The sequence below is a fragment of the Heloderma suspectum genome, chromosome 4 (assembly GCF_057233095.1).
Source record: "Heloderma suspectum isolate Gila_16-S chromosome 4, 16-S_ref, whole genome shotgun sequence".
Classification (NCBI taxonomy): Eukaryota; Metazoa; Chordata; class Lepidosauria; order Squamata; family Helodermatidae; genus Heloderma; species Heloderma suspectum.
The window spans coordinates 282,774,452-282,918,630 of record NC_139461.1 but is presented as its reverse complement, the minus strand read 5'-3'; the positions used below and the strand labels follow the sequence as shown (position 1 = coordinate 282,918,630).

Genomic DNA, 144,179 nt, shown 5'->3' with positions numbered 1-144,179 from the left:
GAAGTGTACAATCCACTAGCTTTTCCACATATATCCTGAACAAACCTGGGGGTTGGGGGACAGCTGGTGTAGATGTAGATTTGGGTGGAGAGAAAATGGATATTGTCAAGGGCTCCTTGGCGGCCTCTTTCAGTCAAATCCAGTAGCCAAGTCCAGACACAGACAAAGGGATTTTTTTCAAAGCTTTATTCCTCTTTTACAACTTAACAACTCTACTGTTAGCAACTAGCTATGAGCAGCAGAGTACCTATGCCCTAAGTTGGAACAGTTGGTCCCCGTTTGAAAGGGAATCACTGGCAGACCCTGAACTTATGGGCTAGGGAGAGTCCCTCCTCTTTTCCTTTGGATCCTCTGGGCGTAACCGTTGTTTGCGCGCCAACCGGGCACTACGCCTCCTTTCCGCGCCCTCCATTTGGCACCGCTCCCTGCATCGGCGTCGCGCGTCCAGCAAGTCTTCTTCCCACGCCCTCTCACTCCCGGGACTGCTATCTATGCCAGGAATGCCGGTGGGAGGAATCTCTGCCAGCTGTTGGCCCTGGGAAGGATGAGCGCGCTCCTCTCCCAGGAGCGGCTGCTCTTCCTCAGAATCAGAACTACTCTGGGATTCTATGGGCTCAGTGTCCACCCTGACAGATATAAGCTTTAAACAATATATAGTTTCGAGCACGCCTGTGTGTGTACGTGCATGTGCATGTGTGTGCATGCGTCTGAGTGTTTGAGCCAGGCTGCAAGTAAACCAATGCCCTGATCCAAGACGCTGTAGCTTGATTTCTATTTGTAGCTTAGCTTAGCTCCTCTGTTTCCTCCAGAGATGGCTGCATGTTTGAGGGGGGCTCAGCAAGGTGGATTCCCTCCTACACTGGTGAACTCCCAGCTGCCATTTTAAATTTCCCATCCAGAACTCTCAGGGTGATGCTGCTTTGGGGCACTGTGGGATATTTTAAATGGTGGGCAGCTTCCAGACCTGACATAGGGTGGGGAGCAGAGACAGCATCAGCAGTGGTCTCTGTCAGAGTAGTTGGACCCTGCAGCTGCCCAAGGTTGCTGGGTGCTAGTGCTAAGCCTGGCTTCCAGTACATCGTCCGCCTTCAGGTCTGTGAAATATATTCCAAGTTCCATGACAAGGGAAGACAAATTCTCCCCACTGTCACCAGATAAGCAAACTTGCATCACTCTCATAACTCAGACTTGATAGAGACTAAGAGTGGCTGGCTCAATACAGAAAGTCACTGTCCTTCTTTAGGTGTTTGTTTATACTGTTCGTATTTCTATGCCAATTCAGGAGGAGTGAATCACACCCGCTTTTACTGGATCTTGTTGCTATGCCCACTTATGTCATCCGGGCCGCAGAGCACCTGGTGCTGGCGGAGACAATAAGGCCCCTGCCCCAAAAGAGTTCTGCACTCCTGGATTCATTTCTGCTCTGCATAGCAACAGGACACATCTCTTGCGTTGCTTGGCTTTTTGACCTCACCTTGCAATTTCTATCCCACGTCCTTCTCCTGGTACTCATGGTATATATTATCCACCCACTTAGGTGAGCACTTCGTGCTTGTATTGAAGTGGGCCATCACACACAAAAGCTTATGCCACAATATATTTGCTGGTCCGTAAGGTGCCACAAGACTCATCACTCTTATTTTCTTCAAGAGAGGAACGCAACTACCTCTCTCATAAGTTTCAGAAGGTACTCAAGAAATAGAATTCAAACTGAATACTCCTGTGGTTTGGCAATTTCAACTAGTTTATGCATTAAGGGAGAAAAGTACTTTAAAGTTATTCTATCAGTACATGAAGCAATTGTATCTCTAGGGGTCAGATCCAACTTTAATTACCCCAAGAACCTCATTAGAAAAACTATTGAACTGAAAGAGAAACAAAGAATATGTGTCAGGCTTTATTAACATTTTATATCCTTAACGAGAACTTCACTAATGGAAAATTAAGCTTCACTACTTGGCAGATTATGACAATTCAGCTCAGATAATGGTTAGAATGAAAGAGGCAACATGTCTTTTAAGGGTGCTTTTCATCTGCAAGCTGTGAGATGGAGCTTTATACTCTTAGGAGGTTGGTCGTGTATAAAACCGAACATTGAGTGGTTAAAAAAAAACAACCCCAAACACTGATGCTCTTCAAAATAATATAATTATCCAAACTGAACTGAAACTTCAGTCAACAAGCCAGCATAGTACAGTTGGCTGGCTGTTGGGTTTGGATATGGAAAATCCAGGCTCAACCCCCCTATGCAACTATGTAATTTACTGAGTGGCTTTTTTGTCTCTCAGCTAACCTCCCTAACCTCAGAGGGTTGTTAGTAAAATGACATAATGTCATCTTGTCGGGAGTCCCCTGTTGTCATCTACCAGAAGTCAATAAGCAAAGGGATAGGGAAAGCCCTAAACTGGCTACTACCAAGCCTCTTCTGTTTCCACAGGCAGGCCAGCCTGCATTAGTCCTGACAATGATGATAGCACCTCAGCCAGAAGTACCCAAACTGAGTAGAGAAGAATGGCCCTGTTGCCAAGACAGCCGGGATATTGCTTCCCATGTGTCAGGCCTACTTGTTTTCAGTGTTGTTTAGTTACTTTGAATAAAACTTTCGTATAACCCCCCCCCCCAATACTCTGATGGAGTAATTATGGATTTAATGGATTAATAATCTAGCCAAATTCCTAAAATCGTTGTAGACCATTTATTCTGAGGAGTTGTTTTTAATATAGTTTTTAGGATTGTTCCTAGCTCCAAATGATTGGGACTCTTTGGGTCTTATTGATTCAAACTGTGGTTCAAAAATGCTCAAATTATGAATCATGCACCCTCAGTTTTCAAATACTGGAACAATAAAAAAACAAGAATGACAGAGAGGGAGTCATATACAGATCTCTTGCAGGAAGGCATTCTGAAGTGCCAAACAACAGAAAAGGCCCTACACATAATGCATGTCAACCTTCCGCCCCAAGATGATGTTTTCAGCAGACCCTCATTAGTTGATCCTAAGGTTTACAATCCTAAAAAAAAAAAGGTAAAGGTGTCCCCAACCAGTCGTGTCTGATTCTAGGCTGTGGTGCTCATCTCCATTTCTAAGCCGAAGAGTCAGCGCAGTCTGAAGACGCTTCCGTGGTCATGTGGCCGGCATGACTGAAAACCGAGGTGCACGGAACGCTGTTACCTTTCCCGCCGAGGCGGTACCTATTTATCTACTTGCAATTTCTTGCTTTTGAACTGCTAGGTTGGCAGAAGCTGGGACTGAAGATGGGACTCACTCTGTCACGCAGCACTTGGGTCTCGAACTGCTGTCCTGCTGGCCTTCCGGTCTGCAATTCAGCGTCTTAATTAGTAGGGCTGTGTATGGACACCCCCAGCCCACTTCAGAGGCCAGTCCTCCTTGTTTGTTCAGTCATTAAGTCATTTCCGACTCCTCATGACCCCATGGACCATAGCACGCCAGGCCTTCCTGTCCTCCGCTCTCTCCCAGAGTGTGCTGAAGTTCATATTCATCGCATCGGTGATGCTATCTAGCCATCTCATCCTCTGCCGTCCCCTTCTCCTTTTGCCTTCACTCTTTCCCAGCATCAGGGTCTTTTCCAGAGAGTTTTCTCTTCGCATTAGGTGGCCAAAATATTTCCGCTTCAGCTTCAGTATCTGTCCTTCCAATGAGCACTCAGGGTTGATTTCCTTGAGGATGGACTGATTGGACCTCCTTGCAGTCCAGGGGACTCATAAGAGTCTTCTCCAGCACCATAGCTTGAAAGCATCAATTCTTCGGCTATCAGCCTTCCTTTTAGTCCAGCTCTCACAGCCATATATTACTACTGGGAAAACCATAGCTTTGATTATATGAACCTTTGTTGGCAAGGTGATGTCTCTGCTTCTTACTATGCTGTCTAGGTTTGCCATAGCTTTCCTCCCAAGGAGCAAGCGTCATTTAATATCATGGCCACAGTCACCATCTGCGGTGATCTTGGAGCCCAAGAAAATAAAATCTGTCACTGCTTCCATTTCTTCCCCTTCTATATGCCAGGAAGTGATAGGGCCAGATGCCATGATTTTAGTTTTTTTAATGTTGAGTTTCAAACCAGCTTTTGCACTCTCCACTTTCACCCTCAACAAGAGGCTGTTTAGATCCTCTTCGCTTTCTGCCATTAGGGTGGTATCGTCTGCGTTATCTGCGGTTGTTGATAATTCTCCCGGCAATCTTAATTCTGACCTGTGATTCATCCAACCCGGCATTTTTCATGATGAACTCTGCATATAAATTAAATAAGCAGGGCGACAATATGCAGCCTTGTCATACTCCTTTCCCAATTTTGAACCAATCGGTTGTTCCATGTCTGGTTCTTACTGTTGCTTCTAGACCCTCATACAGGTTTCTCAGGAGACAGGTAAGGTGGTCTGGTACTCCCATCTCTTTAAGAATTTGCCACAGTTTGTTGTGATCCACACAACCAAAGGCTTTAGCGTAGTCAGTGAAGCAGAAATAGAAGTTTTTCTGGAATTCTCTTGCTTTCTCCATGATCCAGCGAGTGTTGGTGATTTGATCTCTATTTCCTCTGCCTCTTCAAAACCCAGCTTGTACTTCCGGTAGTTCTCGGTTCACATACTGCTGAAGCCTAGCTTGTAGGATTTTGAGCATCACCTTGCTGACATGTGAAATGAGCGCAATTGTACGGTAGTTTGAACACTCTTTGGCATTGCACTTTGGAATTGGAATGTAAACTGACCTTTTCCAGTCTTGTGGCCACTGTTGAGTGTTCCAAATTTGTTGGCATATTGAGTGCAGCACTTTAACAGCATCATCTTTTAGGATTTTAAATAGCTCATCTGGAATACTGTCATCTCCGCTAGCTTTGTTGTTACTAATGCTTCCTAAGGCCCACTTGACTTCACTCTCTAGGATGTCCGGCTCAAGTTCAGTGACCGCACTATCATGGCTATCAGGACATTCAGATCTTTCCTGTATAGTTCTTCTGTGTATTCTTGCCACCTCTTCTTAATCTCATCTGCTTCTGTTAGGTCCCTGCCTTCTTTGTCCTTTATCATGCCCGTCTTTGCACAAAACGTTCCATTGAGATCTCCAATTTTCGGAGCAGTTTTTCCCATTCTATTGTTTCCCTCGATTTCTTTGCATTGTTCATTTAAGAAGGCCTTCTTGTCTCTCCTTGCTATTCTCTGGAACTCTGCATTCAGTTGGATATATCTTCCCCTTTCTCCCTTGCTTTTCGCTTCCCTTCTTTCCTCAGCTACATGTTGTAAAGCCTCATCAGACAGCCACTTGGCTTTCTTGCATTTCTTTTTCTTTGGGATGGATTTCGTTGCTGCCTCCTGAACAATGTTACGGACCTCCATCCATAGTTCCTCAGGCACTCTGTCTATCATGTCTAATCCCTGAAATCTATTCCTCACCTCCACTGTATATTCATAAGGGATATGATTTAGGTCATACCTGAATGGTTTAGTGGTTTTCCCTACGTTCTTCAATTGAAGCTGGAATTTTGCAAGAAGCAGCTCATGATCTGAGCCACAGTCAGCTCCAGGTCTTGTTTTTACTGACTGCTTAGAGCTTCTCCATCTTTGGCTGCAAAGGACATAATCAATCTGATTTCGATATTGACCATCTGGTGATGTCCATGTGTAGAGTCGCCTCTTGTGCTGTTGGAAAAGAGTGTTTGCTATGATCAGCGTGTTCTCTTGGCAAAACTCTATTAGCCTTTGTCCTGCTTCATTTTGTACACCAAGGCCATGCCTGCCTGTTATCCTGGTGATTTCTTGACTTCCTACTTTAGCATTCCAATCCCCTATGATGAAGAGGACATCTTTTTTTGGTGTGAGTTCTAGAAGGTGTTGTAGGTCTTCATAGAACCAATCAATCTCAGCTTCTTCGGCCTCAATGGTTGGGGCATAGACTTGAATTACTGTGATGTTGAATGGTTTGCCTTGGATTCGTACTGAGATCATTCTATCATTTTTGAGATTGTACCCCACTACTGCTTTTCCCATCCTTTTGTTGACTATGAGTGCTACTCCATTTCTTCTAAGGGATTCTTGCCCACAGTAGTAGATATGATGGTCACCTGAATTAAAATCGCCCATGCTTGTCCGTTTTAGTTCGCTGATTCCCAAGATGCCGATGTTCAATCTTGCCATCTCATGTTTGACCACCTCCAGCTTACCTTGATTCACTGATCTGACATTCCAGGTTCCTAAACAATATTGTTCTTTACAGCATCGGGCTTTCTTTTCACCACCAGACACATCCACAGCTGAGTGTCCTTTCGGCTAGGGTTGGCGGAGAATTTCTCCCCGAAACTTCAGGGGGCCGAGCGCCAACGTGTTCGGCCCTCCGAAAAAGTTTCGGGGAGAAATTCTCCGCACCCCCCCGCCCCCCGCACCCCCCCCGGGACGGGACTTACCTTTCCCGAATGTCCGTCCCGGCGGCGGGTCCCGGTGGCGGTTCGTCGGGTCTTTGTCAGGGGCGGGGGCGGCAGCCGATCTTTCGACCGGCTGCCGCCGCCGCCATTCCAATAAAAGTAAAAAAAAAAAAAAACGCCCCCGTGATAGGCTACATGACGATTAACGTAGCCTATCACGGCTAGATTTGCAAAGTCAGCCGTGATAGGCTACTTAAATCGTCACATAGCCTATCACGGGTGACTTTAAAAAAAAAAGAAAAAAAGCGCGTACGGCTAATGGCGGCACCCATAGGGAGCCACCATTCGTGTTTCTTATTTGGTCGCTGTAATCTACATAAAGATTACGTAGACTACGGCGAAAATAAGGGCAACGCTATTTGTGTTGCCCTTATTTTCGCTGTAGTCTACGTAAAGATTTATGTAGACTACAGTGACCAAATAAGGAACGCGAATGGCGGCTCCCTATGGGATTTTTGGACCAATCCCAACCTGCTTTGGATCCGGACCGATTCAGTCCAAATTGCTTTGCTTCAGCTCAGAATTCAGATCTGAATCCAAAGTAGTGCACAGCCCTACTTATTAGGAAGAAAGTCAGTGGACTCACTGAAACTAAGGATAGATGAATCTGTCAGTTTTGCTTTCTCCTACATTCAGTTTTTTTACAATCTCAGTTCTTTCTGTCCTGTTGATGAAGAAATCTGTACATTTTGGTAAGCTCTTAAAAAAAAAATGAACTGAACAAAATTCTCACCCATCGAAACCCCACCTTTCTACCAAGAAAAACGGCACTCAAAGTTGTACCTGCTTGCCATGTAGCTGTTAAAGGTGAGGAGCTTGTCAGAAAAACAAGGTGGCAACTCTAATTCCGCACCACAAATATGGTTGAATATACATGGATTCAAACCCAGACTTTTAAGAGACTAGCATTCAAAGCCCTCTGCTTGGATGGATGAATCTATAAGTTTAGCTTTCTCCCACATTCAACTTCTCAAGTTGTTTCTGTCCCGTTCATAAAGAAATCTGCAAATTTTGGTAAATTATTATTTTTAAAAAATGAACCATCACTGGGATTGGAGTAAATATGCACTGTAAATCTCATTGGAGGTTGCCTCTTCTATTGTGCAGCTTCAGTTGAGATCTACTAAAATGGTTTCTTCCAATAGCCCATTCCCTAAGGACATGCTGATAGGGCATGGTGAGGGTTTCACACTTGAGTCAGGGCTCTGTAAGTGCCAAACTGCACATTGTGCTAATTGCATAACTTGCAGCTGAGCCCAATGGTTTTATTTACTCTAGTGTAACTGTGTGTGGTCCATTGACTCCAATGAAGACTTTTCTTTTTTCTTTTTTAGGAAAAAATGGGTGGGGGAAGATATAATCCCCCCTCTCAGAATGCACTGGTCACAGTATGAATTGGGAACATGCACAGTAACACTAGAGTAAAACAAAATACAAGCTTCAGCTACACACTATGCGATTAGTGTAACATCTACTTTGACTTTAAGGTTTGATCCCCTAACCCTGTAAGGCTTCCTGCACAAACACTGGGCAAGGTAGAATTTCTGTCAACTGTCTTTTTCAAGCAAAATCCAGTGTGTTTGTGTGTGCGTATGTATACTCTCTCTCTCTCTCTCTCTCTGTCTTTCTCTCTCTCTCTCTCTCTCTGTCTTTCTCTCTCTCTCTCTTTCTCTCACACACACACACACACACACACATAGGAAAGCTGGTGCAGATGAACTGAAAATTTGAGAAGTAATTTCCTTTAACCAGCAAATAATCTGCCCTGATTTCCATTCCTTTGAAATCTTTTGACATGATTCCTTTATATTGGCAGGTAGCTCTGAACATGTGTTTTTGGCTCATTTTCACAGGAAGTGGTTGCGGGTGAAAGGAGGGTGTGGGGAAATGATGAGATGAAACAAGTATTTGGTGTAAAATCTCTGGCCACATTTATTTGAGAATGGTACAATCTGTGAAGGAAAGCAAAGGCGGGCACTTCTCTACACCAGACTAGTCTGGCCTTGTATTGGGTGAAATTCGATGCCTGGGGAGTGGCGTCATTGGTCATCACCCTACAGAACTGCCCAATGCTGGGATGGGAGGCCTTTCCCGGTCACCCCCCCTCGGGCCATGGAACTCGAGTGGGTGAGTAGAGTCGGCCTCAAAGGTAATCCGTATCTCCCAACTCAGGCCTCATAACCCTGAGCTGGAAGCCTCTGGCCTTACCAGTCACCTGAAACAGTGCCTTCAAATGCTCACCAGCCCTATACCCCAGTGGAAGTGCCCACCCAGAACTGCCACAGGAGCATGGAGAGGAAGGAGGAAGGGGCCGGACAGCATCACACGGCCAGCCAGCCCCTCCTCCCCTGGTGACGACAAATTCGAATGCCCAATGGAATTCGCCTCCGTCCCATCTCCCCCCCCCCCCCCGCAAAATCCCTCCTGCGGCCAGGCAAGCCGGCCGCGGTGGACAGGTACTTCTGGGCATTGACAACTCAGAGGTGCATATGTGTAGGGAGAGACTGCATCTGTTTATAGTGCAAGGCCTTCATTTGCACCAGAAAAAAGCAGCTACTGGGGCATCCAACACAACAAATTAGAGCAAATTCGTCTGAAACACATGTGCTAAGTCACTGTGTGACTTAAACCACATATTTATGTGGTTTAAATATTTGTTAGAAAATATTAGAAAATATTTATGTTAGAAAATAGTTGTTAGAAAATAACAGATTTGTTAGTCTGCTGTTGGTTAGAAAACAAACTTGTTATCAGCACATGCTAGATATTGAAAAGAGGTATCTCCCTTTATGATCTTGTATCTAACTGCAAAGGTCATAATGTTACACATTTACGAGCACTGAAGAGCTGGGCTAAGGTGTAAGAAAGCTGCAATTTTATACATATTTATGTGTTTAAATCATGCGTTCAAATCCTGAATGGCTTACTGGGGTCTGCGAGCTTTAATCCATAAAAGTGGATCCACATATTTATGGTCAGGGCCACACCCTTGCAAGCTCAATCCCATGCATGTGTACTTGGAAATAAGCTCCACTTACTTCCAAAATAAGTTTGCAGCCTTCATTAAGGTTGCGTCCTTCCTTAATTAATTATCCCTGTGGTCCTTGGAGGAAGGGCAGGATAAAAATAAAATACATTTAAAATGATAATAATTAAACCAAGTGAGGCATTTGAAGGGGCAGAAAGAGAGAGAGAAGAAACAAGATGGCTATCTGAAACAATGCTGCATTTGCACATAACATTAAGCCATGGTTTGTTGCTTTAGCCATGAATTATCCTGCAAACAAGCAAACAAACCACACCTTGCTTTTCCTATTTATGTCCCTCCCCCCATCAGTTATGTTTTCGGGCTGCTCATGCTGGGTGCCTCTGTTTCGGGGCAGACAGCAGCGCAAATAAGCCAGGGATAAGCCACAGTTCTGGCTTCTGACATCATGACAAGCCATGGTTTAAACAAGCCAGACTTTGTAAACCAACAACAAATCATTGGTTTTATTTGTGGTTTGTAACTGGTTAGCAAATCATGATTTGTTTTCAGGGATGGGTTCATTCACAACAACAAGCCAGATTTCAACAAACTGCACCATGGCTTAGCATTATGTGCAAACCAGGCAATGGGTGTGGGGCAAACAGGAAGAAGCAATCAGGATGAAATCCCCTGGTTGTACCTGGGTCTTTATAGGAGCAAAAGCAGAGGGGAAGCAGAGATCACTCAACACAACCAAAAAATCCAGGGATGTGCCTGTTCCCAGGTACCTCTGGCTTCACCCGTATGTCCTAAAGTGACTTTGAAAACCAGAAATGCTCTCCAACATTAGCTGAAAAAATTCTATAACCATCTATAATAATAAAAGACAATGTGTGACTACCCATCCGTTAGTGCCATAGTGCTAAGGTCATGAACGCTGGACACCTGAAAGTTGGCATACCTACTAAGAGGGCCCTAGGAGCGTGCACCTTGGGGTTATTTTGTTTTTAAAAGATGTTAATTTAAATTAATTTAAATGTGTGCATGTGGTTGAAGCCTGCAGTCACATTTCAGGCACTAGGGGCAGACCTCCGTACCTAGCACATAGCTTTGCAGTCCAAACAGTTTCAAGCCAGGGGGAGTAGTAGACTGAAGGCAGAGTTATATGCCTGTCCCTTGAGCTGACCTGCCCTTAATGCCATATCCCCAAGATCCCTTAAGGGGATCCCCAATGAGTGGAGAGGGAGCCCACCCCCCTCCCAAATTGATCCAGCCCAATGCCTATCACACCACAAGAAGTGGGGTGGATGGGTGAAGTCTGTGACAGGAATGACCATGCTCTCCTGAGACCCCTCTTTTTGAAGGCCTTAGGTGGACCAGGGAGAAGCCTGCCTGGAAAAATGTTCACCCTGGTTCCCCTCTTTCAGCCCTACCCCCGCTGAGCCTATCTGGGGCTCAGCTCTGAGCCCCTCTCGAAGTAGCACGCAAGATAAAAACCACACAAAGTGGATACAAGAAAAAAATCCATAAAATAACCCATTGGGAGGGAAATGCATGAGGTTCATATTTCTGCAGCAGAACAGGTGCAAACAAAAGGGCCACAGCAAAAATATCCACCGCAACATACATAACCTCTCTCTCCATTCCAAGGTCCATTAAGAACCGGAGATGCTACTTGACATTTCCACTTGGATGGAATTGCTAGCTTCCATTAGCAGAAGCCACGGTGATGCTCTTAACATTTTTGTACGTTCCACTGTAAGCCAAACCTACGGAATAATGTCTGTAGCTTCATCTTCCCAGAGGGCTGTAATAAATCAGCCCTGTGGTGGTCTTGTAGCTGACGCATTTATTATTGTAGTGTTAAAAAGTTGACACTTGGATATTATAGGCGCTGAAATCAACCATAATTACAATCTCATCTTTCTGCCAGGGATCTCTGCCCTCCTAATAATGTATTTGATCCTTGTGCCTCCTTTCCACATTAGCTCTATCATTATCTCTTCAGGAACGTTTGGTACAATAACTCAACCACACTGAGAACTATTTTCAGGAGACAAATTTTCTATCCGCTATATTTTGATGCACTCCAGCCGTGTCCCTATGTTCTCTTTAAGAGTAGGAATGTTATGTAATCTAAGTAATGCAATCACTGATGGCCAACTGTGACCTGAGTTAGTGTGACCCATGATTTAGATAGGATTTCAAGTCTATGGAGTGTTTTGCAATTCATATCTTGCCCTTACAACAATCCTGCTTGGAAAATGGCTAATATTTCTATTATCTAAACCAGCCTTCCCCAACCCTGCATGGAGAAAGCAACTATGATGATGGGAACAGAGGGTCGCTGATATCACCTGTCCCCCAGGAGGGTGTGTGTGTCAAGAACGCCAGCCTGCTTTTCCACCATGAAGCTAGGCCTTGCAATGCTTTCATGTCTGATGCAGCCACCCAGGAGTATGTTACCTGGGAAGCCCCTTGATCCTGCCACTCAAAGCCAGGCTCAGTCCTCATTAATTAGGAAAGAGATAATAGCTGGGTTTGGTGGGAAGATCCTGCCTCCTCCTGGAGTGAGGGTGGGGGACCCAAGAACTGGGCTGGTGATTGGCTGAGAGAAATCTGCCTTGGGTTGCCAGCACTGAGCCGTAAAAGGAGCTGAGGCAGAAGTATGGTTGTCTCCCTTGTTGTGGTGGTCTTTGGACTGGCTCGATGGCTGGACTCTATCCCGGGAGGCCCTTACTTTGGTATGTACAAGGATAGTCTAGCCAGCTTTTGTTATTTTGCTTGGGTGAACGGTTAAAAGGCTCTCTATGCATAAAGGTTTCTTCCTTGAGTATTTCAGCTTTATACCCCTCTGAACAATCTACTACCTCCACCCTTCCCTTTCCCTCTACCCCTGTTCCTTAAATAAACATTTGTCCACCTCAAAATTGGTGTGATTCCTTCTGGGTAACCTCAGTGCTAATTTCAGTGCCTCTTGGCCTGGGAAGGTGGCTACTTTTGGGAATTTGGGGCCAGAATTGACCTGTCCTACCTTGCAAGGGAGTTGGAACTAGTTTCAGTGCTCTTTCACAGGGGCCCCATCTACACTGGGCTTTTACTCTGGGGCGGGGGCAGGTCGAGGTCCCTCATGATAGATGACACAGTCGCGACTTCGCAGCCATCTGTGGTTTTCGCCTGGAAAATGTGGATTTCCGAGGAAGCGTTTTACTGCAATTTTGGGGGTTTGCTGTGGGTTTCCCCACAGTTGAAGGCCATCTGTTCCTTCCTTGAACTGACTTTGCATTTTGCAGTGGGCATGTTTTAGGTGTGCGTAGTGCCCCCATCACTCTGCAACTCCCCTTTACTCCCCCATCCCTTTGCAGCTGCACAGTTACAGAGGCACAGAGGGGTGGTTTCATCTATTTAATCACATTTTCACACTGTTTTGCAGCTTTGTATCTTCACAACAGTGGCGGACTCAGTACCCAAGGGCCTGGGGGGGCGGAATCTTGGGGAAGGACCAACATTGCTCCGGCCACCATTTCGGAGAGATGGATAGGCACGTAGCTCTCACACTTGTGAGTGTGAACTATCTTGAGAGACTCAGGCTGGGGAACTGACAAACAGATGGTGCGGAAATGAAGGAGCACAAAACACCCACTTTTTACCTAAAAAGGGACGGAAAGACAGAGCAGAGCCCTTCAAATACAAAACAGCCACTGTAGTGTCGCACCCCTACACTCACGGGACTGCACAGCTGCGCATTTCAGTAAAATGGCAGGGGGAGGGCACAGCGAGTCTGTAAGGGAAGCACGCAGTAGATCGGGAGTGTATCGCAGGGTGTCAGGAGCGCCCTAGCGGCCTCTTTCAGTCTACTCCAATAGCCAACTCAAGACACAGACAAAAGGATTCTTTTCAAGGCTTTAAGCCTTTCACAACTTAATGACTCTTTCAGATGCTAATCACCAGCGACTAAGCAATGAACAGCAGAGTAGCCTATGCTCCAGGTATGCAGTTGGTCCCCGTTTGAAGGAGAATCACTTGAAGACCCTGAACTTATGGGCTAGGGATAGATCCTCCCTCTTTCCCTTGGGTCCTCGGGACGTGACCGTTGTCTGAGCGCCAAACGAGTGGAGCGCCTCCTTTTGGTGCCCTCCATCTGTCATCGCTCCATGCGTCTGCGCCAAGCATCCAGCAAGCCCCCCTCCAGCACTCTCTCACTGCTAGAGTCACTATCTAAACCAGGAATGCTGGCAGGAAGAATCTCTTCCAGCTGCTGTGCCTGTGAGGGATGAGCGGGCTCCTCTCCCACGGATTGCTGTTCCTCCTCAGAATCAGAAGTGCTCTGGGGTCCTATGGGCTCAGTTTCCACCCTGACACAGGGCATGCTGACTCTAAGCCGCATTGCTGCGCAGTTGCGATGGGGCGGGGAGTCAAAGCAGTGCCCTATAGATGGGGCCAGGGTGTCCCAGGAGGCAAACCATACCCCGGCACTGGGACCATTCCTCACCCCTGAACTAAGTGAATATGTGCAACAGAAGGGTATGTTTTGTAAACACACACCCTTTACTCCTTTTCAAAACGAGAGACATCGATCAATGCAGCAGTTTGTCTACCTGTGAACTTACAATGACTGAACTTGACCAGCATCTTTAAACAAGGGGCTGCCAAGCTCTCTTCTCCCCTCAAAGCGCCTCCAATTGGCACATTTTTATTTCACAGAGAAAACCTCAGCAGTAATAGAAATCTTGCTGCTGCCTGCTGCTAATGCACTCACATGAGCTGAGACCAGAGAAAAGGGGGTGGTGATGGCACTCTCATCAGCTTTTGATAATACTACCATGGTGAAGCTTTATGGGGCTGGCTCACTTTCACCACTTAAAAAAAGGGAACAGAAGGAGAAAAAGGGAACAGAAGGAGCATTTGCAGAGCAATTATATATATCTAGGACAGGACTCAGAAGAATAATGTTATTTCAGAAAATTGGAGGCAATTTGAGGATATGAAATACTACGTTTTGTTCTAATTCCCTTTTTGTGTGTTGGTTTAATATAAAATAAGATTTAAGCCAAAAGACATGTAATCCCCCCCCCCCCAGTAAAGGACAGATGAAGTCATCCAGACCTGAGACTCGTTCTCATTTAAGGTCATTATATTCCCTTGAAGAAGTGTAACCCAGCATAGATTCCCAAAGCCTAATTCAATCTTGAATCTGACATCCCAAGTCCCTATGGTAACCTGGGGACTTCAGCTTGTTTTAGTTGATAATTTCACAACACACAGCCCTCCACCAAGAAATTGTATTGCTCTGTTGCTAGAGTGAACAAACTAGCACTGTGCCAAAAATTTCTTCCACATTTTTTGACCACTCTCATTCCATTTGATAAAAAAGAAATTGCCTTCGAAAAGAAATTCAAAAGGGAATAGCATTTCAGACAAATTCTCATAGGCTGGGTTCAGAGTTCTTGTGTTTAGCTTACTTATGAGGTGGCTGAGGAGTGTGCATAAGCTGCACACTCTTTCATTGACTTTCATTGTGCAATCATCTTTCCGGCAGCCTGTAGACTTGAACACTTGTGAACGTGCACCTGGGAGCCTTCAATAGTCTGCAGTTCCCCAACAGGTATACTAAATAGGTGCTTCAGGATGTGTGCCTGTCATTCACATGTCATGTATTTGTTAAGAGAAAAATTGGTGTAACTTCACTGTAACCACACAGCTAATGAGAAAATGTAAGGCAGCCCATAATGATCACCTGGACTTTAAATTGCTTCATTTTCCTTTGGTTTGAGACCTTTAACATAGAAATAAAGCACATTTATGCCCAAAACATTAACTTTCCCTCTGTAATGGTCACATCAATATTGAAGCAGGAAGGGGAAATTATCCAAGGACTTCAATGGCCCCTATGGTGCCTTTCCGTTAATGGAGTCTTGAGCTATGTCAGGCTCTTGGCATCAGTGAGAGAGATGCTCAGAAATGGTGATTATAATTTTAACACTACTGTTTTCTCAGTTTAGTCCTGGTGACAACTTTTTCACTTGGGGAAACATTTCAGGCTGAGAAAAAGAGGTGGTGGAATAGTAATAAAGAAAGGAGGACATTTTGTGACTGTGCTTTAACATAAATCACTAAAGAAATGTCAGCTGAGAGATAATGAGGGGAAAAGTTTAAAAAGTACTGACAGATACTAAAGCATAAGTCTCAGGACCAAACTAGATGTGATGTCTCGTGTCATTGCTGTTGTTTTGAAAGGGTAAATGCAGCCCAGGGGGTGGGGTGGGGACTTAAATCAGGGCCTACCACAGCTGGGCCATGGGCAGCTGTCTGAGATGAGCCAGGATCCAGGAACCAAGAGCCACTGTTCTAGTGTGCAAATACTAGGGATGTTGCAGAATTCCACCCCGGACTCTAGTGAGGCAGGATTCTTTAGAATCTAGCCCCCGAGAGTCCGTGGCGGAACAGACTATCCCCCGCCACCTCTTGAAATCCCCCCCGGAACGGACCTACCTGGCGGCGGCTCCGGCAGTGGCGGCTCCGGGTTGTCTTCTGGCCGCTGCCAGGCTGTGGCTGCGGCTGCAAATGGTGGCCGCTATGCCGGCTGCCATTTGCGTCCCTGCCAAGCCGTGATAGGCTATGTAAGTATCTACATAGCCTATCACGGCAAAAGGCAGGGACGCAAATGGCGTCATTGCATCCGTGATGCTATCTAGCCATCTCATCCTCTGCCGTCCCCTTCTCCTTTTGCCTTCAGTCTTTCCCAGCATCAGGGTCTTTTCCAGAGAGTTTTCTCTTCGCATTAGGTGGCCAAAATATTGGAGCTTCAGCTTCAGTATCTGTCCTTCCAATGAGCACTCAGGGTTGATTTCCTTTAGGATTGACTGATTTGACCTCCTTGCAGTCCAGGGGACTCGTAAGAGTCTTCTCCAGCACCACAGTTCGAAAGCATCACTTCTTCGGCACTCAGCCTTCCTTATAGTCCAGCTCTCACAGCCATACATTACTACTGGGAAAACCATAGCTTTGATTAGACGGACCTTTGTCGGCAAGGTGATGTCTCTGCTTCTTACTATGCTGTCTAGGTTGGCCATAGCTTTCCTCCCAAGGAGCAAGCATCTTTTAATTTCATGGCTACAGTCACCGTCTGCGGTGATCTTGGAGCCCAAGAAAGTAAAATCTGTCACTGCTTCCATTTCTTCCCCTTCTATATGCCAGGAAGTGATAGGGCCAGATGCCATGATCTTCGTTTTTTTAATGTTGAGTTTCAAACCAGCTTTTGCACTCTCCTCTTTCACCCTCAACAAGAGGCTCTTGAGATCCTCTTCGCTTTCTGCTATTAGGGTGGTATCGTCTGCATATCAGAGGTTATTGATAATTCTCCCAGCAATCTTAATTCCAACCTCTGATTCATCCAACCCGGCATTTCTCATGATGTACTCTGCATATAAGTTAAATAAGCAGGGTGACAATATGCAGCCTTGTCGTACTCCTTTCCCAATTTTGAACCAATCGGTTGTTCCATGTCTGGTTCTTACTGTTGCTTCTTGACCCTCATACAGGTTTCTCAGGAGACAGGTAAGGTGGTCTGGTACTCCCATCACTTTAAGAATTTGCCACAGTTTGTTGTGATCCACACAATCAAAGGCTTTAGCGTAGTCAATGAAGCAGAAATAGACGTTTTTCTGGAATTCTCTTGCTTTCTCCATGATGCAGCGAATGTTGGCGATTTGATCTCTAGTTCCTCTGCCTCTTCGAAACCCAGCTTGTACTTCTGGTAGTTCTCGGTTCGCATACTGCTGAAGCCTAGCTTGTAGGATTTTGAGCATCACCTTGCTGGCATGCGAAATGAGTGCAATTGTGCGGTAGTTTGAACACTCTTTGGTGTTGCCCTTCTTTGGAATTGGAATGTAAACTGACCTTTTCCAGCCTTGCAGCCATTGTTGAGTGTTCCAGATTTGTTGGCATATTGAATGCAGCACTTTAACAGCATCATCTTTTAGGATTTTAAATAGCTCAGCTGGAATACTGTCATCTCCACTAGCTTTGTTGTTAGTAATGCTTCCTAAGGCCCACTTGACTTCACTCTCAAGGATGTCCGGCTCAAGTTCAGTGACCACACTATCATGGCTATCAGGGACATTCAGATCTTTCCTGAATAGTTCTTCTGTGTATTCTTTCCACCTCTTCTTAATCTCATCTGCATCTGTTAGGTCTCTGCCTTCTTTGTCCCTTATCATGCCCGTCTTTGCACAAAACATTCCCTTGGAATGTATCACAAGGCTAAAAGATATGACGCCGGAAGATAAGCCCCTCAGGTCGGAAGGTGTCCAATATACTACTAGGGAAGAGCAGAGGGTATTTCGAATGTTCTATAGTAAGAACAACCAAATCCATTGGAAGATGGGGACAGCAATCTTACAGTAGGGATGGTGGAGAATTCCACCACGGACCCCAATGAGGCCGGATTCCAAAGAATCCAGCCTCCAGAGTCCATGGCAGAACACAGCACTTACCTCCACCTCCCTCCAGAATCCGGTGTGAGCCGGCTTCTCCGCGCGGCAATCCTGGCGATCCCAATACAGCTGGCCACCATTGCGGTGCTGTATTGCTGGCTGAGTGAGGGCTAACTCCGGATGCAAATGGCGTAGTGGATGCCATTTGCAGCCGTAAAGCTGTTAGATTAACCTAAATGCAGCCATTTATGGCTGCATTTAGGTTAATCTAACAGCTTTACGGCCGCAAATGGAGTCCACTACGCCATTTGCATCTCTGTTTTTTCACGCGATAGGCTAGCTGAGGATTCTGGGGGGAGGGACGGATCGCCTCCCCCCATGGGCGAATTCCCACCCAGACCAGCAGGTAGGGAATCCACCCATCATCCCTTTCTTACAGTGGTGAGATTCCATGGTGGAGCAACTGCTACATCTAGTGGTTGGCCACTGTGTGAACAGAATGCCTGGACTAGATGAACCCTTGGTCTGATCCAGCATGGCTCATCTTAAGTATGTATGTTCAACTTGCCTTGCTGTACCCAAGGTGGGAATTGGGGCGGGGAGGGGCAGTGTTTTCTTTTCCTGTGGTATCTTCTCTTCCCCATACCTCTCATTGACTGCAATGGAGCTGGCATAGTCTTGGGCCTATTTGGGATTGGGTCAAGGGACGGATCCTGTGGACACCCCTGACACCTCACTGGAACACTCCCCTTTCAGCCCTCACTGCTGGCGGGACAGTGGTGGAGCATTCCACTGCCACACCAGAGGACCTCCTGTAGCAGATGTGCTATCCTGCTGGCGGGCCTCCCTCTCCACCAATGGAGCGGCATTTTTGCCCCATCCAATGGCCTCTGAGGCAGCATAGAATTGCTCCCTTCATATTCTACTAACATTATTTGGAAACAGTTGTTGACATTTTTCTAATAAAGCCCACTTCAGATGCCAGGGCAGAAAATGAATTACAGTGGGCAGGGAACAACCTTGGGAAGGCTTGAAAAGCGATCCTTAGTGTACCCACAGCCATTACAAGTATTCAAGTGCCCCTATTTTTATCGTGAAATGTTGGAGGGTACACCATCAACTTATCTTTGATAGCTTTCCATCTCTTATTCTCCAGAATCCCTTTTAGAGATTATATCATCGTGTGGGAGAAGAGAGGAGACAAGCACACACAATCTAGGGATGTACAAAAGTCACTTACCTTTTCGCAGGGGTGATTCGCGGTGGGGGGGAGGCACTCCATACCTCCCCCCAAAATCCTAACCCGGCCGTCTCCGCTCTGCGGCAACTCCGTGGAGCCTCCAGCCGGGTGCATTCGCAGGCATCTGGAGCCTGCGGACACAAATGGCGGTGGCTATGACGGCCGCCATTTGCGTTCATGTTTTTGGCCATGATAGGCTACGTAAATATTTACGTAGCCTATCACGGCAAAAGACAGGGGTGCAAATGGTGGCCACTACGCCATTTGCACCCCTGTTTTTTAACCGTGATAGGCTACGTAAATATTTACATAGCTGATCACGGCAAAAAAAACAGGAATGCAAATGGCGGCAGCTACAGCGGCCGCCATTTGCGTTCCCTTTTTTTGCTGTGATAGGCTATGTAAGTATTTACGTAGCCTATCACAGCCTCCGCAAGGATGCAAATGGTGTCCCTGCATTAGCCGTGATAGGCTATGTAAGTATTTATGTAGCCTATTACAGCCTAATTGGGGAAGCAAATGGCGGCCGCAGATGCGGCCGCCATTCACAAAGCAGTGTGAACAGCACCAGGTAAGTGCTCTGTTTCGCTTGCCTTTCATGGGGTGGTGGGGTGGGGGACTTCATTCTGCCATGGAGTTTGGGGGGCCAAATGCACTGGCATTTGGCTTCACTGAGATCCATGGCAGAATTCTCTGACATCCCTAACACAATCACACTCCCCGTCTCTACAAATTCATGTAACATCTCAGCGGGGTTTGGTTGCTCTTGCCTATATCTGGGCCATAACCCTGTGGAGATACATATCCTATGCCTAGTAGGGATGTTAGAGAATTCTGCCATGGACTCCAGTGAGGCCGGATTCTTTAGAATCCGCCCCCCCCTCGAGTCCATGGCGGAACGGAGCAATCCCCCCCGCCGCCCCGCAAAATTTAACCAGGATGGAGCCTACCTTTGTCGGACGTCCACTGCCCCACAAATGGCTGCCCCAGTCTGCAGCTGCCATTTCCTCTCTACTTTAGCCATGATAGGCTACGTAAGTATTTACATAGCCTATCACAGCTAACGCAGGGACACCATTTGCATCCCTGCCTTTTGCCGTGATAGGTTACGTAAATATATACATAGCCTATCACGGCTACCGCAGGGATGCAAATGGCAGCTGCTATGGCGGCCGCAGCCCAGCAGCGGATGGAAGTCCGGCTGCGGGTGGCCCCAGCCGGCGGCTCCACAGGCTCCCCATGGAGCAGAGCTGGCCGGGGAGGATTCCGGGGGGGAGGGACGGATCGCCTCCCCCACCCAGCGGACAGCCACAGCGGAACGGGGTAAGTAATCTGTACACCCCTAATGCCTAGGAATGGCTGTGAATTTCATTTTACTTAGGTTTTGATAAATATTTACCAAAAACCTCCATATTCATGATGGAAAGAACTTGAGATTGATTTTTTTTTTTTTTAATGTGGGAGAAACTGAAACTGACAGACTCGTCCACCCGGACGTGGGGCTTCCAGTGCTTTGTTTGAACCCCTGTGTATTCAGCCATGTGAGTGCAGAGTTAAGGTGGCCACCTCTTTTTTTCTGACAGGCTCCTCAGCTTTACATGGCAGGCAGGCACAACATGGTCCTCTCCATGCTGGGAGTTGTTTTACCTACTGAATTTGACCAGGGCAGAAGGGTGAAAATTTTGTTTTGGTTCATTTTTGATAAGTATTTACGAACACTAACATTCCATTTTTGATGTTCTCAGAGAAGACCACCGCAACGTATGGTTGTTGCTTTTAGCCAAGCATACAGTGGACAGCATACAGTGGACAGCACCCCAGTTCTCAGCTCCATAACTAGGGATGTCGCGAGCACCCGATACAGGGGTGGAGTCCAACAGACTCCCTCCGGCTCGGCCCCAGGACTCTCATTTACGGACTGTGAGGCACTTACCGGACCCGTTCGCTGAGCGCCACATGGTCCATGAACAGAGGTCGGCTGCCCGCTCCTTTCCCAAGCTGCCATTGTTATGCAAAATGGCGTATCTGGTCTTTCTGGAAAACTAATGTTGCATAGATTGTGGCTGTAAAGGGGCCATCTTTGCAACATTACAGGTGTAAATGGCCCATTTATGTCTGTAATGTTGTGTAGATGGCCCCTTTATGGCCTCAATGTACCCAGAATTAGTTTTCTGGAAAGACCTGAGACGCCATTTTGCGTAACAATGGTGGTTCGGGGAAGGAGTGGGTGGCCCTGCGACACTTGCCGGTCGCTCACCGAGCCCTCTAGGGGCAAACACAACATGCCAAGTGTGGGTGGGCAGCAGAGACGGCTCAGCAAATGACCAGCATCCCTGGATAGAGGTGAGTCTGTTCATCCCTGTCCATAACACATTTGGGCAACTGCTTTCCCCCAAACTGTTTATTTTTAAAACAGGCTTTACTACTTACCCACCCTTACAGAAGAAGGATTTTAAAATCTGTCATATGGTTCCAGACACCGTCAATTTGACTGCATCATAATGTGTTTTCCAATTAATTATTTCATTAAAATGGATACCCAAACATTTAAATGAGCTGCATTGCTCAATAAAGTGATGATCCATTGTCCATTTATAATTTTTGTGTCCTTTCCCAAAAACCACTGTCTTAGTTTTTGGGAAATTAATACTGAGATGCTCCTTGCTACAGAAAGTGCTGAACTTGACTAACATGCGTCTCAAACCTATCTGATTGAGCAATAGGAGAACTATATCATCCTCATGCATCAGAATTGGGACCTTGCTTGAGTCAAGGGTGGTGGTGGTGGTAGTGGGGAAGGTTGGAGATTCCATTTCTTGAACTACATTATTAACAAAGAAGTTAAATAAAAAGGGAGCCAGAATACAGCCCTGAGGAACTCCTTGGACAACTTTAATTTCTTCTGTGAGATGTCTGTTTAATCCACCTCGTACCTGGGGTGACATTATTATGATGAAGTATTTTAATTAGCCAAAGTAGTCTTTCATCAATAGTAGAATCAGCAAGCTTCTCCCAAAGACAGGTCCTATTTACTCAGTCAAATGCGGAAGTTAAATCAATGAAAGCTGCGTACAATTTTTTAGAAGGTCTTTGTATAGTTTTTTTTAAAAAAATTAAATGTTAAAGGACAAAACATTGCTCTATTGTGTTTCGACCTTTACCGAAACCTGCTTGTGCTTCATTAATTATTATTTGCTTCCTCCCAAGCTATGAATTTCTGTAATCAATATTTGGAGTATAGTTTAGAAACTACATTCAACAGGCTTATAGGTCTGTAACTCTTAGGATCACAAGTATTTCCTTTTTTAAATATAGGAATAATCACACTGGAAGACCAGCCTGAGGCTAAAATGCCTGTTGTATTAATATATGTGAAAAGTTTGGCAAGTATAGGAGCCCACCATTCAGGATTGATCTCAAATATCTCAGGGGTTAACATGTCACCACCTGGTGATTTCCCTTTGCTTATTGCTGCAAGCCTGCAATATCTGCCAGCATCTCCTCTGGTTACAAAACAAAAGAGAAAATACACTTCAAAGTTGCTAAACAAAAGATTTAATTTTTCCATCCTTTTTGCATTGCTGGGAAGAGATGTGAACACTCCAAAAGGCAAGAAGAACCAAAATATAATAAAGATAAAACCTAGACCAAGAAAGAAAATTACTGAAGAGGGAGACAAGACTGCATTTAGCCTTCCAACCCTTCCTCTGGTGCGTGAAGACTCTAGCGCACAGGAAGCTATACAGGTCTTCTTGTCACATGAATACTCTTCTCCCTTGATGTCCAAGGGTCTATCCTCCCTAACCAACATCACTCTAAAGAACAAGGAGAATGATATTTCACAACCCCCCTCCCTAATTCTATGGTGGTTCTATGTAACTATCCAAAACCACCAGGGCTCTTAATCCAGCAAGTCAGGAAGCTCCATCTTCTACAGACTTTGAAAGAGGCAAAAGTAGGCTCCATTGTTACTGAAGATATTGAACAAGTGGATTATTTATTTTACAACTACTGCAACGCCTGAGCTATGAAACCCTGTGTTAATCACCATGTGGCAGCTGTCTTTCTGGAGCCAGAGCCCTTCTAAATAAAATCGGCCTTGGGGTGAGACGCCACTTCAGACAACTCCATCCACTCCCCATGCCCTTCAACCAGCAGTGTCTATCACAGGAAAAGGTGGTATCTTCCAGCAATCGTCCACCTTTGGAAACCTGGCCCAAACCAGATAAGGGCAAGTGCCCGACTGGTAAGCTGATTGATCTAAATGATAATGAGGAGAGTACAGGGCAACAAGTCATGAGGACCAGCAGGTTGGATTATGGAATGTTAGGCAGAGGCCTTGATGATATTCCTAAATTAGTTCCATTGGAGTTGGAAGTTAGTACCCATGGATAAACAAAGCAACTCCTGGTATTAAACAGTTCTGAAAGTCCCCTGTCAAATAGAGTCCAATGATGTGGGGGTGGGGGTCTTCCCCATGATTGTATAACAAGTCTTGAGGAAGTGGTTTCAGGCATTCCCTTTGAGGATCTAACATGGGCTCAGAAATCTATACTTACTGATGAGCTGAATGCCATTCAGCTGGGCTTTCTGGCCAAATGTGCTTATACTGAACTGAATCCCTCAATCAGTTGACTCCTTACTGGGGAAGAACAAGGGACCTTAGTGGCATCTCATGATGCCTTACCAGAGAAGGATCAATTAGTGATTACTGATAGTCTTAGGGCCTTGTATTACAAACCTTGAAGTAAATTTCTATGCAAAATACAATCTATTAACGACAAATAGGAAATTATTGCAGTGATACCACCACCACCCCATCCATGGTGGAAGAGGCAATTCCCTCTCAAAGGCAAGAGGAGACTGGAAGACTGAGTCAGGCTTCCCAGAAATTAATGGTAGATGGCAGATTAAAATCTCATGAGGGAGAGGGAACCATAACTATGGAAGGCATCTCCCCAAACAGGTTCACTCTATTCAGATATCAATATCATTAGAAGGTGCCTAGATGGTCAACCTCTCAGCTAACAGGGGAGAGGAAGGATAAACTCCAGACTAATATCACCCTGGTGAAAGAGGGGCTGAAACACTGCAATTTAGCATCAAATCCCGCCATCTTTGAGGGTGAGCTACTGGACAGTGATCTCGGTCAGATGATTTCTGATTTAGCTCCTGAAGGGCCCAAAGTATGGTCAAAAAAGGCACTAAATTACTCCCCCTTAAAGAATTGACAAAGAAAGCACTCAGTGAACGTGGACACTACATCTCTGTCTCCTCAATTGGCATGGAAGAGATCCTTTGAGCCCCAAGGAGTGCCATTAAAACTATTTTCATGGAATATTTCAGGATGGGATAATAAGATGTGTGATCCAGGCTTCTTTGAGTTTTTATCACATTTCCAATTAATTGGTTTACAAGAGACATGGGCTTCTAAAACTGAGATACAGGGATTTAGCATTGTTTCAGTCCCTGTGAGGAAAGACCAAAAGAAAGGGAGGAGTAGAGGTGGTCTTATTTTCGGGGAGGCGACCAGTTTAAATGTAGAAACTCATCTAATTGAAACTAACTCTTAATGTATTCAAACTATTCTTCTGGAAAACAAAAAAGGCTCCAAACTGATCTGTACAAATGTGTACATCCCACCTGGAGGCTCTATAGATTATAACTTAGACATATGGGACACTTTAGAATCTCATCTGGAATTGATTATTCAGCAACACCCTACAGCTATAATGATTATCATGGGAGATTTTAATGCCAGTGATGAGTATACAATAGCAAGTGTAAGGCTAGGCCCAGAGGACATCGCCTATCTCCCTTTCAGAAAATCTATGTACAAAACAATTAACTCTGCAGGTATTCATTTGTTTAAGTTGGTATATACTGTAAATTCAGGCTGTTCCTTTGTAGCGGTACTAGGCAGGACATCTCAGTAGGAAATTTCACATACTCCTCTTTAAGGGGTGGAAAATTGATAGATTATTTTTTATGCAATTATGAATGTGCCCCTTATGTGAAGAACTTTACAGAGGGAGATTAATCAGCGAGTGACCACCAGCCTGTATCTATGGTTTTGGCTGGTTTTCAGAAAATTTCAAGAGGCTTAAGACTTGAGCTCCCCTATGAGCAGCAAGGTAAGCACAGTCTGAGCTGGGCGCCCAATGTCCAATTAAAAGTAGAGGAGGCTCTCCTCAGTGATCGGATGATGAGGCTTAGAAATAGTCTACTTGGTTCAGAGACACACAATCCTTTACCTATTTATTTGGATATACTGTACAACTCATGGGAAAACTTTGTTCTAATAACTCGCCCTATAAACCAAGCTGACGTTTTACGAGTTGGTTTGATGTGGAATGCAGATAGGCAAGATAGGGTCTTCGCCTATTCAGCAGGCAACCGCAAGCTAACCCCTGTAATACTGTTCCGGTGATGAAATTATGGATTGAGAAGTGTAGTTCCTACAGGAAACTGTTGAAACATAAAGAAGCTTCCTTTTAAGCAAAAATGTAGTTAGAAATTGAACATGCCGCAGCTTGCATGTCTAAGAAGTTCTGGGAGCTGGTGGCTCATAAGCTTAAGGAAACCAAATATGGTCTGGATGTACATATTCTAGCAAAGATGTGGGAGCCCCATTTTAATAAAGTATTTGATTTTGATTTCGGTCCAGTGACAAGAATCTTTTTACATATTCGACTTCCAGACATTTAACACACACCTGTTTGCCCATCAGTAACTACCTCTGAGGTAAAGAGCTTAATATCATGCTTGTGCAGGCAGAAAGCCCCTGGGGAAGACATGCTTCCCCCTGAGATGTTTCTGGACAATTCAAATTGGTGGGCTCCTGTACTAGCAAGACTCTTCACATATGTTAACTCCACCGGTAGATTACCTAGTGGCTGGGAACAAAGCATTGTGGTCCCAATTTTCAAGAAAGGGGACAATCTCTCCTAGCTAATTATCGCCCAATTGTTTTATTGGATGTTGCCTCTATAATGTACATATGTTACCTACAACCTGAAAATTGGGCAGATAATGATAATATCATTAGGGATGAACAAGCAGGCTCCTGATATGGGAAGTCAACTATAGATCAGTGTTTTGTTCTTAACCACTTGAGAGGAAAGTATACAGGTGGCCCTAAGATACACTTATATGCTGCTTTTGTTGATCTTACCTCAGCTTTTGACAGGATAAAGACGGCGATCCTTTGGAGCAAACTATGGAGGCTTGGGATGGATAGATGTCTGATTATTTTAAGTAAGAACTTGCACACAGTCACTAAGCTCCAAGTCAGAGTAGGGAAGGAGGGTCAGCTGACAGAGGAAATTGTCTCAACCAAAGGGGTAAGGCAAGGTTGTTTATTAGCTCCTTTTCTGTTTAACATATATGTGAATTACATCATCAATCAACTAGCCAACAAATCTTATTTTCCAGTAGCTGTCAGCTCACAGAAACTGAATATACTGCTATATGCAGATGTTATGGTCCTTTTATCCCAGACCCAAATTAGTATGAGGAGATTGCTGAAAGTGTTTGGGGAAGTATGCACTAAAGAACAGCTAAGTGTGAATTATGCAAACACCAAAGTTATGGTGTCTGACAACCATGTAGTTAAACACAAATAAGTCCTAGACAGCTATCTCTTGGAACGATCTAATGGATTTAACTACCTGGGAATTTGTTTTGCTCACAATGGCCTGTGGAACAGCCACTGGCAGGCTACCAAACACAAGGCCCAATGCTCAGTGCAGTCAGTTCTAAAATTTGCTGGAGCAAAGGGTGGGAGTCTTGTGAAGCCAGCTTTAAGAGTTTCTGCTACTGAAGTTATCCCTCAGATGATATACAGGGCAGGCATTTGGGGCATTCTGGAGCCAAATCTGTTCAAATCAGTTCAGAATAGATTTATCCGCATGCTACTGGGTCTTCTACCAGGAACACCAGCGGCATATTTGCAGGCAGAAGCTGGTGTAATGGCAAAACTGTATTTTATTTTGAGGGCCACACTGCAAATGAACTGGTTAAATTGTGGATAACAGAACAGTTACACATACCCTCTCAAAATAACTGGTTAACTAACAGCAAATTACTACTGAGGAAAAATGGACTTGATTTAGAGACTTCTTTTGCTGCCAGGATTTACCCCAGCTGACATAATATTTTAGTGTGGCTTCAAGACTTGTTTGTAGTGAAGGATATGGAAAAGCTTATCCAGATTTTCTAATACCTTCCCCAGTTTAAAAGAGTGCCACAAAGAAGAGAATTACTTGTCTGAATTAAAACCAGCTTCTCTTCGCAAGGCCTATACAGCTTTGAGCTGTAAGACAATGAAATCAAAGTTTACGGAAGGGAGATTCAAAAAAATTCCCAGAGAATAGCGTCTGTGCATTTGCGGCAGCCAACAGGTAGAGGACACCACACATTGTATGTTGTATTGTAAATTGTATGATGGACCCAGGTGAAAATATTTGCAGAACCCTGTAGCAAAGATCCCTACACTCAGTCATATGGATAAGATTCAACACCAGCCCAGAGAGTCCAGCCCAGATAAGTTTATAATGTTTAATATGGCTAAATTTGCAGTGAAGGCTGCCTAGCTTAGACAAGCTTATCTGGCCTACCTTGAGACTTAAGATTTTGTATGTTTTATTCTCAGAAGTGTGCATATCTGGCTAAAATCTGTATTTGGTTGCCTTACTACTCATAAAGTGGAAGTGACTAATATATAGTCCACCACACTAACACCTCTGTCTGATAAGTAGGTGAAATAACCCTTAGAGTTGTCCCTGGGACTCTAATTTACATGAAATAACTGGTATTTAAATATTAATTGAAACAATGCCTGTCCAGCCTTATTGGCCTTTTTATCCTGAGATGACCATTCCTGTGCAGAAAACTCCTCGATATCCAAATTCATTGCCTTTCCCAAGGCTACATAATCTGTACCCATCTGGGCATTAAAATCCCTACATGAAATGAGTTTTGCCTCTGGGTAATCTACTGAGATACTATATAAAGTATCATCCAATTTGTTTCAGCCTTTGCTGGATAAGAGAATGTGAGCATCGCTACACCAGCCAGCCTAAAATCCTGCATTTAAAATGGGGCTTTCTGCTTCTATTTTAAATGCAGGATCACGACAGACTCCCTTTACAGGCGCTTCCTTCCCTCCCTTTCCCCCTTCTTTTTTCCCCATATCTGAGTCTTCCATGTTTCATTATACAGCTGGTAGATGGCGCAGTGGTCTAGCTCTACTTCTTGAAGCTTTTCCTTTTTCATGGAGGGAACTCAAGCGGAACACTTGGGGTAATTTGATACCTCATTATCTCTGCTCTTTTAAAAAATGGAATAAAGGTCATTTAGTGCAGGAGACACCCTGGAGGTTGATGATGTCATCTAAGGGCCCCGCAAACGTCTGTGAGTGAGCAATCTCAATAGCAAAATAAAAGCTCTGTGCGAAGAAGCTCTGTATTGAGAGGGAATATAGATATTTAAGGAGGTAAATCTGCCAGTATGGGGATTACTGAGAAGAACAGCCTGGATGAAATTGCCTGTAAATCTGTCCAGGTTCCACTATTGCCTGTAAATCTGTCCACTATTTCCATATCTAATTCAATTGAAACTAGTAGTGTATGCCCTCCACTTCCCCAGCCAGACTTCTGTGGAATCTAATAATTTATAACCCTGTACTGTAGCAGCCATATCGGGGGTCAGACTAAGTAGCCTCATGCAGTCTCATGCTTCATGTTCTTGCTGAGCTCTTTCTCCCTTGAATATATTGTTGTAAGCTGACGAGACACAGGAATTCCTTATCTTGTCAAAGGTCATACAATTGTATATCTTGTTCTCTGCTGTTCTCTTCTGTTCTCTCCTTATCATGGCTACCCTATAACCCAGTTCTTGTATTATAAACAATGGTGCTAGGAGAAGAAATGTTGAGGACTGCAACCCCACGCGGGAGGAGGAGCCGTTTCATATGTGTCACAATGTCTATAAAAACAATGTGCTGATGTATTTCGGGGCTTCTGGCTCTTTGGAAATGATTCCAGCCTTAAGCCTGCGCGTCACATAAAGAATCTATTTTTCCTTCACTCCGTGGTCTCTCTGACTCTGAGTTCTGCAACAGTACAAGGACAGAATTAATCTCTAGTAACCATGTTTCCTGGATGGAAATAATATCAAAAGTTTGGAGAAATTGCAAAAATTCAGAGTCCACAAGTTTATTTCTCCATCCTACTATATTCCAAGCGAGAATCTGAAGGATAGAATTTGGTTGGGAACTATCTGATGAAACTAGTCAATCATTTAGTGAACTAAGTGGGGTAAAACAGTGTAATAAAGAAATATCCTCATGGATATTTCCTCTTTTCTTTATTTCTGAGCTCAACCATTGATAACTTGCTTCCCTTATGAGCAAAGACTCAAAAGGGGCCCTTAATTTCAGACTTTCATATGGGCTACCTGTCCCTTTTTTTTTGGTAATTTGTTTTTGGAGTTTTCTTGCTCATATGGGACATTTGGAGATCTTGTAGCAGTCATAAGAGGGTTCCAAATGGGAATGTTATTTTGGAAAGTCAATGGGGAATTCTTCCTCCCCTTCCTGAGATAATGTTGAGCTATAATTCTAAAATCCTCCTTAAGTTCCAAAAGAGACTTTGGCTCTAAATTCAATGGCTTCCTTCTAAAATGGGTAGCTAACCAAAGCTTAGGTTGAATGAGCCCCGTTTCCAGCAGTAAATTATGGGATTGGGAATATAGCATCATATTCCAAACTTTCAAACAAGCATTACAATTCCTAAAACCCAATTCAACACTCCCATTTGATCCATTCAAATAATATACATTTAATAACACAACTTCATCCCATTCTAAAATAACTCCTAAATAATAATACAAGTTACTCAGTAATGCTTATTTGCCAATAAAGGAACCCTGTGAGTTCTTTATTCTCCAGTTATAAAAGATTAAAGCTGAGAGTGTCATTGCCAGCTCTGGAAGATTAGGCTCAGAGCTGTATCCGAGAGTGGAAAGAGGATGAAGAACAGCTGTGCTATCTACAGGTTTATTTTGAATGTATGTCTCTTTAAGGTTATGAGTTGCCATGCCATCTAGAGAGATAGCAGACCCAATCGAATTATCCTTGACTTCATCCAAACTCCACATAGACTCCTCTGACAATTGACTGGAGATATGATCAACCAGGGCACTATCTGCATTAATAGTTTTTCCTAATGGATCATAATTCACTTGGCTTTCCATGAGTAGACTGACATCCTTTAGAAGTGAATAATTAATATCAATTTAAATTGGAGACTCTGGTGAGTCTTCTGAGCTAACGGAGAACTTTCCAAAGTTTGTTCACTCTCCCATATTCTCCTCTATATTTGAGGAATTTGTTAGAGGGGCAAATGTCATTATACCAGATTCTATCAGGCTGCATAAAACAGATAATGTATCTTCAAGTCCAGATACTGCTTGTTTAAGTTGGGTTTCATTGAAAATTTGTTCAGCAAATGCAGAGGTCAAGAGGTAATGGTTCCCTAAAATTTGGAACATGAAAAGGTTGATCCTCAGTATCTGGCCTTTTAGGATCAAAAGCTGAAGAGCCATCTTTGTAGATGTTCCCATCATTATTTTGTCCCAGTACAAAGCATTGGGAGTAGAAGGAGAATCCAGCTGGGAAAGATGCTGAGACAATATGGCCATTTCCTTAGAATTCACATGAAAGACAGAGAAACCCTCTAAATCCCTTTGCTCCAAATTTCCTACTCATATCCCTTCTTCTAAATCTTTCTCTATAGAGTCACATTCAGTCAAAGGGGTAAAAAAAGTCCCTTATTGATTTTTGAGTTTGAGGCTTGCTATTGTTGACATGGGAGGTTTTAAGAAGCAGATGTTGTTTCCTTGTCTCAAAACCATTATAAGATTTTACAGTCAATTGATAATCAATTAATAATAATTATAAATTCCCAGCCTTGGAAGTCCTTTATAAAATAAATGGTCTCCTAAAGTTCACTGCAGCAGCCAAAGTGTGGGGCTTACTATTACTTAATATTAGCCTTCTGTTGTCTCTAGAAACCACTCTATGCCTTCTTTCTGTTCTCTCAGTTATTGGACCTCCAGCCTTGCATAGAGTTCCTAGGGGTGTAAGAGGTTATGCTGCCATCTCACCTCATTGCAGTTTCTTACAGTTGCTAACTTTGGTATTCCAGGTGTTTCCTTTAAAGGAGATAGCTGAACAAGACAGCCAAACAAATATACTGGCAACTGGAGTTCTTAGCAGTAAAATTTGAATCTCTGTAAATATTGTTATTCCAAGGTTCTTGGCAGCAAAAATGCAAGAATGCTTCTTACTGTTACACTCCTGCTCCCCAGTCCTGAGAGGGGTGAACTTGCAGGGGCTTCAGTGCCTCAAGTTTTCAGTGCCTCAAGTTTTCAGTTTTTAAAACCTCAAGTTCAGAAAGAACTTTTAAAAGTTTTAAAAAAGGTTTTAAAAGGTTTAAAGAGGTTTTAAAAAACCAAATATGGAAGAAAGTGCAACTGACATATTTGTCCATCCCCATCAATGCCCAATAATGGTGAGACTGGACATAGAGTTGTGAGAGTGAGCTTCTCTGCTTAGATTTTCCCATTATGCCACTGGCATATTAATATGCCACCCAGGCATATTATTCCCCCTATCCCCAAGAGCATTCCAAGGTTAGCATCCCAATGGAGAGTATGCTGTGTCACATCACAGATTGCCTGATCACGCAGAATTAGCAAGCTCAAAGACTAGGAAAATAGATGCAGTCCTTTGAAAACCTAGCCCTGAGTGCCTATCCACATTTTACTTTAGCAAAAGCAGGGACTTCAGAAAGAAAATCAATACAGCTCCATCACAATCATGTTTCCTTGGAAGCAATTTCCATAGATTTCAGTGGAGCTCATTTGGAAATAAGTCAAGAGGCCACCTTTCACTGAAGTTCGGTACAAAATCAATTTTAATGGAAGTGGATTACACCCTTAAATAGAATCAGTTGTCGTGGTGTATGTGTACGCAAAGAGACACACTCACACGCTGTTTTGTATCTATTTCCTGCTGTGTGTTTTCCGTTCTTGAAGACATATGATGCCACTTTTCTGAACACAGAAATGGCAACACTTACAATGCAATCCTATACATGTCTACTCAGAAGTAAGTCCCACTGAGTTCAATGGAGCCTACTCCCAGGTAAGTGGATATAGGATTACAACCTTAGGGCTCAGTCCTGTGCATGTTTAGGCAGAAAAAAAGCCCTACAGCTCCCAGCATTCCTTAGTCAGAATGGCTAGCTGAGGAACATTGGGAGTTGTAGGACTTTTTCTGTCTAAACATGAATAGGATTGCACCCTGAATTAGTTTTCTTCTCTCCCCATACCATCATCATTTTGCAATGTGCCCATTACATATATTCCCTGCTCTTCACTGTCTGCATAATACTTGATTCAAGCAATAAAACATACATCACCCTCCTTATTCATGATTTCAATACCTCAAAAGAAGCATTCATCCATTGCACTGGGCTCTCTTCATAAACTGCTCAACACCTGGCTGAGCTTACCAAGTACATGTAGAGTCGGATGGTGGGGGATGGGGGAGATAATTATTGTGTGCATGTGCGCGCGTGCACGCATGGGCATACATATCCACATTCTAAAGCTGGCAGCAATGGAATGAGTGTATTTCCTAATGGAACTGAACATAGTAAAGCTAACTGATCGAAAAACAGCTCATCGAACGCTTGAAAAACTGTACTGATGTTGTAGGGAAAAGAAAGTTCCCATTATTCTGGATACTTAACCTTGAACCAAATGTGTCTTTTGCCTAAGTCTTCAAAAGCACAATCGTTTCAGAATGACAGGCTGTGATGAGTTGCTTACCCCTTGCCTGTTCCATTTTTATTTTATTTATTTTTTCAGTGAGGAAAAAATGTAAGCTCTCAAATGTGCTTTGGCACATGCTGCGACTGATTGCATAAAACCTAAGAGAGATGGGCATTGGAACTGGACCGTGGTGAGTTCTAATAACCACCAGATTCCCAATGTATATTCCTATTTGCAGTTCCTCTCTTTAAAGGACAAGTTGATTTATTACCATTGGGTGGTTTTAAAAAATGTCTGAAATCCCAACACCTTTGTATGAGCAGCAGGCACAGTTTTGCTTGTGGACAGAATTGCCTTGTGGCTCCCCAGTTTCCCGAGTTGCTCCCCCAGAGCAACATAAGAGCATAAGAAGAGCCCTGCTGGATCAGACCAAAGTCCATCGAGTCCAGCATTCTGCTCACACAGTGGCCAACCAGCTGCCCACAGGAAACCCACAAGCAGGACATAAGTGCAGCAGCACCCTCCTGCCCATGTTCCCCAGCAACTAGTATACATAGGCATACTGCCTCTGATACCGGAGGTAGCATACAGCCATCAGGACTAGTAGGCACTGATAGCCTTCTCATCCAGGAATTTGTCTAACTCCCTTTTAAAGCCATCCAAGTTGGTGGCCGTCACTCCGTCTTGTGGTAGCAAATTCTATAGTTTAACTATGCATTGTGTGAAGATTAAGTACATCCTTTTATCTGTCCTGTATCTCCCACCAATCAGCTTCATGGGATGACCCATGAACTGGTGTACTTAGGCATACTGTCTCTGATCTTGGAGGCAGCATAGAGCCATCAGAACTAGTAGCCATCGATAGCCTTCTCCTCCATGAATTGGTCCAACCCCCTTTTAAAGTCATCCAAACTGGTGGCCATCCTCACTATGTGGAAATGGGGACAAGACCAGTTGTTCACCTGGGATTAATTGGACTCCCCCCCCCCCCGGCACTGTTAGCCATTCACCAGGCTTGGCAGCTAATCCGGTGCAACCCCAGCCCACTTCTGCAGGCAGCACCTTTTAGCAACAGCTGCCCTCCTCTCTCTGCCTGCAGCAGCCTCTCTCACCCCAGCCTCATGCACTGCCTCCTCTCTGAGTGCATATTTATTTATTCATTCATCAAAATTCTGTTCCCTCCTTCAGCATAGTGGATTACAAAATATCTGTGTATTTGCAAATGTACAAGCTGATCATAAGGGCGCAGGCAAACATGTAGGCAGCCAGTGCGAGTCTTTAAAACGGCATCCATTCTTCCATACTCACACCCTTGGTAGGCTGGCCACTTATGAATCGGCAAAACAGAGGAAATGCATCAGCAAAAAAGAGGAGACTGATTTGCATAAAATGTGCAATTAAACTAATTTATACGTAGAGATACAAATTTATAATTATTATAATTTAAATAGAAATGCAGTACATCTCACCATAACGTGGAGGACTGTGATCAGGTAACTGGTGTGCCTTGCTCAGTCTGCTCTCCAGGTTGCTGTTGACTGGACAGCCCTTCAAATAGAGGACTATTACTGTAAAAGAGGATACTTGGCCACCCTAACTTGGATTTGTCTGCAAACACTCAACATTCTCTCTCTTTCATTGGCCTCCAGCTATTTCTTTCTAGCCACGCAACATGCACACAAACACTGGGCTCTGCCCCACCCTGCCTAGCAAGTATGTCACAGCTAGTAGCCACCAGCCATCAAAAGCCACTGGAAGAACCATCTTCTAATTGTTAGCATCCATCAATATGGTATCTTTAGTCAGTAGCTAAGGGGGAGAAAGGTAATCTTCTCACTGCAGCTTTTGCTAACCTAGCACCCTCCAGATGTTTTGGACTACAGCTCCCATCATCCCCACCCCCAAAATGGGAGAGTTGGAGTGCTTGATTTTAAAGGAAAACCTGGATATAGTGGGCATTACAGAAACCTGGTGGAGCAGAGAGAACCAGTGGGACATGGTCATCTCTGGATATAAACTCTATAGGAAGGACAGAGGAGGGTGTACTGGGGGAGGTGTTGCCCTGTACATCAAAGAAAGCATAGTGTCGAGAGGACTAGAACACCTAAAAGGGGTAGGCTCTTCCACAGAAGCACTGTGGGTGACAATACCAGGCTCCAAAACTAATTCAGTGCTAGGAGCATGCTATCGTCCCCCAGACCAGAAAGCTCAGAGTGACCTTGAGATGGAAAATGAAATCAGGGAGGCCTCCAAACAAGGAAGTGTTGTAATAATGGGCGACTTAAATTACCCCCACATTGATTGGGTAGATGCATGTTCCAGCCATAACAAAGAGGTTAAATTTCTCAATTCCCTAAACGATTGTGCCCTAGAACAGTTGGTCATGGAACCAACCAGAGGGGAGGTGACCTTGGATTTAATCCTAAGTGGTGCCACCCAAGTCCTAGTATGAGATGTATATGTTGTTGAACGAACTGGAAACAGTGATCGCAGTGCAATCAGATTTAATATATATTTAAGTGGAAAATTGCCCAGGAAGTCCAACACAGTCACATTTGACTTCAAAAGGGGAACTTCTCTAAAATGAGGGAACTGGTAAAAAGGAAGTTAAAAGGGGGAGTCAAGAAGATTAAATCCCTTCAAAATGCTTGGAGATTACTCAAAACCACAATAATAGAAGCCCAGCTAAAATGTATACCACAGGGTAGGAAAAGTAGCACCAAGTCCAAGAGGTTGCCGGCATGGTTAACGAGCAGTGTTAAGGGAGCCATTAGAGAAAAGAGAGTTTCCTTCAGAAAATGCCCAAGTGAGGAAAACAAAAGGCAGCACAAGCTTGCACAAAGGCAACGCAAGCGGACAATGAGAGATGCATTTTGAAGAGCATATTGCTAACAACATCAAGGCCAACAATAAAGAATTCTTTAAATATATCAGAAGCAGAAAACCAGCTAGGGAGGCAGTTGGGCCATTGGATGACAACAGAATTAAAGGAGGACTGAAGGAGGACAAGGAGACTGCAGAGAAGCTGAATGAATTCTAGGGATGGCGGGGAATTTCTCCCTGAAACTTCGGGGGGCTGAGCGCCAACGTGTTCGGCCCCCCGAACAAGTTTCGGGGAGAAATCCTCCGAACCCCCCCGCACCCCGCACCCCCCCCCCGGGACGGGACTTACCTTTGCCGAATGTCCCTCCCGGCGGCGGGTCCGGCCGGCGGTTCGGCGGGTGTTCGAGCGGGGCGGGAGTGGCAGCCGGTCTTTCAACCGGCTGCCTCCGCCGCCATTGGAATAAAAGAAAAGAAAAAAAAAACGCCCCCTGATAGGCTACGTGACGATTAACGTAGCCTATCATGGCTAGATTTGCAAAGTCAGCCGTGATAGGCTACGTCAATTGTCACGTAGCCTATCACAGGTGACTTAAAAAAAAAAAAAAAGCACGTACGGATAATGGCGGCCCCCACAGGGAGCCGCCATTCCCGTTCCTTATTTGGTCGCTGTAGTCTACGTAAAGATTTACGTAGACTACGGCGAAAATAAGGGCAACGCTATTTGCGTTGCCCTTATTTTCGCCGTAGTCTACGTAAACATTTACGTAGACTACAGCGACCAAATAAGGAAGGCGAATGGCGGCTCCCTATGGGGGCCGCCATTAGCGTACGCGCTTTTTTTTTTTTTAAGTCACCCGTGATAGGCTACGTGATGATTAACGTAGCCTATCACGGCTGACTTTGCAGATCTAGCCTATCACGGGGGCGTTTTTTTTTTTTTAACTTTCGCGTTCGCGGCCGGGCGAGGCGGGAAGCCTCCTCCCCGGCCTGAATTTCAGCCGGGGCGAGGCGGGAAGCCTCCCCCCGGCCTGAATTTCGGCCGGGGCGAGGCGGGAAGCCTCCCCCCCGGCCTGAACTTCGCAGGGGGAGCAGCGAAGCGCCTCCCCCCCACCGCGAACAACCTTCGACGAAAGGTAAGGGACTTTCGTCCACCCCTAATGAATTCTTTTCATCCATCATCACTAAAGAAGATATAGGACATATACCTGTGTCTGAACTGATGTTTTCAGTAAGAGAGTCTGAGGAATCAAGGCAAACAGTGGTGACCCCTTATTGATAAACTGAAAGCAAATAAATCACCGGGCCCAGATGGTATCCATCCTAGAGTACTCAAAGTACTCAAATATGAAATTGCTGATCTTCTAACCAAAATATGCAACATGTTCCTAAGATCAGCCTCTATACCAGAGGACTGGAAGATGGCCAACGTAACACCAATGTTCAAAAAGGGATCTGGGGCAGGGGGGGGAATCTCGGAAATTACAGGCCGATTAGCTTAAGGTCTGTTCTGGGTAAATTGGTTGAAGGCATTATTAAAGATAAAATTAGTAAGCATATGGAAGGACAAGCCCTGCTGAAAAAGAATCAACATGGCTTCTGTAAAGGTAAGTCCTGTCTCACTAACCTTTTAGAGTTCTTTGACAGTGTCAGTAAACATGAAGACAGGGGTGATCCAGTAGGCATTGTTGGACTTCCAAAATGCTTTTAACAAAGTCCCTCACTGAAGACTCCTGAGGAAATTTAGCAGTCATGGAATAATAGGACAGGTCCTCTTATGGATCAGTAACTGGTTAAAGAACAGAAAGCAGACAGTAGGAATAAATGGTAAATTCTCCCAATGGAGGGAAGTAAATAGTGGAGTCCCAAGGGATCTGTATTAGGACCAATGCTTTCAATCTGTTCATAAATGATCTGGAATTAGGAGTGAGCAGTGAAGTGGCCAAGGTTGTGCACGACACCAAATTATTTAGGGTGATTAAAACAAAAAGGGATTGTGAAGAGATCCAAAAGGATCTCTCCAAACTGGGAGAATGGGCATCTAAATGGCAAATGCGGTTCAATGTAAGCAAGTATAAAGTGATGCATATTGGGGCAAAAAATCCCAACTTCAAATATAGCCTGATGGGATTTGAGCTAGTGGCGACCGACCAGGAAAGAGAGCTTGGGGTTGTGGTGGACAGCTCAGTGAAGATGTCAACCCAGTGTGTTGCTGCTGTAAAAAAAGAAAGAAAAAAAGACAAACTCCATGTTAGGCATAATTAGAAACGGAATTGGGAATAAAACTGTCAATATCAATATCACCCTATACAAATCTATGGTGTGACCGCACTTGGAATACTGTGTACAGTTCTGGTCACCACACGTAAAAAAAGATATTGTAGAGCTGGAAAAAGTGCAAAAAAGGGGAACTAAAATGATCAAAGGGCTGAAGCATCTTCCCTATGAGAGAAGGTTACAACAGCTGGGATTGTTTAGCTTGGAAAAAAAGGAGAGTAAGAGGAGACATGATAGAGGTCTACAAAATTATGCATGGTGTGGAGAATGTGGATGGGGAGATATTTTTCTCCCTCTCTCATAATACTAGAACTTGGGGTCATCCTATGAAGCTGACTGGTGGGAGATTCAGATCAGATAAAAGGAAGGACTTCTTCACACAGCGCATAGTTAAACTATGGAATTTGCTACCACAGGAGGTAGTGATGGCCACCAATTTGGATGGCTTTAAAAGGGGGTTGGACAAATTCCTGGAGGAAAAGGCTATCAATGGCTACTAGTCTTGATGGCTGTGTGCTACCAGAGGCAGTGAGCCTATATACACCAGTTGCTGGGGAACATGGGTGGGAGGGTGCTGTTGTGCTCATGTCCTGCTTGTGAGTTCCCAGTCAGCAGCTGGTTGGCCACTGTGTGAACAGAATGCTGGACTACATGGACCCTTGGTCTGATCCAGGCCAGCATGGCTCTTCTTATGTTCTTGTGATAGTTAGAAAAGGGTGGGAGGGGACAGAGGCAAAGACTTGCTCAATATTGGAAATAATCATCCAAATAAAACAGCCCGAAAGATATAAATAAAAGAATCTAAACAGCAAAATAATAAAGAAATGGAAGAAAATGCCATTATTCCACACTAAGGGCCATTGTGTATTTGTTCTGAATATGAATTTTTGTACATTACCTTGGAGCACAGAAATGTTCAGTGTATTAGACATAAATATTAAATTCCAATAGTGATACTAATAATGTTGCAGGAGAGGAGGCAAAGATCCTAATTCCAATCATACAAAGTTCCAGCAAGGCTGTTCTGTACGTGTCGTGAACACATGTTGGAACATGGAGATCCACTTCTGGATTAGGACAGGAGCTACAAGCATCTCAGACTATTTTGTGCATAGTAACAACTGCTAAGTCCCCACTTCCAGCACTTGCAGGATTTAGAAATCCATAAACCATCCAGAGAGCTTCAGCTATTGGGTGGTATAGAAATGTAGTAAATAATAAATAAATATTGATCTAACATAGGAGAATACAACAAAGGATACCAAAAAGACTGCATTGTAGGCTTTTCTGTGGCATCAGGCTTCCTTTTCAGGCTGCATTTCTATAACCACTTACCTGGGAGTAAAGGTGCAATCCTATGCATGTTTAGACAGAAAAAATCCTACAACTCCCAGCATTCCCCAGCAGAATGGCTGGCTGGGGCATGTGGGGAATGGCAGAAGTTTTCTGTGTCTAAACATGCATAGGATTGCACCCTAGGTGAGGAATGCAGTGGAACTTACTACTGAGTTAACATGCATAGGCTTCCACTGTAAACTAGCAAAACCAGCAGTGCCTGAAAAGGAAATAGATTTGTTGGATGGCAACTTTGAGAAATCATATCCCTTACGAATACACAGTGGAGGTGAGGAATAGATTTCAGGGATTAGACCTGATAGACAGAGTGCCTGAGGAACTATGGACGGAGGTCCGTAACATTGTTCAGGAGGCAGCAACGAAATCCATCCCAAAGAACAAGAAATGCAAGAAAGCAAAGTGGCTGTCTGATGAGGATTTACAAGTAGCTCACGAAAGAATGGAAGTGAAAAGCAAGGGAGAAAGGGTAAGATATATCCAACTGAATGCAGAGTTCCAGAGAATAGCAAGGAGAGACAAGAAGGCCTTCTTAAATGAACAATGCAAAGAAATCGAGGAAAACAACAGAATGGGAAAGACTAGAGATCTCTTCAAGAAAATCGGAGATCTCAAGGGAACGTTTTGTGCAAAGACGGGCATGATCAAAGACAAAGAAGGCAGGGCCCTAACAGAAGCAGATGAGATTAAGAAGAGGTGGAAAGAATACACAGAAGAACTATTCAGGAAAGATCTTAATGTCCCTGATAGCCATGATAGTGCGGTCACTGAACTTGAGCCGGGCATCCTAGAAAGTGAAGTCAAGTGTGCCTTAGGAAGCATTACTAACAACAAAGCCAGCAGAGATGACAGTATTCCAGCTGAGCTATTTAAAATCCTAAAAGATGATGCTGTTAAAGTGCTGCATTCAATATGCCAACAAATTTGGAACACTCAACAATGGCCGCAAGACTGGAAAAGGTCAGTTTACATTCCAATTCCAAAGAAGGGCAATGCCAAAGAGTGTTCAAACTACCGCACAATTGCGCTCATTTCACTTGCCAGCAAGGTGATGCTCAAAATCCTACAAGCTAGGCTTCAGCAGTATGCGAACCGAGAACTACCGGAAGTACAAGCTGGGTTTCGAAGAGGCAGAGGAACTAGAGATCAAATCGCCAACATTCGCTGCATCATGGAGAAAGCAAGAGAATTCCAGAGAAACGTCTATTTCTGCTTCATTGACTACGCTAAAGCCTTTGATTGTGTGGATCACAACAAACTGTGGCAAATTCTTAAAGTGATGGGAGTACCAGACCACCTTACCTTTCTCCTGAGAAACCTGTACGAGGGTCAAGAAGCAACAGTAAGAACCAGACATGGAACAACCGATTGGTTCAAAACTGGGAAAGGAGTACAACAAGGCTGCATATTGTCACCCAGCTTATTTAACTTATATGCAGAGTACATCATGAGAAATGCCGGGTTGGATGAATCAGAGGTCGGAATTAAGATTGCTGGGAGAATTATCAACAACCTCCGATATGCAGATGATACCACCCTAATGGCAGAAAGTGAAGAGGATCTCAAGAGCCTCTTGTTGAGGGTGAAAGAGGAGAGTGCAAAAGCTGGTTTGAAACTCAACATTAAAAAAACAAAGATCATGGCATCTGGCCCCATCACTTCCTGGCATATAGAAGGGGAAGAAATGGAAGCAGTGACAGATTTTACTTTCTTGTGCTCCAAGATTACCGCAGACGGTGACTGTAGCCATGAAATTAAAAGACGCTTGCTCCTTGGGAGGAAAGCTATGGCCAACCTAGACAGCATAGTAAGAAGCAGAGACATCAGCTTGCCGACAAAGGTCCGTCTAATCAAAGCTATGGTTTTCCCAGTAGTAATGTATGGCTGTGAGAGCTGGACTATAAGGAAGGCTGAGCGCCGAAGAATTGATGCTTTCGAACTGTGGTGCTGGAGAAGACTCTTGCAAGTCCCCTGGACTGCAAGGAGGTCCAATCAGTCCATCTTCAAGGAATCAACCCTGAGTGCTCATTGGAAGGACAGATACTGAAGCTGAAGCGGAAATATTTTGGCCACCTAATGCGAAGAGAAAACTCACTGGAAAGGACCCTGATGCTGGGAAAGAGTGAAGGCAAAAGGAGAAGGGGATGGCAGAGGATGAGATGGCTAGATAGCATCACCGATGCAATGAATATGAACTTGAGCACACTCTGGGAGAGAGCGCAGGACAGGAAGGCCTGGCGTGCTATGGTCCATGGGGTCACAAAGAGTCGGACACGACTGAATGACTGAACAACAACAACTTTGAGAAGGTGGGTTTGGGAGTAGAAAGGAGGGAATGGACCACACTCCAGAGCTCCACCTCCTAGATAATGGCTGGTAATTTCCACTACTGTAGCTGCAACTCCCAGGATGCTTCAGGAAAACCAATGATGATTAAATTAGTATGGAATTGACATACATTTGTAGAGTAGATAGCCTGCCAGAGATAGCCTGCCAGAAGGAAGTCCTTCTCCACACAGCGCATAGTTAAACGATGGGATTCACTACCACAAGACATAGTGATGGCCGCCAATTTGGATGGCTTTAAAAGGAAGTTAGACAAATTCATGGAGGAGAAGGCAATCAATGGCTACTAGTCCTCATGGCGATATGCTACCTCTAGTATCAGAGGCAATATGCCTATGTAGACAAGTTGCTGGGGAACATGGGCGGGAGGGTGCTGTTGCACTCATGTCCTGCTTGAGGGCAACCAGATTTCCTGTGGGCAGCTGGTTGGCCACCATGTTAACACAATGTTGGACTAGATAGACCCTTGGTCTGACCAGCATGGCTGTTCTTATGTTCTTATTCATGATCAACATTCATAGGGGAGAACTGTGAGAGGGTGCAATTTCATTTCAGCTTTAATTGTCTATCAACCTTTCTCTCCATCCATTTCTTGAAGCGGTCTGTGCCATCATCCAGAGAGGCCACTTAAAGATTGCCAAAAAAGAAGAAATGCATCACTTGAGAAAGAAGACAAAAGAAGGGGGTGGTGATAAATTCTGAAGCACAGGCACTCGTCATGACAGCCCCCATAGCAATGCCCCCAAGGAGAGTCCAAAAATCCAGGCAGCTGTGTCAGTCCATGTCAACAAATCAGTTCTAGCAGTTTTCATCATCTCAAACTACCCCAGAATATTTTGCATTACAACAATATATCATTTGCTACTGTGAAGATTGCAGCTAAGCTCAGAAGGAACAAGAAATTCTGACTTGGGTGGCAGATGACATCAGCATCTCTGCTAATAAAAAATGTTGGCACTGCATTCCTATGAGCCCTGGCTCCAGACAGTACACCACTGCCAATAAGCTGGAAAAGCTAACTCTAACTAGAAACATCCAATTCTCTTTCTCTTTCTCTCCCCATTCCAACTGCAAGACTGTTTATTTTAATTAATTAATTTATTTAAAATATGTGTAGGCCACCGTTCAGGGCAGGAGCAATAAATGATAAAATCAATATAATAACATTCTTAATAAAAAATAATGTGGTAAGTGAAACAGCAAAAACTCCACAAAACAACAGCTGCTACATAAGACAGAACCTACAACACAATTGCTGCTATAACTCGGTCTAATAAAACATAATCAGGGGAAGGCAGAGTAAACAAGTAAGTCTTCTGGGCCTTCTTAAAAGCCTGCAATGATGGGGCCACGGGGGAAGTTTAAGTCTCTCCCTCTGCCATGGTCCCACACAAATTGCCTTTCCAAAGATGCTATTTGAATTTCAAGGGAAGCCACCATCTGTTCTAATGGGAGCTTTCTTTGTAATGCAAATTATACCTTTGGAATGGCAATTTTTGTTGGGACCCTGGCAGAGAGAGGAAGAGTTCAACCTGCCCTCCTCAGCCACCTCCATGGACTCAAGACTGCTCAGGCTTCCAGAGGCTGCTGTTTACATTGCCAAAAACAGCATCACACACACACACACACACACACACACACTCGTTCTATTATGCAATCAATGGGGTTCGTCGCATGGAGCTTTTATCCTGCTATTGAGATGGCTCTGTCACAGAAGTTTGTAGGCTCTTTAGATGATGCCATGAACCTCCAGGGTGTCTCCTGCCATTTCCTCCAATCTATCCCGTGTTTTCCCCAAATGCAAAAAATGTAGTATTTTCCCCAGCCCATGGAACAGGAGCGCCATGACCACCACGTGAAATTCTCCCACAGCAGAAGAAACCACTCTGTCTGCCTGCTGGGGGCATTTGTTTTCAGTTGCTGGGGGCATGGTCAGGACGATGAAGGCATTGAGGATGGGAGTGGGGTTGCAGGGAAGGAGACCCGAGCAGATTTGACAGGCGCGAGGGCAAGAATCGCCCGCCGATTGTGTCTCCTGCCTCTGCATTTCTCAACTGGAGGAAGAAGAGGGTAAAATGCCTCCCTGCAACAAAGAGACACATCTGATCCCCCACCCCACCAAGCTCAGAAGCAACTTCCCCTGTTGTTTCAGAGCATCCTATGAAGTTCAGTGGGGCTTACTCCCAAGTAAGTGTGCTGAGGGTTGCAGACTTACAGGGTCTTATGTCTACTCAGAAATAAGTCCCACTGAGTTCAATGTGGCTTACTCCCAAGTAAGTGTGCCCAGGATTGCAGAGTTATACTGTGGTATCATCTCTACTCAGAAGTAAGTCAGAGGTTTCCTGGGGGCTGTGAGAAAACAGTACAGCAGAAGTTGAGCTATGGAAACAAGACCCCCCCCCCTTTGCACACATGCCAGGGAGGGAGGAAGGCACTCCCTCAGTTCAAACCATGTGGCTGCCATGTAAAGAAGTCCTTCCTAATCCTGCAAAGAAACCGAAAGCAGGAAGCTCCCGAAAGGATGCGGGTTTTTGCGGGGGGGTTGCTTAATGTACACACACCCAATGTCATGTCTAGTTTGGCCCTGAGATGCTCATGCCCTGCTTTCCATTTTATTGGGAATCTCTTGATCTAAACATGTCTTTCCCATTTTCCTTTGTTTCCTTTTTTGTAGACAGCCTCAGCCCTGCCTCTTCCAAGCATGGCTAGTACAGTGGAGTAATGCATCCCCTGCTGCAAAAAGGATTTATATTCTGCTGGCTTGGCCCATGCATGAGCATGAAATGAGGCAGCGAAAATAGTTGCATCGATCTGCTGCATGCTCTTCATTCATGTGCCACTCTTTGGCTTCCACCAGGCATGGCCAATGACAAACTATTATGAGTAATGAGGCAGAAACCATTTTGCAGGGAGAACACAACCTAAAATTATTTTTTATTCACATTGCTTGTCCTGCTGAATTACAGTAATTAAGAGGGAAAGAAAGATCATGTTTGCGCTGGTATTTTTCACTGTCCCAATATAGAAGATTAATGTTCGGAGCTCAATCTGTTCAAAGAAATTAGTGAAAGTGTTACTGGGGCTGTCACAGTCAGCAGTTACCCTGCTGCATTATGCATTCATCCATAGTAGATCTTAAAGGGCCACTTTAGTCCAGGAAAGATATGGGGAAAAAACATTGAACGCAGGCAAAATTGTTACAGAAGTGTTTGAGAATGTTTGAAAATGTTTTTCACTCAGAAATAATAGTTGATTAACATATACAAAATCTGCCAAAATTGAAGCACGGGAACACTTCAAATTTGCATTTCAAAATGGTGGCTGTGTGTTAATCTGCAGGCAAGTGTAATTTATCCTTAAACTTTTATTTTTCAGTCTTGTGATGTCCCAGTGACTAGTAATTAATTGTAAAATATGTAAAATCTTCTAAGAAATATGCAGGCCCAGGAACATGGTACTGTATTTATTAAACATAATGACCATATTATCTATAATAATATAGATAATACATTATCTGGCATGTTATCCTAGAAGTTTTTTTCTATAACATTTTAACAATTGAGCACTGTAATAAATTAGAGACACTACCAGATCTGAAAATTGTTGTATGTATATTTGCTAACGGTAGCAGCTCATTACAGCAGCTCCTCCCAGGTTTCTATTTCTACTTCTTTTTTCATATCTTTTGCCTCCCTTGCCTTTTTGCAAGCCTTTAAACTTAAACAAACTTAAAATAAACCAAAACTATTGGTGTATATAGCAGTATAAGAGAGAGTTTTTATGCAGTTTCTCGGACAGCTGTTCTGTTGTCTTAACTTCAGCAGTGTGGAGGTGCTGAAGGATTGAGTCCTAGGCCATGTTCCCATGACAAGGGAAGGAGAAACTAATGGAGGAGTACTGGATTTTTAAAAAAGGAATCAGCTTTCCTGTGAGCAGGGCTCCATGAGCAGATACTCCAGATCAGCAAAAATTGCTTCACAGAACATACTTCCTGGTCAGGGTGGGAGCTGGAATGAATATCATCTGACCGGCAGGGGCTGCTCAACCAATAAGAGAGGCTTCCCCCCTCCCCCTTTCTCCTGTATTTCAGGAGCAAGCCTCATTGAGCACAATGGGAGTTACTTCCGAGTAGACACACATACGCGTGAGCTGGAAAAAGGCGGCGGGGGGGGGGGAGAGAACACAAAGATGGAAACCAGCCCCGTTTTAACCTGCAGGACCTCATTGACCACAATGGGAGTTACTGCTGAGGAGACACTAATGGGTTTGTTGTGGGAAAGAGACGGAAACCAGCCCCCACTTTAACACACAGGATCTCTATAAGGAGGCTGTGAAGTAGTTACTTCCTAAGGCAATTAATTGGAGCCTCGAGATCACACTTAATCGCACTTAACGAATTGGGCTTTAAAATGTGCCATGTCAGTTGAGGGGGTTCTTTGTAATTTCTGTGGTCATTCAGCGGGCAAGCATCATTCAGCACAATGGGAGGAAACACCCCTTGACTGGGGTCATGGTGAGAGACACACCCCTGGGCAGGGCTAGTATGCCCGAGGTAAATGCAGTGGTTGGGCATACAGCAACTATACTGGGGAGAACCAGTTGTAAGGAAAAGAACTGGACTTTAAGCAGGCTCAGGAAATCCGTTTTTTCCCTGATAAGCCCCGGGGTGGCTGCTGGATGGCCATGACGTCATGTATCCGTAACAACCTCAACACACAGCCAGCTCGGAGTAAATCGCTGGGGGAACCCTCCTCCCCGAGTACTTCTTTGATCATTCAGGCTGCTTGGGGGTAGGGGTGGGGGTGGGGAGAGCTTTCACAGTATTTAGAATATTTGTAAACTAATAGCTTACCTTTTCATTTGGTTTTAATGCTTGGATCAGTAGAGACAAGTGGCTTTGATATTTGAAGAAAGCTAAGTTTGCCTCTAAGTGGTTTTTCGTACCCTATTTGGGTTGTTTGGAATTTACTCTCTGATATTTTCTAACTGCGCAATAATTTCTTGTTCTTTCCTCCAGTGTTGCTTTTTATTTTTTTAACTGTCCTCACCAGTCACATAAATGATCGGTTTCCAGCCAGGTGCATCTACTTTGCAATGCAAGATGTGTCAGGAGTAAGTTATATGCACTTCTTGGAATTAATTATTCACCATTTCAGGGACCAGGGTTGGCTCTGCTATGACAAGATTTATCACGGTTCCCCCCTCCCCCAGGGTTTTGACACTTTGGATTGTTCTGAAGCAGCTTATGCTCATTTCAGTGCATATGCTGCGGTTCCTGCCATCCATATGAATACATTTCATCATCTCCTGACACATAAGGAACATGACAGGGAGTGGGAGTAAGTTTGGCTCAGAGTCTTACCACAAAGACAACCCATGACATTTTGATATCCAAAGAAGTGCATCCAAATGGACCTCCATGGTGGTGAAAATATATCAATAAAATATGGATTTGACCATCTGGGACTCTTTTAATGTAAACACTAACATCTACCACCGCTAGGGTTGCCAGCTTTTCAGGTGGCCCCTGCTCCTGTGCCTTCAACAGCAGCAGATACTAGCAGCACGTGATCATGTTATCACTGTGCTTTAAAAAGTGTCACTCTGATTTCTGCGCATCAGCCACTGATCAAGGCACAAAGCAGATCCACTCCTACAGAAATGGGCTATTATTGGCATGGGGGTGCCATGCTTGATAGTGTCTTGTGCCCAAATGAAGTGCTGGGATGGACACAATTCTATACCATCTCGTAGAGGACTCTCTCTCCTGGAGGTGTAGCTGTGTAATTTGGCGTGGTCCCATGCTTATTGTGGCGTGCATGTCCTCACTTCCTTTCTAATTATCTGTCATTTAAGGTAATCATGGATTAAAGACCACTGTATAAAAATAATGATACTAATTGGTGAATGTGAATCTTGAACAGGACCATCCCCCAGTCATGGAAATATGTATGAAGTAGGCCAAATCTTCCTTTGGAGATATTAACCTCAGTTCCTTATTAAGTTGACTGACTGAGCCCTGTTTCGCACTTTATGTGCACCCCAGCTCTCCGGTGAGAACTCCAGGGATGCAAGCACATTACCCAGGATATCGGTTTCCTTGGAATAACCCTAGAGGCTTATGGCATTTTTGTGATATCTGGTTTATTTACATATACATACAGGTTGAGTATAAAGGAGGATTCACAGCATTAACACCACCTTTCCCATGCTGTCTGGGATGATGGGAGTTGTAATCCAATACATCCAGAGGGCACCAGGTTGGGGATGGCTGGGGTATGGGATTTCAGCCTAAATCTAAGCATGCACAACTGAAATAAATAGAACCATAGTTTCCAGGTCATAAAAAGTAATTGTTATACTTTATTTTGCACTAATTATTTTATTATTTATTTATTTAAAACATTTGTATTCCACCCTATATCATTAAGATCTCAGGGCGGTGTACAGATAAAATCAATTTAAATAGTATAAAGCTAAACTGCTAAAAACATATTGAACATTAAACAAGCTAATACCAATTCAAATCTAAAGCAATAAAACAGTTAAAACAGTGTCCTACTTTAGGGAAGCCCGCAAAGGCTTTGGTAAAGAGCCATGTTTTTACTTGGTGCTGAAATGAAACCAATGTCTGCGCCAATCGGGCCTCCAAGGGGAGGGAATTCTACAACTGGCAACTGGGGTGCCACAGCAGAGAAGACCCTCTCCCACATCCCACCATAGCATATGTCTTGCATTGGTGGGATGCAGAGGAGGGCCCCTCCAACAGATATCAATCCTCGGGCATGCATACATAGGGAGAGGCACTCCCTCAAATATTGAGGGGAGACCTCATCTGGAGTGCTCTGTCCATTTCTGGGTGCCACACTTTAAGAAGGATGTGTAGATAGATTAGAATGGGTTCAAAGGGCAACAAAGATGGTCAGCACCAGTGGTACATAAAACAAGTCCTATGAGGAAAGGTTGAAGGTATTGGGATCTTTAGTCTGGAGAAGAGAAGACTGAGAGGGGACATGGGAGCACTCTTCAAATAACTGAAATGTTTTCCAGATAGAAGACCATTCTCTACTTTCCCAGATGCCAGAGGGTATATTTTAATTGACCATTAGGAGGACAAACTTTTTAACAGTAAGAGAGTTCAACAACAGAACCAATGATCTCTTGGGGGTATGCCAGCTCTAGATTTCTTGCATCAAGCAAGGGGGACTTAGGGATGCTGTAGAAATCTGCAGTGGAATCAAATGAGTTCAGATTGCTATGAATCCAGCCTATGGATTCCACAGCGGACCAGGTTTTCCCAAGTCACACAGGTTCTGTGGACTTATGGACCATTTCTGGTTGTTTTTTGCTTTCCAGAATTTTATGCAAATTTAGTCATAGAAAAATACATAAAATAAAAGAACACCAGCCAAAAATGTGCATTTTCCCCATAGGCTAAAGCATAAAAATGCACCGGGGGGGGGGGGATTTGCACATTTTTGCATGTGTGAATCTGCACAAATGCAAATTTCCACAGAGTCGGGAAATTAGAAAAAATCCGATTCCATCATCGATTCCATGGAATAAAAGGCACCTGACAATCTGCGAAATCAGACAGAACAAATTTTACAAAGTCCATACATCCCTAGTTTGACTGGATGGCCAAGAAGCCCCCTTCTACCTCCATGATACTATTATTCTAAATGCATGTCTTTCTGCTGTTTACCTCTCCCCATTTCCTTCTCCTTCTTCTGCTGTCTCCACTGTGACAAATTTTAGATTGTAAGCTCATTTGGGCAGGTCCCTATGCTCTGTTTTACAAAACATAATGCCACACACTTTGATGGGGCTTAATAATAAAATAAAAATTATAGCCAAGTCCTTCCTGAGTAAACATGCATGCAACTAATCCTATGAATGCTTACTCAAAAGTAAATCCCAGTGAGTCCAGTGTGGCTAATTCCCAGTAAGTATAAATAGAATTGCAGCCATATAATTGGACAATAACTCCTAAAATGGCAACTCTTCTTCCTTTCATGCCTTAGCAGAATAATCTTGCCACACTAGACATCTGCAAATAATAGTGGATCTATGAATGTGGCTTGTGTTTGGGCAGCTAGATAGCCTTTCTGTTTAATAATACATTCCTAAGAATTGTTCAAACATATATTTGAAATCAATCTGTTTTCCCCCTTTGCCCTTTCACTCCCAGTTTTTGATGGGACCTGATAGCAATTCCGCTTTGTAAACACATTATGTGCTTGAGGAAATCGTTCACAAAAATTGAAGAAAACTTGGGAAATGTGTCTCATCTCCTCAATCCCATTCAGTTGCAGAAAGCTGCTAAAAACAACCAGGACCCAGAGGCTGAAAAGCAAGTGGGAAGATATTCCTTCCAATTATCACTGAACTTTTCTCTCATGTAAACAGAATGGCTTGAGTTTGAGCTCTCTCTGCCTAAGGTCTGTAGAACTGATTTCCCAAGGCATGATTCATATTTGGGGACGATCAAACAAAATAAAAGCTAGGAGCAGAGATAGAAACAGCTCATGTTTGTATCTTTTCTGTTGGGTGGCTACTCTAGGCTGACCATACGTACCGTTTTAAACGGGACGGTACTGTTTTTTTTTCATATTTCCCAATTGTTCCGTCGTTTTAATATAAATGTCAATTTTGTCCCGTTTTTAATTTTTTGTAAAAAACTGAACGCGTTTATCATAAGGCTCTATGCTAATCAATGCGTGCAGTAAAATGACTAGTGTGACAAAAGAGGACGTTCCATTTACTTTATCCAGTCAGGGCTAGGCTCCTTCAGCTAGCGACGATCAGACGCCGCCCCCTTGCTTGTCTGCAGTGGCGGGGAATTCAAGAGGCAGTCGCTAAGCCCCATTCAGCGTGTGGGAGCTAGGAGGGTGAGTCTTGCTGTTATTTCTACCAGCATTCTGCCCATAGAGATTCTTTCTGCCCTACATTCAGTTTGATTCGGACTTTTCAGACTCATATTTTGGTTCAACAGGCTGTTAGCTATTTTTTAATTATAGCGGAACTCTCCGCTGTAATAAAAATCCCGTCCCGTTTTTGTCATCCCAATATCCAGGTTTTGTATCAAGGAAATATGGTCAGCCTACTACTTACCCATCACCAAAAAATGGGTGTAACATTTGCATACAATTTTCTTATGCTAATTTATATGTATAGATGCAGAGTTAAAAATCATTGCGATAATTTAAAAAGAAATACCTCATCACAGTGAGGAAGAGTGACCTGTGTGGAGTGCCTGCTCAGCCTACTGTCCCAGTGCTAACTGTTCGTGATCAGTGTCAAGGGACCCTGCTTTCCCTTCTCATGGTTCTTTAATCATCTTTAAACTCGACAGCCCTTACAGCAAGCTTCCCCACTGGCTTGCTGGGAATTTTGGGAGCTGTGATCCAACACATCTGGTGGGCACCAGGTTGGGGAAGGCTGAAATAGAGGATGTCTTCCTCTGACAAATACAGGACTGTCCTCTGTGAAGAAGGACACATGGTCACTGTTTTCCTAAATAGTAGAAAGTTCCAAGGAATAGCCTTTTCCAACATCAGTTTCCTCATAATGCTGCAGCTGTCTCTGTTTACCTGGGACAATCCTCATTTTTTGTCCCTGATAGCACATTACCCTTTATTTATTAATTATTTGATTAATAGATATTTAAACCATCCCTCATCCTTACAGATGCCAGGGTGGTGTACCAAATGCCTGATCAATTAGCCATACAAAATAAAAGAATTACCAAAAATTAGACACAGAAAATAAGACATACAATAAAACAACTCAGTTTATTAGATTTTTACCTCACCGAGTAAATGAGTTTCTGGGTGGATTACATGAACTGATGACAATATGCTACCTCCAGTATCAGAGGCAGTATGCCTATGTACACCAGTTGCTGGGGAACACGGGTGGGAGAGTGCTGTTGCACTCATGTCCTGCCTGTGGGTTTCCTGTGGCAGCTGGTTGGCAACTGTGTAAACAGAATGCTGGACAAGATGGACCCTTGGTCTGATCTAGCATAGCTCTTCTTATGTTCTTATCTAAAAGAATAAATACACACCTCATAAATAACAACTAACAATAATAAACAGTGTAGAAGATTAAAAAGAACACAATACAAAATATGTAAAGGTGGCCATTCCAACATTCTATGGGCAGTTAAAAAGTCTCAAAGAATCAACTGTAAAATCTAGAGCCTTTGCCCAGCAGAAGAATAATGTCTTCACCTGGGACCAAAAGATAACAGTGTGGAATGGATGCAAGATGAGCATAGGCAGGGCAACACAACTGAGAAGTCCCTTTCTTTATAGCACCAAACTGCATTTGACAGGGACACCCAGAGGACAGGTGTTTATTTATTATTGTTAGCTGTTATTTATTGAGGTGTGTATTTAGAGTCCAGGCAGGTACATATGGAAGGAGATGTTCCTTTAAATCAGGGGTGGGCAACTTGTGACCCTCCAGAAGTTTTGGCCTACAACTCCCATCAGGGGAAAACTCCCATCATGGGAGCTGTAGGTCAAAACATCTAGGTAGCCACAAGTTACCCACCCCTGTTCTAAACGTTGGTAATATGTACCATGGTACATTTTCTTTACGTTTGTCATCTATCAGTAGAAGTATATGTTTCTGGCTCAGCAGCTGTGCTGTTTAATCCAAAGAGTGGGTGCAAAGGCTGGTAAACATTCCAAAGTAGACCCCAAAAGGAGAGAAATGTCTCAGGATGCAAAGATGTTATTTATAGAAAACTGATTTTGGCTGTCTAGCTGCGGGACCTTGGAGCACAGGGTGGGGAGGCCAGACGACACATAGGAAGTGTCGTACCAACACTTCCGACCTCCCCAGCCCGGCCTGCACCCAGGAAAGCCCCGTTTTCCCCGCTCCACACTGCTGAGTGCGGAGCGTGGGGCTGATCCGTGCTGCCTAAGGGGCAGCGCAGGAGGGAGTGCAGGTTGGTTCTCTGAGAACTGACCTTGGAGCGTGGGCTCTGAGGTCAGTTCCCAGGAACCAACCAATCCACGTCTAGCTGCTGACTAGCGGCCATAGGATTGCGCCCTTATTTAATTTTTAAGGCCTTCTTCAAGGAGCTGTAATAATAATAGAAATAAAGACAACATTACAACATTGTAATTGTTTTAATGTGTGTGTGTGTTTGTTTGTGTGTGTGTGTGTATCTCCTAGCACACTGCAACAAGTCCTGTGCATATGGTTAAGCAGAAAACACATACAAATCAATACACGCTGCAAAGGCCTTTGTATATACTGACTTATGAAAATGTCTGCAGAGATTCTCATAACAACATATCTCCTGCTGTAATTCACTGGCAGCTTGGAAATAGTGTCAGGAAGGCTGTAATTTATATCCTTACTAATAGAGAAGATTTTTGAATGGAAATTTTTTTCTGAAAGGTTCTTGCAAGGTTGATGAAACTGGCTCAAAGTTTGGACAAAAAATCAAGGGAGCATCTAAAAACTGCACAGAGGTTGCAAAAATGGTAAATCAATCAATCAATCAATCAATAATCCGTGGAGATAGGGTATTCAGTCTCAGGATCCATTCCATTTCTTTTCTTAGCAGATTTTTATCTCCCTGGGTGTTAAGCTTCTCCAGTGCTCCCAAATTTGAAACCTGTTGTAAGGTGTTTATTTTCAACAAAATGATTAAGTAACGGGGCACCCATTTTTTTGTTCTTAATATTACTGAGATGTTTCCCTACCCATTTTACGGGGTCTAATTGTTTTGCCTACATAGATCTTTTGGCACTTGGTGAGCAAGCAGGCCGTGGCATCTACTGCTCCTCCTCACCACTGCCACTGTCTGGGCCAGAGTGAGAGGCAGGTAAACAAGCAGGTTGTAATGGTGAAGAGGAGAAGCAAGTCCAGGGGACTTTTGTCGGTGGGCCCCTGCTGGGGTGTGGGACCTCAGCAGGTGCCTGACTATGCCTACCTTTGATGGCCATGGCACTGCAGAAGACAGGTTTAGGGTGCAATCCTATGCATGCTTAGACATGTTGGCTGGGGAATGCTGGGAGTTGTAGGCCTTTTCTCTATCTAAGCATGCACAGGATTGCACCCTAAATCTGTCTTCTTCAGTGCCATGGCCATCAGGGCTGACATCAAAGGTAGGCATACTCAGGCACCTGCTGAGGGAATTGTAGACGCCTGCCTGGGAGTTGTAGGCCTTTTCTCTGTCTAAGCATGAATAGGATTGCGCCCTAACTCTCCCACTGATCATTTAACCAATGGAGGAAGCAATCTTATGTCCACTAGACACTGTCTAGAGGGCCATAGGATGTTTCAGTTTCTGGGATCCAAGGGCAGAACCAGGGCTCTGACCTCGGAACCCAGAAACCAGATGTCAGGGGGGTTTCTGAGCGCAGGAAGTGGGATAGCAGTTCAGATTCTGAGGGAGAACCATCAGACATGGGGGAGGTGTTTTCCCAGGCTAGTCCAGATATGAGTAGGCCTGCTTCTCAGGCTACAAATGTCCAGATGGCTGAGCATGAGGGTCCCTCCTTACCCACCCACCCACCCACCGTGTGAGAGGCAGTGAACAGGAGGAGGCGGGGTTTGGGGAAGATGGCCTAATAGATGCCAGACACAGGTGCAGAGCAAAGAGAGAGAAGGCAGGGGCGGAACTTAGTCTACCCAATTGGCCTTGCGTGAGAAGCTGCACTTAGAGGCCTCCCAAGAAGAGAGGGACCTCCCCCCCTTAAGTTATGCTAGCAAAACTGCCTCCCTCTTCAAACGGCGGGCAACTCTTGTAAATTCCATTTGGATCCCTGAAGGCATTCCTTGTAGACTGAGAGTTTCTCTGAGAATTTACATCTGTATGACCCTGTGAAGTAATGGATTAGAAGCTGTAGCCTGAAGCCTCTTGTCTGTGTATGTTTGGGCATTGAAGTGAAGTGGGGGCTAAGGGAATCCTGACACCACACTCCCCTCCTGCTCCTCTGCCCCCTCATAGCTGGCACAGTTCTCTATACTGGCTATGGCTCCACACTCCGAAACAGAGCGCAGAGATGGGGAGAAAGAGCTGGTCCTTGGGGCAGGGGCGGAGACTGTGGAAGCCACATTATGCACCTTCCTATGCATGTCCTGGCCTCCTTCCTTCCCCTTCCTTGAAGCTGCAGCTAGACAAGCAAAATGGTCCATCTAGCCAAAAATGTAGGGCAGCCAGAACATGGAGGTGAGGATCGCCTCTGTGCTCCAGCCTCCCTGCATCGGATAGTTGGCAGCCTCCAGCTTCAGAGGCTGCCAACAATCTCAGCAGGATTGTACCCTTAAAGTTACTACTAGCTGCAGAGAGGTGAAAAGACAGTATACAGTATGTGTATATTGTACCTGTCTTCCTCCCATCTCCATGGCTAACAGCAGAGGGTGGGGGGATGACTTAAGCTATGAAGACAGTGTGGGGAAAAGGAATCCCCCACCCAGTTCCATAGCCCCAACCGAAATTGCAGGCTGCCTTGTGGCTGCTTTTAACAAAGAAAAGGATGTTGGTAGATTTGATCATGGATCTGCCATGACCATAAGAAAGTTGTGCTGGATCAGACCAAAGCCCTATCTAACCCAACATTCTGCTTCCACAGTAGCCAAACAAATCCCTATGGGAAGCCCACAAGCAGGGTGTAGTGGCTAGAGTGTTGGACTGGGAGCCTGGAGATCCGGGTTCTAGTCCCCACTCAGCCATGGAAGCTCACTGGGTGACTTTGGGCCAGTCACAGACTCTCAGCCCAGCTTACCTCACAGGGTTGTTGTTGTGAGGATAAAATGGAGAGGAGGAGGAGGAGAATGTAAGCTGCCTTGAGTTCCTTGCAAGAGGAAAAAAGGCAGGAAATAAATGCAATCAATCAATCAATCAATGCACACATCTATTCATATTTCCCAGGGCCCAGTGTACAGAGGCATACTAGATACTTGGTCATATATAGCCATCATGACTAGTAGCCATTGATAGCCTTATCCTCTATGAATTTGTCTAATCTGCTTTTAAAGCCTTCCAAATTGGTGGCCATCACTACATCTTGTGGTAGCAAATTCCATGGTTTAACTATGCACTGTGTGAAAACACGCTTCCTTTTATCTGTCCTGAATCTCCCACCATTCAGCTTAATGGGATGACCCCACAAGGTTCTAGTATTATCACAGAGGGTTAAAAAACTTTCCTTACACCACGTATAATTCTATACACCTCTACCATGTCCCCCCTCGCCATTTTGTCAAAGCTAAAATGTCACAAATGTCCTACCTAGTTAGTTTCTCCCTCAGATCCCACTTTATCAAACCTGGAACTATTTAATGAGCTGACCACTTGTGAATTTTGCTTTTTCTTATCCTTGGATTTACACAAAAAAGGGTAATGATTATTATCTCCTGAGAATGGCACATTTCTTTGTGGGCTACTAGAAGAGAAGCAGAGAAGAGCAGGAAGGACAAATCCACATTACGAGCTTTTCTACACTAGAGTGTTAATCGCTGTATCTACTTCCGGTTTCATCACAGAATTGAGATCCAGGCTGTACACAAAGAGCTCGGATCTCCTTTCCTGCTTTTCCACTGCATAACCTCTAGGTGGAGCTGTACAATAGCAGAATAGCTCAAATACACAAGTAGAAATAGCGCCATTTTCCCTGTTCTAAAACAATACCCCATTTACCCCATTCTAAAAATAATGGGGAAAGTGCTCTGAAAAAACTAGGGATGTACGAAAGGTACTTACCTTTCGTGGATTATGTTTATGGTTGAGGGGGAGGCGCTCCGTCCCTCCCCCCGGAATCCTCGCTGGGGGGAGGCGCTCTGTTTCTCCCCCCCCCCAGAATCCTGGCCGGCCGGCTGTGCTCCGTAGGGTTTCTGCGGAGCCGCCAGCCAGCTCTGCCAGCAGCCAGACATCCGGCCGCTGGCTAGCAGGGATGCAAATGGTGGCGGCCATAGCGTAGCGTAGACGCTACACTGTTTGCGTTGCCCTTATTTTCGCCGTCTTAGTCCACGTAAATGTTTACATAGACTAAGACGTGCCAAAATAAGGAACGCAAATGGCGGCGGCCATGGCCACCACCATTTGCGTACATGCATTTTTTTGTTTTTTGTTTTAGTCTACGTAAACATTTACGTAGCCTATCACGGCTGACTGAAGGGACGCAAATGCCATTTGCGTACACGCGTTTTTGTTTTTAAAAAGTCAGCCGTGATAGGCTACATAAACATTTACGTAGCCTATTACGGGTTTTTAAAAAAAACCTAGCTGTGATAGGCTACATAAATCTTTATGTAGCCTATCCCGTTGGTTTTTTTTTTAACTGGAAATGGCGGCGGTGGCAGCCAGTCAGAAGACCGGCTGCCACAGCCGCTGCTGCCAAACTGCCACTGGAGCCGCCGCCGGAGCCGCCGCTGCCGCCACCGCCGCCAGGAAGATCCGCCCAAGGTAAGTCTCGTCCTGGGGGGGCGGGGGGGCAGGCCGTTACGCCACCGATTTCGGGGGGCCAAATGCGCTGGCATTCAGCTTCCCCAAGATCCATGGCGGAATTTTCGTACATCCCTAGAAAAAACAGAAGCAAAATGACATCATCTAAAGAGCCCATAAACAACCATGAGTAAGGAATCACAAGTGCACAACAAATGACTTGTGTAAAAAAGCTCTACTAAATGACTTGTGTAAAAAAGCTCTGTGTTTTTGACATTGGATACTACGAGTACAAATTACAGCTGGTCAAATACAGTAAACACATTCAATTTTGGTCATGAAAACGAATTATACTTCATAAATGTTTTGTTTATGTCAGAGAAAGGAAAGGACTCTTTAAACAATGCTTTATGCTTTGATCTCAGGAGGAAAACAGCCAAGAATATTGAATCTGCGATGTTTTCATTTCAATCACTTCTGATGGAAATTCTTGAAGTATCAACGTAATTTGTGAAAAACCTACATTCCAAATTAAATTTTCATGCCTCTTGTTTTGTCTAGGGATGGCGGAGAAATCCACCACAGACTCCAAAAGAATCCGGCCCCCCAGAGTCCGTGGTGGAACGGACTACTCCCCCCCACCGCCCCATGAACTTTGGTTGGGACGGACCCTACCTGTCACCGACCAGGTCCGGGCCCGTCATCTTCAGTCCACAGCCAGCCACTGCCGGGCTGACACAAATGGCGTCCAGCATAGCGGATGCCATTTGCGTCCCTGCTCTGTTCGTGATAGGCTACGTAAATATTTACGTAGCCTATCACGGCAAAAGCAGGGACGCAAATAGCGTCCGCTATGCCATTTGCGTCCCTGCTCTGTTTGTGATAGGCTATGTAAATATTTACGTAGCCTATCACGAAAAGAGCAGAGACGCAAATGGCGTCCACTACGCCGGACGCCATTTGCATCTGCAGCCCAGCAGCGGACAGAAGTCCAGCTGCGGACGGGCCCAGCCAGCGGCTCTGCGGACCTGCTGCAGAGCGGAGCCGGCCAGAGAGGATTCCAGGGGGACGGACGGATCGCCTCCCCCCCCCGCGGACGCCCCGGACCGGTAAGTGGATTTCGTACACCCCTAGTTTTGTCCCCAGAAAAGAGACCGCACTTAAACCAATTTTAGAGAAATCCTATTTTTGTTTTTGTTTTTTAATTTAAAGCTGTGTTTGAAAAACAGGTGAGCATTGTAGTCATTTAATAAAATATCAATTCATTTTCTATTAGACCAAAAAATGTATCTAATGTTTATTTATTTTCTTTAAAACATTTCCTGGCTGCCTTTCAGGGCAGAAGCCCTCCTAAGGCAGCTTACAGCAATAAAATACATAAAACAGTTAAAATAAAAGCAATAAAAACATAAAAACAATAAAAACATAAAAACAATAAAAACATAAAAACAATAAAAACCACAATAAAAGCCAACAATAAAACCAGCAACAATGACAACAGCAGTAACAGCAGCAATAGCAGTCATGTCAAGAGAAGGCCACAGTAAAGTAATATGTTTTCAAGGCCTTCTTAAAAGCCTGCATGGAGCATGGGGGACCTCCAATGGCAACTTGGTCCAAAGGCGTGAGGCCACTACAGAGAAGGCCCTCTCACATGTGATCACCCACCTAACTGCTCTCATGGGTGGGCAAATGAGAAGAGCCTCTCTTGCTGATCTTAAAGTGCTCTGTAAAGTGCTCGATAAATAGCTCTATAAAGAACAGTTATATGACATTCTTAACAAATGTGAGAAGTGCAAACAGGTCAAAAGCAAATATGGTTTGTTCTTGAAGTGTGTGTGTGGGTTGGGGTCAGTTCTTGGTGAGCTGCTTGTCTACATGTACCTACAACCCCACAGTTCTTGCATTCAGGTTATCAAAACCTTGATGTACTGGCTCCACCACCACCACCCCGGTTCCACCCCCAACCTCTGTGTAGACAGCGCTAATGTGACAGAGGCTCTAAATGTTTACAACTATATGTGGACAGGCTCCTTCATATGATCAGAAATTCCAAATGAATGAATGTTATTGTGATCCTAAATATACTTCAGCTTGCTTACTGTCATTGCTGGACCACTGGGGATTCATCCTGAACATTTTTTCTCCCTTACTCTTGTCTTACTGAAGCTCAGGCTGGGATCTTGAGCAAAACTGGTGAGATGCTGCAAAGAATTTTAGATTGGCCTGTTTAATATTGGGCGACTCTTCAATATAATATAAAATCTCAGCTTAGCATCATGTTACATATTGCAACCTTCAACTTGACTCTGAATACATTTCACATTTTCTTGGGAGTAGATGGCACTGAAATGAATGAGATGTCTTACTTCCAAGCAGAGCATTTCTAAGAGCCAGTGTCAAAGTCACAATGAGCTTTTCTACAAGAGGGATTTATGGTGCGCTCATGATTCCTTACTCACAATTGATTACTTTAGAGGACATCATAATCCTCCAGTTTCGCTGCCGTTTTTTTCAGAGCACTTTCCTGGTTGTGGTTGCTGAATGGCGAAAATGGGGTAGTATTTTAGAATGGGGAAAATATCACTATTTCTACTCGTGTTTTTGAGCTATTCTCTATAGCACGGCCCCACCTAGAGGTTATGTACCAGAAAAACAGAAGAGGAAAGCTCTTTGTGTAGAGATTGGATCTCAATGCTGCGACGAAACTGAAAGTGGACACAGTGATTAACAGCCTGGCGTAGAAAAGCCCACTATCCATGTCAAAGTATGCCAGATCCGTATATTATAAGTCAAAGGAATGTAGACTAGAGGGGAAGACAACAGAGAAGAAGGAGCAGTGCTTAACTTCCAGGAGGAAAGTGCTGAGACTCACGTTTGCTTGCAGCCCTTACCCTTTGCCCCTGAAACTCTTCTGTATTGTTATGATAGACACACACCCCTACCTGAACAGTGAGACATTCCTGGAACAGCGTTACTAGGTTGACAACACAATCCTGTACCCAGAAGGTTCCACTGTGTGGGCCTTACTCCCAGGTATGTATGCATAGGTTTATAGCCTTACAATCCAAATCCCTATACATGTCTTCCCAGAAGTGGGTACCAGCCAGGCTGTAGCCTTTGGATGAAAGAGCACTGAAGACATGGTGCCTTTTAATATTTGCCTTCTAGAGAAACAGTGTGGTATAGTGGTTAGAGTGTTGGGCTAAGGCCAGGCTGACCGGAATTCAAATACCCACTCAGCCTCCTGGGTGACTGGGCCAGTGTCTCTCAGCCTAACCCAGTGGCGGCTGGTGCCCACTGGGCTGGTGGGGCGGAAGGTAGGGCAGATGCTCAATATTCTTCTGAGATTGTTGTGGGAGTACAGAAGACCATGCGTGGCACTTGGAGCAAATGTACGTGGTTGTGGAGGGATCTCTCTGCCACAAGTGTGTGGGGACAGGCAGGGGGTCATTTGCCCCAAATATAGAGCCACCTCTGGCCTAACCTACTTCACAGTGTTATTATGAGGATAAAATGGAGGGGGAGGAACCATGCATGCCTCCTCGGGCTCCTGAGAGAAAAGGTAGGATACAAATATAGTAAGCAAGCTAGCAAGTTTATGGAAACACAAATGGAGCGCTGGTGGAGCCAAACATGCCCCCCCCCCCGACATTACAGGAGATCCCCAGAGCGCAACATGGGCAGCTTCCGTTCTGCAGGCTGCACCCCCAGTTTCTCCAAACTTCATTTAGAACCTCTCAATGCTCTCTCTCGCTCTTGCTCGCCCTTCTCCTCTGTCTTTTCCAAAAACACTGAACTCCGCCCTCCCACTCTCATGCCCTCGCGCACACTGTCCCCTACCCTCCGGTGGAAGGGGAGGGGGCAGAGTTTGGGCACCTTCCCCAAACTTGGACAGGAGAGATCTCATTCCAAAATGCAGAGACTCCCCAGGTATCAGGAGACAATTTCCTAACCTGCATGCGCTCCCATTGATAAAACAAACAGGAGCGAGGGCCCTGAATGACTAACCACCGAGCTGCCTAGCAAAGGAAAAGTCCCCCGGCAACCATGACACTATAAAATTAAGCAAGATGGACATGAGCTAGTTGTGCGCTTATTCAATGGAGGGAAAGGGGGAGCGGGGGGGGACGACGACGACGACGACAACACTACATTCTCCTTCTCTGTCACTGATGTTCTTCAAACCTGAAGCCTGAGTATGAACAGCCTGTCTGCTACTCAGCCAAGGGAAATGAAATAAAATAAATAAAACCCCAGCTCTGAAAACATTTATCTCTCGCCTGTCCTGCCAGGATGTGCAGGGGGTTGTGGCTGCCAAGCCCACCCAGCCGTGCTTAGCTGCAGCGACCTCGTGCCCCAGGCGCATGAGACCCCCTTTCCTGGTGCTTTTTATCGGCATTGAAGCGCACTGACGACTGTCGCGGCACTTGAGCATTCTGCATGCCGCTTCTCGAGGGTCATTTCCCGCGTTTTATTCCGTAAGATCCAAAACTCCGCAACAGAGGTCCTTACTGTGTGCGCTACCAGGTATAAACGCGCAGGGGGGATATCGCGGCACCACGATGGGACCCTAGCGATATGACGCGAGGGGCAGATCTGATCCGCTGGGCAGCGGGCGGAAATCGACAGGTGAGGCGAGGCTTTTCCCGGCATGGAGACGCGGCGAGACGGGGAATCGAAGCGCCTCCTCCTGTTGCCTGTCCCGCGGCTGCTAAAGGCAGCGGCGGAGCCCCGGCAGAAGGAGCGGCGTCTGAACCCGGGGGATGGTTTAGGGGACCTGAGGGGCTGGTCCTGCGCCCTGAGGCAGAAGGGCGTTCAGGTGCAGCCCGGGGAGGGGGGGTCTTCCTTGGAGGGTCTCTCCCCGCCCCCCCAACACACGCACACGCGCAACCCCGGATCGTGGTCCCACCCAGCCGCCCGCCCCTCCCCTGGCACCTCGAGGGGGCGCTAGCGCCCCATCGCCGCTGCCGCGGCTGCCCAGCCACGGAGAGCAGGCGGGGGATGACCAGGCAGGCTGCGGCAGCCCCGCGGGCCCCGTGAAGAAACCCCCCGAAGACAGGGCGAGGCGGGTGGACCGACGGCCAGGCGGCCAGGACGAGGCTTGCGGAGGGAGGGACAGGCGGCCCTCGGCTTCCTCTCCGGGGCGCACCCGCGCCCTCAGCCGTCCCGCCCGCTCCGCTCCGGAGCCGCTTCCCTCGCGATGGTAAAGTTTCTCTTCCCTTCCCCCTTCCCTCCTCTTTTCCCCGCCTTGTGCCCTTTAGGCAGTTTACCTGTATACCTGGCAGTAGGATCCATTGAATTCACTGGAACTTACTTCTGAGTAGACATCGGTAGGATTGCGCTGTTAGAATGTCTTGTTTTCTTCTTTTTTAGTGTCCTCCCCCCCCCCCACACACACACACCCATCTTATCCCTTTTAGACTGCGATCCTGTACCTGTTTACCTGGGAGTAAGACTAACGGAATTCAGTGGAACTTACGTCTGAGAACACATCTATAGGATTGCGCTGTTAGTCTTTCTCCCCCCCCCCCATCCCTTTCTTCTTTTCCCATCTCGCCTTTCTTATTTTCCTCTCCCCTCTTGGATTCACCTGCAAGATCCAGAGCGAGAGAGTGACAAAAGGAATTCAGCGTGTGCGTGTGTGTTGGGGCGGCGGCGGCAGGGGGGGGGGGGCTGGAGTGTTGAAGTCTTTCTGCATATGCATAGATGGAAGTCTGAGTTTGGTTCAAGGCTGCGGGGATGCGTGCGCGTTGGCTAGTGAAGATAAGCAAAGGTGTGCGCATGTTCTCTCTCTCTCTCTCTCTCTCTCTGCGTGTATGTGTGACACAGGTGCGTGTCTATCCAGTGTAGCCCAAATTCCAGAAGATGCTACTGGCCATCTCATGCAGCCAGCAGAGAAGAGTCCTGTGGCACCCTCAAGGCTGGCGCTGCATATCTGGTGGAATGAACCTAGGGGGACCCATCAAGTGACCTTGTCCTGAGCTGGTTTGCTGGTCCATCTAGCCCAGCGTTGTCTACTCTGACTGGGAGCAGCCCCCTAGGGTCTCCAGCGGAGATCTCTCCCATCCCCTGACCAGGAGATGCTGGGGGCTGACCTGGGCTGGGACCCTGCTGCGTGCAAAGTGTGTGGCCTGCCACCACGCTCTGGTCCTCCCTTGTTTTCCATAGGCAGGGAAGGTTCTGGCGTAGGTCTTTCAGCATGGGATGGAAGTCACTAGGTTCTAGCCCAGGTGCCACAAGAATCCGCTGTTTTCCTGAGAGCTCAAAAAAATCTTCCAAGAGCTGTGAGGAGGTGAGGACTGGCTCAGTAAGGACTTAAACGAGGGTAGAGAAGAGATTTTGGAATAGCCGGTGCTGGGGGTAGCAGCAGTGTGATTTCTTCTTAGAACAGAGGGTGCTTCCACATGAGGGTGTTTTTCTTTTTTGTTGCGCCATCATCCTGCCTCCTTCACAGAATTCAACAGGGTTGGGGGATCCAGATGTCATCTTCTTCCACTCATAAGCCTCCCCTGTTTTCCCATGGCTTCTTTTGCCCTTTTTCTTACTGCAGAAAATCCGTGGAGAAAAAGATGGGATAACGCTTTCTAACTAGTCTGTAGCCGCAAGAGCAGGGGTGGGCAACGTCCGGCCCTTCAGATGTTGTTGGACTGCGGCTCCCATCAGCCCTAGTCAGCACACCCAATGGTGAGGGGCGAGGGGAGTTGCAGTCCAACAACAACCAGAGTGCCGCAAGTTGCCCACCCCTCATCTGGAGAGCAGGAGGTGCCGGGCTCTGTTCACGGAGGTCACACACTCTGACTTGGGAGTTCTTTTTTTTGCTCTCATTCTAGATGGGGGTGAGCTGTATTTACTCTGTGGTGAGGTTAATGCAGATTGCATATGCTCAGATGCACTCCTTCCTGGGTCAACTTAATCATTGGTTATGCTATCCTGTAGATTGGTTGGTCTTTAGAAATTTCAAAAAATTATTATCATCATTATCATCAACGCTAACATTAATAACAGTTTTTCCTCTCTAATTGTTTTCAGAAACATTTATGTCCCACTTTTTCAAGGCTTAAGGTGACTTACAAGAAACAGAGATTCAAAAAGATTCACATAAGTTTATGTTGAGATGCCAGGCTTAGACCTTCCTCTTCCAGCAGGCATTTAATCTTTAGTTCTGTTGCTCTGATTATTAACTTTACCGTTGGCTCTTTAATCTTTTGAACATTGTAATATTTTGACATTTTCATTGCTGTGCTTATTGCTTTTGTTTTGTTTTGAATTATTGTAACCCACTTGGAGGGCATCTCCCCAGCAGGGCAATATATAAATTTAATAAATAAATAATCCTTACAACAACCCTATAAGGTAGGCTTATTAATTGTTGCTGATCCCATATACAGGTAGGTAGGTGTTTGAGGTTCAGATGTAATAACTTGTCTAAGGCTGCCCGATGAGTTTCTGACTGTGCTGAGCTCTTGACTGAAGCTTCACTGCTCATCCTCTTAGCTATGAGGCTACACCAGTTCTTAACTTTTTTCTCTCTCTCTCCCCCCCCCCCCCGCCTCCGCTGGCTCAGGACACCTGTTGAAGTTGCCTTTGGCTTGGAAGCCCTAGTCAGTCTCAAGTCGGTGTCAAGAAAGACAACCCATCTGGGATCCACCAATGGAGAATCAGTCTTGGGACTTCTTCGGGACACCAGTGGGCAATGCCAGCACCAACCAGACAGTTCTGGGCAAGATGCCCCACTTGCCCTTGGAGGTGCAGGTGGTCACCATCTTGCTGGTGTTGCTGATATGTGGCGTGGGCATTGCAGGCAATGTCATGGTAGTGCTGGTGGTCCTCCGCACCAAGCACATGGTGACCCCCACCAACTGCTATCTGGTGAGCCTGGCTGTGGCCGACTTAATTGTGCTGTTGGCAGCAGGGCTGCCCAACATCTCCGAGGTGGTGGCCTCCTGGGTGTATGGCTATGTTGGCTGCCTGTGCATTACCTACCTGCAGTACCTGGGCATCAACATCTCGGCCTGCTCCATCACAGCCTTCACGGTGGAGCGCTACATCGCCATCTGCCACTCCATCAAGGCGCAGCTGCTCTGCACCGTGGCCCGGGCCAAGCGCATCATCACCTGCGTGTGGCTCTTCACCTCTCTCTACTGCCTCATATGGTTCTTCCTGGTGGACACCTCCCAAGCCATGTTTGCCGATGGCACGCAAGTCAACTGTGGCTACCGCGTCTCCAGGAACCTCTACATGCCCATCTACTTCCTGGACTTCACCATCTTTTATGTCATCCCACTGGGCTTGGCCACTGTCCTCTATGGCCTCATTGCCCGCATCCTCTTCATGAACCCACTGCCTGCCACCCCGCAGCATGCAGGCCAGCTGAGCAAACACGACAGCTCCATCAGCACCTCCAGCTCCATGAAGCTCTCCTGCCGGGGGAACAAGGGTGCCCTGAGCTCCAGGAAACAGGTTCTTTTTGCTGTTATTCCAGGCTGGTTGCAGATGCATGCGGCAGGGATGCAGGGTGGAGACAGAGGCATCCTAAGCCTTTCAGCGTGGCTTGTACATGCGTCTTATACCAGCTTCCTTGTATTTGGAGATCACAAGGGGATTCCTCTCCCCAACTCCCCTGGTAACTTCCAGGCCAGGTGGTGGGGCTTCTGGAAGGGAGTGGGCAGGGACTGCAGATGGATCCCAACCCTCTGCAGGCTAGATGGGCAACCTCTGCAAGTCAGATTAGGCCCATAGGCTGGTGGTTGCCAACTAATGTCCTACCTGACCCTTTTAACTGGAGATGTCTGGGATTGAACCCAGGACCTTCCTCATGCAAAGCAGTTGCTCTACCACTGAGCTCTGGTCCTTCCCAGCCTCTTCTAGGGGAACATTTAAGGGTAACCCAATATATGTTGGTGCCTGAGGCAGAAAACCCAAATACCCTCTCTCCATAGAGACACATAGCCCTATAGTATTAATACCAGCAACGTCCCCCCACCAGGGCTGGATCTCCCAAAAGTCAAAGTTAGGGTGGTCATTTGGCAATGATCCCTCAATCTTTGAGAGATTGGTATCTGCTATGCTGTTGTGAGAAAGGTGGTTTTTTTGCTGTCTTTTCACGAGTTACCATTGCTGCTGCATTTGAGTGATTGAAGCACACATCTCTGAGAGATCTCTGCATGAATAAAAAATAATATTTTTAGATAGTACATATCTATTGATAGTTTTAAGATATTTTATGTTTGTTTGTTTGTTCTGTACAGTTTTGAATTTTGTTGTATGATATGATTCGATAGTTTATTGTTTTATTGCCTGTAGTTTTTGGCTGTTCCAAAGAAATATTTCACAAATTTCGTACAGATGTTTGCTTTTTGTAGACAGCCCCTGGAGAAGTCCTTTTCAGCTGAAACCTGTTGGCTTTCATTAAATATAGAATGATCAGCATCTTGGGATGTGGTCTGTCTTGTTGGTGGTCCACCCCAGGCAGCAAATAATTGATCATTTGCTGCTCTTTAATAGAGTCTCAAAATCTGCTGCCTGTGGCAACCAGCCTCGCTCCGCCAAATGATAGGTTGGACAGCTCTAGTAAGTGAAGGGTTGAGAGAAGTCACTATGGAATGCTGGCTTTGAACAGGGGTAGATGAGAGCACTGATCAAGGAGCAAGAATAGAGGTAGGAGTTCAAATACAGATCTCTTTATACAAGCCCCTCTTTTCCTCCCTAGACATTGTTCAGGGGAGAAGGGCCATAGCTCAGTTGTAGAGCCCCTGCTTTGCATGCAGACAGTCCCAGGTCCGATCCCCAGCATCTCTAGGTAGGTCTAAGAAAGAATCCTGCCTGAAACCCTGGAGAGCTGCTGCCAGTCAGTGTCAACAAGACTGGGCTAGTTGGCCCAATGGTATGACTCAGTATAAGGCAGCTTCCTGTGTTCCTATGAGTTTAGCACAAGCCACATATGGTTCCCAAATGGGCTCTCATCTCAGAGCCAGACCTGTTTGCCTTCAGCAGCAGAACTCCATCTTGTGTTTTCTGACCACCCTCTGAACACAAATAGAGAACATCAGGAGTGGCTTTGTGCCAGTTCAGACTATTTGTCCATCTAGTCCAGCACTGTCTGACTCGCAGCAGCTCTCCAGTTTCCCAGGCATAGGTTTTTCCATCACCTGCTCCTTTAGCCTGGAGATGGCGGGGGTTGAATCAGGGACCCTCTGCATGTAAAATGTGCACTCTACCACTGAGCTTTGGGTCCCTCCAAATGGATACAGAAGCTGCACAGCTTGGGGGAGGGAGGAGATCAGTGACCACAGGGCATTTGATGGGGAAACTTTATTTAGGGCACTGATAACAGGATGGGGAGGATAGAGCAAATCAGGGCTAGAGACAGTGTTGTGTAGTGCAACAGTCCTGAGTGTTGGACTGAGACTCAGGAGATCTGGGTTCAAGTCCCCACTCAGCCATGAAGCTCACTGGGTGACTTTGGGCCAGTCACTGACTCTCAACCTAACCTATCTCACAGGGTTGTTGTGAGGATAAAATGGAGAGGCAGAGGCCCATGTAAGCCACCTTGGGTTCCTTAAGGAGGAAAAAAGGCGGCATATAAATGTAATAAACAAATAAACAAAATAAACAAATAAAATAATACAGCAGCAAGGTAGGATAAAAATAAAGGCAAAAGCACATAAGAAGAGCCCTGCTGGATCAGACCAAGTGGCCAACCAGCTGCCCGACAAACCCACAAGCAGGATATGAGTGCAACAGCACCCTCCCGCCCATGTTCCCCACTAATTGATGTACTTAGGTATAATGCCTCTGATACTTGAGGTAGCATATAGCCATCAGGGGTAGTAGCCATTGCTAGCCTTCTCCTCCAGGAATTTGTCCAATCTGCTTTTAAAGCCATACAAATTGGTGGCCATCACTACATCTTGTGGAAGTGAATTCTGTAGTTTCACTATGTGCTGTGTGAAGAAGTCTATCCTTTTATTTGTCCTGAATCAGCTTCATGGGATGACCCTGGGTTCTAGTATTATGAGAAAGGGAGAATCTCTCCATCTACTTTCCCCATGGCATGAATAATGTTGTACACCTTTATCAAGGCAGATCTATCAGATCTAAAAGGTGTCCATAAATTTCAAACAACAACACTAGCACTGGAAAGCGATGAGATTTGGCACCAGGCGAGCCCCCTGGGGAGAACGGAGGAGCACGTGGGAAAGACTGGCTTTGATTGGGGAGGGCATTTGCACAGAATAGGGGACATATAGTACCAATAGAGCAGCTTCCCTAGCCTGCATCCCAACGGCGTGATGAGAGTTGTAGTCCAAAACATCTGGAGGAACGCATGTTGAGGAAACCTGTGTTAGAGGAACACTAATGGAGTGATGGTGGCTCCAATGTCAGTGGGGTGATAAACCCACTCAGAACTCTAAATGAGCTGTACAAGGTGCTGATCCCTATCTCTAAATTAGGCTCAGCACCTTGGATAGCTCCTTTAGAATTCTGACTGGTTCTAACTGAAACCAGGATGAAATCGGAGCCACTAGCCTCCACTGGCAGAAGACTTTGTGGCTTATTAAGTGTGTGTGTGGGGGGGGGGGGCAGCAGAGAAAAGGTAGAAAGATCCCATTGAAAGAAACATCTGTTGGCGTCTCTGTCTGCCTGCCAGTCTCTCATAAACCTTGCACATACCCACTGAAAAATAATTGGCAGTAAGTTCTTTATGCAATACCTGAGTTGTGGAACTTGTTGCCGCTGGATGTGGAGATAGCCACTTGCTTAGACCAGGGGTCCCCAGCTTTTTGGACCTGTGGGCACATTTGGGAATTTGAGAAACTGCTGAGGGCAGTAGCTCCCATGGAGGATGTGGCTAGTCACGTAATGGTTGCCATGGGCTGGCTGGCTAGTCAAAAGAGAACTAGGAGTGGCTGTGACCACTCAGCCCTCTCTACATGTTCAGAGACATAACGCTTTTAAATCCTCACTTACTTTTAAAACTCAGCTTCCTCCCACCCACCCTGCCTATGGCCATTCTGGATACACGCACCTGCCACCATGTATAGTACAGGGTTCCATTTTCAGCAGCTGGAGGCAGGTGAATGGAGGTTTATTTTCTTCTTCTTCCTATAGATGCTGTTTTGTGAATCATTCATATGGTGAGTCTGTCTTCTCTTAGGCCTTGGGCAGTTCTTCCTTGTCATAGTCTTCAATGCATTGACTCCAAACTACTGTCATTAGCCAAGGATGATTTATATTCCCTGTCACAGGGGAGCTGGATGAGAAGGTAATTAAAATGCCATCACTTCCCCAGTGCTCACCATGACCACCAAGTCATCCTCTAGCTCAGGAGTGGGTGACCTTGCCCTAATGTCATGCATGTGGAGGGAGCCCTAGGGGGTGGGGGGGGAGGAAGGCGGGAAAGTGGGGTGAAGAACCAAAGGGGATGGAATGATGGGAGTGGGGGAAAGCCCTTACTTGCAAGCCTCAGTTTGGGCCCCTTGCCAGAATGATCTGTTCCTCCCCCGTCAGCCTGCAGGCAGGGAGGGAGAGGGAGAGAGAAGGGGGCATCAGAGGCTAGAGGAGCTATCCAAGGTACTTCACTGCTTTGCACCTTGGAGAGCTCCTTTAGAGTTCTGATTAGTTCTGACTGAAACATGGAGCAGATTCACCACCCCACTGACATTGGAGCCACCAGCCTCTGGTGGTCGCAGGAAAAAGAGACAAGGGGCACCCCGCCCATTTTTGGCTCTGGATCTGCCAACCACTAGCATATAGTGCCTGGAAGATTATCCCCCAAGGGGATAAAGCCTTCCACAGAAAAAAGGTTTCCCACCTCCACCTCCTAAAACTGTGCAGAAATGGCCATGCTGGAGTAAGATCTGACACAATAATTGGCCTATTGGCAATGGCCAATCAGATGTCGCTTGAGGATGCGATGACAATATCCAGCTTGTGCTGTTATGCCCAGCAGACAGGGAAGTACATATTGCCTCTGAATGCTTCACATTTGCTGGTAATAGTTTGTATCCACTGACAACCACATCCTCCATGTAGTCATCAAATCCTTTTATCTGGGCTGCCAGCATTCTCTGGCCAGAAAGAAAGCAATATCAAAGTACCGAGGACATTACCAAAAAATAAAAAAGGGATCCCCATTCCAGTGGGGCGCCCCCTCCCTCTTTTTCAGGAACATTTAACAGGTTTCCTTTGGCTAGTCATTTAGGCTGCAGTCCTATGCTCACCAGCCTGAGAGTAAGCACCACTGAACTCAATGGGACTCCCATTTGAGTAAACATGTATAGGGTTGCAGTGTTAGATATAAAAGGGACTTGTTTTGAGCTGAGGCTGATTCTTGGAAACTTATTTTATGCAGCAGGGTTCAGTTCTGAATGGGGGCGCGGTGGGAGGAAGCTGAATTTTAAAAGTAAGAAAGTGAGGATTTAAAAACACCATGCCTCTGAACATGTACAGAGCGCTGAGTGATCACAGCCACTCCTAGGCAGCTTCACATGGGCAGCGTTTTCAGTCCATTGGGTGTGAACTTGAATTCTGACACTTCTCCCTTCTATAACAATAAAGGAGGATGTGTGTCTGTCTGTCCGTCTTTCTGTCGGCACCATAGCTCCAAGACCGTGAAACCTAGACACATGAAAGTTGGCAAGCATATTAAGGGGACCCTAGGGGTGAGCATCTCAGGGCTATTTTGTTTTTAAAACACACTACTTAATTTTAATTAATGTAAATGACCATGTGTTTGGTCTGCAGTACTGACTGCAGTACTGACATCAGTCACTGGATGGCAGACTTCCCTAATCAGCATATTGCTTTGCAGCCTGTGCAGTCTGAAGCTAGGAGAAAGGAGGCCAATGGAAAGAGTTATATGCCTGCCCCCTCCCCACTTCTGTGGGGCAGGTCTCTCTCAGGGAAATGGAGTGGACAGACCCCCTCCCTCTAAGGACTATAGGGATGCATGCTGGCAAGGGTCATGCCATGGCCTGGGGTGCCAGTGAGCATGGCTTCACTCCAACAGGGCGGGCTTTGCTGTTTCAAATTAAGGGCTATTCCAACCCATGCGAAGCCAGCTCCATTTGCTAGTTTATAGTGAAATAGTAATAAATTGTATTGATACAGTACTTCCTGCTAAAATAGCAGGATTGTTAAAATGTACAATCATAATACTTAGCATTCAGACATATAATGCATGTGAAACGCTTTTATCTCAGTCATTTTCACAACATCCCTTTATTGATTGATTTATTACTGGATGAACTCAGATTCAAAAGTTTTGTTTTGGAGTCTTTGGGAAGCCATTGTGTGGAGTTATAAAGATTGAACAGGTGTCTGATGGGATGCTTTAGGTAAGGATATCTTCCATGGAAAAGGGAATTTGCTATGAAGGGCCATTGATCCTTGACAGGAAAAGCCTGGGGGGTGGGGGGGGTGGGGAGACAGCCAGTGGTGGGCAGAGCCAGAGCAAAAAATGGGCGGAGTTTACATCATTGCAGGATTGAATCACTCACTCTCTCTGCCACCCCTTCCCCTTCTCTTCCCTGTTTCCCCCCACTCCCTTCTAGGGTGGCAAAGTGTCCTACTTGACAGAGGACAGTCCGCTATTTAAAGATGTCAGAGGACAGTCCTGAAGAGCTCTGCAGTCCAAGTCAGGTTTAAAGATAAAGAACCATAAGAAACCATAAGAAGGGAGAGCTCAGGGGCCTTGAAATTGCACATCAACAGCACGTCAACAGCAGACTGAGCAGGCCCGCTGGTCACCTGGTCAGTCTTCTGCATTAGGATGAGATGTATTGTATTTCTATTTATGGTCATTTTTTCTAAATTTGCATCTATGCATATATATTAACATATGCAATTTTTGTGCAACCCAGTGTTCTCTTTTTTGGCAATGTGTGTCCTCTTTTTGCACAATGTGTAATGGACCACCCTATCCCCCCCCCCCTTTCTCCTTCTGGGTTCCCACCACTCCATAGTTTGTGCAAGGTGTTATTCCTGGGCTCATCCCTTAAAGTTGTGTCACCTTGTCTACCTCTTGCAACACACACACACACACACACACACACGAAGCATAAGAGGAAGTGATTCCCAGAGGGGCACATCTTTTATCCCCCTTGCCCCCTGCCCAGCAAAAAACTGCAAAAGCTGAATGCCTCACAAGCACCTAGCTTCACTCAAAAGGGTCAGTGATTTCTCCAGCAAATGCTCAAAGTGCTTTCCTACACACACACACACACACACACACACACGTGGGAGGAGGGTGGTGAAGTGTGTGAGAGCAAAGGCAATTCTTGTTGCTATATAATTGCCAATTATGTGCCTGATTAGGAGAGTGTTAGATTGCACAATGGTTACCAGAGTAGCTCTGTCCAAACTGAGATTGGGATTAATTAATTCCTCTAATTTAAATTCATTGTTAAGGAGCACACACATGCATGCACAGACTGATACACACACACACACACACACACACACACAAACAGCAGAAGGTAGCTCCCGATCACATTCTTCAGAAGGCATTTCTGGATGATCTGTTCGTTGTGCCATGTGTTTGTTGGTCTGCCGTCATGGCTCTCCTCAAGGATACACTTCTATTATCATGTTTTCTGACAGATAAAAGGAAGTACTTCTTCATACAGCGCATAGTTAAGCTATGGAATTAACTTCCACAATATGTGGTGATGGCCACCAGTTTGGATGGTTTTAAAAGGAGATCGGACAAATTCATGGAGGAGAAGGTGATCAATGGCTACTAGTCCTGATGGCCACATGCGGCCGGCCCAAGACATTTTGCTATGGGAGGCAAAGAACAAGATGGCGCCCCCTCTGTGTCCATGGACAAAAGCCATCTGGACTGGCAGATGAATCAGTCTTCAGCACTCATGATGGGGCAGTTCCTCTACTGCACGTGAAGGAAGCAGGCTAATCTCAGGGAAAGAGAGCAGGCTGCATGGCACACAGATCTCTCCTTCAACACTTTCCTGCTACCTCCTAGTATCTGCTGCCTGAGGCGACTGCTTCATTCTGCCTAATGATAGGGCCGGCCCCATGGCTACATACTACCTCTAGTATCAGAAGCATTATGCCTATGTACATCAGTTGTTGGAGATCACGGTCTTCCCCAATATGGGGAGATGTATTTCTGTTGAGATAATAGTAATGATTTCAAAATGTGCATCTATGCAGATAAGTTAGCATATACACATTTTATGCAAATGTGTGTCTTTTTTTTGTCCTTTTTTTTTTTTTGGTGACACATTTACTTTTGGGGGAGGGGGTTATGTCATAGTGCCCACCTTGGAACCTTGCATAATTGGACTTCCAGGCCTCTGCACAACAGTTTTTCCCTACAGGTGTCTACATCTAATGTGTGGATGCTGAGAGCAGGGGCAAGGCCAACGGCTTGACCTTGGAGTTGGAGCCGCCGCCCACCTGCCCCTTGAACATCTGAGCACCCCTTCATGTAGGTAATATGTAGAGGGGGCTAGTGTCAATCCAGAAACAATATCAATGAATTTTAGTACAACTAAAAGCAAACCATATACAGTTAAACTAATAATCTAATCTAAATGGATTGCTTTCCATCCAGGGATTGAAGATCAGACAGGGAGGCTTTGCTTGTAGTTCCCTTGAGGAATGAGGCCCATGGGGCTATGACACATGGCAGGGCCTTTTCAGCAGTGGCATCCCAGCTGTAGAAGTCTCTTCCAGTAGAGATTTGGTTCTCCCCATGCTATTGACCTTTAGGCACCAGTTAAAGACATATTTATTTATGTAGTTTTAGTAAGTATAGGTAAGTGCTCTGTTTTTTTAGAAAATGATCCTGTTGTAGGTTTTATTGTATTTTATTATACATTTGTGATTTTAGCATCATGATTTTAATGTTCTCTGTGTCATGTATTATGTCTTATATAGGTTGTTAGCCACCCTGGGCTCTTTTTGAGGAAGGGCAGGATATAAATAAAATAAATAAAATCAACCAGGAGAGAGAAGAAAGCCTAACATAGAGATAAAATACAGCCCTTACATGTACAAAATTATAATTTCCTTCTTGAATCAGGTGAAGGCCCATCTGGTATGAGACTCTTCCCCCAGCAGTGGCTAGATACCTCTGGTAGCAAGCAAGGGGAGTGAAGCCAGCTTCTATTGCCTGTCCCAAGTACCTGCTTCTCAGATGTGTACCATCTCTGGACATGGAGTTTGCATTCAGCTGTGATGGCTAATAGATATTGAAAGACCTCCATGAATTTTGTCAAAGTAGCCCAGTCTTCTGGGCTACTTTGAAGAAGTGCACCACCCCAAGCTGGTGGCTGTAGTCCCACATCTTGAGGGCACCAAGCTGGGGAAGGCTGAATTAGGATGTCTAAACGAGGGGTTCCCACTGTGGCACCCATGGGCACCATGGCACCTGTGGGTGCATCCAAAGGCATCTACAAAGCTTTCCACTCCTTGCCCCCTTAAAAGAAAGAAAGAAGTAAAATACAAATCTTGGGAGATGTTCAGCCAGTCTTCTCTCTCTCCCTTTCTAGCCTTTAGCCTCACTCTTTCTCTCCCCCCACTTCTTTAGCTCACTGTTTCTCCTGCTCCTAGCCTCTAGCCTTACTCTTTCCCTACCCCTTTGCCTTGCTACTTTCCCCTCCCTCCCAGCCTCTAGCCATTGGAGAAATCTGCAATGGAAGCAAATGAGTTTGGATTTTCATGAATCCACCCACAGATTCCGCAGCGGACTGGTTTTCCAGTCAGGTGGATTCCGTGGACTTGTGGACCATTTTTCGAACCTTCGGGAATTTTGCGCAAATTTCATCATAGAAAAATATGCAAATGTGCATTTCCCCCATAGGCTAAAGTGTGAAAATGCGCATTTTGGGGGGATTTGTGCATTTTTGCACATGCAACTTTGCACAAACTCGGAATCTAAAAAAAAAAGAATTCCAGTTCCATCAATGGGCAGGCAATGGAATGAAAGGTACCTGGATCCGCGAAACACAGACAGAAAGGATTTTACACCATCTGTAAATCTCTACTTTAGCCTCACTATATTTTTCTCCCCCTCCCCACCTCTTCAGCTCACTTTTGACTAACCAGGTCCCAGGGCAGCCATTATGTGACCAGCCACATCCTCCATGGGAGCCATTTTGTGGTGGTGCCCTCAGCAGTTTCTCAAATGCCCAGATGTGCCCACAGTCCCAAAAGTTGGGGACCCCTGGTGTAAGCAAGTGGCTATCTCTACATCCAGTGGCAGTGAGTCCCACAAGTCATGTATTGTGTAAAGAAGTACTTTCTGGCTGCCGTGAACGTACTGCCAATTACTTTTCATTGGGTAACTGCAAGGTTTATGAGAGACAGGCAGACAGACAGATGGACAAACAGAAGTTTCTCTCAATGGGATCTTTCTACCTTTTCCCTCTGCCCCCAGCCCCACAAAAAAACCTTAATAAGTCACAAATGTTTCAGCCTTCCCTCTAGGTAAGGTGCTGCATACACTGGATTGTTTTAGTTGTGCATACACTCTTTATTTTCCAATTCTATATTTTTTTTCTTAAGATGGCACAATGTGACATGCCCTAGATAGCAACCCCTGCAGCTGTGATTGCTGTCTAGAAAGTTGTTGCTATGTGAATTTCACGTATCTTTGCCAGCACGGACTGGTGATGAAATCCATCAAGATCAGCATACCTTCCCTCCAGTGGAGGCTGGTGGCTCTGCTGTCAGTGGAGTGGTGAAGCCACTCTGGGTTTCAGTCAGAACCAGTCCCAGCTCTAAAGGAGCTATCCAAGGTGCTTTCAGAAGAGTGAGAGACCAGAAGCAGGGCCATTGCATTGGGTCAGCTGAGAGAGCAGCTGTTATTGGTTCCTCCTCTCTTTGAGCTGTTTCCATTGCAGTCATGATAAGAAGGACGACGTCTGACTGTATTACAGCTGTGTCTCATCTGGTTGCTATAAGAACATTATAACACTACGAAATGGTGCCTGATTTCCACCACACACATAGCCTTTTCCCTTCCTTTTGTGTTGTGTCATTTGGGATTGTAAGGCTGATGGCAGGGACTGCCTTGTTTTGATTGATCTGGAAGACACTCTGGGAAACTTTCTGGGTTAAGAGCAGGATATAAATGCTTTAAATAAATAAATATCCTTGTAGGAATATCCTGCAAGGGCTAAAACATGGTTGGGACATACCTCAATCACATAAAACTTCCCTAAAAACTGAAGTGCTTAAAAGACTGTGTTTTTCACTTAGCAGAAGGTGTGCATGCAATAACAGCATTTTTTTCCAGTAGGGGGAGGTCTTCCGCTTTCTCTTAGCACCTTGGTGCGGGTGGTTCTAAAATCCTTGATTTTTTCCTTCAAACTTCCTGTTGTTTAGGGTAGCTTGGTGAAAAGAAAGCTTGTTCTGTGGGGCAGTAGGGGAAAAGTGAAAATATTTTTTAAACCATTAAGTAACATTATTCTTTTTAATACCGATTCAAGACTTCTGGTGTATATGTTGCCAAAACTGTACCACCCCCACATAAAAGAGAAGTACCTGCAGACTCGGGGGTAAAACGCCCTAACGGGGAGTGACCAGAATGTTGGGCTCCTTCACACCAGGCTTTTATCCTGCGGTTGAGATTGCTCCTTCGTGGAAGTTTGCGGGCTCTTTACATGATGCTGTGTGACCCTGCCATGACCCTCCTGCACTAAATGCACTTTGGTCTGTTTTTAAATAGATTGCAGATAATGAGCTATCAAATTACCCCGTTGTGTTCCCGGTCACTTTCCTCCGTTAAAACAAGTTAAAAGGCAAGGAAGCACGTGTAAAGGGAATCAGTTGTGATCCTGCATTTAAAACAGGAGCAGAAAGCCCCGTTTTAAATGCAGGATTTTAGGCTGGTGTAGAAATTTCAGTTGAGAGATGGAGGAGGGGGAAGGGGGGTGGGAACCTGACAGCAGAGTGAGAAAGGGAATTACAATGGGGTTGCTAGAAAGAGAGGACTGTCAGGGAGCAGAAATAAGAATTTACCAGGTGGTTCACAACATCCTTTGGCTCACACACTTAGAATGGAGCAATCTAATGCCACTGAATGCTAATAGTATTTATTTATTACATTTATATCCCTCCTTTTTCCTCCTTAAGGAACCCAAGGTGGTGTACATAATTCTCCTCCTCTCCATTTTAGCCTCACAACAACCCTGTGAGGTAGGTTAGGCTCAGAGTCTGTAACTGGCCCAAAGTCTCCCGGTGAGCTTCCATTAGGGATGTACGAAAGTCACTTACCTTTCCGAAGGGTGACATTCGCAGTGGGGAGCAGGCGCTCCGTCCCTCCCGCCGAAATTCTGGCCAGGTGGGGAGGCGCTCCGTTCCTCCCCCCCGGAATCCTGGCCGGCCGGCTCCGCTCCGCAGGGATTCTGCGGAGCCGCCGGCCAGATCCACCAGCGGCCGGACATCCGGCCGCTGGTTAGCAGGGACGCAAATGGCAGCGGCTGTAGCCGCCGCCATTTGCATCCCTGCAGTCAGCCGTGATAGGCTACGTAAATGTTTACATAGCCTATCACGGCTGATGTAAAAAAAACCACAAACGCGCATACGCAAATGGCGGCGCCCATGGGCGCCGCCATTTGTGTTCCTTATTTTGGCACGTCTTAGACTACGTAAACATTTACGTAGACTAAGACGGCGAAAATAAGGGGAACGCAAATAGCGTAGCATCTACGCTATTTGCATTCCCCTTATTTTCGCCGCCTTAGTCTACGTAAATGTTTACGTAGACTAAGACGTGCCAAAATAAGGACAAATGGTGGCGCCCATGGGCACCGCCATTTGCATATGTGCGTTTTCTTCTTCTTCTTTTAAATCAGTCGTGATAGGCTACATAAACATTTACGTAGCCTATCACGGTGTTTTTTAAAAATCTAGCCGTGATAGGCTACGTAAATCTTTACGTAGCCTATCACGTTTTTTGTTTTTTGTTTTTTTTAACTGGAAATGGCGGCAGCTGGTCGGAAGACCGGCCGCCGCAGCCGCTGCCGCCAAACCACTGCTGGAGCCGCCGCCGGAGTCGCCGCCGCCGCCAGGAAGATCTACCCAAGGTAAGTCCCATCCCGGGGGGTGGCAGGGGGGTGGCAGACCGTTCCGCCACCGATTTCGGGGGGCCGAATGCACTGGCATTCGGCCTCCCCGAGATCCGTGGCGGAATTGTCTGACGTCCCTAGCTTCCATGGCCAAGTGGGGACTAGAACCCAGATCTTCCAACTCCCAGTCCAACACTCTAGCCACTACACCACACTGGCTCTCCAAATGCATATTATATGCAAATCCATCAGGTGGCTTGAGATTGAAGTCAGAGCTTCTTCACAGGGCTTTCCATGTTTGGCAGAGTAATCCTACTGTGTAGGGTGGCCAGGTTTCCTACTTTAGAGAGGACAATCCTCTATTTGAAGAGCTGTTGGAGGGCAGTCCTTTATTTGAAGGCATCGTCTCTTTGAAGGGCTGTTCAGACCAAGTCCGGTTTAAATATAAAGAACCAGCAAAAGGGAGAACAATTGATGGGCAACCTTGAAGTTGCCCACCAGTTGTTAGCATTTGAACAGCAAACTGAGCAGGCATGCATCAGTCTTCCCCACTATGGTGAGAGGTATTGTATTTCTATTTATAGTTATTAATTCAGAATTTGCATCTATACGTATTTGCATCTACATATTAGCATATGCAAATGTATGTACATTATCATATGTAAATATAAAGTGATGGCCTCATTTTTGGTGATGCATTTCCTCCATGTTGGCAATGTGCATGTGGCCACCCTGCCTAATGGTGTGGGCAGTGAAATCCAAAGGTGGATGAACAGCCTTACCTAAAGCCCTGCTGGGTTTGCACCAGCAGGGCAGAAGTGAGGGAGCAGCAGCATTTTCCTTCCTTTTTTGGTTTTTATCCCTTGCTTAAACTGTTTCTTAGAATCATCGAATCATAGGGTTGGAAGGGGACTACAAGACCATCGAGTCCAAGCCCCTGCTCAGTGCAGGAAGCCTGATTCCCAGGCAGTCTCCCATCCAAGTACTAACCAGGGCTGACCCGGCTGAGCATCTGAGATCAGGCGCATCCAGCCTTTTGCTCCCTCCCATTGATGCCAAGGCTGGCATAGGTCCCCACCTGTTCCGGGGGGTGGGGGTGGGGAGACAGTGTCAGGGGCACAGGAGCAGTTCCTCTGGCAAGCCTGCTTTTTGTGCTCCCCTGTGTCAGAGAAGCACCAACTGTGGACCTTCCCACAGCTTTACTGCAGAGGCTTGAGAGGGTGGACCTCTCTCTCTGCCCTCAGAGGGGCAGATCCAAAATTCAGATGGCCCCTGGGACACCCTCCCAGGAACCATAGGATTGCAGGCTAAGGCTGCAATATATTTAAGCTTCCTAATTGTTATTATGGAGATAGGAAAATTGAGGGAGAGAAAGGAAAATTGGCTCAGACAAGCAAGTAAAGAACAAGACATTGGGCATTGGTCCTCTTAGGGCTGGCCTAGGGTGGCCATGTCTCCTACTTTACAGAGGACAGTCCTCTCTTTGAAGGCATCCAGTCCAGGTCCGGTTTAACTCTAAGAAGGGAAGCCCTGAAGTTGCCCACCAAGAGTTAGCACCTGGAGAGCAGACCTGGTTAATCTTCCCCACTATGGTGAGAGTATTGTATTTCTATTTAAATTGTAGGAATTAATTCTAAATTTGCAACTATACATATACACTTGCATTTGCAATGTTATAGAATCATAGAATCATAGAAGAGTAGGGTTGGAAGGGGCCTACAAGACCATCGAGTCCAACCCCTGGCTCAATGCAGGAATCCAAGTCAGAGCATCCCTGACAGATGGCTGTCCAGCCTCGTCTTAAGTGTCTCCAGTGTGGGAGAGCCCACGACCTCCCTAGGTGATTGGTTCCATTGTCGTATTGCTCTAAGACTAACAGTCAGGATTTTTTTCCAGAAGTTCAGCCAGAATCTGGCTTCCTGTAACTTGAGCCCATTATTCCATGTCCTGCACTCTGGGATGATCAAGAAGAGATCCTGGCCTTCCTCTCTGTGACGACCTTTCAAGTACTTGAGGAGTGCTATCATATCTCCCCTCAGTCTTCTCTTCTCAAGGCTAAACATGCCCAGTTCTTTCAGTCTCTCTTCATAGGGCTTTGTTTCCAGTCCCCTGATCATCTTTGTTGCCCTCCTCTGAACCCTCTCCAGTTTGTCTGCATCCTTCTTAAAGTGTGGTGCCCAGAACTGGACACAGTACTCCAGATGAGGCCTAACCAGTGCTGAGTAGAGGGGAACTAGTACTTCCTGGGATTTGGAAGCTATGCTTCTATTAATGTAGCCCAAAATAGCATTTGCCTTTTTTGCAGTCACATCACATTGTTGGCTCATATTCAGCTTGTGATCTACAGAATTATGCAATTCTGTGCCCTCATTTTCCCTCTTTTTGGGTGATGTGTAAGTAGCTGCCCTGTTCTGACCATTGGATTGCTGGGAACAAGAGGAAAGCAATTGCTTTAAGTTGCCCATATTCAGGTAATCCCTGTTTATAAAGAAAATATAAATTCTGGGGGCAAAACCAGCCCTTACTGAAAAAGTAGAAGGGGAGCTTTCAACCTGAAAGCACTGCGCAGGGAAACACCTTTTAACAGACCTAGCTTTAGCACCCTGGTCTGAACACCAGAATCATCCATTCAAGGGACTGCACTGAGGAAAGGCCATGCAAAGGAAGTCTTCCTTCATTGCCTCTTCCTCAAAAAGACAAACTCTCATGGCTCCTAGTTGAAGGTTGAAAAATGTGTTTTACTAGAAAAAAATGTACAGGCCCAGCTGGTATATGAAAGTAAATGGTTGTTACAATAAGTGTACAGAGGGCTTTTTGAAAGAGAGGGATTATTTCACAAACAACATTGTTCAAAAGGTACTGTGCTGAAGGCATCCCAAAGGCCTAAGAGACAAATAAACAGGATGCATGTGTTTCAAAAAGACATAGGGTTTACTTTAGTTCGTGACCAAAAAATCATTGCTTTAGGAAAATGGACCGGTTATGTCAACAGAGCTACATTAGCGTGGTCCTGTAGAGGAAGAAACGAGAGTAAATTCTGACAGCCTAGAGATTCATGTAATGTGGGCTTTAACCATACATATTTTGTAGTACTCACCCAAAAGGAATGGCAGAAATGTTCTCCCCAAATCCACTACCTGCAAATGCAGTCCTGGCCTGTGGCTGGGGGCATCTCCATTCAGTGAGAATTTAAAGCCAATGGATATGATTCTTTCTTTACATATTACAGGAGTTAAAGTCCCATTGACATAAATGGAGTCCTCTTTTTGTCCCCCCCCCTTTTTCTTTCTTTCTCCAGTGGCACTGGAGGAAGGGAGTAGGCTGGTGATTCTGAGCTTTTCTACAAGAGGCATTTATTGTGCACTTGTCATCCCCTACTCATGGGTTGATTACAGGTTCTTTAGATGACATCGTGACCCTTCAGTTTTGCTTCTGTTTTTAAACAGCCCTTTTGAAAAGTTTTTTTAGAACAGGGAAAATGCAGTATTATTTGTGAAAGCAAAAGAAAATGCCTTTTCCATTTGTGTAATTGCACTGTTCTGCCATACCACAGTGCCACCTAGAGGTTATGCAGTGGAAAAGCAGGAAAGGAAACACTCTTCATGTAGTGCTTGGATCTCAATTCTGCAACGAAACTGAAAGTAGAAACAGATTAACAGCCTCATATAGAAAAGCTCATTCTCCAATTCCCCCTTCCCCCTGCAGCTCCCAGTGCCACCTCCTACTCTGTCCTGGAGCATCAGGGGATCCTCCAGAACAGCCTAAGAGATGGTGCTGGGAGCTGCAACGGGGATACAAGAAAACAATTGTCCCTCCCCTTCTTCCAGCAGGAAGCTTTCACTGGATCCCAGTTCCCTCAGCAAGTGGAAGAAAGGAGCCCTTCCATTTGCAGAAAAAGAACTCTAAATTCAATCCATTATGACTGAAAAAAAATATCAGTAACATAGCCCAAACTGTAATACAGGGGAAATAAGCAAAAGCCTTATTGAATTAATAAATTCCTGCTCCAATAGATGGGTTACTGATGTTACTGATGGATTAAACAAGGAGAACTACAAATGCAAGCTTGTATCTTTTCTTTTTTGCTGCCTTTGAATCCAAGCTAGAAAAAAGGCAAAGGCCCTATTAGGAAGGGAGGGAGAGGGTGAGGGAGAGATCACCATTCTGGATGGCTGAAAATCACCAATTTCTGCAAGATGGTTTATAGCTACCTTCTTTTTTTACAGGGGTGGGGGTGGGGGAATCACTGACATCCTTGCATCAATGAGAGGTGTAATGAGATTTAAGGGCATCCACAATTATGAGATGAAATTGCCATAACAACATTTTCAGACCTTTCCTGAGCAGCCGCAACCCCTGGCGCCCCCATATTCTTCTATCCCTTCAACACTGTAATAGTCTAATTTGCTTTTGACTCTTCTGACCATGAGGACAAGTTGCAAAGATAATGAAAGTGGGATCAATAACATTTCCAAAAGCTCTGGAATTGAGCATTGCCATTGTTTTAACAGCATGCCCCCAAATCTTTCAACCCTGTATCCAGAGTTTGGGGGAGGGGAGGTATTACCCAGCCTCAGGGTGACAGATGTTGGACTACAATTTCCATCACCCTCCAGTCAGCTTGGCCAGTGTGGTCAGGGATTATAGAAGTTGCAGTGCAAATGGGCACCCAAAGTTTGGAAAGGCTGATCTAAATGGACAACAGCAGCGCTAGTAACTCCGTGTAATTACAAAAGAAGAAAAATATCACCCTAATAAAGAGGTTAACTATGCTAATAAAAGATGAAAACTGCGATGATCAGAGACTTCTAGCTTCATGTCTCCCATCTTAAAGAGGAAGGCCACACATGTTTTTCATTATGATAATTAGCAAGCATTTAGAACTCTGATGCAAAGCCTTTGAAGCGGGTTTGAGCAATAAAAGCTAATGGCATAATTATGTCTCAATTCTTTGTTAACCGTAGACTTTGGGATGTCCAGATTGGCATGGAATCAGCTCGGTGCTTTCAATAAAAAATCAACTCCAATCAATGCAAATTACAGGGAATCATATCATCAAGCAAATGTTTCCAGGCACCATATATAGCAACCTGTTAGAGTCAAGGTATATTTGGTCTGGAGAAGAGAACGTTAAGGGGAGACATGACGGCAGCCTTCAGATATCTTTGAGAAGGTGGAGCAGACTTCTCTCTTGCTCCACAGGGCAGGATTAGAACAGGTGGGTGGAAATTGCAGGGAAACAGAGTTCAGGTAAGAGAAACTTCCTAATGGTAAGAGCCATTCAGCCGTGCACCAGCTGCCTCAGGAAGTGGTGGGTGCTCCTTCTCTGGAGGTATCTAAGCAGAGGCTGGTCAACCATCTGTCAGAGATGCAGTAGTTGCAAAGCTTGCTTCAAGGAGCAGGGAGTTGGATTAGATTACCTCCAAGGACCCTTTCAACAATAGCCCTCTTCAGGCATTCAGCAAATCTAAGCATGGAGAAGAGATGGGGACATGTACTCCACCCCCTCGAGTCCCAACCTCCCCATCTTGATGGGACAGGTGTGTGTGTGTGTGCGTGCGTGTGTGTATGTATGTCAGGCTTTTTTGTGTGTGGCATTGTGTGATGTGGGTGGGTGCTTTGTCTGTGTGAGTTGCTCTGAGCATCACCAGTTTGCTTCTGTAATTGGGTGTTTTGCTGTGCTTTCTAGGGGGAAATATGAGATTTGGCATTTGGGGCTCAGATTCCATCTCTTCAATTTCATGGCCAAGATATTTGACTCTGAGCCTCATCGCTTTGCCTTCTGAGAAATGTGTGTTGGAGTAGAAAACTGTAGGTTTCAAGGAGTGTTTCTTTGTTTTGGAGCTCAGACCTCCCTTCCGCCTTGTATTCAGATTCTTCAGGAAGTGACTTTTCTTTTAGCCTCACTGGTGTGCCTTCTGCGAAATGGGTGTGTTGTGACTGGCCACAGCCACCATGGCAGCCATTTTGTGAGAGTGCCCTGAACACTCTCTCAAAATTCCAAATATGTCCATCTGCCCCAAAGGTTTGGGAACCCCTGGTATATGGTATTCTCAATAGAACTTGGCAATAGTATAAAATTGTGCACATTGCATGAAGGGTTTGGAGTCACTGGCATTGTCGTTCTACTTTGCACCAGTGTTCACATACACATAGTACTATTATGCTGTCAAGAACGATGACATGGTATCGCTTTATAGTTCCATTGACATCAATTGCAGAGCTGCACAATCTGCTTCACTGTAATTGCCCTTTGGTTTCTATATGTCTTCCGGCTGACATATTGTTACAGGCCCTGTCTGCTATTTTAAGAGAGGGGGGCGCTTTTCCTCTACCTCGTCATTCCTGCCATCAATTACTGACTTGCCCTCTTACATCTAAAGCCTCCCACACAGTGAGCTTCAGCAAAACATCAAACACCAAGAGTGAGAAGTCAGCTTCCTAACGGGAAGGAAAAGTTTCCTATGGCATTTTCACAAGATTCTGACCAGACCTTTGTCTGGTTTTAGGCTTTAGCAAAAAGCAGAAGAAGGCAAGAGACTACTGTCTGCTCTAATGAGCTCTATAATCATAGCAGAAAACTTTGGAAGACAAGCATGGTGCCAGACGACTGGAGAAGGGAAAACATAATGCACATCTTCAAGGGTGGGGTGCCACACTGGAGAAGTATAGAGGGGTGATCAGACCCAAAGGCAGTAAAGAAATACATGGAAATGTTGTTTTAAAAGCCACAGAATGGGAAAAAGAGAAGTTTTCTGTACAACAGTAGTGACTGCCCAGGAACTATCCAGTAGGTGTTGGCCAGGTTATCCAAGGGACAACCTCTTTTAGCCTAAGGGCTGAAGTCCATTTGGGCCACATTCCAATGGGTGTGTGTGAGGCTGAAGGCAAAATGGTTGAGGAAAATGCAGTCTGGTGGCTCTGATTTCAGTGGGATTATGAACTCGCTGTGGGTTTCAGTCTGAACCAGCTAGAACTCTCCAGGAGCTATCCAAGGTGCTGAACCCATTTTGGGGATTGGGTTCAGCACCATGGATAGCTCCTGGAGAGTTCTGAGTGAAATCCAAAGTGGATTCGCAGCTGCACTGAAACGAGAGCCACCAGCCTCCACTGGATGGGGCCGAACAAAACACAAAACACAGCATATTGTAGAGTCATGGTCTTGCTGCCATTATGCTCTGACTTGGGTTCCTCCGCTGAGCAGGGGGTCAGACTCGACGGTCTTGTAGGACCCTTCCAACCCTACTATTCTATGATTCTAACTAAGCCTTAGGAGAAATGGGGGGCGTGGAACTGCACAAAAGCTGAGAAAACCACCAAATGATTGGTAGCTAAGAAGAGGTGGGAGGCAGGGGGAAGGTGTGTGGCTCTCTGGGGAAGCCAGGCCTGAGGTGCCCCACTCCTGGATTACACTAGCACGACTATATCCACGAGTGCTTGCTCTAGCAGCTGTGGAAGGACATCACATTTCCACAAAATGGTGTGCTTTGAGCACCGGCAAGCTGTGTCAGGCATCATCAACAGGGGGCTCTAGCAGGGGAACCGAGAGGCAGTGCTGGAGGTAGGGGTGGCGGAGAATTCCGCCATGGATTTCAGTGAGGCTGAATGCACTGGCATTTGGCCCCCCAAAACCCATAGTGGAATGGCCTCCCACCCCCCGCCCACCCTGTGGAATCCCCCCTGGGACGAAAGCTTACCTGGGGTGGATGTTCCAGCGGTGGCGGCTCTGGCAGCTGGTCTCTCGGCCGGCTGCTGCAAACTCAAATGGCGGCCACCACGCCATTTGCGTAGCTGCCTGTGCCGTGATAGACTACGTAAATACTTATGTAGCCTATCATCGCAAGCAAAAAAACCCAAAATCCACCTACACAAATGGCAGTGGCTACGGTGGCCGCCATTTGCGTTCCCTTTTTTTCCGCTGTTTTAGCCTACGTAAATATTTATGTAAGCTATTACGGCGAAAAAAGGGGAATGCAAATAGCGTAGTGGGCGCTACTTGCGTTCATTTTTTTTTCGCCGTAATAGCTTATGTAAATATTTACATAGGCTAAAACAGCAAAAAAAAAAGGAACGCAAATGGCAGCCACCATAGCCGCCACCATTTGCATACACGGGGTTTTTTTTCGGAAGGCTGCCCAGCGGCCGGATGTCTGGCTGCGGGCGGCCCCAGCCGGCGGCTCCGCGGAATCTCCGTGGAGTGGAGCCAGCCGGATCAGGATTTCAGGGGGAGATGTGGAGCGCCTCCCCCCCACCGCGAATCACCCCGTTGAAAAGGTAAGTGACTTTCGTACATCCCTAGCTGGAAGAGGCAGCTGGCAACTTGCTTTCTGCTGTGCTTTGGCACCAACTCTGCAGATGGCTTAGAGGTTGTTCAGCGGGGATGTCAGGGGGTTCGGCAGGGGGTTCAGCAGGGATACAAGGGGTTAACAGTGGAGGCTGGTGGCTCCGAGGCCAGGGGTGCAGTGAATCCGCTCCAGGTTTCAGTCAGAACAAGGTGCGGAAGCACCTTGGATAGCTCCTTTAGAGTTCTGACTGGCTCTGACTGAAACCTGGAGCGGAATCACTGCCCCACTGACCTCGGAGCCACCAGCCTCCACTGGTGGCTAATGGGGTTCTACCTGGTCCTACAAACCTGTAGAGTCTGGCCCACTTCTCCAGTGCAAGCAACTCATTGCTGAAGCACAGACTGAGCTCTCAGACTGCTCATCGATGCATGCCTGCTTCCCAGCTTGCCTCCAGCACTGACAATCATGAAGGTTGTAAATTAATTTATATAATTGATTAAACATCAGCTTTTAACTAATTCATCAAATTTCATCAGTCATTCAGATGGATACACATATTGCTAAGCCTCAGTAAAAGATGTCTTTCTGGGCTGTTGAAAGAAGCGCAGGATAGCTTCTGTTTATTAAATTGCAACTAATCACTCATTGTTGGGAAAAACAACAAACCAATTTTTATTCCCTAACACAGTAACAAAGCAGAAACAAAATAGCCTCAAGAAACAAACAAATGTGCCCTTAACGTTGAAATGATAGCTCCCCCAATTAATGCTGGATCCTACTGATTCATCAACTAAATCAATAAAGCTGATTAAAGCTTGCAGCTGTATGCATCATCGTTCCCTGCAACAGAAGCGCTTCCTTGAAAAAAGATATCTGGGTTCCCTGCAACGAATGAAGATGAGCAGTACAATTATTATACACACACACACACACACATTATAATCTGGAAAGGCCCAGCGATTTCAGCTCTTCAAGCTGTGACCAAGTCAACACAGAACACACTTGGGTTACTCATCGTGTTCCACACGTTAAGGTTCCCTGGTCCACATTTGTCTAGATTTAGAGCAGGGGTGGTCAACTTGTAGGCCAAAACGTCTGGAGGGCCACAACTCCCATCAGCCTTAGCCACCATAACGAATGGTAAGGGGTGAAGGGATTTGTAGGCCACAATACTCGGAGTGTCACAGGTTGCCCATCTCTGATCTAGAGGATCCCAGCTCCTTAGAATCATAGAAGCACTATTCAGGTGATTGGCAAATCTAAGTGTGGAGGGATGAATGTTCTGTCCCAGTCCTGTCCCACTTCCATTTCCTTGTGTTGGCATGGAGGGTCTGAACAGAAACTGTAACTGTATTTGGCAGAACATGACTGCAGTCTTTCACACGAGTGGAACCTGATTCTGTAAGTTTCCCACTTGTGCAGAGCATTGCAACCAGGAACGTCAGAGAAATCCATAACAGATTTAACTTAATTCAGATTTCTATGACTCCAACTTGTGGATTCTACAGCGGACTGGCTTTTTCCAAGTCATGTGGATTTGCAGATGATTTTTTTTACTTGGGGGGGATTTGCGCATGTGCACATTAGTGCAGGTGCACATTAGACATTAGCACAAGTGCACATTTGCAAACCAACTAAATTCTCTCATAAAAAATCCAGTTCCATCAATAAGCAGGTGACAGAATGAAAGACGCCTGCCAATCCATGAAACACAGAATGGATTTAACAAAACCAGGTAACACATACACACAAAAAACCTAGGCAAAACGGAGAAGCAGCTAACATGCACCACACAACTCCACCCCCAGACACAAAACACACACACACAACACAGGCAAAACACACCCTCACTGCCTGCCACTCACCATAGCTCCACCCAGGATGGCCCCCCAATCCCAGCCCTCCAGAAAATATCCCACCCACCCAGCTTATCTTCCTTCTTTCTTCTGGGTGTCTGGCCATGCTTCAGAACGAAGCAGTGGGCTGCAGCTGCCTGCTCCTTTTGTTTTCCAAAGATGCCCCTAAGGAAGGCTTATTGGAAATAAAGTCAGTGCTGGAGGATGGTGAGTCACTTTGAAGCATGCCGGCCTCCTAGGATTTTAAAATTAATTTTAAAAATTCTTTAAAGATATTTAAAAATCAAGAGGAGTAGGGAGGTGTCTGCAGGCATAGTAGTGCCCATAAGCACACATTGAAGACCACAGCCGTATACAGTTCTGGTAGCCCAGTCTTACAAAGAACATCCTAGAATAGGGAAAGGTCTAGAAAAAGGCAGGGGGGACTGGAGCTGCTGGCTCTGATATCAGTGGGGCTGTTGAACAGATATGGGCTGAACCATGGGCGGCAGGTTACCCTCTGAACAGAGGGGATGGCTGTTACACCAGTTTAACTGTCTGTAGAGCACAATCTCCCATATGGAAGCCGAGGTTATCCACAAGTGCTGGTCCACATCAGTGGAGGCTGGTGGCTCTGAAGTCAGTGCGGCAGTGAATCTGCTCCAGGTATCAGTCAAACTCTAAAGGAGCTATCCAAGGTGCAAAGCAAGGGGGATGGTCAAAAGGTTGGTGTACCTCACTAAAGAGGAGAGACTAAAGTGCTGGGAGGGGTGTTGTTAATTTAGAAAAAAAGTGTAACGATGGGCATAATACAGAATCATAAAACTGAAATTGTTGTTGTTGTTTACATTTCTATACCACCCCATAGCCAAAGCTCTCTGGGTGGTTTGCAAAGGTTAATGTGGGGTATTTATCTCAATCTCTCTCTCCTCTCTCTCTCTCATAATGAGAACTTGGGCCAGTTTCTTCCTGAGATTGGGTGGCAGTTCAGGACAAGCATGTTCAGGACTGGCAAAGGCAGACTAACTGATAAAATGTTTCCTTAATTTATGTGCTCATGGCTGTGACTCCATGGTACCTCTCATGGCTGTGAATTCTATACTTTCCTTTAGCTTTTCTCCTATTAATTTTGTTCCTAATATGGCAGCTTGCCTCCTTGAAGTCTTGCTGTTCAGGACTTTTATTCCTATTTTATTCTATTCTGTACCCAATTCAGATTCACTATAAATTATTCCTTGTTTTGTTTCAGTAGGGATGTACGAATCCCCTACCTGCCAGTCTGGGGGGGTGCGAGTCCGTGGGGGGGGGGGCGATCTGTTCCTCCCCCCAAAATCCTCGCTGGCCAGCTCCACTCCATGGTGATTCTGCAGAGCCACCAACTGGCTCTGTACAGCGAGTGATACGGCCACTATTGCCATGCCGTATCGCTGAGCACTCACTGCAGGAAGGGATCCAGACACAAATGGCATCTGCTACACCATTTGCGTCCCTGTTTCTTCACACGATAGGCTACATATCTGTATTTACATAGATATTTGCGTAGCCTATCGCGTGAAAAAACAGGGACTCAAATGGTGTAGTGGACGCCATTTGCAGCCGTAAAGCCATTTACGGCTGCATTTAGCTTAATCTAAGACCTTTACGGCCACAAATGACAATGGTGGCCGTATCGCTTGCTGTATGGAGCCGGCCGGCAAGGAGGATCTGGCTCCGCGCAGGTCCAGTGGGAGGCGGAGGTAGGTGGACCCATTCCACCATGGACTCCAGAGGCCAAAAGAATCTGGCCTCAATGAAGTCCGTGGCGAAATTCTCGGACATCTCTACTTTTCAGGTTTTCATATTCTTGCTCCTTCTGTTATTCAAGTAATAAATCTCAGTCTCTTGCTACAGCAGAAATAACAGACCTAGAGCAGGGTTGCATTATACCACAGATCAAGTTGCTTTGTCTATATAATAAACAGCCACAAAGTGCATTTTCAGCAAACAAGGTTATAGAGAAAAGCAATATAGTATGCTTTACCAGTTCCTCAATACACTCGGATTGTAGAAACCTTTGGGCTCCAGGGAACTGTTTGGGGATCTGATCTCCTTCTTGCTCGTATTCATATTAGTGCCAAGGCAATTAAACCCAAGTTTGCCAAACTTGAATACTTGGGGGGGGGGGGGCGGTGTCTCACCATTCCAACAGGGCTGCCAAGTTTTTTTTCCTCTCTCTGTTCACAATAAAAACACTGCTACTGCTTAGAGTGGCCACTCACACATTGTGAAAAAGGAGGAATGGCATCACCAAAAATGCCAAATTTTGGCATTTTCATAACACTTGCATATGCAAATTTACAGATATAGGTGCAAACTTTAGAAATAATAACTAGAATTTAAATAGAAATACAGTAGATCACACCGAGGTGGCAGGGGGGAGAAAGAGAAGACTGTGACCCGTTGACCTGCTCAGTCTGCTGTCCACGTGCTAACCACTGGGGGGGGGGGCGGGGACTCCAGGCCCCCTGCTCGCCCTTCATTCATCTTTAGGGGAACAGTCCTATGCATGTTTAGACTGACAAGAGTCCTACAAGTCCTACATGCTGGCTGGGGAATGCTGGGAGTTGTAGGACTTTTTTCAGTCTAAACATGCATTGCACTGTAAACTGGACTTGGACTGGAGAGCCCTTCAAAAAGCAGATGCCTTCAAATAGAGGACTGCTCTCTGTAAAGCAGGATCCATTTCCACCCTGCACTTGAGCTCATAGCCACCTGTACTGTCATTTTAGCTAACACTAAAATATTCCAGACATTTCTTAGGCATTCCTCAATAGAAAGTTGCCTTTTGTGATTTAAACGTTGGGTAATAGTTGACCTTGCAGCTACAAAAGGGTTAAATTCCAGCTCTACTTTTCCCCTGGGAACAAAGCTCTTAATTTATTCCTAGCCAAAGTAACTGTGAAGTGAACTGCATTTCACAATCCACGGTTATTGAAATCATCTTCCAAATGCCATGCAGACATTTTTGAATATTAAGGCAATTCCAAGTTGTATGGGGGGAAAGCCCTTTAAAAGAAGCTCCTTGCAACAGTTTTTTTTAAACTGTAGCATACATTTTTTAAAATGTACTGCACTGCAGTCCAATACCACTTGTATATAATTTTAAAATACTTTTTAATTTAATCTTATACTGCACAAAAATGCAAGTCTTCTCTTCCAAAGCCACTCTATACTTTTTCTAATTTGGGGGATTTTTTTCTGACAACCCAGTTCCTTATTCCATTTAGAAGTGTACAAACTGTTCATATCCTATTATTGGGAGATCTTACGTTTCACAAATGTAGCTGTAGCTTTTGATGAAACGAAAGCACACTTTTGCAGTTTGGAAGAATCCTTCTGAGTACTTTATAAGCTCTCAACTCAACCACAGATTTTTTTAAAAAATGATGTTATCTATAAGTGATCAATTTACTGTGGCTGTAATTTTAATAACCCCACAGATATGAAAATAACTGTATTATTCTCAATCATAGCTGAATCTATAGCCAGATTCCCTTCTCAGAAACAGAAACAGAAAAAAGGGAAGGTGCTTCGTTGGCAAATTCCAACATTCTATACAGCAGAGATAATCAACGGTCTGGCCTGCTGTCAACCAAAACCCTTCTCAATATGGAGCCAGTGTGGTGTAGTGGTTTAAGGGTTGCACTGGGACTCAGGAGACCGAGGTTCTAGCCCGCACTCAGCCATGAAGCTCTTTGGTTGACTTTGGGCCAGTCACAGTTGACTTCGGGCCAGGCTAACCTACCTCACAGGGTTGTTTTCAGGATAAAATGGAGAGGAGGAGAAGGAGGAGGAGGAGGTATGCTGCCTTGGGTGCCTTAGAGGACATGCAGAATATAAGTGGAAAAATAAGAAATAAATAAAATGTAAAATATTCTGCTTTTTAACACTGCAAAATTCCACCCTCTTTTGGATTTTGTAGGCAACATTTTATTTATTTGTTACATTTCTATAACTCCCAATAGCCGAAGCTATTAATTAACAACTAATTAATTATAACTCCTGAACAACGTTACGGACCTCCGTCCATAGTTCCTCAGGCACTCTGTCTATCAGGTCTAATCCCTGAAATCTATTCCTCACCTCCACTGTATATTCCTAAGGGATATGATTGAGGTCATACCTGAATGGTTTAGTGGTTTTCCCTACGTTCTTCAATTGAAGCTGAAATTTTGCAAGAAGCAGCTCATGATCTGAGCCACAGTCAGCTCCAGGTCTTGTTTTTACTGACTGTATAGAGCTTCTCCATCTTTGGCTGCAAAGGACATAATCAATCTGATTTCAGTATTGACCATCTGGTGATGTCCATGTGTAGAGTCGCCTGTAGTGCTGTTGGAAAGGAGTGTTTGCTATGATCAGCGTGTTCTCTTGGCAGAACTCTATTAGCCTTTGTCCTGCTCCATTTTGTACACCAAGGCCATGCTTGCCTGTTATCCCGGTGATTTCTTGACTTCCTACTTTAGCATTCCAATCCCCTATGATGAAGAGGACATCTTTTTTTGGTGTTAGTTCTAGAAGGTGTTGTAGGTCTTCACAGAACCGATCAACCTCAGCTTCTTCGGCCTCCGTGGTTGGGGCATAGACTTGAATTACTGTGATGTTGAATGGTTTGCCTTGGATTCATCCTGAGATCATTCTATCGTTTTTGAGATTGTACCCCAGTACTGCTTTTCCCACCCTTTTGTTGACTATGAGTGCTACTCCATTTCTTCTAAGGGATTCTTGCCCACAGTAGTAGATATGATGGTCACCTGAATTAAATTCACCCATGCTTGTCCATTTTAGTTCGCTGATTCCCAAGATGTCGATGTTCAGTCTTGCCATCTCATGTTTGACCACCTCCAGCTTACCTTGATTCATTGATCTGACATTCCAGGTTCCTAAACAATATTGTTCTTTACAGCATCGGGCTTTCTTTTCACCACCAGACACATCCACAGCTGAATGTCCTTTCAGCTTTGGCCCAGCCGCTTCACTCTTTCTAGCACTACTTGGAAATTCTCTCTGCTCTTCCCCAGTAGTATATTGGTCACCTTCCGACCTGAGGGGCTCATCTTCCAGCGTCATATCTTTTAGCCTTGTGATACGTTCCATGGGGTTTTCTTGGCAAGAATACTGGAGTGGGTTGCCATTTCCTTCTCCAGTGGACCACATTGCGTTATTAAAATGTTTGCACCACCCTTCCTCCAAGGAGTTTAGGAAAGCAACATTAAAAAAACTAAGATCATGGCATCTGGCTCCATCACTTCCTGACATATAGAAGGGGAAGAAATGGAAGCAGTGACAGATTTTATTTTCTTGGGCTCCAAGATCACCACAGACGGTGACTGTAGCCATGAAATTAAAAGACGCTTGCTCCTTGGGAGGAAAGCTATGGCAAACCTAGACAGCATAGTAAGAAGCAGAGACATCACCTTGCCGACAGAGGTTCATATAATCAAAGCTATGGTTTTCCCAGTAGTAACATATGGCTGTGAGAGCTGGACTATAAGGAAGGCTGAGCACCAAAGAATTGATGCATTCGAACTGTGGTGCTGGAGAAGACTCTTACGAGTCCCCTGGACTGCAAGGAGGTCAAATCAGTCAATCCTAAAGGAAATCAACCCTGAGTGCTCATTGGAAGAACAGATACTGAAGCTGAAGCTCAAATATTTTGGCCACCTAATGCAAAGAGAAAAGTCACTGGAAAAGACCCTGATGCTGGGAAAGACTGAAGGGAAAAGGAGAAGGTGACGGCAAAGGATGAGATGGTTAGATAGCATCACTGATGCAATGAATATGAACTTGAGCACACTCTGGGAGAGAGCAGAGGACAGGAAGGCCTGGTGTGCTATGGTCCAGGGGGTCAAGAAGAGTCAGACACGACTTAATGACTGAACAACAACAACAAAACAATTGTGTTCACCCCATCACCTGTTTTATCCTCACAACAACTCTGTGATATATGTCAGGTTGGGAGATAATGACTGGCCCAAGGTACCTCAGTGCATGTCATGGTCAAGTAGAGATTAGAACCCAGATCTCCCAGGTTCTAGTCTAACACTCTAACCACACCACCACACTGGCTGTGTCTCAGTGCACGTGCTCCATAACTGTAAACTCCTGACTGTTAAATACTGCTAAATTTATTGTAGAACTGAAGCATAGATGAGCATCATATTTGTGGCCAACTATTTTGCAAGCACAGATCATCCCCTTCCCCAAACTGGTGCCCTCCAGATGTTTTGGACTTCAGCTCCCATCAACCCCAGCTGACACAGCCAATGGTGAAGAACCCTGGGAGATGTAGTCCAAAACATCTCAAGGACTTCAGGTTGGGGAAGGCCGATTTAGACAACAGAATGCCCCATAACAGCCCCCAAAGCCAACCTTGCTACATATCATATTCCTACCTACACCTCCTCAGAAAAATATTCTGATCCTTCTTTTAGATGGAAAATGGAGGTAAGTTAATTTCTGGTGTGATTTCTTAGATTATCCGATATTCATACTAAAACAAAAAGGAACTACAGCTTTCCCCTCTACTTCTCTTTCCCAAAAGCCAACCGGCATTATTTTTTGCTGACCACATGGCAAGTTTTCTTCCCTCCCTTTTCAATGCTTCCAATACTGTTTGACAAGTCTTGAAAGAAGCTATTAGAAATTACAGAGGCATAAGACGCATATTGACCAAGAATGACAAGTAAATATGGGTTTATTGCCAGCCATTTTCCACTGTGAAAGGTAAATTGGCCAATGGGGCAGCTTAAAGCCAGGTCCAAGTAATATTCCTTGGCCTGTTGTGGGGTAGGGGGAGGGAGGAAAAGATTTACAGCTGGGAAAATTGGGAAAGACTGGCACTGGGCACTGGTGATTCTACTTCTTGTAGCTCCACTGCCTCGGTTGCTACCGAATAACACAAGAAAATGTGCCAAAATCAGAAAGCAACCCAGCTAAAGCCAAGGATGTACTACATCTTTGACCTCTCTTACCAGCCTGCCTGGTCACTGAGGTCATCGGATATAGTGCTCTTGGTGGTTCCAGCTGGACCTATGGTGCATTTGGACTCCAATCAGAGTAGAGCCTTCATGTACTGGCTCCCTCTCTGTGGAACTCCCTGCCTATTGATGACAGGCAGGCACCAAAGTTGTTTCTTTTCTGGCACCCGCTGAAGTCATTTTTGCTTAAACAAGCCTTCCCTGATTGACCAGCCATGGTTTTATAGTTTTATTGCTATAATTTGATTTTAAATATTTTAATTCTGTATTTTGATTCTATTTCCTTCTTTTGTTGTTGTTCACTGCTCAGAAATCCTGTTGGATGTAGAGCAGTATATAAATCTTATAAATAAATTAACTAACTAACTAAGTAGCCTTAGCTTACTAGGAACTAGGGATGTACAAATCAGTCTATTTCTCATCCAGGCCACTTTCATATGTACTTACCCATAAGTCCATTCAATCCTGTTTCCATACATTTTAAATGTATTTTCTCTCATTTTGATACTTGTTTTGTGCTGTGAGTTGCATATGAATGTCTGGGAACTGCAAAATCAGTTGCTGCTCATCTGAAATTCACTAAAGATCACACAGATGATCTCCAAGACTTCTAGAACCATGTTCTCCGGACAGATGAATCAAAGGCCGAACCTTCGGGCCTCAATGAGAAACGTTATGTTTGGTGAAAAACAAACACTGAGTTCGAACAGAAGAACCTTGTCCCAGCTGTCAAGCATGGTGGTGGGAATGTGATGGTTCGGGCCTGCTTTGCTGTCCCAGGGCCTGGACGGCTTGCCTGTTGGAAACGTGGGTGCAACTCAGCTGGCATCAAAAAGAAAAGGAAAAGAGCTAGTGTGTCTGCATAGAAAGAGAATAGACAGAGCACCTCCAAGCTTCCTAGACTGTTCTCTGATCTCTGCTGACCCTCCTTCTAATGCTAGACTGATACTCTTAGGGTTGCTGACCTCACTTCCTAATTCCTTCTTCTTCATGCTCTGCGTGCCACCATGGCAGCCACTTTATGAATGGGCAAGCCACCCCACACTGTAGGCATTTTGTGAGAGCACCCATGACACTCTCTCTAAATTCCAAATGTGTACCCTGACCCAAAAGGTTTTGGGACTCCTATGACCATTTCTTAGGCCAATCATCTTTGTTGTGCCACTAAGTGGCAAGCACAATCTTACAGTTCAGTGCCTGATCAGAAATCCAGGGGAGTGGTAATTCCTCGGCACTGAGGATGACCAGTTTGTCAAGTGGTTCCAAACATACAAAGATATTTTACCACTTGGTGAATCATCATCTGTATTCACCCCAACAAGCGTAGCATTAAAGGAAAATTTAGTATTTTTAAAAATGTTGTTAAGTCCCAGTAATAGCAAGAGCTTTTTGAAATTGGTAACTGCTTTCCCCTGTACTTTATTACTCTTGCATACATACAGGGCTCCATAACAGATGCTCAATGGAAAGGGAGCATTGGATGAAAACTCAGTTCTTAGTTCATTTCATGTCTGAAGCCTTCAAGCAAAATGTTAATTTAATGGACTCGGTTGAATTTGAAATGGTCTAAATCATCAGTGCATTGGTTTTACTTCATTAGCCTTCCCCCTTCTACTCCCATGTTTGACTGCTTCGCTGTACTTTATTGGAAATCTGCCACAAGAACCATTTTGTAGGACTTTTGAAGATTCTGTTGCCCACATTTTTTAAAATACTGACCATCACTGTCATTCATACAGTAGTACAGTGTCAAAGTCAATTTTCTTCTTGCCCAGTACACAAGTTTATGGGGATTGCAATGAACATTCAGCCTTCAAATGTAACATTCAGTAAGTTGCACTCCATAAAGCCTCAACAGAAGAACAATGAGCAGTATTTATTGGGTAGCTGTTAAAACCTCATTTAAATGTTACAGGTTTTCCAGTAAGGGACTACAAGACTTGGGATGGGAGCGGGGCAGGGGATTAATTTGGTTCACATTTTAATGCAAACACACCTAATTCCTAGTTCATGAACCAATCTGCAAACCAAAATGCAGCTTTATTTCTGAGTTTTGCAATGCAGTTCTCCTGTCAGAAAATGAGTACAAAAATATGTAAGTTAGAGAAAAGTGCACACAGAAATATGCACGCTAGTGAAAATAATGTACAACATGCATTCAACTACAGTCTTGAAAGGCAGCGAAGCAATGCATCAAATAAATATATAATATTAGGGCAAATTGCTTGCAAACATGCATATATTAGGGGGAAACACGTACAAAGATGAGTGTACTGGGAGAAATACATATGAAAATGTGAATAAATGCTCATGCAGACTTTTAAAAAATCAAACTGATGTGGAAATGGGATGAAATGAATTTAAGGTTGGAAAAATGAGAAACTGAGTGAAACTGAAATTGACAGGTTCATCCTAAAATTGCAGAATCTAAGATTGCAGAAGACTAATTCATCCCAGGTCTTCTGCTCAACTGGCAGGTCAGAGGGCCAAGAACAGTCAGCAACTCCAATAGATTCAGACTTCCAACTCCAATACAGTGACTAGTTATTTGACCCAGTCATGATGAACAGAAGGTGCCAATCCTTAACAAATTAGAGCCTCCCCACACATTACATTTTTCAGCTTGCCCTTAAAATGTCTGAGAGCTATACCTGAGAACGTAAAGTGTGAAAGTCCCTTGATGGAGCCAGGGTTGTCTGATCAAGTGGCAGACCTGAGTTTGTCCCCAGCAGTGTGCAAAACAGCATAAGGCTAGTCTTTGGCATGTATTTACTTCGGCAATGCTGGCCTACTTCAGGGGTGGAGAAACACTGGTCTGTATGCCACTTCTGGCCTGCAAGACCTCCCCAACTTGCCTGCCCTGTCTCTGAAGCCCTGTCAAGGAAGGCAAGCAGCAGGGGGATCTGGCTTCATCAGGAGACCTGCACCTAGGGATGTACGAAAGTCTCTTACCTTTTTGCGGATTGTGTTTGTGGGGGGGAGGCGCTCTGTCCCTCCCCTCGGAATCCTCGACGGGGGGGAGACGATCCGGCTGCAGGGGGGACAGGGGGGAGGAGTTCCTGCCGCAGACGGGCTGCTCCATAGTGGCCGCCATTTGCATCCAGCCAGGCAGCCGTGATAGGCTACGTAAGTATTTACATAGCCTATCACGGCTGGGCAAAACAAAAAACAAAAACAGCGTACACAAATGGTGGCGGCTACAGCGGACGCCATTTGCGTTCCCTATTTTTTGCCGTTTTAGCCTACATAAATATTTACGTAGGCTATTATGGCGAAAAGAAAGGGGAACACAAATAGCGTAGTGGGCGCTATTTGCGTTCCTTCCCCCCCCCTCCCGCTGTAATAGCTTATGTAAATATTTACGTAGGCTGTAACGGCGGAAAAAAAGGAACACAAATAGCGCCCACTATGCTATTTGCATTTCCCTTTTTTTCACCGTAATAGCCTACGTAAATATTTACATAGACTAAAACGGCAAAAAATAGGGAACGCAAATGGCGGCCACCGTAGTCGCAAAACGGCATTTGCTTATGCCGTTTTGTTTTTTGTTTTTGGCTTGGCTTGGCTTGGCTTGGCTTGCCGTGATAGGCTACGTAAATACTTACATAGCCTATTATGGCAAAGACCAGGACAACAATGGCGGCCACGGCAGCTGGTCGAAAGACCAGCCGCCACCACCGCCGCTGGAGCCACCGCCGTCCGGAACATCCGCCCCAGGTAAGCCTCGTCCCGAGGGGAATCCGTGGGGGGTGGGGGGGCAGGCCATTCCACCACGGATTTCAGGGGGCCGAATGCCAGTGCATTCAGCCTCACTGAAATCCGTGGCAGAATTCTCCGCCATCCCTACCTGCACTCCAAGGTGCCTGGAGCACCTTAGAGAGGCAGTTCCTGAAGGAGCAGTCCCCTCTTCGCTGCTCAACTGTTTCCATATCACCTGAGCAGTGGGATGGGGGTGAAAGATCACAGGGAGGGGAGGTTTAAATGCCAATGTCCTTTGGATAATTCTGTTAAATACAGCTCTCCTTCAATTAGCAAGACAAAGCAGATTCTATTTTGTCATGCTGATTAACGTACTCCTGGATATTTAATGGAATAATCCAAAGGATGATGAAGTCAAATGGAAAAGCACTGTTGTCTTGAGTGGGCTATACTCCAAAACCCACATCACTGTATTAGAAGGAATTCAAAGGTGACCCTAAGGGTGATAGACTAGGGGTGGGGGAAGACACAAAGGGTGGTATTCTAGGATATGTGTGTACTGGCCAACTTTCACATAACTTGTGTGTGTGATGTTTATGTAGTCCATGTCTAATCCTTTGCAGATTTTGTTATCTGGAGCTATCCAGGGTGCAGAGCACCTTGGATAGCTTTTTAGAGTTCTGACTGGTTCTAACTGAAGCCCAGAGAGGATTCGCGCACACCCCTTACATCAGAACCACCAGACTCCAGTGTGGTCAAGTCAGATGTAATGGCAACCATGGGTAATGTGTCTGGATAAATGTTCCACATGTGGCCCACCTTGTATAAAAGTCCTTTGTACAAAAGTTGGCCTATTCACATCATGTAGAGCAGTCCTGCCCAACTTGGCTGCTTCCAGATGTGTTGGATTACAGCTCCCAGGGCTGCCTGGGGGATACTGGGAATTGTAGCCCAACATATCTGGAGGGCACCAGGTTGGGGAAGGCTGATATGGAGTTAGCATGCAAAAGGGCACACCCATTCAGGCTGCCCAATTGTTAGTGTGCTACCTTTTCACAAGAACAGTCCTTTTCATGTAGTGAGTGTTTTTATATGTGACACATAGAACACTTAAATGGGCAAGTGTTTTCCCCTTGGCTGCCATCACATCTCTTTTGGCCTTTAGCACCTCCTAAAACAGGTACGAATCATTCTGCAGCATTCCTTAATACACTCAACTGTCCTTTTGGATGATTCTCCCTGTCCTTCCTCTGACCCCAATTTATTGGCCTGGTTCGCACATAACACTAACCCATGGTTTATTTAGACTGTGAGTTGTTGCCCTACCCAGGGTTTATCTGGCAGATGATTGAACAAACCATGGGTTGTTTGTTTCCCTTCTCCTCCATCCCCACTACTTCAGGTGAAACAACCCATGAACAACCCATGATTCTGGATTCACACATAATGACAACTCATGGTTTGAACAACCCATAGCTCACAACCCAACCATGGCTTCTTTTTATGGATTGTTCATGGTTACCAACCCATAGTTAACCCACAGTTCTGGGTTTGTACATAATGACAACCCATGATTCAACAAACCATGGTTAATTAAACCATAGTTTGTGGTTACGGGCAACCCAGGTCATTGAGTAATAAATAGGATACCATAGATATTGCTCTATCTACTGAGTTCTGCCCATAAAAAAAAAGATTGTTGCTCTTGCTGTGTGTATACACCTCTCTCTTTCACCTCTGCCAAACAAGTTTCTCTATTGTTTCCAGAAGTCAGGAAAAAACAATTTGACCAAGACATGAAAGTAGGACAAAAGAAATGTATATGTAGCCCATAGGAAGTGCTGCCTCTCATAAACCACTTTCAACTCTCTTAGAAACAATTGTTTGATTCCACTTCAAAAGTTGAACTGATTTTATTCTATTTTGAATTACTTGAACTTACTTATCTGAACGTTGGGGAATCAATTCAAACAGCCACAAAGGCATGGTATGAGTGCTGCCTTTTTTGGCAGATTTCATTTGATCCCTGTGCTGTTTTGTCGAAACACAATCTTTTGGCATTCTCATAGAAATAAGAAACCTTCCAAATCAGCTGAAAGAAACTAAATGAGACCCCATTTTGCAAATATGACAAAATGACAAATGGTTTCCCAGCTCTATGGGCAAATATGTAGAGTCTGCAAGTACTCAAAAGGAAGATTGTTTGAGGTGTGGAGGGCTTCTGTTTGTTTTTAGGAAGTTGTCTCACAGTATGGCAACTGGGCATTAAGTTCTCTCTTTAAAAATAAAGGTTACCTTGAGTTGGATCCAGCATCTGCCTTCTGCCTGCGGAAGGGACCTTCTACGAGAGGAAGGGCTCTGCTTGAGGAAGCTCCCTCCACCTAAGTTTTGGGAATCCCCCTCCCCACCACCACCATTGCTCACCCCAGTCATCACGGTCTCCTGAGTCTCTGTGTAGTATTTTCAGGGGGCTGAAGGGGCTGCTGTAAGAAGGAGACGTGGAAATTCCACTTCTGCCAACACAATAGATCCAGTGTATCAGTGGTCAGAGATAAGAGGAGTTTTAAAGGCATTTAGGATGCAAAGCGATGCATATTTAGACAGAAAAAAAGTTCTACAACTCCCAGCATTCCCCAGCCAGCATTGTGGCTGGGGAATGCTGGAAATTGTAGGACTTTTTTCTGTCTAAATATGCATAGGTTTGCACTCTTAAAGTTTAAATAGCCTGGTCTTTCAAGAGTATTTAAACTGTAATATCCTTCCCTTTCTATACCATTATTTAAGCCAGTCTTGTAAGGAAAAGTTGTAGCAATGGGTGACTTGTGTTTTAAACATCTGTTTCTGTGGCCTACATCTGGGCTCTGTTTCTGTGTCTTACTCCTGAGTAGACACACACACAACTGAACTGTGCTTCATATCCCTGAAAGCTCTTGGCCTGAGACTTACACCTAAGTAGACTAAGTAGTCTACTAAGACTACTTAGTAGTCTACTACTAAGTAGTTGAGCTGTGCTTTGAATGCTTGGTGGGAAAATCTTCAAATCTGGCCCCACCCACTTTGGTTTGGCTCCACCCACACTGCCCTTGGGTGAACTTCCCGTGTCCTTAGCCCCACCCACTGCTAGAATATGGCCCCCAAGACTCTTCCCAAATTTGAGTTCCACCCCTGAGCCACTACCACCCCATGAAATAGAGGATGCCTTCAAATAGAGGACTGTCCTATGTAAAGTAGGACCACCCTATGTGAGCTTATATGAGATCTTAACTGTTTTCATTTCACCCTCATAATTACTGCCAGCATGCCTAAACCACCATATTAGGTACACCACGGGCATTCTAAATGTTAAGCTGTCAGAGACAATAGCACTTGTTTCAGTTGGGTTGCTGCATTTTTCCCCCTTCCAGTTGCATGACAGGTAGCCAAACAGGCAAAAGTTCAGTGCATAGTAACTATAGCAGTGTGGTCGCAGGATGTCTTTGGCTGAAGACATTTTTTTTTTTAGAGTGGGGGGGACTAGAAGCATTCTGCACATTTTGAAACAGAAGCAGCTGTCTACTGCACTGACCGACTGGCTCCCCACGAAGTCACTGAGAAACCTCCCTCTGATCCGTAGACCTGTTTTGCTCTTTAAAAAAATCCTTTTTAAAAATGCAATAAGCTGATGGAATAGATAAACACACAGTCCAGTGCTTTTAAATATTAAACAGTGGGATGGACCACATGTAGCATAAGGGAAGGGGCCAAACAGACCCCTTAATCTCAAGTTCTTTTTGTCCTTATCAACACTGAACTGAAATGAAATTCTCACCCTTCCCTGGTATATCTGTCATTCAAGGAAAGGGGGAGAATTGGACTGAAGAATTTCCCGAGAGTCCTAAATGGACTGGAACCTTAGTATCTCACAGATCACCTTCTCCCATACGTACACCCTGTGCATTTAGGTCATCAGTGGAGGCTGGGAGTTGTAGGACTTTTTTTCTGTCTTTTTTTTCTGAACATGTTCCATGTTTCCTCCCTGTCAGAGGTGTGGAAGTTGATGAACCAGGACAGGTCAGCACCAGGGCTGCAAAAGTCAATCCACAGGCAGTCTTGGCTTGCTGCCTCTTTCATCAGGCTCTAGGCATCGGGTGAAGACTATTTTATTTCAGAGAGTGTTTGGAATCCAAGTCTTGTTACCTGTTTTACCTGTGATGATTTCTATTGATTTTTGTTCAAATTGTTTTAATCTGTTTTTATTATTTGATATTGTTATCACTCTAAGCCTCTTCAGGGATCCATAAAGGGTAAAAAAAAAAAAAAAGCAGGATAGAAATATCCTAATTTTTTCTTTTAAACTACCAATATCACCTTTATCTGTAATATCAGGATAAACCATCTTCTCTGGTTTCATGCTGACCGCAAGTACACAATGACAACAACCCCTTTTAAAAAAATGCTCACCACGAATTTTCTGTAGCAGCATTTCATCTCAGTTGTGATGATCCTTTTCACTCGAGTTAATCGTGTTTATATTCTCTCTGTGTGTGCTCATGATTTTTCTTTTTCTTTTCCACCGTCAAAATATCCTTGGCATCAAAGCTCCATCATCACTGCCATTGTTAGTAGCAATATTCAGACTGACTGTCATCTGCATCTTTCTGGTCACTAAGAAACCATCATCATCAACAAGTCGTCATATGTCTCCCAGCCTCCAACAGGGGTAATCACAAACATTTAAGATGACTTTTCATATTTTCAACATGTATCTAATGTTGCATTCGCTGAAATGCATTTGCTGGATGTTATGCAAGCACTTAATGATTACTTGGATGAATTACACTATGACCTGGTTCGCACAGGGAGTGGCACCAATATATTGTTTCCTGTTGTAATGCAAAGTTTTTCGGAATGGCTTGATCCTGAATGGGCAACTAAGACCCATTAACTTTCCAAAAGGCCTGCTCCTGGTGGAGATGAAAACTGTTAGAATTGGTTTGTTGATATGGATCAACACAGCTGCCTGAATTTTTGGACTCTCTTTGGGGCGTGGCCATGAGGACTGTCATGAGGAGCATCTGCACTTCAAAAGTTACCACTACACCACTGGCTATAATACTGGCATGAAGAGTGGCTGGTTGTTGTTGTTTTACCATTCTTGCCCACTGCCTCTGTAGCCTGGCAAAACAACCCATGAACAACCCACGGTTCTGGGTTCACACGTTTTATGGCAACCCATGGTTTAAACCACCCAAAGTTCACAACCCAACAACAAACCATTGGTTATCTTTCTGAGTTCTTCATGGTTAACAACCCATGGTTTGTTAGCGCAGCTGGGTTCACACATCATGGCAACCCAGAATTCAACAACCCATAGTTTAAACCACGGGTTAGTGCTATGGGTGAACCAGATCTATGTGTGCTGCACTGTGATTTTTTAAAAATATTGTTAAAAGGTATTCTATTTTAAGTGAGTTTTGTGCTGGATCTAATGCTCAGAGATGTTCTTTGTTCCCTTCTTCCTGACAAGTAAATCGAGAAGAGCCTCCCACTCAACTCTCCTTTGTTTTCAGAAACATCAACAATTCAAATAGTTCTGCCCCTTTCTGGGGCTGCCATATCACAGCCACAGCTGAAACATGTCTACCAGCCAGAAGCCACTAATTGGATCTGTGGCCAAGCTAGGATTTAAATGAAAATATTTTGCCTAACTGTCCACTGGTTTGTTCCATCCTGTCATGTTTCATTCTACACCACTGCAGTTTTGATATACATTTCCCCAGGCCTGGCCCTCCCATGAAGTGGGGTGAAGTCCGTGCCTCAGGCGGCAGAGTGGGAGGAGCAGCAAATTATGCCACTCCACCCTGCCCCTACCAGTAGGGCACACCACTGCCTCCTACAGCGGGTGCTCCAGAGAGCCCCACCAGCTGCTTTCCCATCATGGCATGTGCCGCAGTAGGAGAGTGGGCCCGGCTGGGCTCTCCATAGCAGCCACCCACTTGGCAATAGCAGGTGCAAATGCTGCAGCAACAGAGCGGCCAGCAGGACTCCCTGGAGCAGCTGCCTGCCCTCTGTTTCTCTCTGAGGGGAACCTCAGAGCAAAACAAAACCTGGGCAACTGCTCTTAGCCACCCACTTTCTGGCTCATGCTGAGAATCCTCTCAGCAAGCGCTGGACAGCAGGTGGGCAAACTCTCCAGAGAGCCAGCATGGCAGGTAGGGGGAAGGGGGTGCATGACAAGGGAAGAGGAAGGGGTGGGGACACGATGAGGAAAGGGGAAGGGGGAGGATGAGGCAAGGGGTGGGGGGCTTGGCATGGGAAAGGGAAGGGGAGCCTGATGTGAAGGTGAGGGAGTGGGGGCCGTGAGGCTGCAGCGAGAAGAAGGGGTGTGATGCAGTAGCAGCAGTGCATGTTGTCTCCTGCCTCTGGTGGCAAGAGAGCTTGCGCTGAGGGTGGATTTCCCAAGTGACTGGTCCACTTTGTTCTTAGTCATAGCTTAACTATAACTTCCAGTGTAGCAATTGCGAACCTGCATAATAGGAAGTAAGTGGCTTTGTCCCGCATGCTGCAGTGCTTTGATAGTCTGCCAGACAGGTCTGATAGAAAATGTTTTCCTTGCTTTAGGCTCTCAAGCAAAACAACTTAATATCTTGAGCTACTGTATTTTTTTATCCTTAAGGGATAAACACTGGTCTCCTTGCATCCAGCCTCCAACCATAGATCAAGTGAGAGAGAGAGAGAGAAAAGGGACTATGAGCTTGAAATAAGACAAGCAGCCCAATTTTTGTGAACCGCCCATACAGCTTCGGCTATTGGGCGGTATAGAAATGAAATGAAATAAATAAATAAATCGTTCTTTGCGTGTTTACTTGGAAGTAAATCTCATTGAGTTCAATGGAGCTTAATCCCTAGTAAACATGCTTCAGGTTATAGCTCAAAAGTCATTTTTCTGCCGAATATACTAACCCCCCATTTTTACATTTAAGAGTATATGTCTCTTCAGTGCACAGACAGTGTTGCTTCTAATATAGGAAGTGCATCCCTTTGAATTCAATAAATACACACTGAGGGGAAGGATAATAATCCATCCTACAAATAGCCCTGTCTAGAGATTATAATGACTAGGGCCTGTCAATTCCAGCAGAATGTGTTAAAGAAAAGGGGAATTCCTTCCACATTGCTGAGATGAACAGAAGCTTACTTCTTCATTCTTAACACGTCTTTCTTTCCACTGAGCTAATGCAGTGTTGATGTATTTATTCCTTAGCCACACTGTATATTAAAAAAGGGGAGGTGGGATTCATTTGTCAGGCTATGTCCGCAAGCCATGTTGGGATCTGGGAAGGCCTAATACTAGCTGTAGATTCATTTCTTTCTGCAATATTAATATGGAATGGAAAATCTATAAAATCCACAAAGAAATCATTTGGGGGGAAATCTAAAAATTAAACACCTCTTGATTTTAAAACAAAAATCCTTGTTTACTATGCTAAAATAAGAGGCCTTCCCATTTTTGTTGAAGAGAGGAGGGAAATACAATTGGCATAATTGTATTTGCCTACAGACCTCTTCTGGCATTCACACCCAGCTCCCAACCCTTCGTAAAGGAACAGTATGCCCAGTAGGTAGAGTGGTCACTTACACATTGACAAAAAAGAGGACAGAAGAAAATGCAGAGTTTCATGAAATTTGCAGATGTTTATTTATATGTGTAGCTGCAAATTTTGAAATAATTGAAATACTAATACAATACAACTCACCATAGTGGGGAAGATTGGGACCAGGGGATCTATGTGCTTGTTCAGTCTGTTGTGCAAGTGCTAACTGTTCAGGGTTCCAAGACCCCTGGTCTTCCTTCTTCTGGTTCTTTATCTTTAAATCAGACTTGGACTGGGCAACTCTTCAAATGGAGGACACCTTCAAATACAGGATTGTCCTCTGTAAAGTAGAACACATGGCCAGTTTACCAACAGAACATTCTGCTACAATTTCACATGACTTCCAGGGGCTCAGATTACCTTCCATCTGATGTGTCAGCCTTCTTCAACCTGGTGTCCTCCAGACATGTTGAACCACAACTTGTAACATCTCCACCTAGCATAGCCATTGGTCATGCTTCCTGGAGGTGATGGGAGCTGTAATCCAACACATCTGGAGGGCATCAGGTTGGAGAAGGCTACACTGTGTAAAAAATGGGATGGATCCAAACTTGGTCATGCTTAGAGTAAACCCACTGAAATCAACAAGACCTAACTGAGTCATAACTAACAACTTCCGTTTATTTCAATGGGTCTACTCGAAGCATGACTGAATCTAGATCTAACCCAATAACTCTGAGATAGGCTTCTCTCCCACCCACCCCACTTTTTTTTTTTTTTTTACACTGAAAAGGTAAAATTTGTTAGGGTGGATTTTTAAAAAGAAGGAAATTCCATGTTAAGTAAAATGAATCTGAGAATATCTATTCATTTTAGTCACCTGTTGTATAGGAGTCTTCTTTCTGAACTTGTTAATACAAAAAGAAAAGGAGACAGTGCTAATATCTTCATTCAAAAAGTTCTATCTCAGAAGGCAGCATATAAAAAAGCTGTTCTCACCAAGTCTTAATAAGCAAGAATCTTCCAGGATGGTGATGGTGATGGTGGTCTGGAATTTGAATAAAGGCTCAAAATGTAGTTAAAAGCTTCAGTATAAAGGCCTGTCTTTTAAGGAAGGTCTTTGGTTGTTAGTGGGTTTACAGTGCATCCTATGCTTATCTACTCACACTTACTTCCAAGTAAGTGGGTATAATTAGTGAACTTCGGTTCTTTTTTTTTTCTTTTTCTTTCAAGTGATATTTTTATTTTCATAAACAAAAAAATTCAACATAAAAACATAGTCATCACCAAGCAAGAAATAACATTTCATCAGTGATCAGTGTACAGCAATACAAATATTTAGGACTATAAAGTTAACCCCCCTCCAGAGAATCTACATTTAATTAGGAAGTACTAATGGGACTGAGAAGGTTTCAAGATCCTCTTGAGCTGGTTGACTAAACTGATCCATGAGTGTCAACAAGTCATTTTCAGTTATGCTGCTATGGCCCTTTGCTCTTTGGTTAACTTTTCTAATAAGTTGATGCGTTTTTACTGTTCTTATGAGTTTTATCTTTCTGTTGTTTGTTCCTCTGTTTCTTCTTTTAAGTAATGATGTTTTAGTGTTTCACTGTATATTGACTGTATTTTATTGCATTCTGAAATCTATATATACCGTATTGCTTTTTCTTTGTTAACATTGAACTTTTTGGAAAGGTAGGAAAATATAACATTTCTATACTGCCCAATAACCAAAGCTCTCTGCTCAATTCACAACAATTTAAAATACAACATAAAATGCACTATAAAAGTTTAAAACCACAATATAAAATAGAAGTAAAAGCCAAAATAAAACCTAGCGGCAGTACAAAAAATTTACAGTACAGTAACATGTTTAAAACAGAAATTAAAAGACTAAAATGCCTGGGAAAATACAGGGCTTAATCACACAGAGCTTTTATCCTGCGATTGAGATTGCTCCTTCACAGAAGTTTGTGGGCTCTTTACATGACACCGTGACCCTACTGTGACCTTCCTGCACTAAATGCCCTTTGTTCTGTTTTTAAATAGATCACAGATAAGGAGCTATCAAATTACCCTGTTGTGTTCAGCTTCAGTTTCCTCCATGAAAAGAGTTAAATCTGGGCAAGAAGAGGAGTGAGATCAATGAAAGATAATGGAAAACTCGGGGGGGGGGGAGGCAAAAAGGAAGCATATGTAAAGGGAGTCAGTGGTGATCCTGCATTTAAAATGGAAGCAGAAAGCCCCATTTTAAATGCATGATTTTAGGCTGGTGTAGAAATGCCCAAGGTCTTCACCTGGCACCAGAAAGAGTACAATGTAGGCATCAAGTGAGCCCCTCTGGGAAGCTTATTCCACAGCTGGGGTGCCACAACAGAAAAGGCTCTCCTCCTTGTAAGCCACTGATCTCATTTCCTTTGACAGAGGCTCCTGGAGAAGGACCACTGAAGCTGATCTTAGGGTCTGGGCAGGTGTATACGGTTGAAGACAATCCTTCAGGTAACCTGGCCCCAAGCTGTTTAGAGCTTTGAACCAGCACTTTGAATCGAGCATGGACAGGCAGCCAGTGCAGATGGAAAAGTACTGGCATAATATAATCACATTGTCCAGTCCCCATTAACTGTCTTGCTGCCCTATTTTGGACCAGCTGAAGTTTCCGGACCATTTTCAAAGGCAGCCCCATATTGCAGTAATCCAGACGAGAGGTTATCAGAGCATGGATAACTGTAGGTAGGCTACCTCTGTTCAGATAAGGATGTAGTTGCTATACCAGCCTAAGCTGATAAAAGGTGCTGTGTGCCATGGAGTCCACCTGTGCTTCGAGTGACAGTTCTGGGTCTAAGAGCATCCCCACACTATGAACCTGATCCTTTAGGGGGAGTGCAACCCACGCTGGAACAGGTTGAACATCACTTAGCTGGGAAGATGAACCACCCACTAACAGTACCTCTGTCTTGTCTGAATGGAGTCTCAGTTTATTGGCCCTCATCCTGTCCATTACTGTGCCCTGGCACCAATTCAGAACAGCCACTGACTGCCTCACCTGGATTTGATTAAAAGGAGAGCTAGAACTGGGTGTCATCCGCATATTGATGACGCCTCAGCCCATCCCTCCAGATAACCTCCCCCAGTAGTTTCATGTAGATGTTAAATAGTACAGGGGATAGATAGAACAGAGCCTGGTGAAACCCCATGGCATAGCTGCCATGGCACAGACCAATAATCCCCCAGCACCACCTTCTGCAATCAGCCATCCAAGTAGGAGCGGAACCACTGCAGTGCAGTGCCTCCAACTCCCAACCCAAACAACCTATCCAGAAGGACCATGATACCACAGTCGATGGTATCAAAAGCCGCTGAGAGGTCCAAGAGAATCAACAGGGTCATGATCCCCCTGTCCCTCCCTTGGCAAAGGTCATCTGACAGGTGACCAAGGCAGTTTCCATTCCAAAGCCAGGACTGAAATGCATATAGATAATCAGTTTGTTTGTTTGTTTGTTTGTTTCTTTATTTCATTTCTATACTGCCCAATAGCCGAAGCTCTCTGGGCGGTTCACAAAAATTAAAACCAAACAACACACAATAAAACAATTTAAAATATATAGAACATTAAAACCACAATATAACAATACAACCACAATAAAACCTAGTAGCAGTGCAGGAGTTTAAAATACAAATTTAAAACAGCAAAGATAAAAATTTAGAAAGCTAAAATGCTAAAATGCCTGGGAAAATAAAAAGGTCTTCACCTGGCGCCGAAAGGAATACAATGTAGGCGCCAGGCGAACCTCACTAGGGAGCTCATTCCAGAGCCGGGGTGCCACAGCAGAAAAAGCCCTCCTCCTAGTAGCCACCCACCTCACTTCCTTTGGCAGGGGCTCACGGAGAAGGGCCGCTGATGATGATCTTAAGGTCCGGGCAGGCACATATTGTTGCAGAACCCAGAGTCAGAGAGACCACGGAGTGAAGGAAAAAGAGATTCTTTATTTAATGCGTGGGCTTAAGGCTGGAATCATTTCCAAAGAGCCAGAAGCCCCGATTTACATTAGCACATTGTTTTTATAGATATTGTGACACATAGGAAACGGCTCCTTCTCTCCCTCCCATGTGGGGTTGCAGTCCTCAACATTTCTTCTCCTAGCACCATTGTTTATAATACAAGAACTGGGTTATAGGGTAGCCGTGATAAGCAGAGAACAGAAGAGAACAGCAGAGAACAAGATATACAATTGTATGACCTTTGACAAGATAAGGAATTCCTGTGTCTCGTCAGCTTACAACAATATATTCAAGGGAGAAAGAGCTCAGCAAGAACATGAAGCATGATACTGCATGAGGCTACTTAGTCTGACCCCCGATATGGCTGCTACATTCCCCCCTTAAATGCATAATTTCATTACAATTATAGCATTTCATTAGACAAATAGACATTCTGGTTTGTGAAGCATAACACAGGACGCTTATAGCAACCCTCTTACTTAATAGCTTGTTGAGCTATTAGAGCGTAGAGGGCGGCAGTTTTACTAGCCAAGACATAAAACAGATTAGTTAAACAGCACATAAGACAAGGAATGCAAAGGCATAACAGTATCTCTATGAACAACACTGGTAGAATTAGGATGAACAATGCTTTTAAGCTAGCTAAAATCTGGAAGCTAAGGGGTTAACCAACTTAGCCAATTGTTTTGTCCCATTGTTATGTCAGCCACTATATTATGCATGCAGATTATTGATTTGAACATCTACAGCATTATTATTATTAGTCAAATTAAATGATGGGGGAGAAAAAGATAAAAAACCTGTTTGCAGGTATATCTCTTGGCAAATAAAAATGTTTTACTCTAGTGATGTTAGCTAGGTGAAGCCAGTAATTATCAGAGAATTGCTGGGACAGACTTCCCCTCTCTAGGGGCAGGCCCCCCTTGTTCAGGCCGGGGGGGAGGCTTCCCGCCTTGCCCGGCCGAAATTCAGGCCGGGGAGAAGCGCCCTGTCTCCCCGGCCGTGAACTTCAAAAGAAAAAAAAAACGCCCCTGTGATAGGCTACGTAACGATTAACGTAGCCTATCATGGCTAGATCTGCAAAGTCAGCCGTGATAGGCTACGTTAATCGTCACGTAGCCTATCACGGGTGACTTTGAAAAAAAAAAAAAGCGCGTACGCAAATGGCGGCCCCCATAGGGAGCCGCCATTCGCGTTTCTTATTTGGTCCCTGTAGTCTACGTAAAGATTTACGTAGACTACGGCGAAAATAAGGGCAACACAAATAGCGTTGCCCTTATTTTCGCCGTAGTCTACGTAAACCTTTATGTAGACTACCAGGACCGAATGGGGAACGCGAATGGCGGCTCCCTATGGGGGCCACCATTAGCCGTGCGTGCTTTTTTTTTTTTTTTTAAGTCACCCGTGATAGGCTACGTGACGATTAACGTAGCCTATCACGGCTGACTTTGCAAATCTAGCCGTGATAGGCTACGTTAATCGTTACGTAGCCTATCACAGGGGCGTTTTTTTTTTTAACTTTTCTTGTAATGGCGGCGGCGGCAGCCGGTCGAAAGACCGGCTGCTGCCCCAGCCCCTGACGAAGACCTGCCGAACCGCCGCCGGGACCCGCCGCCGGGAGGGACATTCGTGACAGGTAAGTCCCATCCGGGGGGGGCGGGGGGCGGAGAATTTCTCCCCGAACAACCTTCGGAGGACCGAATGCGTTGGCACTCAGCCCCCCGAAGTTTCGGGGAGAAATTCTCCCTCATCCCTACTAAAAAGCCCAGACAATGATGGAGGCAAACAGAGAAGGCTCTGGGCAATGAAGATGAGATGTTTCCAGCAAAGGCTCCCCACTTTTGCATCAGTTTAAAAAGGGGAAGTGTGGCCCTACACCCCTTCTGACAGACAAGGGCCTTTAACTTTTTAGCAAGGCCTCTGTCTAAACAGAGCAGCACAGCTCAGCTCTCTAGCCGTGACACTTTAACCTGGGCAACTCCTCTGTAAATTTTATTCTACTTCTGTCAGGTTCTCACAGACATTTTAAAAACTTACTCTTTTTTTTTTCTCTTCTAACCTGGTACACGAAAGCAAAGTGCCAAAACTCAGGACGCTGGGGGGTGATGGGCATCGCTTTATACTTGCATTTTTTTCAGGCAGCCATTAATCTCCTTCAGGGAGGCGGTGGGGTGATTTGCAGGACTTCAAAAGCAAGCTTCTCAGTTTGTTTGTATTTGTAAATCCCAAGCTTAAAACAGGACACGATGAGGCACAGGGCACCTAAATCTTTGCTTTGGCACGGGCAACAAATAACTCAGGTCAGCTTTCTTCGCTGGGGTCTCAAACAGGAAAACAGTCTTAATTTAAAGTTGTAACATCACTGACAGCGTCAGCCAGCCAGCTACACAGATCTCACTGTTTTTCAAGACAGTTACTCCAATATCTTCTTTTCTTCTCAATCAGGTTGGGTCTCCCAGCTTACACAGTTTATTGCAGCTTCCAGGAGCATGGTAGTAGCGTGATTTTGGCTTGGCCAGGAACATGCTGTCTGGTTTCTCGGTCTCTTCAGCACACACACTTAGGCAGTGTAACACTGGACACTTAAATCAGTGAGATTTCTTCATTGCAGGGAATCCCATGGCAAAAGCTTAATGGTTACGCTCTTCAGAAATCATATAGCTGATGGTCAGTAGCTACAGGCTCTATGCAATTCTAACACAGTTCAAAGCTAAACACGGTTACCTTGACAGAGATCTTCAACGTGGTCTTTCCGCTTCATTCTGCCTTGGGACAGTCTTATGGCACACTTTTCAATCGAAGAGGGGTCTAGCCTGTGCTCTGGGGGCTGATTCTTCACTTTTATTCTCCATTTTGCGCCTTCATCTTCTGGGTCTTCATTTTCAGTTTCCATTTCTTAGGGATTTCATCTCAATTAGGCGAGGTGATGATGTTGCACAACTCAGAACGTTGTGGGCAATTTTCCTGCCCCCCCTCTCGGCGCGCTAGGCTAACAGCTATTTCTTCGTCCTTGCACTCTCACGCTCCTACGCTTCGTTAAAAGCCAGGCTGTCCTGCAACATTTCTCTGATTAACAGCCTCAGATCTTGTTCTTGTTTTTGTCTCAGCTCGGCCTTGAGCTTTTTTGCTGTTTCCTCTCTCTATTCTGAATCCTTTTTAAAAAAATCTTTTTCCTTTTTTTTTTTTTTTGGACATACATCTTAAGGGGGTGCAAGTCTTGAGCAGTAGACGATGACTGATGAGCAGTAGACGAGCTTGCCTCCTCTTTTTTGTGAGAACACATCTTTTAAGGGTCACTGCCGATTTTATTAAATCTTCTGCCCAACACTTCAATTCTTCAGTTTCTTTTATTAATGCTGATTGAGGTGTAAGAGGGGAACCTCCCGATCCCGTAGAGATGGAAGTCTCGGCAGACAATATCTGGGAGTTGAGGACCGTAGCTGAAATCGGCGAATTACTGCCGGTGGGGCTTGAAACTGATGGCAACAGTTTTAAGTTAAAGCGAGGGGCAATGCCTCTGCAGGGGGGATGGTGGGGGCTCAGGAGCCACCGGATTTGGATCTCGACGGGGCGGTCTTACAGTAACATGGTCCCGTGGTGGAAGCGGGGCATAAGCAGGTGGAAACGCCGTTAGGTCTGCCAGATCTTCACACGGGGCTTCTAACACTGGTTGTAATTTTTTGGCCAATTTTTCTTTTCTGAGCACCAAAACTTTTGCCTGGGATTCTAGGCATTTCTTTAGCCATGGAGGAGAAGCGCGGACTATGGAATCCCACGAGTTTATGTAGGGAAATTGGTCGGGGTGCCCAGGTCTCCCAATCACAATGGCATATACACAGCTGATTTTGCTGGGCTCCAAAGAGCCTTTAGTAGGCCATCCTACACCAAAAGACGGCCACTCTATTTCACACAAAGTCTGCAACCGTTGAGGATTCATGGGGGGGTCCCCATAATCTCTACTAAAACCTTTCTTAAAATTTGCTAGCATACATCCCAAGGGGGTGCAAGGTTTGCTTCCCCCACCACCCATAGCCTCCCTCCTAAATTGAAGACAGACACAATTAGGGAATGGGAATTGGTCAGTGAGTAAGGGGTCTCACTGGCCGACACAAGAGGATTTTATACACCACGCACTTTGCTACTGGCCTGGGCACCCGGACGGTCAACGGTATGCGTCAGAAACTGCAGTAGCCACTCACACAATCATCAATCTCTCCACTGCATCCATATATCCCTGCCACCCACTTTTCCCACCTTTTTTACCAGAGCGGAAAGGGGCTTCCCCAGCTTCCTCAGCTTCCTACTGAGTACTGGCCGTGCTGAGTACTGGCGCCCACTCGGGGGTGTGATCAGGCCCCCCTTCTACCCGCAAGGAGTAGGTTCTTTTTGTATACGTATACCACCAACACTGACCTTCTTTATAAGGCGGGGCCCTCTTTTTTTCTGCCCAGTGGCCTTTCTCCCTAAAGGCGGGGCCCTCTTTTACTCCATATACTTGCCTTTCTCCTGAAGGCTTCCAATGTGGGTTTCAACTCAATTGCAGCTGCGATACAGGCAGGGCTCAAGTTCCTTCCTCCGCTTCCCAAGGTTCTCTTGCTGCCCGCTGCCGTTTGGGCGATCCCGGTGCAGGCTTTCTCCCATTCACTCGACAAAAAGGTCGGTGGCGCCAACAAAGGGAGGCATGCGCAGAGCTCGTCTTCCCGGGGCGGCGATCAAGAGCAGGCAAATGCCACCTGTCTGGCTCAGAGCCTGCCACATCCGAGTCACGGCACCATTTATGTTGCAGAACCGAGAGTCAGAGAGACCACGGAGTGAAGGAAAAAGAGATTATTTAACGCGCGGGCTTAAGGCTGGAATCATTTCCAAAGAGCCAGAAGCCCCGATTTACATTAGCACATTGTTTTTATAGATATTGTGACACATAGGAAACGGCTCCTCCTCTCCCTCCCATGTGAGGTTGCAGTCCTCAACATTTCTTCTCCTAGCACCATTGTTTATAATACAAGAACTGGGTTATAGGGTAGCCGTGATAAGCAGAGAACAGAAGAGAACAGCAGAGAACAAGATATACAATTGTATGACCTTTGACAAGATAAGGAATTCCTGTGTCTCGTCAGCTTACAACAATATATTCAAAGGAGAAAGAACTCAGCAAGAACATGAAGCATGAGACTGCATGAAGCTACTTAGTCTGACCCCCGATATGGCTGCTACAATATGGGAGGAGGCGATCCTTCAGGTAACCTGGCCCCAAGCCGTTAAGGGCTTTGAATGTTAACACCAGCACTTTGAATTGGGCCCGGAAATGGACTGGCAGCCAGTGCAGCTGGAAAAGTACTGGCGTAATATGAGCTCGCAGGCCAGTCCCTGTTAACAATCTTGCTGCCCTATTTTGGACCAGCTGAAGTTTCCGGACCGTTTTCAAAGGCAGCCCCACGTATAACGCATTGCAGTAATCCAGACGAGAAGTTATCAGAGCATGGATAACTGTAGCTAGGCTATCTCTGTCCAGATAAGGGCGTAGTTGGTATACCAGCCTAAGCTGATAAAAAGTGCTCTGTGCCACTGAGTTCACCTGTGCCTCAAGTGACAGTTCTGGATCCAAGAGCACCCCCAAACTATGAACCTGATCCTTTAGGGGGAGTGCAACCCCCTCCAGAACAGGTTGAATATCACCTAGCCGGGCAGACAAACCACCCACTAACAGTACCTCCGTCTTGTCTGGAGTGAGTTTCAGTTTATTAGCCCTCATCCAGTCCATTACCGTGCCCAGGCACTGATTAAGAACAGCCACTGCCTCACCAGGTTTTGATGAGTAAGAGAGGTAGAGCTGGGTGTCATCTGCATATTGATGGCACCTCAACCCACACCTCCAGATAACCTCCCCCAGCGGTTTCATGTAGATGTTAAACAGCATGGGGGATAAAATAGTGCCATGAACCCCATGGCACAATTGCCATGGCACAGAGCAATAATCCCCCAGCACCACCTTCTGGAATCGGCCATCCAAGTAGGAGCGGAACCACTGTAGTGCAGTGCCTCCAACTCCTAACCCAGACAACCTATCCAGAAGGATACCATGGTCGATGGTATCGAAAGCCGCTGAGAGGTCCAGGAGAATCAACAGGGTCGCACTCCCCCTGTCCCTCTCCCGGCAGAGGTCATCCCACAGGGCAACCAAGGCAGTTTCCGCTCCAAAACCAGGCCTGAAGCCTGATTGAAATGGATCTAGATAATCCGTTTCATTCAAGAGTGCCTGGAGCTGTCCTACAACCACCCGCTCAAGCACCTTGCCCAGGAAGGGGATGTTGGCCACTGGCCTATAATTGTTAACATCCTCTGGGTCCAGGTTAGGCTTTTTCAGGAGTGGTCTAATTACTGCCTCTTTGAAAGTGGCAGGCACTACTCAAGGAGGAATTTACAACCTCCTGGACCCAGCCGGACAACCCCTCCTTGTTTGATTTAATAAGCCATGAAGGGCAAGGGTCAAGCACACAAGTGGTCGATTGGACTTGGCCAAGCACCTTGTCCACATCCTCAGGCCTCAGTAACTGAAACTCATCCAATAAAACTGGACCAGATGGTGCTCTGAACGCCTCTACCAATGGAACTGCATTAATGGTGGTGTCCAATTCATGACGAATCTGAGCGCCTTTATCCTCAAAGTGCTATGCAAACTTGTCACAGCGTGCTACCGAGGGTTCCACCGTCTCTCTCCCTGGCCCAGAATGTAACAGGCCACGAAGCACTCGGAAAAGCTCCTCTGGACGACACTGAGAAGATGCAATGCTGGTGGAAAAGAACTGTCTCTTTGCCACCCTCACCGCCACAGAGTAGGCTCGATAGTGGGCTCTTACCTGTGTTCGGTCAGACTCAGCACGGGTTTTCCTCCACCTGCGTTCTAGCCGTCTCCCCTCTTGCTTCATTGCCCTCAGCTCAGGTGTATACCAAGGAGCTGGCCGGGCTCTGCTCAGAGGGAGAGGGCGCTTGGGCGCGATCGTGTCAACCGCCCGAGTCATCTCTGCATTCCACAGAGCGACCTGGGCTTCGACAGGAGCACCAGCCATACCAGCAAGAAAATCCCCCAGAGCCCTCTGGAATCCATCGGAATCCATTAATCTCTGGGGGTGGACCATTTTAATAGGTCCCCCACCCTTGCAGAGGGGAAAGGCCGCCAGGAGTCTAAACCTCAGCAGGAAGTGATCTGACCATGACAAAGGGACAGATGTTAATTCCTCCACTTTCAGATCACCATCCTCCTGCCCAGTTGAGAAAACCAGATCAAGCGTGTGTCCTTTTATATGCGTTGGGCCAATGACATGTTGGGACAGCCCCATGGTTGTCATGGCGGCCATGAAGTCCTGAGCTGCCCTGGATACAGCGGCCTCAGCATGGAAGTTGAGATCCCCCAGGACCATCATCCTAGGGGTCCTCAACACCAAGTCCGAGACCACCTCCGTCAGCTCAGGCAGGGAGTCTGATGGGCAGCGGGGTGGGCGGTACACCAACAGAATCCCTAATCTGTCCCGGGTACCCAACACAAGGTACAAACACTCAAGATCTGCACTCGAATGAGCAGGAAGCCTGGAGAGGGAGATTGAATTCCTATAGACCACAGCAACCCCCCCTCCCAGTTTCATTCCAAAGTGCCTGGAGTTGACTGGCAACCACTTGCTCAAGCACCTTGCCCAGGAAGGGGATGTTGGCTACTGGCCTACAGTTGCTAACATCATCTGGGTTCAGGTTAGGCTTTTTCAGGAGTGGCCTGATTACCGCCTTCTTTAAAGAGGCTGGCACCCCTTCCTCTCTCAAGGAGGAATTTACAACAAGATAGAAAGACAAATAACAGAGCATTAAAAATATATATTTTAAGCTAAATGATTCAGCTTCCACCCTCATCAGTAGCTGTGCTGATGAATGGGTTTAATGGGAATCAGGAGTGGCACAGCTACTGATGAGGGTGGAAGCCGAAACATTTAGCTTAAAATATATGTTTTAATACTCTGTTGTTACTCTTTCTATCTTTCCTATGCATTTTACCTTAAGACTGGTTGCATCCACAGTGGACCCAGAGCTTCCTTGTTGCTTTGCTGTTGTGCCACTTTACACCATTGGCAATTTCCTCATTTTGCAATTGTCTCTCATCTTGATTTAATTATTTTTTCCTCTTTCAGATTGCTATTTTGGTGGTTTTAGATTCTTGTATTCCACTTCTCTTCCTCCTCTGTTTTCCAAACATTTTTGAAACCTTCATTCTTTAGACAAGGCTGGGGAGCCTGTGGCCTCCAGATGTTCTTGGATTCCAACCCCCATTGGCCCCAGCAAGCATAGCTGATGGTCAAGGATGATGGGAATTGTAGTCCAGCTACATCTGGTTCCTCGTCCCTGCTTTAGACCCTGAACCGTTCTCAGCTTCACATCTTCCTAATATTTTTTTCCAACTCTTTTCTCATGATATCCAGATTCTGTTGCTGCCTCTTTCTGTTCTGCACTTTCTCAAACTTTAGACTCTGTTGCACTATCTTTTTGATTGCTTCAGTGCACTTTTCTGTAACCTTTGTTGTTTTCTTTCTTGTCTTATGTTTCACTCCATTGCATCAAAGCTGCTGAACATGGCTGGCACAAATCTTACTCTCTCTGTCTGATTCCACTATTATAAATTCATGCTTTCCTCCTATTCAGCTGCTTTATTTTGTGTTAATTAATCTTACTTTTCTCATTTTAAGCAGTCTTTCTCCTCCATTTGTCAATGTCCAGTTGCTACTTTCAGTTCTTGTCTTCATCCACCTCCTGTGCCTGCTCCATCATTCATTAATTTGCCCAATATTTTATTGATTAAATCTTCTGTTATTCACTTCACATTACCTTCCCCCTCTTCTGTTCTCCTACTTCTCTATCTATCTTACAATTTTTTGTCCTCCCCTTTTTCTCCAGTTTCTCTGTCTGATGTTGTTTATCTTCTTTCTTTAAACCACCACTTGTTCTCTTGTACCAGTTCCATGTCCAGCTACAGTTCCATCCCATTCTTCTGTTCTTTCCTCTCCTATGCCCATCTTCTCCCTCTGGCTTCTGGTGCTTCCTTTTTTGCTTCAAACATGCTACCTTCTCCCACCTCCTTTAAAAATCTTCTTTAGAAAAACACCTTCTCTACATCTCTTGGCCTCCTCTTTGATCACTAAGGTACACTTATCTTTTTTCCAATGCCTCAATTTACTTCTACTTCTTTCTTTCTTTTTACCTTTTCCAGTCTGATGTTCAACCTCCTACTGAGACTGCTCTGTGTAAACTCCTTAATGATCTTCTATATGTTAAATCACAAGGGCTGCAACTCAGTGGTAAAACACCTCCTTCACATGCAGAAGTCCTCAGTTTCAATCCCTGGCATCTCCAGGTAGGGCTGGGAAAGACCCCTGTCTGAAACTCCAGCTGATGCCAGTCAGGGTACACAATATTGAACAAGCCGGACCAATTGTCTGATGCACTATAAGATACCTTCCTATGTTCCAATCCCTGGAGAATGGCGACTTTCAGTGGAGCTGTGATTCCATTCTGGGTTTTTTTCAGAACCAGACAGAACTCTAAAGGAGCTATCCAAGGTTCTAAACCCTATCCCCAAATTGGGTTAAGCACCTTGGATAGTTCCTTTAAAGTTCTAGCTGGTTCTTACTGAAACCCAGAATGGAATCACAGCCCCACTGAAATCGGAGTCAGCATCCCCCACTGGTTCCAATTGATCTTCATTGATTTCACTCAGGTCTTCTCAGTCCTTCCATTCATCAAGTACTAATTTTCTCACTAACACTTCATCAATTTTGGTAAGCTGTAAATCCATTCTGGGTTTTAGTCAGAACCAGCCAGAACTCCAAAGGAGTTATCCAAAGTGCTGAACCCTGTCCCCAAAACAGGTTCAGCACCTTGCATAGCTCCTTTAGAGTCCTGGCTGGTTCTGACTAAAACCCAGAATGGATTTAGTCATTCTAAAACAGCCCCACCAAAATCGGAGCCATTAGCCCCCATGGCCTTGTTCCAGCATACATTACTGGTGTGGCGCTAAAGGCCACTTATGCCGGTGCTGTGTCAATGTTGTGAGCAGAGAAGCAGTGCTGGATGCTGCCTAATTTGTCCACTATCCTGAATTTATCATAAGCAGAGAATGTGTTGTAAGCAATATGTCGTACACAAATTTGTCGTAAGCAGAGGAGCTATGCGGAATACTGCCCAATTTGATCCCTATCCTGAATTTTCTGTCATGTGTCTCTGCTTGGTCCTTTCATTTGCCTGAAGGTTAATCCAGCCAGGCAGTGAATTTCCTCCTCTTCCTTCCAAGATAGCTTATTAAGTATATCTTCATACTGCTGATGGAACTGTAAACTCACTTGTTTTGTCTATCTGTTTGCAATCTCCAAGGTGACAAAGATGCTGGCTGTGGTGGTGACCCTCTTTGCCTTTCTGTGGATGCCGTACCGCACTTTGGTGGTGGTCAACTCCTTCATGGACCCTCCTTACCTGAACATGTGGTTTGTCCTCTTCTGTAGGCTCTGCATCTACCTGAACAGCGCGATAAACCCTATCATTTATAATGTGATGTCTCAAAAGTTTAGAGCTGCCTTCAAAAAGCTATGCAAGTGCAAGCAGAAGAGAACTGAGATCGCCACTCAGTACAATGCTCCGGTCTTCTACAGCACCATGAAGGACTATTCCCATGATAGTTCTGAACATGATGTCACAGAACAAGAAGATCTCAATGGTTACCCGCCAGCAGCAAGGCAAAGCAAGCCTTCCAAATAATGCCAGCTCCCATAGCAGCAGCAGCCTACTGAAGCAGTTTCAGGAACACATGAATAGCATGCCGCCAGCCAAACCTGTCCCCTCTTGCCGTTTGGACGCAATATTTTCCTGAGGCTATTTTAATGTTAACTTAGGCTCAGTCTTGGTCAGCATTTTGCATCATTTGAGTGTGTAAGGAATGTTGTAATAAATGGAATTCCTTGTTACATATATGCCAGTACCCCTATCCGAGTGTTCACCCCTCACATGGCTACAATCATGGGAGGGAGACAGCGGGGCTGTATTTTACTGGCCCCACCCCTCCATCACATTCCTGTAGGCCTGGCCCTAGGGCTGGCTGAGTCTGTGAGTTTCGCTTTCTCCTGCATTAGCATTTTTTTAAAATCTCAAGTTCTTTCTCTCCCAAATATGAAGAATTTTGCAAATGTGGGCAAATTTTTTATCAAGAATGAAGTGAAATTCTTGCCCATCTGCACCAGTCAAATTCAATATTCACAGCTATTCCCAGCATGGAGAGGACCGTGATGTACCTGCCTGTTGAAGATGATACCTGCTGTTGAAGATGATGAGCCTGTCAGAAAAAGGAGGTGGCAACCTTAATGCAGCACCAACAGGGGTGCATACACAGGTATTCAGACCCAGACTTTTAAGAGCAAAGAATGCACAGTCCTGCGGCTGGGTGGATGAATTGGTCAGTTTCAGTTTCTTCCACCTTCAGTTTTTCAAAATCTCAAGTTCGTTTTGTCCAGAATGTGGAGAACTCTGTGAATTTGGGCAGGTTCTATATGATGTGAAACGTTGATCACATGGGGTCCTAAAACATGCAGGGAGCCTCTGCATGTACAACAGGGGATCCCTTTTCCAGGCTTTCCCCACCGACATGTGAATGGCAGCAGGGCCGATGGGGATGTGCTAGAAGGGGCGGACCCATCAAGCATGGCCTGACTCCCCCCCCCCCAACACGATTATAATTGTGTGGGGGTGAATGATAGAATAAGGCTGATATTTGCAATATATTGTGTTCGGTTGTCATCTCCAGGTGCAGCTTTCAGGGAATGTCCAGGGACTGCAGTGGTCAGCAGCATGAAGACTTTGGAAAGAGTTGGCCATGAAGCTTCTCCCAGTTACACCTTCTGGACTAATAAATTCTAATCAGTTCTAACTGACTTTATCCGAAGTATGTTTCCCCCATTAAGAAAGAGGAGAGGGGTTTTTTTTAACAGTGCAAGGGGTGTCCTTCATTTTTAAAGTAGGGATAAAGTTACGTATCTCATTGACTGAAGTGGGCGGATACTCCTGTAGAAGAGGTGGGCAGGAACCTAAAGAGAAATTCCATGAATGAGTTTGCCCTTCCCAAATCCAGGGACCAGATTTGTATGCAATTTCTTCCCACTGCACTAGATTCCCCCCACAACCATGTGACACTGAAGGAGGAGGAATATGGTATATCATAGAATCATAGAACAGTAGGGTTGGAAGGGGCCTATAAGACCATTGAGTCCAACCCCCTGCTCAATGCAGGGATCCAACTCAAAGCATCCCTGCGTAAAGCATAACAAATATTGGGCCTTTCTATTACTGTCCACGTCCTGTAAGTACTGCCACATATTGATGATGTCATTGGGAATGCTTTAGCACCTAGAGGCATCTGGGCAAGGAGAGACCTGCATGGGTGAGATTGGGCTTTCCTGCGGTCCCCATGGAGTCAGTGAAACATATGATATATCCTTTATATTAATTCAGTCATGGATCCATCTAGCTCAGTATTGCCTCCTCTGACTGGCAGTTGCTCTCCAATGCTTCAGGCAGATGTCTCTCCCTGTTCTTCTGTCAGAGGTCCGTTGTAATTGGAGATGCCAGGGGCCTTCTGCACGCAAAGCATATGCTCTACCATTGAGCTTTGTTGTGAACATGAAGAAGGATCTGAGAGAGTGGTGTTAACTTGGGGTAAGTACTAGTGATGCCTAGCTACTGTAGCACATGGTGTTGATAACACATACCAAGTTATAACTGGAGTCATGCACCAGTTGACAGCATAGCGGTAGCTCCTTTTTCAAAAGGCATAATAGAACTGAGGCTTACAATTTGGTTTTGGCCTACAACTTCCATCATCCCTCACCATTGGCTATGCTGACTAGGGCTGATGGGAGCTGTAGGTCAAAACATCTGGAGGAAAAAAGATGAGAGGAAATTCCAGATGCAGAGGATTTTTTTTTTAATGTGGGCCCAGTGTGTCTCACAAGATCCTTCCTCAGGGACACTGCAATGTTTTCTGCAATGATTCACCAATACAAGGGACACTGGTAGGAACATAGAAAGTTGCTTAATACTGACTCAGGCCTTTAGTTCAGCTAGCCCAGTATGGCTGACACTGACTGGCAGCAACTGTCTAGGGTTTCAGGCAGGATTCATTCTCAACCCTTCCTGGAGATGCCAGGGATTGAACCTGGGACCTTCTGAATACAAAGCAGGTGCTCTCACCACTGAGCTACGACCCCTCCCTGGAATGTCCCTTGTACTGTCGAATCATTGTAGAAAATATACCCCAGTGGAAGGATCTTCTGAAATGTGTTGGGCCTACTTTAAAAAAAAATTAAAATCCTCCACATCTGGAATTTCCATTTTCTGTTTGTGAAAACATCTGGAGGGCCAGAAGCAGCCCAACCCTGACCTAAAGCTTTACATGTGGCTGCTGTCCTCATGGTTATTGCTGAATTGCAGTTTGAATCATTTTAGCCTCCTTACAGTAAATTTCCTTGGGAATAAGAACTGTTTTGTTTCTGTCCCGCTTCGTGTCGTGAGGCGTTGCTGTGTCTGCAGGCCGCCATTGGCTGCCATCCTTTTCTGCACAGGCAGCTACACCAGTGGTGGATAAAGTGTCTCCGTGACAGACGTCCTGTAAATAGCTTGTACATATTTGCAGTCCGAAGTGGCTTGATGTGATTTGGAGAGAAGCAGGGACAGCATTTCTTATTGAGCAGCAGCATGAATTTGTACAAATCTGCATTAAAGTGAAGCACGTTTCTTATTTGCAAGATGCTACGATTGATTGATTGATTACAAAAATATTCTGCCTTTCCTCCCAAGCAACTCATAGCTCTCGCTTGCTCGCTCCCATGCTCTTCCCTTTTAAAAAATCCTCACAACCACCCTGTGAGGTGGGTTGGCTGCGACATACTCATTGGCTCAAGATCGCCTAGTGAGCTTCATGCCTGAGTGGAAACTGGGCCTCACCTGTCTTAGTTCTAAATTCTAACCACCACCACTACCCTGGTGCTCAAAACAACTCTCTCAAAATAGGCCCAAAATATGAAGAATAAACCTCTCCTTCATTTCAACTCAAGTGGTCATATTGGTACTATTAATTATTTCAAGAAATATTTGGTGTTCTTACTATTCAGTCATAATTAGCTAGTATGACTCACAGCACAATTCCCACTATGTTTGCCAAGGAGCTAAATGAGGCTGAGAGATAGTGACTGACCCAAGGTCGCCCAATGAGTTTCATGTCTGTTGGGGGGTGGGATTTGAACCTAGGTCTTCTGACTCCTAGTCCAACACTCAAATTAATTTTGTAAGAGGGTTCACAACAATTTACACAATTTACCTTAGTACGTAACATTTAGCATATTGTCCCCCATTCCATTCCATTTTCCCTGCAAATATTTACCAGTCTCAGGCAGCAGAACCTTATGTATTTTCCTTTGAATAAATATGCATCAATTTCAGGAAAGTAAAAAAAAGATCCGAAAGTCTATGGACTCCACGTGGCCTGAGGAGGTTGCAATAGGGATGTTAGAGAATTCCACCATAGACTCCAATGAGGCCGGATTCTTTAGAATCCAGCCCCCCGGAGTCCATGGTGGAATGGAGCAATCCCCCCCGCCACCCCGCGAAACTAGCCTGGGAAGGATCTTACCTGGCATCGGCTGTCCGGTCCATCTGCTGCCCCTAGTTTGCAGCCACGGATGGCTTCCCCAGTCTGTGGCTGCCATCTCCCTCCCTGTGTTAGCCGTGATATAGGCTACGTAAGTATTTACATAGCCTATCACTGCAAAGAGCAGGGATGCAAATGGTGGCCGCTATGCCATTTGCGTCCCTGCGTTAGCCGTGATAGGTTACATATACATTTACGTAGCCTATCACGAAAAGAGAAGCGATGCAAATGGCATAGCGGCTGCCATTTGCATCCCTGGTCTTTGCCGTGATAGGCTACGTAAATATATATGTAGCCTATCATGGCTAACGTAGCGGCACAAATGGCGGCCGCTATGGCAGCTGCCATTTGCAGCCACAGCCCGGCAGCGGACTGTGGGTGGCCCTGGCCTGCAGCTCTGCGGACTTGCTGCGGAGTGGAGCCAGCCAGGGAGGATTCTGGGGGGAAGGAGGGATCGCCTCCACCCCACCGCAGAAGACCCAGACCAGAACCAGGTAAGGGATTCGTACATCCCTAGGTTGCAGTGGATTCTGCAGATCAGATTCTTAGAAATCTGAGCTCATTTTAGTTGATCTCAAATTTCTCCAGCATCCCTACTCTGTGGTGCTAGCTGTGGAGCAGCTAAGAGTTCCAACTGAAGGCAACTTATTGTGGGCTCGTGATTGCTCACTCACAGTTTGTGGGTCCTTTATACAATGTTGTCATCCTCCAGGGTGGATGAAAAGCCTCTCCCATGGTTTGCAACCAATATTGCATTGCTGTTTTTCTAGTGAGGAAAGTCTGGTATATCCTGAATGGTGCCATGAAACCCTTCGTGCCATCGCACAATTCCTCTATACCACAGTGTCATCTAGTGGTCGTAAAATGAAACATATAGAAAGGCAGGGGAAGAAAAACCTCAGAAAAACAGCACGTGTAGAGGAGCCGAGCTTAGTCCCTCAGAGAATCCAGAAGCAGAAGCCTCGGTAAAGGTGTGAAATAAAAGCCCCACATAGAACTGCCCTCTGTCTTGTTAAAACAATTTCCCCTTGTTGTCTAAGCAGAGGGCAGCTTGAAATCCTCACAGCAATGTCTTGGGCATGTAGCTTCATGTCACCATTGGTGCAACTGGAAGAAATGGTGACATCAATTTGATTGGAAAATACATTTAAATTGGATGCTGTGGCCAGAAGGGAGTTGAATATCTGTACTTACAATGTGGAGAAATTGCAGGGCTTAAATATATGCTGAAGCAGCAGGTAAGTGTGTCGGGGGAGGGATGGGGGTATGTGTGTGTGAGAAAATCACAGAATCATAGAATAGTAGGGTTGGAAGGGCCCTATAAGACCATCAAGTCCAACCCCCTGCTCAGTGTAGGAATCCAAGTCAGAGCATCCCTGACAGATGGCTGTCCAGCCTTGTCTTGAATGCCTCCTGTGTGGGAGAGTCCACTATCTCCCTACGTAATGGGTTCCATTGTCGTATTGCTCTAACAGTCAGGACATTTTTCCTGATGTTCAGCCGGAATCTGGCTTCCTGTAACTTGAGCCCATTATTCCATGTCCTGTACTCTAGGGATGTACGAAAATCACTTACCTTTCGCGGATTATGTTTATGGTTGGGGGGGAGGCGTTCCGTCCCTCCCCCCGGAATCCTCGCCGGGGGGGAGGCACTCCATACCTCCCCCCCCCCCGGAATCCTGGCCAGCCGGCTGTGCTCCACAGGGATTCTGCGGAGCCGCCGGCCGGCTCCGCCAGCAGCCGGACATCTGGCCGCTGGCTAGCAGGGACACAAATGGCGGCGGCCATAGCCACCGCCGTTTGCATCCCTGCAGTCAGCCGTGATAGGCTACATAAATGTTTACGTAGCCTATCATGGCTGACTTAAAAACAACAACAACAACGTGCGTACGCAAATGGCGGCGGCCACGGCTGCCGCTATTTGCATACCTTATTTTGGCACGTCTCAGTCTACGTAAACATTTACTTATTTTTATTGTAACGGACACTACACTATTTGCGTTCCCCTTATTTTCTCCGTCTTAGTCTACGTAAATGTTTACATAGACTAAGACATGCCAAAATAAGGAACATAAATGGCGGCGGGCATGGCCACCGCCATTTGCGTACACGCGTTGTTGTTTTTAAATCAGCCGTGATAGGCTACGTAAACATTTACGTAGCCTATCATGGTGTTTTTTAAAAATCTAGCCATGATAGGCTACGTAAATCTTTACGTAGCCTATCACGTGTGTGTGTGTTTTTTTTTTACTGGAAATGGCGGCGGCGGCAGCCAGTTGGAAGACCGGCCGCCGCAGCAGCCGCCGCCACCAAACCGCCGCCAGAGCCGCCGCCGCCAGGAAGATCTGCCCAAGGTAAGTCTCATCCCGGGGCGGGGGGAGCAGGGGGTGGCAGGCTGTTCCACCACCGATTTCGGGGGGCCGAATGCGCTGGCATTCGGCCTCCCCGAGATCCGTGGTGGAATTTTCGTACATCCCTACTGCACTCTGGGATAATTGAGAAGAGATCCTGGCCTTCCTCTCTGTGACAACCTTTCAAGTATTTGAAGAGTGCTATCATATCTCCCCTCATTCTTCTCTTCTCAAGGCTAAACATGCCCAGTTCTTTCTGTCTCTCCTCCTAGGGCTTTGTTTCCAGCCCCCTGATCATCTTCGTTGCCCTCTTCTGAACAATGGCTCCTCAACAGTAACCAGCTTGTGTACCTAAGCAGGCTTCCCCAACCTGGCTGTTTCCTCTCTGACCTGGAATTAATGAATTAGCAAAACAAGTTGACATCAAAAGCTGAGACCACATACAATATTTGGGTGGAATAACTCCAGAGCTCTAAGATGTTCTTGGAAAAGTGTTGGACACAGCAAAATGATGTGCATAGTAAACACATTTATTTATTTGTCAGTTGAGCTGCTGGGATTGCAGCAGTTCAATGGACAGTTCTGAGACTTTGCTGCTGCAGTCCCAGCTATTTTTTTCAGAGGCAAAATACACAATCAGCAGCCTTACATGATGTTTCTGTTGCTGGATTGTTCCACTGCACACTGCAGGTGGCTAGAGGTAGGATTTAGGATTTGACAGCTCCTTCCTGTAACACACACACACACACACGCCTCCCCGCATGTTCAAAATGTGCATGTTGGGAGAAGGACAAGTTAGAACAAACTTTCTGACATGCTAATTTTGTACCTACAGAGAACTGTGTATGTAAAAGAACAATTCAGACTTTCAATTCCCCATCACTTTCAGTCTAGAATGGTACAATCCTGTAACAGATATAGCACAGGCTCAAATGAAAAGGGGGCAGTGTTGCAAACATTTTCATCAGACCAAAAGTTACCTCCTTTTGGGGGAATTTTGGGGGAATTGCTGTGAAAGGGAATGGAAGTGTCCATCTATTTGGGAAACATTGCCTTCAATAGACTTTCTTTACCCTCAGTGACATCACATTAGCTACCTGACCCCTGATTGGCTGGGATCTCTCTATGATGAAGCCCTAATCAGGAAGAAAAGGCACCAAAAGCAGCCGCACATGCCGTACCTCACATCCTTCCTCACTGCAGATGGGGTCGGACGTTCAGACAGCATAGCAGAGGTCTGCATGAATGACATGTCAGGGCAAACAATAGCACGGAACAGGTTAGGAAAAGAAGGGTGTGCATTCTCAATAATGAATAGTTTGGAATGAGGGGAGGAGGAATATTTCACACACACAGCCTCCAAAGGTTTTCCAGCCTCAAAATGGCTGTGGGTGAACAGCCGGCCTGGCGCAGTCCATCATGTGGGGCTGCTGATTGCATACAGCAGCTCATATTGGGACCATGGAACTCCCACTCCAGCCGAAGCTAGGCAGATGAGATCATGCTGATTTCCATAGGTGAGATGTGGCATCAAACCCACCATATCCTACCATCATTCAAGCTGCGATGCTGACTGAACATCCAAACCCAGTGCAGATAGATGGGCATCATGTGGACGGTGAGGTGCAGAGGCTACTTTGAAGGTCAAATGCACAGCAGATGTGCACAGAGCGTGCAGGAGGTCTGCAGTCAGATCTAGCTCTGGTGAAGTGATGCTGCTTCTTTTTGTAGAAAAGCAAACTGGGAACAGCGGTTTAAATGTAAACAACGTACTCTGCAGGAGGTACCAACAGCCCTGTTTGTGTCTGCTCACTCTTGAAAGAAATTAACACAATGTTTGATCTAGGAGATGCTCCCTCTTCTCCTGGACACTGGTGGTTCTCTGGGGGTGCAAATGGAAAGGAGCTTTGGGGCTCTTTCTCCACTGCTGGCACTGGCAGGGGATGAATTTGGGATGCTGAATGGAAGCCTGGATCAATGGGGAACTCACCTGAATGGCATCCTTGGAGAGGGTGCAAAGATCAAGCTCCAAACAGAGCTTGATATCCTCGAAGCTGATTTGCTTGACTGATGCTAACAGAAAAGAGTCGAACAAAGTTCTCAGCAGCCCCTTATGGCAGGGGTGGAGAACATGTGACCCTCCAGATGTTGGACTGCAGCTCCCATCAGCCCTAGCTAGCATAGCCAGTGGTGAGGGGTGGTAAGCGATGGAGTTCAGCAACATCTAAAGGGTCACACATTCCCCATCCCTGCCTTATGGCATTGGTGAGCTCCTCTCTGGGGACCTTTTAAAGGCAAAGTCAGTGCAAGATGAATGCAGGGGATACAGGCAATGGATTAAACTTAGTGCTGTGACAAAAATGTCTCCCACATTATTATTTTTTTTACCATTCTCATTCAACTTGATGGAAAGGGAATTGCTTTTGAAAAGAAATTCAAAGGAGAATAACATTTCAGAGAAATTTTCATGGGTTGGGTTCTGGGTTCTTGTGCTTACCTTACTTACAAAGTGGCCAAGGAATGTGCATGAGGTCCTGTCTTTCGTTGTACAATTATCTTTCCAGCAGCCTGCAGCCTCCTTGGCTTCCTGCACTTCAAGCTCGGGAGAAGACGTCATGTGGTAATTCCTCCCATGGGGCTTTTTCAGATCAGGAAGTGCAGGCAGCCTGGGAGGAGAGATGTGTAACAGAAAGAAAACCCACACACAGGCAGCACCCTAAGCCACCTCACAGTGATGGAGCTCAAAACCCCCACCAAAATAAATTCAAAATAAGTTATAAAATGCCCTGAGAATGAGGCAGAAAAATTGAAGCCTCTTTAATGAGGAAAGAAAACATCCAGGAAACTGGAGGCCAGATTTTGGCCACCTCTTCCTTAGAGCTGGATGCAACACTGCCCCCCTCACACCTGCATTATGGAGGATGGAAAATGGGGGCTAGGTTGCCAACACATAGGATGCTGTCACCAGTTGCAGCGGCACCCCACAAACACCCTTAGGAAAAATGAAAGGAGTTATGTGGTTGTGCCACAGCCATTACCAAAGGTGAGCCCTGCTGGTGAGAAACTGCTGGAGATTTCCTCCTCCCCCTGGAGAAATTTGGTGAAATTGTTCTTCCAATTATTTCTCAGCCCACAAATAAGGTGGAGAATTTTGAGAGGCCATTTGTGCACAGCTCTAATTAAACTAGATGCTCTCTGAAATGGCTGCTATTCCTGAAACCCCAGGTAAATAATGAGAGCCCCATTAGTTTCTATTTGGACGCAGAACTTCATGCACCTTCTCAAGAAACAAACCATCAGAGGGGTACTAAAAGGTTGTTCTGGCTTCTTTAAGCCACAGTTTTATTTACCTCTTCCTTCTGATCTCCAGAAACATTCTTGAAATAAATGCTTGGGAAAGGTGACTACTGCCACAGTCCTAAACTTTGACGGATGTCCCTTTGATGTCCACTCGAGCTATTTCCGTACAAGTGCTGCTTCAGGTTTGCTGCCTCAATGGGCCATTACACCAAAGCCAGCCTCCCCAACCTGGTGCCCTCCAGATGTGCTGGATGTCAAATCCCAGCATCCTAGCCCAACACATCTGGAGGGCACCAGGCTGGGAAAGGTTAGCCTGAGCTGACGTGTGTTGCCTTCAAAGGATAGAATGAAGTGTTGTTTGGGAACTATTTATTTCTTGCATTATTTCCTTAAAATATATATTCATCAAAAGGGATTCCAGGGTTGGTTTACAATCGCTACAAAATACAATTGCCAGATAAAAATACAACACAAAAAATATCATAGACAAGTAGCAGGAAAAAGATAAAGAGCAGTACTTCAAATGTCTGAGTGAACAAGGAAGTTTTAGCCTGGTGCCTAAAGGCTAACAAGGGTGGTGCCAGGAAAGCCTCCTTGGGCCATGCTGGGAGTTGTAGGACTTTTTTTCTGTCTAAACATCCTGTATGCCCCGGCCATGGGCTCCTAAGGTTTGGAGGTGCCGAGATAGTGATAAGTCAGATCCAGGTTTGCATACAAGGAGTCTTTATTGAGTACTTACAGCACACAAGTGTACCCAATGGTTGGATCAGACAGCTTCTCTGAACACCAAGCCAAGGGGTACACTGGGTTTTATACCATACATGTCAGCAGTGAGGCAGCATGACAGCAGCAAGTTAATTAGCGTTCATCTGCAACTTTGCCAGCATAAGCTAACAGTTCTTGTGCAGAGGGAAAACAATCAGAACTTTCCCAGCACAGCCACCTGTAACTCGGCATAAACATAGCCTCATTTCTCAGGCACATCCTAGGTCCTGATAAGATACTAGCCTTGGTTAGCATGGAATGTGCTGAGGCTGTGCTATCGACCTTTGACTCATCTCACATGCTCAGAAGCCCACTAGCAAGGAAATTGCACTTATAATGAACCTAAGCCAAAAACTGTGGATTTCTAGGCCCCTCTAAAACTACAGATGACTTGGGGCCATCACACATGTGTAGGATTGCACCCAAAGAGCTTTAAAAGCAAGCACTACCCCTTTGAATTGGGCCCAGAAGCAAATAAGCAGCCGGTGAATCTCTTTTAAAAACTGGCAGGATATGGCCCGAACGAGCAAACTATTTTCAGAGGCAGCCCCATGTATAACCTATGTATTCAATAGATGGAGCTACTAATAGATGTGTGTGTGGGGGGGACATGTGCGGGGGGGGGGGCAGAAATAATGGCAAAGAAATTTGGGCAACAGTAAGTGCAAAATTAGAATGCTGGGAAATAATAAATACTCTTGACAACTTTAATAATGGCAAAACCTTTTCTGAAACAGAGAAGCAAAAGGAAAGCTATTACACTGTAGACCACATCATGACATTAGGTGTTGGCGAGCAAACGAAATGCCCGAAAGAATGTCTCGATACTTTAGAAGGTAGTGGACAGGGCTTACAAGAAAGGTAGGCACGGTCGGGCACCTGTCGAGGGCCCACAACCCAGCAGGGGCCCACTAAGAAGAAGCCCTGGAGTTGCTCCTCCTCTTCACCATTGCAGCCTGTTTGTTCACCTGCCTCTTGCACTCTCCCAGACAATGGTGGTGGTGGTGAGGAGGAGCAGAGCTGCTGCCTACTGCCCTGGGAGCTGAATAATATAAACAGTTAAGTCTTCATCTCCTCCTAGCAGTGTAACATGAGGAACTAACTGGTGAGTGTTGATCTGGGCTGCCTCTGTGTTGACAGAGCTGCCTTCGTTGTACTCGAATAAACTCGAGTTGAATCTTACCCACATGTCCAGAGCTTAACTGGAGGACAGCTGGGCATGGACCTCCAAGTCCAGTTTGGACTTTTACCACACTACTTGGTCTCTGCCTGTCATGCAGATAAATAGTAGCAGTGACAACAAAAAGGATGAGGAGAATGAGCAGCTAGTGACAATGGTGGTGAGAAAATAGACTTACTGAGGGAGGGGAGCCACTGCCCAAGGGCCCTCAAAAGCCCAGAACTGACCCTGGCAGTGGCTTGTGCTTGTTTTGAAAAAGGGAGCTATCTTCATACAATTACTACACATTAATAGGGATGGCGTAGAATTCCGCCACGGACTCCAATGAGGCCAAATTCTTTAGAATCCAGCCCACCAGAGTCCGTGGTGGAACGGACCACTCCCCCCTGCCACCCTGCAAAATTCTCTGCAGACAGACCCTACCTGCCGCTGGCTGGTCTGGTCTGTCCGCTGTCATCCGCTGCTCTGGTCTGAGGCCTCAAATGGCGTCCAGCGTAGCGGATGCCATTTGCATCCCTGCTTTAGCCGTGATAGACTACATAAATCTTTATGTAGCCTATCACGGCAAAGAGCAAGGACACAAATGGCGCAGCGGATGCCATTTGCGTCTCTGCTCTTTGCCGTGATAGGTTACGTAAAGATTTATGTAGCCTATCACAGCTAAAGCAGGGACGCAAATGGCGTCCCCTACGCCGGACGCCATTTGTGGCCGCAGCCCGGTAGTGGACGGAAATCCGGCTGCAGATGAGCCCAGCTGGCGGCTCCTCAAACTCCCCACAGAGCAGATCCAGCCAGGGAGGATTCCGGGGGGAGGGACAGATCACCTCCCCCCACCCCGCGCGGACGCCCTGGATCAGAAAGGTAAGTTGATTTCATACACCCCTACACATTAACCACCAAATGGGTCAGGCTGCAATCTTATACCCAATTACTTGTGAGTAAACCAGCAAGGTGATGCTCAAAATCCTACAAGCTAGGCTTCAGCAGTATGCGAACCGAGAACTACCGGAAGTACAAGCTGGGTTTCGAAGAGGCAGAGGAACTAGAGATCAAATCGCCAATGTTCGCTGGATCATGGAGAAAGCAAGAGAATTCCAGAAAAATGTCTATTTCTGCTTCATTGACTACACTAAAGCCTTTGATTGTGTGGATCACAACAAAATGTGGCAAATTCTTAAAGTGATGGGAGTACCAGACCACCTTACCTTTCTCCTGAGAAACCTGTACCAGGGTCAAGAAGCAACAGTAAGAACCAGACATGAAACAACCGAGTGGTTCAAAATTGGGAAAGGAGTACGACAAGGCTGCATATTGTCACCCTGCTTATTTAACTTATATGCAGAGTACATCATGAGAAACGCTGGGTTGGATGAATCAGAGGTTGGAATTAAGATTGCTGGGAGAATTATCAACAACCTCTGATATGCAGATGATACCACCCTAATGGCAGAAAGCGAAGAGGATCTAAAGAGCCTCTTGTTGAGGGTGAAAGAGGAGAGTGCAAAAGCTGGTTTGAAACTCAACATTAAGAAAACGAAGATCATGGCATCTGGCCCTATCACTTCCTGGCATATAGAAGGGGAAGAAATGGAAGCAGTGACAGATTTTACTTTCTTGGGCTCCAAGATCACCGCAGACGGTGACTGTAGCCATGAAATTAAAAGACGCTTGCTCCTTGGGAGGAAAGCTATGGCAAACCTAGACAGCATATTAAGAAGCAGAGACATCACCTTGCCAACAAAGGTCCGTCTAATCAAAGCTATGGTTTTCCCAGTAGTAATGTATGGCTGTGAGAGCTGGACTATAAGGAAGGCTGAGCGCCGAAGAATTGATGCTTTCGAACTGTGGTGCTGGAGAAGACTCTTACGAGTCCCCTGGACTGCAAGGAGGTCAAATCAGTCCATCCTAGAGGAAATAAACCCTGAGTGCTCATTGGAAGGACAGATACTGAAGCTGAAGCGGAAATATTTTGGCCACCTAATGCGAAGAGAAAACTCTCTGGAAAAGACCCTGATGCTGGGAAAGACTGAAGGCAAAAGGAGAAGGGGATGACAGAGGATGAGATGGCTAGATAGCATCACCGATGCAATGAATATGAACTTGAGCACACTCCGGGAGACAGCGTAGGACAGGAAGGCCTGGTGTGCTATGGTCCATGGGGTCACGAAGAGTCGGACACGACTGAATGACTGAACAACAAACCCCATTAAAGTTAATGGGACTTACTTCTGAGCTGAAAGTGCAGTTTTGAAGAGAAAGTAAATAGAGTGGCCATATAGCCATCTGCCCAAAAGAGGACACTGATTTGCATAACATTTGCATTTGCTAAGGTCTATGTGCAGATGCACATCTAGCCATTTTTACTATAATTTAAATAGAAATAAATACATCTCATCATAGTAGGGAAGACTGGGGCGGGGGCCTTCCAACCCTACTATTCTATCATGCTATGAAGACTGTGACCAGGTGACCAATGTTCCTGCCCTGCTCCCAGGTGCTACCTGTTGATGGGCAACTTCAAGGCTGCTCCTCTCTCTTCTTATAATTCTTTCTCTTTAAACCAGACTTGGAGCAGCCAGCCCTCTAAAAAGGGGACTATCCTCAAAACAGGGGATTGTCCTTAAAAGATAAGCTGTGTGAATACACTCTTCCTCTTGGAGTATGTTTGTTATTACAATGCAGTTCAGTGATACTGAATTCATTGCTTGGGTCTCCTTCACCATTTTTTGTTCCAGAAACTGAAACACCCTGTTCAGAGATCAGATTGACCCGGCCTTTTCTCCCATTTTTCGAGCTCTCAGCCTGTGCTGACTCACTTCTCTATATTTCAACACCCAGACAGTAATCCTTCTGCCTTTCCAGTCTCTCTCTCACACACACACACTACGTGTGTTCGTGCACACACATGCATGCACATTCAGTTTTCAGTAATGTTTTATTCATGTCAGAACTTTATCCATCTTTGCTCTAATCAAGTCAAGTGGGTATTTTCTATATATGGAATGAGGCCCCAGCATAGCATACATTAAAGTTAATGGAAAGATTCTAACTTAGCTGGGCAGGTGCTAGGTTATTTCTAGCTTTTCAAAGTAGTCAAAACCAAAACTAAATTTGCTAATTCAGCCTATAAAGCTTGAATAGAGTTTCTTAATTTATATAATAAACATCTTCAGATTTAGCAACCAGCCAACCTCAAATCATCAGTTAGCATAAGTTACAAAATTCAAAGAGAAATGTGCTTAGTTGTGTTGTTGTTGTTGTTGTTTTAAAAAAAAAATCCAGTTGCAACATCTTTTTTTCAAATAATAGTGAACTCAAGTGGTGAGAGCCAACAGAAATGGAGCCAAAATGGGACCCCTGAGAAACAAGACGGAGATTTATTTATTTATTTATTTATTTATTTAATTTATTAATCGCCCATCTGACTGGTCACCCAGCCACTCTGGGCAATGTACAACCCACCATAAAACAATTTAAAACAATAAAATTTTACCATATTTTTTTTTTTTTAATACCCTAGCGCACCCCAAATGCCTGCCTGAACAACCACGTTTTTAATGCACGACGGAAGCTCATTAAAGAGGGGGCATGACGGAGTTCCCTAGGGAGGGAGTTCCACAGAGTGGGGGCCACCACAGAGAAGGCCCTCTCCCTCGTCCCCACCAGTCTAGCTGTCCTGGCTGATGGGACAGAGAGAAGGCCATCCGAGGCTGATCTTGTTAAGCAGCCTGTCTGGTGTTGCTGGAGGCGCTCCTTAAGATACCAGCATGCTCAGAAATATCTCCAAAGTCTGCAGAAGTACCCCCCCAAAAAAAGGTTTTGCCCCTGAAGGGGGGCAAAAGACCTTAAAATAATAGCCTACTGAGGACTGAGCATGAGAAGTAACAATGGAATATTAAGTGTCAGTTGGAAAAGGAATGGAATATCGTAGAGGAGGGCATAGCCAGCTGGCTGGCTGGCTGATGGAATCCCAATCCAGAGCACTCCAGTTAAAAGGTGATGATAAACTATTGCAGATCCCACTTGTCTGTTCAAATTTGAAAGCTTTAGTACAGACTGGGCTGGTGAGTAATGGAATGCATAAAGACTGGAGGCATCAGGGTTTGTTTTGATTGTTTTCCCACTTTGGCAAGGGAAAGTCGGTGGTTGCTATACCACACAATAAAGAGACATGCAAGTAAAAATACCTGACCACACACTTTCAAGCTTTTCTCACTAACAATGGGATCTAGAAACCTGGAAAAAAATAAGAGTAAAAATTTAGATAGCTGGGAATCTGCATATGCCACCACATGTTGTCCAAGACAGTCTGTACAGCATGATCACTACCATTAAATTCTTGTGACCTCTTGTGGTTAAATATTAGATACAAGACAATATATATTTATTACCAGTTTGAAATTTGGCCAGATTTTCAATATTAGAATATGAAATCTGATGTTTTAAAATCCAAATCTAAAAGCTGTTTTCAGAAACCCATTTTAAAAACAATTCTTACAAGTTAGAAAAAACATTATGGCAAAGGTTAAATGTTACCTACTGAAATGCCAAAAACTCAAAATATAGAACAGCCCAGGGGCTGCCCAAATGCCCTTAACTGTAATGAGAGAGGAATTGATTGAATTTGTAATGGAACGTTATGTTTCTTTCCCTAGCATTTTCAGGCCTGGATGATGATGATGATGATGATAATAATAATAATATCAATCCTACCCTTGGGCAACAGCAGCAGATTTAATCAATCTTCACAGTCTAAAATGCCATGTAAAAGCTGTTATGAAAAGCGAGAGAACCATAAACCAAGCATGCATCTCATTTCACAGACAGTGCCATCATAAGACAATGCCAGGCATCCTTTAAAATAAAAAGATACGTCACTCTATTATACACTGTCTGCACAAAATATATTAACTCTGTAATCTCATACATGTCTACTCAGAAGTAAATCCCATAGAGATCAATAGGGCATGAACCCAGGTAGGCAGGCCCAGAGTTGCAGCCTAAAGATCTTAATAAGACAGATGAAGGTTGAGAAGGATTGCAGATGGGACTGGCATCAAACACAGCTCCTTTCCCATCTCCCCTCCCCTCCCTCTGCATCTCTCCACTTTTTACTAATTAGTTCAGAGTGGCAATCAGTGGGCATAGTAAATTGCTACAGAATAAGGGTCATGCAGCAAATTTGGAGAGCTGGAATCCTGCACTGCGCAGTTCTCTGCCTGCCCACCTCCTGCTACCATCACATTAATGTAATTAGTCAGAAGTTGTTTGTTTATTTTGCAGTTCCTGTTTTGAATGAACTCCTGGAGCCCCTCAATCAGCACATACGTCTTGGCATCTTTACATTTCAGTGCTTAGAAGTGCCTCCTCATATTGTTTCAATCAAGAGTTTTTCCTGCTTCATAAACAAAGGGGTTTCCAAATGTCTCCCCAGCAAAACTGCCTGAGAGAAAAAAACCCACTATTTCATGGATGCTCCCAACTTCTCCAACTGGCAGGAAGTTAAAGAGGTGCTTTAGGGTCAGTTTACTTACAAACAGAGAGTACAGGAGACATGGTCTTATTGGAATATGTATTTATGTATAAATATACAGGAGGAGCAGATGGGGAACAAGTAGACATATCCCATCCCTGCAACATCCCAAGAACCTAAACAGCCATACAGAAACCACTTAACATGTCCCAGATAGTTCTAAAACTTATATTTCTTTCTTGGTCTCAAGCTTAATTTAAACTGGGCAAACTCTTTGGGAGCTTCCAGACTGATGACTTTTAGAGGTATCCATTCTCATCCACACGCAGAATTTCAACTTATTTTCCCCACATTAATGGGCACAGTGCTGTGTGTGTGTGTGTATACATGTAGGTGATAAAACACTTTACCCCAAATTTAAAAACTGAATTTAAAAAATATCCTGCTAAAATGGCACTGATCAGAAATGTGTTAGTGAAGGTATGCCAAAGTGAATAAGTATAACAAACAGGGTTCAACCTGAAGACAGTTACTAAGAGATCTACACTTAAAGAGATTTCAGTGCTGCTCTGTTCTTTCCTGCCAAAAGATCAGGTTTTCTAAGCTTTGAAAAGAAACAGAGGAAAAATCACAGGTGAAAAATGATTTGATGATGACAACATCAGATAGTCACTTTTCAAAATGTCAAATACCAGTCTCAGGATCAAGCATGAAAATTGGGTTTCCTTTAGGGATGGGAGAACCACGGATGTGCGAGCTTGCTGAAATTCTCTAGACTTCACTTTGAAGCTTCCTTCATCTCACTCCTATTTATGTTCAAATGGGGAAATATTTATGTCGAATGGAAAAGGCATGCATTTCTTTGTGCATTGTCAAAAGTGTACTCTTCTCTCCCATTGACTAAAGCATGAAATGTGAATTTTTTTAAAAAAATGCACATTCCAAAATTGCATTAAAAATTTTCAGATGTGATCACAAGTTCAAGAATGCGAGAAACTTAAAAAAAGAAAGAAAGAAAGAAAGAAAGAAAGAAAGAAAGAAAAAGTGCTCCCATTCATGTTCAGGGTTGCGAGCTGGATAAGTCTGAATGATTTGTGAACTGAAACAAATTCTTTTACACCCCTAGTTTCCTTGCTCTGGATTTTTTTTAAAATGTTTGCATTTATAACAAAACAAAACAAAACAGGGGCAAGTAATGAACATCAAGGCCAACAAAAAAATAACAAAAAGTGTATCCATTTACAATAACTATTCACAGCACCATTAATGAAAAAGAAAGATTCAACACTTCAGTTTCAAATGTATACATTAATATAAGCAGCCCATATATTTATATAAGCATCCAGATGAAATTGACAACTGTAGGATATACGGTCAAATGCCACAAGAGCATTTGATCAAGAGCAGTAAGATCTTCAGACCATTGAATGATAGCTGGTGGGTGTTTATCCTTCCAAGCTTGAAGAATGAGTCTCTTTGCAACTGTTAGGGAGCAATCCTAACGAGATAGGCGGCTGCCTCCGAACTCAAAATCATTCCCTCCACACTACTCCTGCCCTGCTTTTTCAGCTAGATAGCCGATTGCGGCTGCCTAGCCACGGGAGCACGGAGCGGGGAAGGAGGTTGCTGTATGGAACATAGGATGTGTCATACAGGCAGCTATGCTTTCCCCACCCTGGAACACCCCTCAGCCACACCCCTTTCTGGCCGCTCCGTGCTCCTCTTGTGAGCACGGAGGATGGGGCCATTCTGCGCTGCCTCCGAGGAAGCACGGAAGTGTGGGGAGGTCAGTTCTCCAGGACCTGACCTTGGAGTGCGGGCTCCGAGGTCAGTTCCTGGAAAACACCATATCCTATGTCTGTCTAGCTGCTGTCTAGCGGCCATAGGATTGCTCCTTCCGTGCTCTTAAAGTCTACTTTTGCTGCCATCTGTTAATCCCCACATCACAGGAATATTATTTAAAAGTCCACACGCATCACAGATTTTTCAAGAACAAAATCTACGCAGGCAGTAACTTCCAACCAAAAAGAAGCCACCACAGGGCTCAGCCATGTGCTGTCTGCATTACAATGGCAACATGTAGCAGAGCTAGCCAGCTTCTTCCTGTTCTGAGGTTTGGATCTGGGGATGGGGTGGATGCTACAAACGGCCATTAATGTAACCAAGCTCCAATACATTTGAGAATAAAGATAACTAGGTCAGGCAAGAGGCAGAAACTGGCTGGGATCTAAGTTGGCGCAAACTTCGAGTTCAATGGGACTGAGGATGTGGGATACTCAGTGAGGAAACTGATACCATCAGTTATTTAAAAGAAATGTTTATCTCAAGTAGACAGCTCTAGGGATTTGCTACACTTCTCAGCCTCAGAAATAGATCAGATTAATAGGACAGCTGCTCAAAGCATCGCATTCCTCTTACCAAATACCTCTGTGTACATTCCAGCCTGCAGCAAGGACACAGCCCTTTTATAGGAATTGATTTGTCAGCTCTAGACACTGGTGAGGGGCTCTACTTTATGTCTCAAACATACACAGAGCAGAGCCATTACAAATAGTAGCTAGGAGGGGTTTGGCCTCCATCAGAGCTAAAAGACAGCACGCACACACACACACACACACACACACACACACACACACACACAGGGCCCCAAGAACAGCTCTCCTTCCACTTGACAGCTCCTTGCTCTGGAGGATAAAGTCTGGAAAAGCAAAGCAGAGAAGTCTTTCATGATTATTACAGCAGGCAGTCCTCAGCAACTGCAGCAAAATTGTATAGGCTGCGCAATTCTTGCCAGCGTAGCTAAGGATGAGCTTTTCCTGTTTTTTTTTTTTTTAAAGGAGAGAGCAAGTTTCTAGCCCTTAAGGCTAGAAACTCTTTCAGCTCCAGGCCAAATTCCATTTCTGAGAAGCTCTCGGGGTGGGAGCGGGGGCGTGGCATTCTAATAGTGGGCAGAGCCGAAGGCAAAAGGGGCAGGGACTATACCCACACACACATACACACACACAGTATATTGTAGCTTAACACTCTTATTGCCAGGAGCTAAGCCACTAACAGAGGCATTTCAGTCTTTTCAAATGGGGAAAAAAAACTGCACATAAGCTGAGAAACCAGAGAATGATTGGTGATCAGGAAAGGGGTATGGGTGCAGAGGAAGGGGCATGGCCATTCAGGGAACCCTAGAAGGACAGAGCCCAGGAGGTCGGGGCTCCCAATATTAAATACAGTAATATTCATGGATCACTGCCTTGTTGTGGCGAAGGGGCTTGCGTAACTCAGTGAAGCCATAAGCTATGCTGTGCAGGGCCACCCAAGATGGACAGGTCATGGCAGAGAGTTCTGACAAAATGTGGTCCACTGGAGAAGGAAATGGCAACCCACTCTAGTATTCTTGCCAAGAAAACCTCATGGAACGTATCACAAGGCTAAAAGAGATGACGCCGGAAGATGAGCCCCTCAGGTCGGAAGGTGTCCAATATACTACTGGGGAAGAGTAGAGGGTATTTCCAAGTAGCGCCAGAAAGAGTGAAGCGGCTGGGCCAAAGCCGAAAGGACACTCAGCTGTGGATGTGTCTGGTGGTGAAAAGAAAATCCGATGCTGTAAAGAACAATACTGTTTAGGAACCTGGAATGTTAGATCAATGAATCAAGGTAAGCTGGAGGTGGTCAAACATGAGATGGCAAGATTGAACATCGACATCTTGGGAATCAGTGAACTAAAATGGACAGGCATGGGCAAATTTAATTCAGGTGACCATCATATCTACTATTGTGGCCAAGAATCCCTTAGAAGAAATGGAGTAGCACTCATAGTCAACAAAAGGGTGGGAAAAGCAGTACTGGGGTACAATCTTAAACATGATAGAATGATCTCAGTACGAATCCAAGGCAAACCATTCAACATCACAGTAATTCAAGTCTATGCCCCAACCACTGATGCCGAAGAAGCTGAGGTTGATCGGTTCTATGAAGACCTACAACACCTTCTAGAACTAACACCAAAAAAAGATGTCCTCAAGTAGGAAGTCAAGAAATCACCGGGATAACAGGCAGGCATGGCCTTGGTGTACAAAATGAAGCAGGACAAAAGCTAATAGAGTTTTGCCAAGAGAACATGCTGATCATAGCAAACACTCTTTTCCAACAGCACAAGAGGCGACTCTACATATGGACGTCACCAGATGGTCAATATCGAAATCAGATTGATTATGTCCTTTGCAGCCAAAGATGGAGAAGCTCCATACAGTCAGTAAAAACAAGACCTGGAGCTGACTGTGGCTCAGATCATGAGCTGCTTCTTGCAAAATTTCGGCTTAAATTGAAGAACGTCGGGAAAACCACTAAACCATTCAGGTATGACCTAAATCATATCCCTGATGAATATACAGTGGAGGTGAGGAATAGATTTCAGGGATTAGACATCACCTTGTGTCCTTCCAGGCTGCTGTGATAGGCTACGTAAGTATTTACATAGCCTATCACAGCAAAGATCAGGGGCGCAAACGGCAGCCGCTACGCTGTTTGCGCCCCTGCTCTTTGCCATGAGCAAATCATACCTATCATGGCAGCCTGGAAGGACGCAAATGGCAACTGCTATGATGGCCACCATTTGCAGCCGCAGCAGCCCAGCCATGGCCGGAACTCCAGCTGCAGCTGGCCCCGGCCGGCAGCTCTGCGGACCTGCCGCGGAGCGGAGCCAGCCGAGGAGGATTCCAGGGGGAGGGACGGAGCACTTCCCCCCCACCGTGGATGCCCCAGCGCGGAACCAGGTAGGTGTTTCGTACATCCCTAGTCAGGATTGAGGGCAAGAAGATGGAGCCAAATACAGGGCAATTCTAGAGGAAAACCTGTTTCAGTCTGCAAGGGACCTGGGACTGGGGTGGAGGCTCACCTTCCAGCAGGGCAATAACCTTAAACACACAGCCAAAGTCACATTGGACCTGTTTAAAAACAAGAACCTGGATGTCTGAGAATGGGCCAGTCAAAGCTCCAACCTCAATCCGATTGAGAATCTGTGGCAAGACTTGAACATTGCTGTTCACCAATGGTCCCCATCCCACCTGAAAGAGCTTGAGCAATTTTGCCAAGAAGAAAGGGGAACAATTGCAGGATCCAGATGTGCAAAGCTGCTAGAGACTTACCTCCAAAGATTCACAGCTGTAATGGCTGCCAAAGGTGCTTCTACCAAGTATTGACTCGGGCGGGGTGTGTGTGTGTGTGTGTGTGTGTGTGAATACTTATGCAACCAACAAATGCCAATTTGTTTTTGTTTAATTAACCTTTGTGCCATAAAAAATATTTTGCACCTTCAAAGTGTTAAGTACGTTGTGTAATCAAATGGTAAAAATGCCAATTAAATCAATTTTAATTCCAGGTTGTAACACAACCAAATGTGGAAAAGTCAAAGGGGGATGAATCCTTATGCAAGGCACTGTGTGTGTGTGTGTGTGTGTATACACAAAACCCAAATGAGATTCTCACTCATCCCTACTTCTAAGATATTCACCCATTGTTCCTGGGAACTGCCTGCATGTTATGCACCAGTTTTAGGAAACAGTCCTACACACTTACAGCCCTATGCTAACCTTGCTTGCTCAGATATATTGATTTAAATGGGATTTATTTCCAAGTGAGCAAAGCTAGGATTATATAGCCTTATTTGCATGTAGTTTGAGACAGGTTGGCACTGTTCCTGATGGGCCAATGTTTCGCATCCTTTAACTGTCGGAGGGTTGGCACCTCAAGGGTAAAGTTGCTGTCAGGTTAGGCCTTCCATGATGAGTAATTACCGTACATAAAGAAAATCCATGGTG

General features: G+C 45.3%; 1 protein-coding gene across 1 annotated transcript; it reads left to right on the top strand.

Moving 5' to 3' along the window:
• Window positions 1-62,102: 62,102 nt before the first annotated feature.
• On the top strand, window positions 62,103-122,529 carry LOC146348802 (thyrotropin-releasing hormone receptor-like). The gene is made up of 3 exons (XM_084848392.1): window positions 62,103-62,330; window positions 64,692-65,587; window positions 120,984-122,529. Exons 2-3 carry the CDS (start codon window positions 64,778-64,780, stop codon window positions 121,362-121,364), a joined length of 1,191 nt encoding a protein of 396 aa, XP_084704518.1. The 5' UTR covers window positions 62,103-62,330; window positions 64,692-64,777; the 3' UTR covers window positions 121,365-122,529.
• The last annotated feature ends 21,650 nt before the right edge of the window (window positions 122,530-144,179 follow it).

Excerpts from the sequence above, each read along its gene's own strand:
- LOC146348802 (XM_084848392.1), top strand. The coding sequence starts at position 64,778 with ATGGAGAATCAGTCTTGGGACTTCTTCGGGACACCAGTGGGCAATGCC. Across the intron at positions 65,588-120,983 it reads CCCTGAGCTCCAGGAAACAG|GTGACAAAGATGCTGGCTGT; the intron begins GTTCTTTTTGCT and ends GCAATCTCCAAG.